General features: G+C 40.9%; 1 protein-coding gene across 1 annotated transcript; it reads right to left on the reverse strand.

The window, feature by feature from the left end:
- Positions 1-33905: 33905 nt before the first annotated feature.
- slc30a6 (solute carrier family 30 member 6) lies at positions 33906-106056 on the reverse strand. The gene is given in 16 exon segments (XM_020917007.2): positions 33906-34457; positions 34460-34903; positions 37254-37322; positions 37865-37912; positions 38350-38452; positions 39108-39227; positions 48775-48823; positions 55687-55781; positions 60051-60086; positions 61833-61913; positions 67496-67561; positions 69129-69171; positions 92505-92589; positions 102395-102481; positions 103278-103327; positions 105834-106056. Coding segments are annotated over 16 exon segments (1716 nt in total). The 5' UTR covers positions 106027-106056; the 3' UTR covers positions 33906-34310.
- Positions 106057-107047: the final 991 nt, after the last annotated feature.

Raw genomic sequence — 107047 nt, forward strand, 5'->3', positions numbered from 1 at the left:
CTGAAAACTACTACAACAACCACTACAACAATTACTACTACTACAACTACTACTAAAATGGGGGCTTGTTTTTTCAGTGTGTATGTTTTTAGAAAAAGGGCAAGAGGGCGGAAAGGTGAAGGGAATTTCTAAATGTTACTAATAATATCTTACCATAATACGTCTACGGAAAAATTGCAACTACCCTACACCAAAAAAATAAAAACAAATTATTTTGATAGTATAGTAAGAGTATTCATTTATAATACCCTGGGGGCTTAAAAATGTGGGCTTATCCATGAAATTGTTCCTCATAATTATGATATAGAAAAATAGGAAACTTCATAAAGGGTCTAAAAGTGAAGCAATAAGAAAAAATTATGAGTTTTTTTTTACATTTCTAAATGATAATTTTTTATCTGTAAGAATACAAGACCACTACCAACACAGAAACACAAACACACACACACTACATAATGTGGGTGAGGTGTTTTGCTCAAAATCACTGCAGTAAAGACCCACTGGCGCCCCTCTGTGGCCCCTGGGATCCCCGCGGTCTCCCCTCCAGGTTTTCCCCAGGCCCAGCTCTGCTCAGTTTGAGCGAGTAGATGATCCTGTGCTTTCACAAAGTGCTGTGGGTTTGTGTCTAATTCCAGCTCCATGACAGTAAATATCCTCTTCTTACTAAACTATGACAGTGAGTAAACGTGGTGCCCATGAGACACACTTCCCTGTGATGTGAGCGTCTTTTCCACTCTCACACTCATTTCCATCAGACTCTTCCGCTCTGGGCCCTGGGCTCTGGGCTCTGGGCTGTGGGTTTGGTGATGGTCTGTTTGAACACACGTCTACACGCAAAGGGGCGGGGCTTACGGGAAGGCCGCCACCCCCCCCTTCCCCGACCACCATATTCACTGTTAAAGGTACACGGGTCCACCAGCAAAAACGACATGTCTGAAAAGTTACACACTGTGTGACAGTTTGCAGTATTCATAAGATCCTATGAAGTACTTTCTGAATCCGACTCTACTGTAAATCTGTGGACATGAGCACGAGGAGATGGACACACACTGTGCCTTTCAGCTCACTGCACAGGTTTACTGTGTGTGTGTGTGTGTGAGTCATGTCATGTAAAAACAGAAATGGGAGCAGGTTTAATTGTCATTTTATCATTTTGCCTCAAATGTTCGTAAGGATTTAAGTACTTATCCATCTCCATGGAGATAAGAAGGTGGTCTACCTTCCACCAGAAAAGATCCTAAATGTACCTTTAGGAAAAAAAAAGTGTCAGCTTTGACAGTGGATAAAATGACTCCCCAACAGCAGTACTTCAGAGCAGTACTGCAGTAGTACACCACAGTATAATAATGATGCCTCACACTTGTAAAGAGCTTTTGACTTGTCCAAGCCTCTAAAGCTCCACACTGTCACTATTCATTTACTCCACACTCAGTGATGGTGAGATACTGTTGTAGTCACAGCTGCCCTGGGACAGACTGATGGAAGTGAGGCTACAAATCTGCCCCATCGGCCCCTCAGACCTCCGCGAGTACAGGCTGATGTGGGACAGACTGACACTGTGTGTGGAGAATGGAAGAATGTAAAGGTGTAAAGTGCAGTATAAGAGTAATGCAAGAGTACTGTGGTAGAAGTCCACATTACTTCAGGATAAGTAATAGCACTACAGTAGAAGTAACTGTACTACACTAGAAGTAACTGTACTACAGTATGGCAGTATGATTACTGGGAGAATAGTGTGTTCTCTGGAGGACTTAGCGGCCGCACAGAGTGGCACTAATCTTGTCCAGACAGTGGCTTACACACTTACACACACACACACACACAGAACACACACACACACACACACACACACACAGACCCTGATGAGATTGTGAGGGTCTAAACGGTTTAGGTGTAACTGGGAATAATGTCTGAAATGAGAAAGACATGTGAGCAGATGAGAGCGACTCTGGACGCACAAACACACACACACACAGAACACATACACACACACACACAGATTGTACAGTGTGTGTGTGTGTGTATGTGTGTCCAACAGGTGTGGAGTTAAACATAATCAAACACACATTCAGAAGGTTAAGCTCTGGGTTAGTGCGATTGATGGAGTCACAACAGAAGATTGAAGTTTTAACACAGTGCGAGTTAATCCACCAGGGACGAGGACACACAGTACAGAGGGACAAAACAGAGGGACAAAACAGAGGGACAGAAGAGAGGGACAAAACAGAGGGACAAAACAGAGGGACAGTACAGAGGGACAAAACAGAGGGACAGAAGAGAGGGACAGAAGAGAGGGACAAAACAGAGGGACAAAACAGAAGGACAGAACAAAACAGAGGGAAAGCAGAGAGGGACAGAGCAGAGGGACAGAATGAAGGGACAGAACAAAACAGAGGGACAGAACAGAGGGACAAAAAAGAGAGACAGAACAATACAGAGGGACAGAACAGAGGGACAGAACAAAGGGACAGAACAGAGGGACAGAACATTACAGAGGGACAAAACAGAGGGACAAAATGGAGGGACAGAACAGAGGGACAAAACAAAGGGACAGAACAGAGACAAAACAGAGGCACAGTAGAAAATGACAGGTAACCAGTGAGCTCCTTTGTTTCTCATCTGTCACTGAAATAAAAAAATCTGATTGGACGATCACATTTGGTTCTGACTCGAGGTGCAGCAGAGGGAGACGGGACCAGACTGATGTCCCTCTGGAGAAGAAACAGATTTCAGTTTGGATTTGCCAGGCAAGAAGTTCATATTAAATGTTGACAGAAACAACAAAATCTGAACTAACAAACTCATACAAGACTCACATTTCGATATATCTCCAAGAGTGTTTTTTGTTACATTTTACAAAGTAATTTCATTACAGAGCTACAGTTTTGCTGCTTGAAACTTTTTTATGCGACACATTTGACATTTTTACTGTTTTGATTATTAAAATGTTTGTTTCATATTCACTTTGAACAAGAAGTGGTTTAACAAAGACTTTTAGTGTCACAGCCCTGATTTAGAATTTATGTTTATTGAACAATATCGAATAGATTTGAAATATATCGTATCAAATCAAAAGCTCACTTTATCGAGATATGTATCGTATTGTGGCCTATGTATGAGGCATGTATCGTATCGACAACTTCTGAATGATACCCAGCTCTAATCCAGAAAAAGGTGTTATGAAATACTTTTAAAGTTTAATTCTTCATATAATAAATGTTTTTCAAAGCTTTTCCGAGGCATTTAATAAAAAAATAGTAGCATATTCACAGTTTTGTTAGCCTCCACAAAACATCACAATAACTATGGAACTGTGAGATGCGTATCGTGAAAATAAATCGAGGGATTTTTCATTACATCCCTCTTGGACAGTTTCATTCATACATGGTCTTCTGCAGAAGTTGGACCTGTGTTTTTCCTCCACATTCACTGGACTGGTTCTGATCATTGTGGTGCTGGTTACGTTCACAGTCAGGAGTTAGGATGACTTCTATGGTCTTAATTAAATATTAGTCAAAGAAAAATATAATAGAAGACATCCCTCCCTGATTAAATCCACTTGAGCTTTCACTAATGCATACAAGACGACTGATGGAAAAGGATGAAACAGGATATTTGTGTGGAGTTTTATCACTTTAGGGACTCGTGTTCACTGAGCTGTCCACTGTCACGTACCTACAGGTCACAAAGGCTCATATCCATCTTTACTCCACAGCCCCCCCAGTGTTCTGATCATGATTACTGCAGTACTTTGAGTAGTATTTGCTGTTGTATCATTGTGACAGAGCAGTCGTGTTTGTGTCTGTTTCCATCATCCCAGTTCAGGATAAGCTCCACATCTCCTCACAGCAGAACACTGTGTCCTCTGGAGCTCAGGGGATTGAACCCTAACCCCTGGCCTTCACACAGAACACACCACACTCTACATCTGGAACACACACACATCTGCAACACACACATCTGGAACACACATCTGCTCTACTGTATGTGCTCCTTATCATGCACACTCTTGTGTCATGTGTGATGTGTGTGTTGTATTATTCACTGCGTAGTTAAGAGACTATTGTAGCCACAGCTGCCCTGGGACAGACAGGCTGCCAACTGCACCATCATGCAGACACCACATTCACAATAGGCAATGTGGATGAAGTGCCTTGCCTACGGACACAACAACAGAACTTGGTCAGAGTTGCTGCTCCAACCACTGAGCCAGTGTCGCCCAAACACAGAAACACAGAACTGACCTCTGGAGCTGGAGCTGCACGTACAGACTCGTCCACAGCAGAGACACACAGAGCTGCTGCTGCTGCTGCTGCACCAGCCTCGGGGCTACAGTGTTTACACATGACATGTTGGTTTGGTGAATAAGGTTTTAAAACTATACAAAATGAAGGACGATGTTTTGCATAGCAAAGACTAATTTAAACCTGGCTCTGTCTTTATGGACATTTTTACAAGTAAAAAGACAGATTTTTAAATAAAAACACGACAGGATCATTTCTTCCTGTTGGCCTGCAGGGTCTGGCCTGAAGTACACTCAGGCAGAGGATTATATACAGTAGAGCGTTCATGTAACTGAGCTCATAATAGCACCTCTACACAGCTCTGTAACTAACCTCTACTGCCCCCTAGTGATGAGGTTTGCCTCATTAATAATAACTGTAATATTCAGTGTCCTAATCCAATCCATGGAGTCATGTTCCATAGTAAAGCTGACGTCAGCTGTGATCCTGAGGCTGGACATGGTTACACAGACCTCAGTCCACACAGGACACATGTCACATGTTAATCTGAGCACGACTTGAGTGTGTGTTACATTAGATCAGTATTACACTGTGCTAATATGACCATCTGTGCAGGGACTTAACCCTGGAGCTCCCGCTCTTCAATAACCTCAAGTATTGTCCAAGAGCTGCTGATGATCTGATATGTGTTCTGTTCACTAACTCAACACTCCCAACATTCAGATTAGAACTCACTAAACATGACACAACAATGTCAAGATTCTCCAGCTGTTTCTCTCCCAATTACTCACTCACATTCACAGTCATATACAGGGAAGTGTCTTGCTCAAAAACACAACAATTTCTTCTACGGTGGTTCTGCCCAAGTCTAGAGCTCTCTCTCTGCTCCTGACAGACTTATTTGATTTTAGTAGATTATTGTCTTAAAGAGACAATAAAAAGAGCTTTACTTTATATTTTATATTGGATATGTTTTATTTGTATTGTGCAGCACTTTGCAAACTGTTTTGTTTATGAATTGTGGAAGTGGATTGGATTGAAAACTGCTAACTCAATTAAGAGTGCTTAGAGAGTAACTGTTGGCAAGTAACTGTATCTGATTTATAATGTGAAGTGAAGTATTAAGCACAAAATCTGATATTTTCAAAGGACAAACACAAACATGAGTCTACCTCAATCAGATCTGAAGGAGCTGCTAGAAACACAAATGTTCAAATAGCGTTTCAGACTGTCACATGAAGCTTTTATCACTTTAAACTCGCTCACAGTGCAACTTTTACTCAAGTAAGAGTACTGTTACTTCAGTGAAAATATTACTCAAATAGAAGTAAATGTACACTGCTAGAAAAGTACTCTGACAATTTCTGAGTAAATACAACGCAGTAGTTCATCTGATAGGAAAGCAAAGACATCTCAAAGTCAAGACCCACCCCACTCCACAAATGTTTCTTAGTGTAACTTTATCATCCAGTGTATGTGTGTTGTTATGTTCCATGTTGTTTGTGTTTTTGTCTGGTGGTGAACACAGGGCTGACTCACAGTTTGGGCTCCTCTGGCTGTAGTTGTGGCTGTAGAACAGGGAACATGGGTCTGATGATGTGGACCAGAGCAGAGGCAGATTACAGCTCCAGGATCTACACACAGACCACACATTAGCATAACGTTTATCATGGAGGAAGTCCTGTGCACACGCTACGCTCACACACACACACTGAGGGACACACTGTTTCCACACAACCAGCAACATGTGGCATCAGACACACGCTCAGGTTTGTCCAAGAATATTAAAGGGGCTGTACAGAGTTTTGTGTCAGAAAAGAAAATCTGTCTTGTCTCAGTACAGATACATTTACTCAGATTTACACATGTTTACTCATTTAAACACATCTGAAACGTTACACCATCATTCAGACAAATATATACACAACAGCTTCTACCCACGAGCAGTGAACATGCTCCAGGAGCACAGGCACAGACAAAACATCTGAAGGGACTTGGTGCAATAATCTCTGTATTTATTTATTTCATGTTTTTATTAGTATGGATGTGAGAAAGTGTCTATATTTATTCATTTTTACTGCTGCAGATTTGCTCTGTCAATGTTTCGTTGTATTTTGTACAGTGACAACAAATCTAAATCAATATTTGTTCCACATATTTTAGCTGTAGAGGGATCAGACTCCTCAGCCTCCTCGCTCAGGTCTGTTCCAGGGGCTTGAGAGGAGAAACTGACTGAAAGTCCAGCCTCAGATTTAGGGATAGTAGTTGATGCTCGACCGGAGAACTGGTTGACCTTGAGGGTTCATGTGCTTTGTGGGCTGTTGTGGTGGAGCTGAGTCGAAAGGAAAAGCTCTCAGTTTATAGCTCAATCTACGTTCTTACAGTCACCTATGGTCATGATACGGATACAAGAGTTAAATGAGTTTCCTCCACAGAGTGGCTGAGCGTCACATGACCAGTCTAGTGAGCAGCCCAAACTCTCAGGTATGAAAACAAACACTTGGTCTGAAAAAAGAAACTAATGACATGAATTATTGGAAGACCAAATGAACCTCATTGGACTAGAGCGGCTTAGTGTTCCATCAGAGATGGGGTGAGGAGCTCAGTCACAAGAGAGGAGCTTGGGGTAGAGTCACTGCTCCACCATGTGAAGAGGAGCAGCTAACGGGAGGACATCTGCTCCGGACGCCTCCTGGATAGGGAGGTGAACATGTCCCGCCAGGAGGAGGCCCTGGGGAAGACTCAGGACACTCTGGAGGCACTGTGTCTCTGAGCCGGTCTGGGAACAGGTCAGAATCTCCCTGGAAAAGCTGGAGGAAGTGTGCGGAGAAGGAAGTGTGGGCCTCTCTGCTCAGACAGCTGCCTTCGCAACCTGGCCCCAGATAAAGTGTAAGAAAATGGATTTTGCAGCGAAAGTTTTTGAGACACAAAGAAAATGTGGAAGTCCAGAAGTGCTTCTCCCCAAATTCACTGCACAGGTTTCACTAACATTTCAGTGACAGAATTTTTATTAAAGTCATACACAACAGTAGTGCTTCAGTTTGTTTGCTGATGTTTTGAGCGTCAGACCTGAGCTTGTTACATTCAACATTTCCGTCTTTAAAAGCCTCAGTGGAAGAGTGGATGATTTGCTGGTCTGGTCTGAAGAGCTCTCACAGTCCATCCGTTCAGTTTCCAGTGTCTCTTTTAAACAAACATCTGGAGCCGATGAGCGGAGCCAGAGGCAGATCTCATCTTCAGAGCTCCTCCTCAGACTGTACGGGACACTTCAAAGTCCTGCTCCGGTCCTGGTCTAGACCTGATTACAGACCGGACCAGATGAGTCAGGAAGACCAGGGCCAGAGCACTTACCATCCGACTGTTAGCCACCGTGCACCAATCAGATCACATTACCACGAGTGATTAGAGGTGGGTAAAAGTGAACGCAGAAAGACCAACTGTGCCTCAAACTAGTGTGACTCAAGTCCAAGTGAAAAGAGGCTGTAAAGTTAGTTTAAAGGTGCATTGTGTAACTTTTCCGGTGGAAGGCCCATCACATTTTTCTCCATGGAGATGTTATTGCTTTGTCTGAAATGTTTCACAGTATGATATTAATCCTTTCTATCCTAATAGAGACCAAACCAGACCAAGTTACAGGTCAGATCTGTGGAGAGGCGACCCCGCTCACAGTCAAAATGCCTGTTTTTCTAGAAAACGTTGAGCTACAAAACCACCTGTAATCAGGGACGGACTACCTGGAAGTGGGAGGGGGATCATTTAAATAATTAAAATTTAAATACTGAACACCGTATTTTCCGGGCTATTACACTCTTAAGCCTCTAACCGCATCAAAAAACGACCCACAATCCAGAGCGCCCCATACATAAATCCACTTGGGTGTCACAGCAAGACTTCAGTAAACTACAAAGCCGCACCACCCGCAGCGCACGCAAACACACACAGAGCAGACAGCGACCGCACAGCGAAAAACACCCACAGACACACTCATCACTCCACGCCGACGAGGAACGGAACGGAGGAACGAACTGAAAAAGCGAGTGCAATGTGCCACTTCTAGACACAACTGAACAACTGAGTCACTGCGAACACGCCGACAATCCGTTGGTCCCAGACAGCACCCTCCCTACACGCCACAACTGAACAAAGCCCAAACAAAGTCCCACTGACCCATCACACTGTTGTGTTTCGTTGTAAAGTGCGGTTTATTTGTGAAAAAAGTTTGAAAATAGACCATTTAATGACCTAATAGCACGTAAAATACGGTACAAAACACAAGTCCAAGCTCTGCCAAAACTACCTCAGGAAAAAAGAACATGATGGTAAAGCTTGAAAACCTGGAGTGTCCAGCAGCACAGTGTCCAGACTTAAACCCCATGGAGCTGGTTTGGGATGAACTGGACAGAAGAGTGAAGCAACCTACAAGTGCCACACATTTATGGAAACTTCTGCAACAGACCTGGGAAGAACTTTCTGAACAGTATTTGATTTCTGTTGTAAAAAGAACGAGCCATGAGTGTGTTCAGCTGTTATATCTGCCAAAGGTGGACACTTTCATCAATCAAAAGTTTAGAATATGTTTTGGTCAACAGTAAAAAGTGTGGTGTTCTAAAATTTTTGACCAGTAGTGTAGTTCGAGTCAAGAGTTAAAGACCAATAAAAACCTATAACTCAAAAAAAGAATAATAATATTTTTTGGTTAAACATGGTCCAGACCATACAACATAATCCAGAGCGCCTAATAGCCCATAAAATACGGTCATTTCATTAAATCAATAATCAAATATTTGAAGAAAACACACAAAGATTAACTACTTCTGATTGTTTATTAACAAGAACACTGTATTTTTTGGACTATAAGTCACACTTTTTTCATGGTTTGGGTGTTTCCTGTGACTTACACTCAGGTGCGACCTATATTAAAATATATAATGTCACATATTTGTTATTTTCACAGTGACAAGGTGCTCTAGTCTTGTGTTTCAGTGTCTGCTACTACTATCATGCTATTACTCCTGTACCACTGTCATTTCACTCTACTGCGCATGTCTCCTGCAGAAAGAGCCTCTGTCCTGCTGCAAGTCATGAAATCTGCAGCCGAAAACTGTAATCGAGCAGCAGAAACAAAGTTTGGAGTGAGTGAGAAACTTGTGAAGGGCTGGTGAAAAGTGAAGGATACTGGAACCACGATGAAGAAAACAGAAAAGTGAATCACGGGCTAAAAGCTCGATTTAGCTTGAGTTGGCCGAGTTGCTCAGAAGTGACACCGAGGATGAAGAATTGAATGGATTTAGTGATTTGGAGTGAGATGGAGAGTTTGGTAAACTTGTTCTGTTCTGTTGTTTATGTTATAGTTTATCTGAAGAACTGTTCATATGTGATGTTTACAGTCTGTTGTTCTCTCTTCTATTGTTTTTACTAGAACATGAAATGTCCACTAATGATCTCTGATTTTATAAAAGAAATTTCTCCCTAAAAGTGTGACTTACATATGTTCTGTTCTTCTTCATTATGCATTTTTGACTGGGGCGACTTATAGTGGAACATTCCAGGCAGAGCAAAGACATCCCCATAGAAACAAGCAGGTGAAAGACTCCCAACCAGAAAGTTACATAGTGCACCTTTAAACAATATTTGGTACTTAACAGTTTAGATTCTTTGTAACTGTGGGGTTCTCTACTGTCTGTCGCCATGGAGATGTGGTTGGTTTACCTGAAATGCTGCAGAGTATAAAAAAATATGGCTGTGTCCAAATGTCCCCCCGAGTCCCTGACCCCGTCATTATCTACATAGGCCCCACACGCTTTAGCGCCATCTACAGTGCACTCACTCACTCACTCACTCACAGAGATTCAGACACGCAGCTCACTACAGTCGAGTCACGTGACTCTGGTGTCTGGGTGAAAAAAAAGTCTAAACTTTGATAAATGTTGATTTCTGTCATAAATAATGATCAGATCAGACTGGCCAAGTCCAAGTGTTTATGGACTAATAATAATAATCATATGAGTTTTAGTCAAGATGGATTTTCCATAAACACACTGGATTATTTGCTTTTTGTCTGAGATGTAGAAATGATCGATCTTTTAACAGTTGGAGCTAAAGTAAGCGGCACCACTAACTCCATAACGTTTATTTGATGGTGTTTTATTCCAAATCAGGATCAGAGCCATAAACCAGAGCTTTTATCTGCTTCATTCTGTTGTGTTGTGTCCAGTTAAAAACCTGTTGCTGAACGCTGTTGTTTTCCCGACTCTCCCACTGCATTGTGGTCTATATTGACGCTCTAGTGACCACACGTCATACCTGAAAGTGAATCCAAGATGGTGTCGTGTTGTTTTCAGTGGTCTGTGTTCATTAGTGCATGGGCCCAAAAATAATTTTCTCTTCCGCATTTATTTCCTCTTTACAGGCGAGTTCCTCCCACCAGTGTGACGTCTGTAACGTGCACAGCGTGGAGCGTTTGGACCAATCAGAGCGAGAGCTGCTAGAGCGGAATTAGCACAGATTCAGAGCAGGCAAGGCCAAGTCTTACAAAACCAAACTTTTAGGCTCTTTGAGGATTTCAAAAGTTTATATTGTGAAAATCAGAAAAGAATCCCTACAAAATCCGAACTTTGTGAAGCTGGATGGCCTGTCAGAACACAGGCAGTTTGAATTCCCAAAATGCATTGTGCTTCTATGGGAGAATTCTTTTTGGGCCCATCTCCTGGGAGCTGCAGAACCTGGAGCGACCACTAGTCTGTCTCAAGCCCGGACAGAGGGGGAGGGGCTTATCCAGTTTTTATAGTTTTTAGATCCATGCCAGTGATGCCCATTACTTTTCAAGGTGTATTATGGGAAATTTTGTGTGCATTACTTTTTCACCAACTGGACACTGGAACACCACTAAAAATGGTGTGACCTCTAAATAGCGCCCTAAGTAGAGAACAGTTTAGATTTTCTGTATTTTACCTTAACAAATGACAATTTATGTCTCTCTTTACTGTTGGCAAGGATCAGATTGATCAAAAATAGGGACACCGGGGACATTTCTTGTGTAAAACTGGGATAAATTAATGGTTTTGGATAAATCTGCTGGGACAGGGGACACAGGCTCAAAACTGGGACTGTTCCTGATAAATAGAGACGTCTGGTCACACTAAAAAAAACTGCAGCTCTGTTCGTGATGAGAAAACAACATCAGAACAGAGATCGTACATACAAGTTGATGATCACAACATACAGTATAACAAGTTCTCCTCACTGTTCTGCACAAGTGTGTACATCTGGAACTCAGACACTCATCCACACTCACTGTCCTCAACACAGCCCTGAAAACTCACCTGCTGCAAACTCCAAGTCATGATACTTTATAGGTGTATCATTATTATTATTAGATCAGAAAATAGCCTAATATAAAATCTTAAAAATAAAACTTGAATTTAACTTTTTCCATTTAAGCCCTGACAAAAACATTTCAGAATCAAAACGCATCGGCCAGTCCAGATGAGCTTCTGTAATCCCACTCCAAGACCAGAGCATCAGAGTCACGGAGCCACAAGTCGATGGAAAGATCCCAGCTCCCATGAGTGAATACTACTGTTGTGTCTTTGAGCAAAACACCTCACTCCTACTGTGTCCACTGGTTTGTGAATGTGAGTGAGTGTTATTTGGAGGTAGAAAAGTGCTATAGACAGTATATATGTGAGCTCTGTTTGCATGTTCTCCCTGTGTCAGCGTGGATGGGTGCTCTGTGGGTGCTCTGTGGGTGCTCTGTGGGTGCTCTGTGGGTGCTCTGTGGGTGCTCTGTGGGTGCTCCAGTTGGAGAAGTGGGCGTGATCATTGTTAAAGTTGTTCATTTTGACCTCCTTTAAATGTAGTGTAGACAGACGTGATGTAACACACTGACTCTGTCTGAATACAACACCACAGGAGAAAGAGAGAGAGAGAAGAAGAGAGAGAGGGGAGAGAAAAGAGAGGAAGAGAGAGAGAGAGAGAAAGAAGAGAAGTGAAAGAGAGAAGAGATGAAGAAAGAGAAAAGAGATGAGAAGACAGAAGAGAGAGAGACAGAGAAAAGAGAGAGAAAGAGAGAGAGAGACCAAGAGAAGAAGAGAGCAGAAGAGAGAGAGAGAAGAGAAGAGGAGAGAGAGAGGAGGAGAAAGAGATGAGATGAGAAAAGAAGACAGGAGAGAAAGAGAGAGAGACAGAAAATAGAGAGAGAGAGAGAGAGAAAGACAGAAGGGAGAGAAAGAGAGAGAGAAGAGACAGGAAGACACAGAGCGAAAGAGAGGGCTGAGAGGAGAGGCAAAAAGAGAGACAGAGAGAGAGAAGGGAGACGGGGACAGAGAGAAGAAAGGCAGAGAGAGAAGAGAAGAGAGGGAGAGTGAAAAGAAGAGAGCAGAAAAGAGAGAGAGAGAGAAAGAAGAGAAAAGAAGACAGAGAGGGAAACAAAGGGAGAGAGGGAAGAAACGAGGAGAGACGAGAAGAGAGGAGGAAGAGAGAGAGAGAGAGAAGGAGAGGGAGAAAAAGAGAGAGAGAGAGAGAGAGAGAGAGAGAGAGAGAGAGAGAGAGAGAGAGAGATGACCGGAGGCAGCAGACGGTGAGACAGGGACACAGTTAGATAACAGAGGTCAGGGCGAGGCCAAAACTCAACTCTTCAGACAGGAGCAGAGCAGCCAGGAGCAGGCAGGAGCAGGCAGGAGCAGGCAGGAGCAGGCAGGAGCAGGCAGGAGCAGACAGGAGCAGACAGGAGCAGGCAGGAGCAGGCAGGAGCAGGCAGGAGCAGACAGGAGCAGAGGCAGGAGCAGGCAGGAGCAGGCAGGAGCAGGCAGGAGCAGGGAGCAGACAGGAGCAGCAGGAGCAGGAGCAGGAGCAGACAGGAGCAGACAGGAGCAGGCAGGAGCAGGCAGGAGCAGGCAGGAGCAGACAGGAGCAGGCAGGAGCAGGCAGGAGCAGGAGCAGACAGGAGCAGACAGGAGGAGCAGGCAGGAGCAGGCAGGAGCAGGCAGGAGCAGGCAGGAGCAGGCAGGAGCAGGCAGGAGCAGACAGTCTGAAGTGTATTAATTTTATTTTTCACTTTTTAAAATCAGGTTCAGTGCCTTTAAAGATGCACTGTGTAAGTTTGTGTAAGCGTCCGCCACCTGCTTTTGTGTTGTCTGGAATGTCCCGCAGTACGGCATTAAACTTGCGCATCTCTATGGCAACAAGCAGTTCACCATCATCAAGCCAAATGACAGGTCCGGTCTGTGGAGAGGCAAGCTCGCTCAGTCAGAATGTGGTTTAAAAGACATTTTCGAGCAATAAAGAATGTAATTTTTTTGACAGATGAGGATAATGCCATACGGTGGAACATTCTGGGCAGAGTATTAACATCTCCATGACGACGAGCGGTCGATGCAACAGAAAAGTGACACAAAACAAGATTTATTTCGACTGTCTGGGCTCATGTTTGTCAAGTTCTGCGTATGAAAAGAGTCTGTGCACGAGTTCTTTTTCCTCCAGTTGGAGTCAGCGCTGCGTGACATTCCATATTTCCGCCGCTCAGTCCACTATAATACTCCCCTTAGCCTCCTGTTAGCTTGTACTGAGCGAACGCTACGCTACACTGAGCGTCTCCAGCCCCATGGCCCTCTGCCAGATCTGCCACCGCTAATCACCACCAACGGACTCAACCCCAAAACACAACCTCCTCACACAACTTTAACCCTTTGTGGAAGATTTGGTTCTCCGAGGAACACCAAAAACAGTTCTAAATGACACTAACTGGCCTATTCTGGAGAACTGGCACCCACTTTACCCAAAATATGTCAAGAACTCCAAAAGAAAAGTAGGTAGAGACTTAAGGTCGTCACACACTGCAGGAGAATTTCCCAGTTTAGGCTGTGATTTCCCTGAGTTCAGGGAGGCGTGAACAGACTTTGGCTACGTTCAGACTGCAGGGCTTAACGCGCAATTTGGATTTTTTGTGAAATCCGATTGTTTTGCGACTTCCTTCACGTTTCCAATTAAATGCGACTTGTATGTGATCTCCAGTGTGAACTTTAAATGCCCCAAAAGTGTCCCACATGAGCATTGGAGACACGACGACGTCAACCGCAGCGAGCGAGGAAAAGCAAGTGTTTACGGAAGTCGCCTAAACATGGGCGCAGCGTTGAGCACCTGGAGATTTCGTGCCAAAGCCAGAACATGTTCAGCTTATTTGCTTTAAGGAGGAGAGATTGAGAAGGAGAAGGAAGAGGTGTTTGGCCGTGGAGTTTTGTTGGGCAGTGGCAGCGACGTCCGTAGAAATGAACGTGAAGAGTGTTGGGATTACAAAGGCGTAGGTTTGCATAGTGACGGTGGGACATGTCACAACCAATATTTGGGTAAGACAAAATAGTTCCTACCAATATCTGGCAATTTATTTTACAGTTTTTTCCGCACAATAGGGCACACTTAAAAAGCCTTTAATTTCGTCAAAAAACGGCTGCGCGCTTCATAATCCAGAGCGTCTTATATATGAATTTACTGGGGTGTCTTAGTACGACTTTAGTAAAGTACAAAGCCGCACCACTTGCAGCATTACAGCGACCGTAGTCAGGAGCATCAGGAGTAATACATACTGTGATTCCTTTTAATATTAAAATGCACCTGTCAAGAGACACACTTTAATGCCCACTTTAAACTCAAGGCGTTTATAAAGTGAAAGTGTGAACTGTGTGGGAGCAGTGAAGAGAGAAGGCGAAGACCAAGACAGGGAGACAGCGCCGAGCGACTTATGCCACGATCTGCCAACGGATCGTGGACGTCTGGACTAAGGATCAGTATCAACTGTGGTCCGAGCTTTCACCAAGACCAGAATCATCACAGAACTGCAGGGAACAGTAACCACACTGACTCGGATCATGACAAGAGGGATGTGGCCCTGCTGGACGCTGTAATCGCCCAACTGTTTGAACAATTATGAGCTAGTGTGAATATGCTAACAATTTAGCCTCTCAGACAGTATTTTTTTTACATGTTACAATTGAACAAAGTTGAGAGTTATTGTGAACGTGTTAAATAAAGTTTGACTGACATAACTGTTGTGTTTCCTTTAATGTGCCTTATGTGGTTTATATGTGAAAAAAGTTCGAAAACAGACAATTCAATGGCAGTGCGCCTTATAATCCAGAGCCCCTGTAGTGCGGAAAATACGGTAATAAAAACAAACAAACAGTTATTCTACATTTATTCCATCTACTTGAGCGCAGACTAGTGAGGTTTGTGGCTTGTTGATGATGTGTAGGTGGATGAATGTGACCTGACCGTTCACACTGAAGTCACATGTTAAAGATCAGATATGTATCAGTTTCAGGAGCACATATCCAAGTGTCCTGGGTCACATTTGAAAAAATTAGATCTGTATCGTTCAGACTGTCATTAAAAGATCAGATACAGGTCACATAGGGGTGAAAAAATTGGATTTGGGTCACTTCAGGCTGCAGCCTGGTCCTGGTTTAGTCCTGTTCTAGTCCTGGTCCAAGTTTAGTTCTGGATTCTCAGTTTTAACGTGGTTTTGTGTTAAAGCATAAAGTCACTATTTATGATTTAACTGTATTGACACAGACACATCAGACTGTGACTGGATGTGGATTTATTATTACAGTTTGACTTTGAGACACTGTAAAGGCCCGGAATGGAGACGTGATGTGTTTTTGGATGGAGATCAAGTTCATGCTGCAGGCTGTTTCTTCTCTTGTGTTTTAGTGGTAAGATTTGTTTGGACACATGTAGGATTATGTTAAATGTGAGTGCTGTTTCATCCGAAGCGCAGTGGTGACGTGTGAGCACCTGTGATGCTGAATATCAGAGCTGTGGATGTTTTGGTTCATTGACGCGGGTATGTAAAGCCAAGGAACTGAAAGCTATCACTCACTGAAAGAACTTTTTCGGTCGGTTCCTACTTGCAATCGAGAAGTAGGAACCAAGTAGGCTCTAGAAAACAGTAACCTATGAGCCTAATGTTTAATTTCATTGAATTGCCAAAACAAAACTACAACAAATTTTCCTGTAATTTTTGGTGTAGAAAAATGCCCCTCCAGTTCAGTTTTTGTGAATGACTGGAGCTGAGTTTGTCCTGAGCGACTGCTACGCTACACTGAGCGTCTCCAGCCCCATGGCCCTCTGCCAGATCTGCACCACTAATCACCACCAACGGACTCAACCTCAAAACACAACCTCCTCACAATGGACGTGCACGCCCCCCACGTGCACACCCCACACAAGATGGCCGCCGGGCGAGCGTCAACACAGAGGGCAGTGGACAGGGCGAGGACAAGTTAAAAAATGACAAAATACATGAAAAGAACAGATTTGATGGGACTGTGGAAAAAAGGTTATTTTAGATTTTTTTTTTTTTTTTATCCGAATCCACTTTATTTCCACAGCACATTTTACAAACAAAGCAGTTTCCAAAGAGCTGCACAGAAATCATAAAATAAAGACAACAAAAAAAGGTAAACTGCTAAAATTTGGTCACACCAGTCCTAAAACAAAACCATAAAACCAAATCAAAGCAAAACCCATAAACATAATAAAATAGCAATAAATAAGTAAAATAAATAAAAATCTGCCACTTCCAATGTAATTTATATATGGCTGGAGTTGTATTTTGTTTTATTTTAAAACATTTGAAATCAGACATTTTTTGGTGCAATTTTTTGGGACTGAAAATGCGCCGACCAATCAAAAACAGTTCTTCTTTCTTCTTCACAGATGTTACACGTCAGATCTGTGGAGAGGTGTTCATCTAGGGCTGGGTATCATTAAGAAGTTGCTGATACGATACATATCTCAATACATCGGCGACGATACCATACATGTCGATACAGTGAGGTTTCGATTTGATATGATTCAATATGATATATTTTAAATTCGATATGGCGCAATAAAAAATAAAGACTAAATCATGACTGTGATACTAAAAGTCGTTTGTTAAACCACTTCTTGTTCAAAGTTCATATGAAACACAAACATTTTAATCTTCAAAACAGTGAAAATGTCAAATGTGTCACATAAAAAAGTTTCCTTCCTCCAAAAAAGCAACAAAACTGAAGCTGTGACTAAATAATTTAGTAAAATATACCAAAAAATACTCTTTGTGATATATATCGATACAGCAGCCCATGATATCGATACTGTATCGTCACGTTAAACGATATAATATTTTGATATTTTTACACACCCCTAGTCTCATCTTGTTCTTTTTCGAGTTTATTTATTTATTTAAGGCTCCTGTAATTAAATAAGTACAAAATAATAAGTTAAATGACAATACTGCGGAACATTCCAAGCAAAGTGTTAATATCGCCATGGAGACAATCAAGAAAAAAAAGTATAGTGGTTTTAAGGAACAAAACACAACTCCAGATCTGTGTGTGATGAAGAAACGACATTAGAACAAAGATCAGAACACAGATTCAATTAAATGATCACAATTTTGCACATTTACCAAAGTGAAACAAATATTTATTTGATCTGAGGTTGTAGGTCAGTTCCCGGGTCACTGTCGCCTGCTTTGGCCCTGCAGGATTTTCAGACAGATTTGAGGGTCAGAGGTCAAGTTGTAGTTAAAGAGTGTGTGTGTTTGTATGTGAGCGCTGAGCAGGTTTAGACACACACAGAAGCACACACACACACACACACACACAGAGAGAGAGAGGAGGTTCTATCTTTAAACTGGGACTGGGCTCTGGGGCAACTGCTCTACTGCCCCCTTTTGGTTGCACCACAAACTACACTCTTTGGAAAATGTCCTGCACAGTCACACGTCGGAGAAAAAAGTACGATTTAGAAACAAATGAAATGATAAATAAACAAATGCATATATTAAAAATGACAGTAACGCAACTTTAACCAGATTAAACATATAAATCTTAAGGTGCTCTATGTCTCTTTTGTGGTAGAGCATCTGTTTACTCCTCGTCTCCATGGAGATTTGTCACTTTTGCCTGGAATGTTCTGCAGTGTGACATCAAGAGACACCACCATTTCAAAGTATTATTGAGCTATTTAAACACAGATCATTAAATTCAATATGTAAGTTTAAAGATGGGATATCCAACGGTTTTCTTTCTCTCTCTTTTTTTTTTTTTTGGTAAATTAAAACTGAAATTGTGATTCTAAACAGGTTAAACTTACAGGGCAGGACTTTTTTATTAGTAGATTTAGGTCAAATGTTTCCTCTGGACGTACTCGGAGGTTGCCGTATACTGTGGCTGTGTGAGCAATTTAGCTGAAGTGTCTTGCCCAAGAGCACAATGACTTTACAGACCAGGATTGAAGCTCCTGGGCGCAGAAGTGATTCATGAGTCTGGTGAACATTTAATACAATAATAAATGCAGTTATTCCTAATGTCTGCGATGCAAATACCAAATAAAATAAGAAAAGACACAAGATTTCATAAACCGTGTCATGATTTTCCCTTTGATTGAAATGTTACAACATGAACTCTAGGACTAATACTAATATAAAATAAATGTAAACAAATATCTTATGTTCAGTTTATTTCATATTCATTTCTTTTATGCTTGTTTTGTGAACCACCTTTGGGGCCCTCTGCTATGTCTCTGAGGCCCCCAGACCCACTTTGGGAACCACTGCTGTAACAGACATACTTACATACATACAGCTTTCTTTAATATTATACACCGAAAATGTGGAAATAAAAAAGAAAATCAGTGTTGAATTATGAATTATGTTTCCTCCAAACCGACTCTGAATAATGGAGCTTGACATTTTGGAAATTTCATCAAGGGTTCCTCAAGAAACCAGGAACAGGACCAAAGCAGGACTAAACCAGGACTAGAGAACAGGACTAAAGCAGGACTAAACCAGGACTAGAGAACAGGACTAAACCAGGTCTAAACCAGGACTAAACCAGGTCTAAACCAGGACTAAACTAAGTCTAAACCAGGACTGAACCAGGTCTAAAGAACAGGACTAAACCAGGACTAAACCAGGACTAAACCAGGACCTAAACCAGGTCTAAACCAGATCTAAACCAGCTAAAACCAGATCTAAACCAAAAACCAGGTCTAAACAGGTCTAAACCAGATCTAAACCAGACTAGTCTAAAACAGGACTAAAGCAGGACTAAACCAGATCTAAACCAGGTCTAAACCAGGACTAAACCAGGTCTAAACCAGGTCTACAGAACAGGACTAAACCAGGACTAAACCAGGTCTAAACCAGGACTAAACCAGGACTAAACCAGGACTAAACCAGGTCTAAACCAGATCTAAACCAGGACTAAACCAGATCTAAACCAGGTCTAAACCAGGACTTAATCAGGTCTAAACCAGGACTAAACCAGGTCTAAACCAGGTCTACAGAACAGGACTAAAGCAGGACTAAACCAGATCTAAACCAGGTCTAAACCAGGACTAAACCAGGTCTAAACCAGGTCTACAGAAGAGGACTAAAGCAGGACTAAACCAGGTCTAAACCAGATCTAAACCAGGTCTAAACCAGGTCTAAACCAGGACTTAATCAGGACTAAACCAAGACAAATGTAGATGTCCCTCTCCCCTGTACAGAGACACAGAGACACAAAGACGGAGACATACTGGCGCACATCCAGGAGCCACAGGGGCCCTCAGACACAGAGGGACAGGGGCCCGACCTGTCAGGGGCCATTAGGCTGAGAGAAAGAGAGAGAGAAGAAGAGAGAGAGGAAAGAGAGAAGGAGAGAGAGAGACAAAGGAAAGAGAAAGAGAGAGAAAGAGGGAGGAGAGAAGGGGGGTAGAGACAAAAGAGAGGAAAGAGAGAGAAAGAGAGAGAGAGAGAAAAGAGGAAGGAGAGAAAAGGAGAGAGAGAGAGGGAGGAGAGAAGGGGGAGTAGAGACAAAACAGAAGAAAGAGAGAGAAAGGGAAAGAGGGAGAGAGAGAAAGAGGGAGGAGAGAAGGGGAGGTAGAGACAAAAGAGAGGAAAGAGAGAGAGAGAAAACGAGGGAGGAGAGAAGAGGGGGTAGAGAAAAAAGAGGAAGGAGAGAAAAGGAGAGAGAGAGAGAGAGAGAGGGAGGAGAGAAGGGGGAGTAGAGACAAAAGAGAGGAAGGAGAGAAAAGGAGAGAGAGAGGGGGGGAGGAGAGAGAGAGAGGGAGGAGAGAAGGGGGAGGAGAGACAAAAGAGGAAGGAGAGAAAAGGAGAGAGAGAGAGGGAGGGAAGGAGAGAGAAAGGGGGAAAGTGAGAGACAAAAGAGAGGACAGACAGAGAGAGAGAATGGACATGGGACAGAGAGGGAAGGTGAGAGTGAGAGAGGGGGAGGAGAGTGGAGGGACAAAAGAGAGGAAGGAGAGAGAGAGAGAGAGAGGGAGGGAGGGAGAGAAAGGGGGGGAGAGAGAGAGACAACAGACAGGAAGGAGAGAATGAACAGGAGACAGAGAGGGAGGGTGAGAGAGAGAGTGGGGGAAGAGAGAGAAGTAGAGCGAGGAGGAAGAGACAGAAGAGAGACAGAAGAGAGAGATCTAGAGGAAAAAAGGAGGGGGCAGGTCAGTGGCTCCCCCTTTTGGACACATCACAGCACTGCACCCAAACCGAGGAGGAGGACGACTGTTTTCATCATGACACTTGTGAACTGTCAAATCAAATAATTAGACAGAAAACATCAAATACACAAAATTTAACAAATAAAAAAAAAATAAAGGAATATTTCATCTCAAAGCAAAGTCGTGTTCCGTTTCATTTACACATGACAAGTTTATAAGCGCTTTTCAACTCTTAGACACCGCACCAGAGCTTTGCCATCACAGTAAAGCTTCCAACAACTAGCATGCTAACACACACTTTCTGAATGTCCAGTGAAATGCTTTATAATTAGATACAGACTTTATACGGACATATGTTGTATGAGCAGCTCTTGAGGTCAAAATAAATCTGCTGTGAACTTCTTTGCATCTGATTATAAAGTGTTTTACTGTCAGATAATCAGGAAGTGAGCGTTAGCATGCTAGTTGTTGTTAGTTTTACGATGACAGCAAAACTCCGCTCTGGTCTCTGTTGTGAAAAGTGCTTATAAACTCATTGTGATGAATAATTGACTTTTTTTCACAACAGCTGCTGTAGGTTTGCGGAACTTCCGGTTAATGTTTTTCTCTGGTAAAATGTGTGTGTAAATGTGTGTCGTATTCTCCAGCAGTTTCGTAAATCTGCCCCATCACCAAATCTTCAACCAACAAGCTCCACAAAGGATAAACATTCTAACATGAACAATTTATCCACAACTATCAAGGGAAGAAAGACGAAAACTTAAAGAAAAACAACGACGACGCATTAGTGACACTGAACAAAACTAATGTTATGGTCCTAGAGATGTGTCACATTCAAACTTCACAAATCTATTTATCTATATCGACATCATGAAATCGATTTTTAAATTTAATTGTAGAATCAGTCTGAGTGAACAAGTTCCTTCTGTTTTATTCATTTTGTTCAGTAGTTCATTAACGTGTCGTCGTTGGTTTTCTCCTTTAAGTTTTCGTCTTTCGTACCTTGATACACAGAAGAAACTGGAGGTTAAAATTTGAAGGTAAAATAGTGTAAAAGAGTAAAGAGTAGTTTTAAACGCAAAAAGTGGCAAGTGACAGTTAAATGACAGTTATTTACCAGAGTCGATAAAGTTGAAGTTAATTCAACTTCCCTTAGTGTTAATTTGGCACCTCCCACCCACCACTTCCAACTCCCACAAGAGAAGACCAGTTTTGTACAGAATTTTATCTTAAATCAACTAAAATAAAGTGTAAAAATAAAATACCTCTGTGTGTTCTTTAGCTAAATCAAAATAACCCTACAAAGTCTTATCCATTTACTTTCAAAACATTAATATAACTTTTGATTTCAGGGTTAAATAGGAACAATGGTCCAGTGTTACTTAACATTTCCAAAAATGTTTCAAAAAACTCTAGAACAGATTGGACTCTTATAAACCTTGAGAAAATGTCAAAACTGATTCTGTGAGAGTCAATTTTAACACAATTTTTGTGGATAAATTCTTCATTCCTTTGTGGACTTTGTTGGTTGAAGATTTGGTGATGGGGCAGATTTATGAAGTTGCTGGAGAGTAGGCGAGACATTTCCACAGACATTTTGCCACAGAAAACCATTAACCAGTAGTTCCACAAACCTACAGCATGACACTTCCAGCCGTTGTGAAAAAGATCTAGAAGGATGTTGGGAATACATGAGGTAAATGAGGAAGAACTTAAGACTGAAGTTAAAAATCAGATACTGCTCCTTTAAATACCAAAGTATTTTATCTTAATCCTGGATTTGTTGAGCCTGGGTTTTCTGGAGCGTGTTTGAGTGACAGTTTGCTGTTGTATGGAAACACTGTTCACCCTGATGCCCTCCCAGTGTCAGGAGCCCCATCTGCCCAAGCCAGTGCACCCGCTCAATATGTTCCTATGCGGGGGGCTGTGTGTACGGATCATGCGCGCAAGCTAACGCTATTGATTACACGTGTTTGGGTTGGGCCGCACTGTACAGTCTGCTGGTGTGAGAGGTCAGAGGTCACCAGGACAACAGGCGTCCTACAGATACAGAACACCTTCAGGTCAAACTCCTGAACCCGTGAGCAACAAGTATGGTTTCCTCGAACTGCTATAGTAGTCCTAGTAGTATACCTCGAGAGAGAAGATTTATGAATATTAGTTCTTTTTTTTTCAGCAAAATCGTGCTTTGTGTTGATACTTTGCAGTGACATCATTCTGGGGGTGTCCTACATCTAACCCTATGGTAGAATGGTACACAAAAATCACGGTTCGCTGCGTACCTCGGTTTTGAGGTCATGGTTCAATGCATTTTCGACACAGTATGAGAACAAAATGCAAAACTATTTGTGTGTTTATTAAACAACAATTTGTTTTAACATAACGTGAAAATAAAATAAATGCAAAGTGCTGCTTGGTAATATTAATAAGTTCAATAAAATATTCTGAAATAAGCAACAAATGTATGAGATATTATAAAAAATTAATTCCTTGTAAACAAAAGCTTTTCAAAAAGTAAAGTGCAGCACAGAAGTTTTACCGAATCTTCATATTTTTGACCAGAAAAACCAACTTGTCCACATTGTCTGCAGTTAGTGCAGATCTGCTGCAGTTTCAATGTCCCCAGTGGTTGAAAATACACTTTCGCTGCTTTGGACAGAGGTCGCGGGTATGGGGAGGCAGGGGGCGGAGATTCTGTGTCAGCAAAAGGTAAAAGTGAGGACCGTGGCGCGACGAGCGTAGTTTTGTGAGGATTCACGTGGTTCAGAAGGACGTGATCAAGGCAGGGGGCAAATGTTGTCAAGGCAGCCGCCCCAACTATAAAAGTGCGTGTGGGAGACACTGCTCCAATCACAGACGAGTTTCTTCATGACAATTAAAGAGCCGAGCCTCCGTGTAGCTGCACATGTAGTGGCGGAATGTAAACACACACAAATTGCACCGTTTCACTTGTGCTCTGCCCTGCACCGAACCAAACATCTCATAACAAAACAGTTCGGTGCGAATACATGTACCATTACACCACTAACGGTCACCATGGAGGCACAATGTACATATGTAGATTGTCTGAAAACTCAAGATAAGATACAAAGCAGAATCTGTGATCAGTCCAAGCGTTCATGATCCTGTTTAAGAGTTTGAGTTTCAACAAAAAGGTGAAAGTGACTAACTGCACTCAAAGCACTCAGAACATTATTCAAGAGGATCTATAGTGTTGGTGTCTGCTGTATACGTATAATTTGGTTAGGCAAGGTGATGCTGCCAAAAAAGTGAGAAACCGGGGAGGGGGGAGTGGGGAGGGTCGCCTTAACTACGTGCTGCAGGAAACACTGATCTTCAATCCAGGAAAATGAAGATGACTCAAACATGCATGAATCACAACTTCACAGGGTCAGTGAGAACAAACTACTATAAAGGCCAATTACACACTACAGGATTTTCAGGTCTTAAATTATTTTTAAATGTGTGAAAAAAAGTGCACACCACAGACATGAGGAAAATCTTATGAGATTTTAAATCTGTGATCACAAAGACCACAGCGGGATATGACTGAGCACCACAGGATATAAAGTTGTGAGCACGATCACGTCAACTGTTTCTTGTCTACAGTAAAATGACTCATGCTGAGACTCTTAAATGCTCAAAAGATCAGAGCTCTGCACTTCTAGTTTAGATACAAGACAAAACTGTTATTATTATTTGTGAAATGTGCTGCAAAACTTCAGAGACATGATTTGAATGCACAAAGGGTTGTCGATAAAGTCCACAGGAAGTAAAGTCACTATCACTGATCTGCAGCTTCACCTAGATCCACGTGCTGAGTGGAAAGAAACAGACACACAAGGAACTACTCTTGCCTTCTTACTTTCAAAGAATACCTCAAACTGGATTAACAGTGCAGTTTTGTGGATGTCTTTATTTGCAGAGGACAATTTCTATGGATAATGTGGATAAGATGCTGCATTTTAAATTTACAACTTTACAAGAGGTGAGGAATAATTATTTTTGCCATTTCCTGAGTTTGTACCTTGTGCCTCTGTGCCCGTCACTCCTCTGCCCCTGATTGGGTTGGGCAGTATCCAAATTACGATACCATTAAACCTTCTCAAGACTTTACCAGGGTATCCAGTATTACCGTATTACCAAAATGTTTTAGTAGGACTTTGGTAAACTACGAAGCCGCACCAGGAGCAACCCGTAGCTCTCCACCCCCTTCCAAGTAGCTCCCCAAGGCATTTTGAAATGACATGTATTGTCCTGAATAACTCAACTGTGATGAATTAAATGCCTATTATTACTGTAAATCCATCATTCATAAATAAATAATGGTTTATGTTTTATGTAACTGGTCCCCATCGAAGTCTTTCCAAGGCTCTTTTGAATACTTTATTTCCTGTGATCGCTAAAATTAGTAGCTCTCTGGAATTTTCGTTTTGTGAAGGCAGCTCAGCAGAGGGAGAAGGTTGGAGACCTGTGGTATATGCGTATGTCCTTCAGACTTATAATCTCTGAAAAAATTCACATGAGCCATCTCCAACACATCTCATACACGCACAGAACAGACTCACCATCAGCAGCACATCCTCCGTCGCAGAAAGAACTGAGTCGTGTCCTTTAGTCCGACAGAAGCTGAACCGCCTGACTTGACTTGAAATTGAAAATACAACCACACGTTCATTTGTGCTGAACAAACAGATCTAGGTATCAATAAATTATAATATTATATTGGGTTGCTGCTAGGGATCGGCATGATTAGTCGATTAATCGATAATTGATCATTAAGAATTTCATCGATTACGTTCATTTTTAATCGACAAACCGAGTGTAGGTTGCTGTGCATAGTGTAGGGTGACTGTGTCCGGGGACAAACGGAGGTCCGGACATGTGTCTCTCTGCACTAAGAACAGTGGGTCAGTCTGCAACGTCCCGAAGCGCAAATGAGTATTTAATGATGACTTGAACAAGAAATTCCACGCTTTCCTTTGCGGTCGGGACAAGTGTGAGGTGCATGTGCACAGTGTACAAAGCAGCACATATGTTTCAGTGTCCAGTGGGAAAAAGTTCACCAGGACACCGAAAAGTTTTACCAGGTGAGAGTCGTTCAATGTCGATGACGAGGCCCCAACTCCCTCCCCCCGTACGGTGTCCTGGTTTTGACAAACACAAATATGGTCACACTAACCTCTAGTCCACTGAGTCGTGTCGCATCAGCAACACAAGAGCTGTTTTTTTTCTTCGCTTAGTTTATGCAAATGAGCCATGTGGTTTTAAGTTTCATTTCTGTAAGACTTGCATAAAGCTGCATTAAACACATTATAATGTCAAACGGGCTGATGTGGATCTAGAGTGGTTACGGTTTATATGTCGTAAAGTTGAATTTATTTATGCAGATTAGTAGTGCAACTAGTAATAATAATGATGATACATTTAATATAATCGATAATCGATTGTTAATTCTCTCGACGATCGACTAAGAAAATGTAATCGAAATGCCCATCCCTCGTTGCTGCAGATTTTTTAATGACGGTAATGAAACTGATACTGTCACTACTTCTTGATACCGTGGGATAATGTAATGCTGTATTACCACCCAACCCCACCTGACGCTCTGTTTTATTATCTGTTGCCGTAGGGTTGCTGATGTTTGGTGGTTATGATCCCGACAGAGCAGCTCAGGGTCACACTGACACCACACACACACACACACACACACACACACACACAACACACACACACACGAGGAGCACAGCGGCTTCAGAATCACGTATGAAGACAAAAAGTCGGGTCACGCAAATCTCAGCCATAATCGGGTAAACTCTCCTGTAGTGTGTGGCAGCCTAACATGGATAAAAGCTCTAAAACCGGAGTCTCCAACCAACAGCTCTTCACCCCCTTCCAAAGAGTTCACCACGGGATTTCAGAATAATAAGTCTTGTGCTTAATAACTCACATCTGATGAATTCCCAGTGTAACAGTATTATTTTGGTGTCTGACTTGATGTTTTGTAGATATCTGACTGTTCACATCTAAGGACGTGGATCTTATATTTAGTCAGTTTCTTGCGATCGTTAAAAATGAGCAGCTCTTTGGCATTTTGGTTTTGTAAAGGAGCTCACAGGAAGAAAAGTCTGGATCAGATCTCGGCTCTTAAAAGTCCATTTGAATGAACAGAGCTCTGAACCTGGTGACCTCATTTTAACAAGAAGCACTCCAGACTTTTGATAAACGTCTTCAGTTTGTGTCCCGATCTCTTTCTCCAGCCCTTTCTTCCACTCTCTCTCTCTCACCTGCTTCTACCGCTCCATCTCTTCCTCTCATTTTCTGTTCCTCTCTCTCTACCCCACAGCTCTCTCTCCGAACTCTCTGCGCCCTTACACTCCCTTACTCTCTCTGTGTCCCTTTTTCTATCTCCCCCTTCTCTCCCTCTCTCCATTCCACTCCCTCTCTCTCTCTCTCTCTGTCCCCTCTTTCTTGCTTTCCCTCCTCTCTCTCCCTCTCTCAGCCTCCTTATCCTGTCTTACTCTCTCTCTGTGCCCCTATTTTTCTTTCTACCCTCCTCTCTCCTCCTTCTTCCTCCCTCCTCTCTCTCTCTCTCCACTCTTTTTTGCTCTCCCTCCTCTTTCCTTCTCTCTGCCTAATTTCCCACTCTTCCTCTCTCTCTTTCTCTCTGCCCCTCGCCTCTCTCTCCCTCTCTCTCTGTGTCCTCTCTTTCTTGCTCTCCCTCCATCTGTGTGCCTCCTAACCCTCTCGTACTCTTTTTTTCTACTCTCTCTCCCTCCTTACCTTCTTGTACTCTCTCTCTCTGTGCCCCTCTCCTCCTTCCTCCCTATTCTCTCTCCCCCTCTCGCTCTGTGCCCTCTTGAACTCCCTCCTCTCTCTCTATCCATCTTTCTGCCTCCTTACCCTCTCTTTCTTCCTCCCCCCATCTTTCTCTGTGTGTACCTTCTCTCTGCCTCCTTACTCTCTAGCTGCGCCCCTCTTTTTCTTTCTACCCCTCCTCTCTCCCTCTCTCTATATGTCTCCTCTTACTTGGTCTCCTCTCTCTCTCTTTGCCTCCATAGCCTCTCTTATCCCCTCTGTCTCTCACCCCCCTCTCTCCATCGCTCCCTCTCTCCTCCCTCTCCTCCGTCTCTCCCTCGTTTCTCGTCGGTGGGAGTAAATAGTTAATGTGAGTGGCTGTGTGTTTGACGGGGGCTGAGCTCGGAGCAGCCTCATGTCAAACATCATCTGTGTCAAACGTGTTGTACAGCCACGCGCTCGGCTCCACAGCGCCCCCCTGCTGCACGCGCACGCACGCACACACACTCTACACACACACACACACACACACACACACACTGTACACACACACACTCCACAGAGTAAGAACTAAACATGATTACCGATTAAGTTTAGGAGACTACTTCACAAAATAACGAAATACTTTACGGTGAAATCACGCTGGGGGTGTTCTACATTTTGCTCTATAGTGGAATATTCAGCAGTTACCACGGTGACACAATGCACACATTAGCAAACACAAATCCGACATTCAAGGAAAAATACAAAATGGATTGAACCGGCACATTTTCAGGAGCCAGTAATCGATAAAGCCGTTGTGTTTAGGAGTTTAATTTTCAACAAAAACGTGAACGTGAGTGAGTCTTCAAATCTGGATTAAGCCAACTGGATAAAATCTGAATAAAATCTCACTTGAGTGACTGTCTGCACTTTTAAACAGAAAATCAGTGGAGCCGTTTCTGTGATGGAGCTGTTCTAGATCCACACTGTGCTTTACAACGAACGGAAATATGTGTATGTGACGATAACAAAGAACCTGAAAAAACATCTGTCCTCTTTAGGAGACTTTATACATGAATGCAAAATTAAAATGTTTGTGTGTGTGTTTGTTTGTGTGTGTGTCTGTGGGGATTAGTGTGAAGTGTGAGCGCTGATCTAATCCTCAGGTCTCTGTCAACACATGCAGTGATCCCAGACCCTCTGCACACACACACACACACACACTAAACACACACAAAACACACCACACAAAACACACACACCTCGGGTACATTACATTGACTTACATTATGATCAGGGTGACCAGATGTCCCAATTTTTGTCGCAGTTTTATACAAGAAATGTCCCAGGTGTCTCTATTTTTAACCAATCTGATCCCTGCCAACAGTAAAGAGAAACATATATTGTCATTTGTTTAGGTAAAATACAGAAAAGCTGCTTAAAAACGACCAAAACACAAAGAAAATGTGACTCTACTGACCCACATTAGTCCTGAACAAGTCGTGAATGGGCCGAGTGCAGAACAATTTTCCTTCATTACTCACTTGATTCACAATTTTATTATTACCAACCACTCCAAACTGTGCAATTAATCGAATTTTGATCACAGTTTCGATTTGTGTGTCAAACGATCTCAAAACTCACATATTCGAGTTGAAATTATTTTATTTTGGGATTTTTTTTTTTTTTAATAAATACTGTAAGTATGTTTATTAAACTTTTCAAATATAGAGATTGAGAGAGACAGAACAGCTGGATATTTAGTTTATTTTGGATACATTTATGTTTTTCTGCCTTATTTCATGTTCAAAGTTTATTTTATTCATTTTATGTTTTATACATCTCAAAACTGCTCTAAGGTGCAGATTTCTAGCCTGTATTTATTTTTAATTTGAAAGTAAATTATCATAGCAAAGTGTTTTTTAGAGAGTGAAATGCTGAGTAAATGCATCGTGTCACAAAAAAAAAAAAATCTGCATAATCGTGATTTCAGTATTGACCAAAATAATTGTGATAATGATTTTTTCCATAATCGAGCAGCTCTACACTAACTTATATTCATTTCCTGGAGATCCTGATCTTAACCACAGTCACAGTCACCCGCCTAACCGTAAAGGAACTGTACATATATTCTAAGCTCTTATAGTTTGAAAAAAGTTCAAGCTACTACAACCACAACTCAACCTGTGTCACCAGAGCCTTCACCTGCAGACAGAGACACTTCCTGCATTTGTCTCATTCTCAGTTTATAGACAGGCCTCATGTGAAGCTCAGAACCTCCAGAATTGCCTCCCTGAGCTGCAGAGGCTGCACTAGCACTGACTCATGACTGTCTGCAGACTCTGGGGTCAGTGAAAGTTCTTTTAGGTTTAAACCAACTGGATTTCAGCACTGAAATTGGCGACACAAATGAGAGAGTCATGTGAGGCTCATTCTGCTTTCTCATTGGATAATCACTGTGAGAACCAAATCACCAAATCATAACATGAACAACTTGTCCACCATGTGCAGTGTTTTTGTAATGAAGAATAAATCTGCTCCGATGTTATGGAAGATAATTTGTTCCATCAGATTTAGAATTTTAAACATCCAGCACAGATATTTTCAAGCCCTCAAATTCAAAAGTTAAAATTCAGAGTGTAAAATTCGCAGTGAAAAATTTCACAGCAAAGATCCAAGATGCTGAGGCCAAAGCAATCGATCCTGTGTGAGTGAGGAGGACAGAGGCTGTTTCCTATTGGTCGTTCTCATCTGTGGGCGGAGTTTACACTTAACAAATAAAAGAGATGATTTTGATGAGGCTAATTCTGACCAATCAGATCGCTTCACTGCACCATTTCATGCTTGTTACTAAGTTAGATCGGATCACTTTGGATCGATTGCTTCTGTCTTAGCATTTTGGGTTTGACTTTCCTGCGAATTTTTTTTACTGTGAATTTTACACTCTGAATTTTGACTGTTGAATTTGAGGGCTTGAAAATAACTGCGCTGAATATTTAAAAGGTGATTTTTTTTTTTAACACATCAAAATGTATACATTTCAGCAACTAAAATTCAGAATAAAAAATAACAGTTTTTTCAGAGTTAAAACATTCAATGTGAGAAATTCAAGGACATTTCAAAATTCAAAATCTAATGATCAAATCTTCCATATCTAACTTAGTAACAAACAGGAAATGGTGCAGTGGAGTGATCTGATTGGTCAGAATGAGCCTCATCAAAACCATTTCTTTTATTTGATAAGTGTAAACTCCGCCCACAGATGAGAACGACCAATAGGAAACAGCCTCTGTCCTCCTCACTCACACATGATTGATTACTTCTGCCTCAGCATCTTGGATCTTTGCTGTCTGTGAATTTTACACTCTGAATTTTAACTTCTGAATTTGAGGTCTTGAAAATATCTGTGCTGGATGTTTAAAAGGTGTATTTTTAAATTTTGAATTTATTTGAAATATATTTGAAAATGTATACTTAAAATTTCAGCAATCCAAATACAGAATAAAAATAATTCAATTCTTTTTTAAAAAATTCAAAGTGAGAAATTCAGTGGTGTTTAAAATTCTAAATCTGATGGAACAAATGATCTTCCATACGATGTCCCCATACAGGAGGCAGATGTGCGTGTGTGTACAGTAGGTGTTCGTCCCCACAGTGTGATAAACGTCGTCCCACACTCCGCACACTCGTACATTATGGCTCTATATGTTTACATAGATATCATTAGCTTTGGCGGGCAGACTAGGCTCCGCCCCCTCGCTTTTCTGCTCTACTTAACGCGGTGGAGGCAGACGCCACGACCTCATGCGCCCTCCGACACGCTGCCTGACCTCAGCGCGGGGCAGATTACGCAGCACATGGCTCCATGGATTTGAAGTTATTTGGGAAAGAGAGATTCTGAGCACGAGCCAAACGCACAGAGTCTCGAACGAGAACAGAGTTTACACAAAGAGTTCAGACGAGACCTGCAGCTCACGATCAGGCCACAAGTGAAACATCCTGGAGGAGACTGTGGGAAGATGTGTAGAAGGAGAACAAAACTGAAAAGTACAAAACCATAATCCAATCAACAAAACAATATTTAGTCAAGTATAGATGTTTAGATGTTAGCCCACAGAGTGAACAGACACCTCACACTGCACAAGTATAAGACGAGGGCAAAGTTCACTCAGAGGTCATAAAATCACTAACACTGATGAATTTCTTCTCATATTTTCTGTCACATACTTTTGTGGGCTCTGTTACTGTGAGAGGCTCTGTCCGTCCTGTGACGCTGTCAGATGTGACACTGATCAGAAGTATAATCACTTTTATGAACTTAATACTTTAACATCACTTTAGCCAAGGTTTGAAAAGAAACTTAAATTCTGTAAACTGGACAAAAGTTCTTTCAAAAACAAAGCAGTGAAACTTATTTACTCTAAAAACTTTTGTCCAGAGCCTTGACAAAACTAAATTCTGATCTTTAATTCCACACCAAAACATAAACCTGCTTTCAGCTGTGGCTCTTCCAAAACTAAAGTTAAGGATGTAACTAAGTTCTATGAATCCTGCTGACCGTGCCCCAGCGCGTCCTACAGGACTTAAAAAGACTTTACACTTAATGACATTCAGTTAACAAAAGTGCCATGAGGCGAAATCAATGCGTACATTTAGTGTAGGACAAAAATAAGACGCTCTGTGGATTTATCAAATCTGACGTGAGCGCGCGGCGCGCACAGATACTAGGGCAGGTCTGCAGGGGGGTAACACACACAAATGTGCGTATTGCCCCTTTATGTTTGGTTTTCAGAATCTGCTGTGGCAAAAATGCCACTATTGCCATTAGTTTGGCAACCATGAGTTTTCCTGTTTAGTTAAATATTGTTGAGACTTTTAAAACTTAATTAAAACACCTCCCGAGTTCTCACCCGAGCTCATTACTGTAAATATCAAACAGCAGCAGCAGAACTTCACACACAAGTCTCTGTCCACCAGACCGGAGCAGAAACACTCACCACAGCGCGCTGAGGCTCTGGTCTGGACGGGCTTCCGGGGGAAGCGCTGTTCGGACAGAAGCACCTTCACCCCTCCCCGGCCCGGGCCAGAGCTGCTCCCGCTGCTTCAGGTGAGGTTATTACAGTGATTTGGAAGCTGAATTCATAAATGACAAATGTTTCTGCAGATCACACCTTTTCTGCATTGTGCCGTATTCCGGGAGCACATGCCGTAAATCCCGGGGTGAGGCCACTTGAAACATAAATATTTTGGCGTATTTTATTGAGGTTTATAAATAAGTCACGCGCCCTCTGCCACAGGCCAAAATATACACACAAATATAAATCCTTTTCACTGCAGTATTAGTAAAAGAGGCCAATTCTGAGGGCGTGTCTGGGTGAGGTGCAGGTGTGGAAGGAATCTGCACAGAGTTCAGAGTGTGTGGAGCATGTTTCAGGACATTATACTGTGTGTGTGTTATCACATGACCCATGTGAACCCAGTGGCTTGTTCAGATTTAACACAAGTACAAACACCCCTGCAGTCCCTGCACTCCAGGTGTAAAACACACAGTAAAAGGCAGTTATTAAAAATACTTAAGCCTCATCAAAGTCATTAGGCTCTGGATGATCAAATAACAGAGTGGAGAGAATGTAAATATGAAAGAGGCTGCTCTGGTTTGGAGGACAGGCAGGTTCTGTGTCTGTGTCTTCTGTAGTGGCTCACTTGTTCCCACACAGTGCGTGATGGAACAGTGTGAGTTTGTGTTTTGGCCTGCGCAGTGTGAGCGACTGTGGCAGTGACCCAGAAAGATGCCCCTCTGTCCAGATCTCATTCATTTGGGCAGGATTTGGGCACAGATTACACAGCCTCTACCCCATTTGTTTTGTAACAATCATGTGGAGTCAACACTGATGCCAGCTACACCCGCCACTGGAAGAGGAAACGCCAGGGGACGTTTTAGAGGCTTAGGTGGGTAATCTGTGAGGGACCACTGGACTTCTTTGATTGTTTAAAATCTCATCCCAAAGCCAGAGCCCAAAACACATGGACGAATATTCTCTGGGTGTCGACAAAATTATGTTTTTAAGATCAGGCACTAAAAGGCATTTTACCAGATTTTTACTTTCCTTAAAAATGAGAAAAACAAATCTAGTTCATTTGAAACGGTTTGCAGAAATCCAAACTTACCAAATGGTGAAGAAGGGCAGGGTCTGGAGGACTAAAAGGATCAGGGTACTGTGTGGTTTTGTGTGTGTATTTTGATATTTTGATATTTTGGCATCAAACTATACACATTGTTTTATGTTTGGAATTTGGATGATTTGTTATCTGAAAACATCATACAATGACTATTACTGTGTCAGACTAAAAGTATGTGAATGTTATGGATAACAAGACAAGCCAGAGTTTAGAGAGAAAGTTTTACTTACAATAAAAACATGTGATGTGCACATCGCAATGTGTTTAAAACAAAGATACATGTCTCTCTAGAACAAGAGGAGTGTGCTGCTTCATACTTTGGTCACAAAGCCCTGTTCACATATAACAGAGGGAATGATCTATACACTATGCAGTACGCAGTACAGAGTATGCAGTACAGCATAAAGTGGAACCGAGGGAATGTAGCGCACCACTTAAAAATCGAGTCTTTTATAACAAAAGCTTTGTCAGACCTCACACTGAGGTCAGCTTCCAAAATCCAGGTAAAAAAGGCAAAAACTCTAGTGTGGAATCATCCAGACAGCTCTCTTCAGGTCCCCCTCGCACCCAAATAAATATCACTCAGTCCACTGTGTCCATTAGAAAGTCTAGAGTCCATGTTCAGGGTCTGTATTGTCTGTACGGAGCCTGTGAGCCCAGAGGAGCAGAGCCGCTGAACCTCAGAGGAGCCGTGGGCCCTCCATATGCAGTCCTGTAGTTCTGAGAGGCCCCCAGCCCAAAGCCTGTGCCCACAGAGCCCCCGGGGCCCCAGTGCCCAGAGAGCCCAGAGAACCCAGAGGGCGGGTGAGGCCCTGTCCTAGGGCCCCTGTGTAGGAGGAGCCTGTGTAGCCCAGGCCCACAGCGTAGGGCCTCTGCAGGTGGTGTCCGGGGGCGGGCAGCAGCACGGGCTGGGCGTTCTTACCCGGGGTGTTGAAGGAGAATTCTGGAGGGGGGCTGGTGGGTTTGGATGGGGTGGAGGTCAGAGGGTCCAGCTCCAGAGGGGTGACAGAGGGCAGGGGGCCGTACCCCTCTGCGTGCCCCAGAGGAGGCATAGAGGGAGAGGACAGAGCCCCAGAGAGAAGGGGTCGGCTCCAGTCATCTTTAAAGATCTGCACGGTCAGAGTGGACACCAGCGGCATCAGGCGGTTGGTCACATGGGCCAGGACCAGCTGCTCGTTGGCATCACGCCGAATGCGGACGTGGGCGGAGCCAGCCTGGAGGGGGGTAACGAAAACAGTCAGAGACATTAGACTTCATGTATCCAGTTCACTCTTCCTGGTGTAAAATAGGAGAACACTGATAGTCCATTGAATTTAAACTGCAGGTTCAACAGTGGAGCAGAACTGAACAAAAACATCCCCCTCTGATGCGAAAGGCGTTAGCCAAGTGTGTTCTAATATATTTCATTTGGAGACTTAGGAGAACTAGACCATGTTTTGTGAATCACTCTTGAAATAAAAAGGACCCATCAACATAATGGTATAAAGAGAAGTGAAGTTTGCACCACTCCATCTCCCAGAGCTGAACACACACTGTAATAGAAAATGTACCAGGCTCCTCCCCCTCCCCCTCTGCCTCTTAAATGTGCTGCTCAGGGTCAGACGGGGTTAAAGCGCCTGCTCTCTCTGTGCTGTGGAGCTGTGTGTGTGTGGAGCAGTGTGTGTGTGTGTGTGTGTAGAGCAGTGTGTAGCAGTGTGTAGCAGTGTGTAGAGCAGTGTGTAGAGCAGTGTGTAGAGCAGTGTGTAGAGCAGTGTGTAGAGCAGTGTGTAGAGCAGTGTGTGTGCAGCTCCCCAGGGTCACTGTGCACGCACTGGGTCAGATCAGTTTGGACAGACCTCTTCTAACATTGGGCCAACAACAACAACAGAGGCTGCACTGATACCAAAGCATCACTCAGTCACACAGGCAGAGCGCCACCTACAGGCAGCTGCTCACAACTGCTCATTACACTTGTATATGGAAGGAGTGCAAGGCACGAGATGTAGAATTATTTAGAAGGTCCACATTACTTCAGATTTGTGTTATAATGTTACTTGGAGTTGTGTTTTGTTTCATTCACACATGTTCAACACACAAATCCTGCACATCTCTCTTCTCTCAAACAGAAAACACAACTCCAGGTCTGTTTTTGAGGAAGTAACAACATTATAACGTGGCTTAAAGCTCACAAGAGTCAATTTTGCATAATATAGAACCTTTAATCTTTCTTTTCTAGTAATTTAAAACAATTAAAGTAAAGTAGCTCAGTAGAAATCACAATTACAAACATGTCTGCCAAGAATATTTTTACTGTAGCTCTGGCCACATAAGGGTCTGCATACGGTTCCTGAATTGCCCTGATCCGAGTCGTGTGCTTGACTCATTTGTCCTGAGTGTCTGTGTGAATGAGCAGAACACGGCGTCTGGAGCACGGAGGGTCCAGCCCAAACAACTCCTCTGCGCAGAGTTACGCCGGACATGAGCGACGTGAGGACCACAGACTGTGTACACAAGTGGACTAAAGGAGTGTGGCGTCAACTATAGTGCTTGGCTCCAGTCAAATGAAGCTCATCAAGGACGGCAGTTACAGGATAGAATTTGGAGGTGAGTTTGATATTAGGAATAGGTCTTGATTTACAGACAACATAGCAAAATACAACCAGCGAAGATCGTGTAGAGCGGCTTAATACGAAAATTTTATGACCAAAATGACGAGGCTCACTGCAGTAGATACAGAGAGAGGGGTGACAGATTTTCAATGTAAAGTCAGTTGGAGAGTCAAGTGGAGCCAGAAGCGTGCATCGTATCGTTTAACGTGATGATACAGTATCGATATTGTGGGCTGCTGTATCGATATATCACCAAGAGTATTTTTTGGTATATTTTACTAAATTATTTTGTTACAGCACTACAGTTTTGTTGCTTTTTTTTTAGAGGAAGGAAACCGATTTATGGGACACATTTGACATTTTCACTGTTTTGATGATTAAAATGTTTGTGTTTCATGTGAACTTTGCACAAGAAGTGGTTTAACAAAGACTTTTAGTATCACAGCCATGATTTAGCTTTTTTACCTTTTGTTTTTATTGTTAACCGGGACTTGTTGATGAAATTTGAAAAAATCCATTTTCAATTTTTTGGAAATTGGGTTGGGATTGTTTCTATTGAATCTGAAAGTTTTACTGTATCAAGATATGTATTGTATCATGGCCTATGTATCGAGGTGTGTATGGTATCGATAACTTCTTAATGATACCCAGCCCTAATAGGGAGGACAGCATAACAGTTTTTCTTGTGTTTTGCCCCAGAAGAGAGATACTGTAAAAGCAGCTCATACAGTCCAATTGCATCTAAATCCGCATAGTTTTTTTTTTTATCAGCTGTGAACCAAGAAGTCAGTCTAGTGCTCTGAAAGTTGTGAAAAGTGCTTCTAAACTCATAGCAGTGAATAATTAAGGTAAGTGAGGAAGAACTTTGGACCACTGCAAAGCGCAACAGAACCTGTAAGATTAGGAATTACAGTAAAGGTCTCCAGGAACTGAATGAAAGTCAATGTAAATGAAATCAATCTGTGTGTGAACTTACCAGAGAGCCAAAGCCAACAGTCCAGAAGTGCTCGTTCCTGACCTCCAGTACTCCGTCCAGAGTCGACACCTGAGCAGAAAAAGAACAAAACAAAACTTTACTTACTTTTCAGTATTCTGGTCTTCCTCTAGTGGTATTGATACTTTGCAGTGACATCACGTCGGGGGTGTTCTACATGTATCTGTATCTGAGGAAATGTTCAGCAGGGCGCAAATAATAAATGAAATAAGTAATAACTAGGGGTGTGCAAAAATATTGAAATATCGATATATTATCGTTTAATGTGATGAAATATTATCAATATTGTCGGCTACTGTATCAATATATCGGCAAGAGCTTTTTTGCTATATGTTGTTACAGCTACAGTTTTGTTGTTTGTTTAGAGGAAGGAAACTTGTTTATGCAATACATTCGACATTTTCACTGTTTTGATGAGTGAAATAGGTGTGTTTTATATTCACTTCTCATAAGAAGTGGTTTAACAAAGACTGAAAAGACTTGAAATATATTGTATCGAATCGAAAGTGCATTGTATCGAGATATGTATCTTGGCCTATGTTATGTATCGTACTGGCAACTTCTTCTTCTACCCAGCCCTAGTAATAACTCACCTCTCTGAGCAGTTTGTCCAGCTGTCCGATGATGTGTGATGGTGTGGTCTGAAGAACAGGACAAAGAAATATTCAGTACTTTCTCTTTATAATATAATATAATATAATCATTTAAAGGTGCTCTGTGTAACTTTTCGTTTGGGGCTTTGTCTCCTGCTTGTTTCTATGGATATGTCATTGCTCTGCCTGGAATGTTCCACAGTATGACATTAAACAGGTCTACCTTATGTTTATTCAATTACAGGTGGTTTTATTTCTCAAAAATACCTAGACAAACAGGCATTTTGTCTGTGAACAGGGTCGCCTCTCCACAGATTTGACCTGTAACTTGGCCTGGTTTGGTCTTATGAAAATAGAAAGGTTTAACACCATACTGTGAATCATTCCAGAGTAAGCAAGAACATTTTCACAGAAAAAATTAGTTGACGCACCCTCTCCCAGAAAAGTTACACAATGTACATTTAAAGTTTTAGTGTATATCCCACCTGTAGCAGTACTTTCCCGCTGTACACGCTCATAGGATACATGGTCCCAAAGGTCATGAGGGCGATGGCCATGGCGGACGCAGTGTCCACGGCGTTATAGTTACTAAACACACACAAACACACTTCAGCTGGAGAAGAACTACATTTCAATGCAAAAACGATTCATGACATAAGAAAAAAGGATTTTAGAACAGTTCATCGAAATGTCATAATTGTTATAATTATGTCGCTTGTATTTGGTAACAGAAATACTTCTTGTAGTAGGCCTGAGTACCTATCTTTTCCATATACCCCTTTCTCTGATACCTATTTCACGCTTAGATGAGCAGTTGGCCTGTCACAGTAACACTATATCAACTTATGGTTTAAGAAATGAAAGCTGAGGCAATATTTTGGGGCTCCATATTTCTTAGCAAAAATGTGTGTGGGGGATTTTTGTTGTTATATAATGAGATTTGAGCTGTGAAAGAATGAATAAATAATAATCTGTTGCAGCTCAGACCTTTTAATGAGACTTTCTATTTAAGAATGTGTTTAGTGGGATTATCCTGCTTTGTTTAAGTGGAATAAGGTAGTTCCAATATTATCGTTTATTGCAGCATCTCTCTCGAACAATGTATCATGCTTTGAAATAAGCGTGACAGGAAAATAAGCGTAACACTTGTTTAACAAAAGCCAGTCCACCTTAAAAATACCTACTGTCTATTGTCTATTGACTAAACCTATTGTCTAAACCTAAAAGCCTCAGTAGTCCTCACTTGATCTCGATGAGCATGTAGGTGATGCAGAGGGACAGAGCTCCAGCCATGTTGATCAGAACAAAAGGGTTCATGCGAGGCAGGAGGACACTGCTCAGACCTGGGATGATGCCACACAGACTGGAACACACAAAAACACACAATACTGTTTTAAACAAATGCAAACATACAAAACATACAATCACATCCGAACCTGGTGACAGAGCCTTAACCTGCACACACAAGTGTTTCTGATTCTCAGTTTATGGACAGGCCTCATGTGAAAGGTCAGAAACTCCAGAATTCCCTCACTGAGCTGTAGAGGCTAAACTAGCACCAGGACTGGGTATCATTAAGAAGTTACCGATATGATACCTCGATATATATCCCATGATACGATACATACCTCTATACATAGGCCACGATACGAAACATACCTCGATATATAGGCCACGATATAATACATACCTCCATATGATACATAGGCTATGATACGATATATACCTCAATACACAGGCCACGGAATGATACACAATACATAGGCCACGATACATACCTTGATACATAGGCCAAAATACGATACTTTTTCAATACAATGCACTTTCGATTCAATACGTTTCGATTTGATATTTCAAATTGATTCCATACAGTTCAGTGAAAAACAATGACTAAATCATGGCTGTGATACTAAAAGTCTACAAAGTTTGTGCAAAGTTAAGATGAAAAACACCCATGTTACTCAAAACGGTGAAAATGTCAACACAATTGTAGCTCTTACACAAAATAATTTAGCAAAATATACCTAAAAATACTCTTGGCGATATATCAATACAGCAGCCCATGATATCGCTACTGCATCATCAAATGAAATGACACAAAATATCGATATTTTAATATTTTTGCATACCCCTAACTAGCACTGACTCATGACTGGTGCAGGTGCTGGGGTTTCTGTAGAGACCTTCAGATCAGAGAGGTTTTCTAGGTTTAAACCAACTGGACTTCAACATTGAACCTGGCAACGCAAATGAGATTTGTGAGGCTCATTCTGCTTTCTGAGTGGTTAATGACATTTAATAGAGCAACAGAACCGATCTGATCTCTGATATTTAAACATTTTCGATTATGACAAAGATATCAGGTACCAGTTTGGCATCAGTGCGTCCCTGGTTAGCAGTAGTTGCAGTAGTTGCAGTAGTTGTACTTGGCTGTTGCATGAATGATGTGTTTGACCTGATTTGCCCGACATGTTTACTTCTGTTTACCGTATGAACATTATCCTATGACAACAGCTCCGGGCCCTCTCCTCTCTCCTCCCCTCCTCTTCCTCTCCCTCTCGTCTCTCTCCTCCCCTCCACTCTCTCCTCTCCTCTCTCTGTCCCCTGTCTCTCCTCTCTCTCTCTCTCCTCTCCTTCCTCTCCCCTTCCCTTTCTCTCCTCTCTCCTCTCCCCTCTCTTCCCCCCCATCTCCCCCTTTCTCTCTCTTCCACATGTTGGAAATTCAATCAGACACGGTGGGGAGGGCCGATGCGCCGCCAGGCCTATAGGCACTGACCTGTTCCCAGTCCAGTGCACTCTTTATGGAATAAGCTGCTAGTTCAATGGTGGAATAAAACAGCTTTACAATGTCAGCCCCGTGTCCCCACATCTGAGGTAAACAAATCAAATACAACTTTTACTGATAACAATTCTAATGCCGATTTATTCTTAATTACAAAAACATCAGACAGGATCACCCAAATAAGAGTGAAGTTTGTGGAGGTGCAAGCCCACTCACAGTAAGGACGCATGTATTTCAGTAAACATGAACAAAAATGAAACATTCTACTTTTATCTTTGTCTGTTTCTTGACTAAAATGTTACATACTGATCACGTTTACATGATGTTTATTAATTCCAAATTAATTGTGCTGAATTAAATAGTTTGGAATTAAAATGTTCTCCTTCGAGTTTACATGGAAATAATAATTCTGAATTGAGGTTTACATGGAAAACACGTTAAATCGCCTTTAATTAATTCTGCTCAACGTGTGGAGGTGAGGAAGGGTTCTGATTGGACAGAGACATCAACGTATTTATGTCTACTGGAAGAAAACACACACTTCAGCTGCTACTGGCTTTTTTGTCATCTCAGTTTGTCCTTACACCACGGACACAAACACGATCCAAACTTTTTCCGCAGTGGTTCCGATGAGAATTGCGCAGCATCTGGAGAATTCTCTCATCATGCTTTATGTCTGTCAGCAGAGGAGGAGAAGGGAAAAGTGTTGGAGAAGGGAGGAAGAAGACAAACTGAGTCAACGGCTGCTCTACTCAGCCCACTCCCACATCCCGCTCACAAATCCAAAGAAATGTGGATGAAAGTCTGAAGTGAGGACTAGTGGAGCCGGATCGTCCAGATTGTGTCAGAATGGCGACCTAATGAGCATGCACTGAATGACCAGAATTATTTTTAAGAAGAAAAAAAATTTACATGGTCGAGAAATAAATTAATTCATCTTTAAAATTGGAATAAACCACCCACTTACTTCGGAATTCAGTTTAATCTGGAATAATCATTTTCAGTAGGAATGAAGTGTTTACATGGTCTTTTTAATTTAATTCGGAATAATTTTTATTGTTTTTATTTATTCTGAATTTAAAGTATTAGCAATTGTGGTTTTAAGGGGTGTACTTTTATTTTACTGTTACTGAAATCACTGATACAAAAAAGAACAGCATATCACAGTTCTTAAAGGTCCTGTACCCGATTTCTCCCCATCTGTTTAAGCAAGAACAGATATATGGTATAAGCAGGGTCTTGAGGTCAAAATAATCCTCTGTATACTGTCTGCATTTTATTATGAAGCATTCTGTGGTCAGATAATCAGACAGTGCACGTTAGCATGATAGCTGTTGAAGGCTAAATGCCAAAGTCCCCGATTTTAGAGTTGATTTTAAGATTTTATTGTTCGTTTTTAAAGCTTTGAATGGACTGGACCTCATCCTTTGTGTTCTGAGGTCCAGCTATAGGTTGTGGGGCCTAAGACAAGACTTAAAACCAGGGGGGACAGGACCTTCTCTGTGGTCGGCCCCAAGCTCTGGACCACTCTGCCCCCCCACGTTCCAACAGTCCCCACAGAGGCGAGTTTTAAGTCTCGTCTTAAGACTTAATTCTGTTGCTTTTTTCCACTGCATAGTTGTGTGGTCTTTATTTATTATGCTTTTTATGATTTTTATGGTTTTGCTTTCATTTGGTTTTACAGGGTTTGTGTTGTTTTAGCACTGGTATGACCAAATTTTAGCAATTATCATTTTTGTTGTATTCATGCACTTTGGAAACTGCTTTGTTTGTAAAATGTGCCGTTAGAAATAAAATGGATTTGGATTTAAAACTCCACTCTGGTCTCTGAAAGTTGTAAAAAGTGCTTATAATTTCATCACGGTGGATAATTAGGACACTCAGAATGCACAAGGCAAACTGACTCTTGTGAGTTTTAAGTCATGTTATAATGTTGTTACATCCTCAAAAACAGACCTGGAGTTGTGTTTTGTTTCATTCAAAATGCTCTGTTCCACCTTGTGATGTCATGTAGTGATAGTTTTATAAGTGAACAGCTCCTTTTAACTTTTGTTCAGTAGAGATCGGCAATTCCAGGTCTGAAATCATCCAAATTAATCTAGTGAAGGCGTATGGAGTTTAAAAACACAGTGGAGCTCTTCCTGTATTACCACATGAGTGTTTTCTGTTTCATGAACGCAGCCTAAATATGCAGAGTTTGGTGTGTTAAACATGTGTGAATGAAACAAAACACAACTTCAGGTCTGTTTGTGATGAGGAAACAACATTAGAACAGACAAAAAAAAAAGTATTATGAGCCCTTTAAAATGAACTAGTTCTGTTTTCACGTTTTTAATCCAGTAAAAATCAAGTGCGTCTCGTTTAATAACTGTATCACACATGTCAGTATTTTCCACTATGGTGCAGGCCTATTATTGGTGTCTCTGTACGGGCTCCTGAATCAAAGGGAACGCTGTGAACTCAAACACAAAGCGCTCTGGGTGTAATAGAAAGTGGAATGACCTCTCCGTGAAAAGTTCAGCCAAATCTTTTCACAGCTCATTTGCTACTGCCCAGTCAAACCAGCAAACTGCAACACAGAGACTGTCAACAAAGATCTGATAAAAGCCCACAAACCCCGGCCGCTCTGGCATGGGAAAGGCCCAGACTCGGAGTGAGCCGGAAGGACAAAAGGAGGTGATCATTTTTAGAGTATGAAGATGACAATATTCAGATGATATTTTAATAGTGCGTCAGAAATGTGTCAAAATATGTCCTTTTTAAATGTATTTGTTGAAATTTAAGTAACAAACAGACCTGGAGTTGTGTTTTGTTTCATTCACACATTTTAACACACAACCCTGCACATTTAGATTGAGTTCTTCTCTCAAACAGAAAACACTCTGTTCCACCTTGTGATGTCATGTGGTAATACAGGAAGTGCTCCACTGTGTTTTTAAACTCCATACACCTTCACTAGAATCATTTGGATTATTTCAGCACTGCAATTGCCAATCTTTACAGAACGTAAGGTAAAAAGGTAGTTGTTGGCTTGAAAACTACTGCCTCATGACATCACAAGGTGGAAAGGAGCATTTTGAGCTTTGGAGATGTAGACAGACTAATAATAAAGAGTTACTCAAACATGTGTGAATGAAAGAAAACGCAACTCCAGGTATGTCTGCGATAAGGTAACAACGTTCTAAAGACTGTCACACTCTACAGGATTTTTTTGCTCTTAAAAGATTTTTAAACGTGACAAAAAACTCACAAGGAGAATCTTACAAGACTTAAAATCTCCGATCACAAAGATTGCAGTGGGGTATGGCTGCGGACCACAGGATATAAAGCTGTGAGCATGATCGTGTCAGCTGTTTCCTGTCTACAGTAAAATGACTCACTTTGAGACTCTTAAGTGTTGAAAAAAAAATCAGAGCTCTGCACTTCTAGTTTAGATACAAGTCAAACTGTGTTGTTATTATTTGTGAAATGTGCTGCAAAACTTCAGATACATGATTTTTAATGCACAGAAGGCTGGCGATAAAGTACAAGTAAGTAGAGTCACTCATCTTGATGCGTGCGCTGTGTGGATGTAAACAGACACACGTAAGGAACTACTACTGTTAAAGAACACATCAAACTGGATAAACAGCGTGGTTTTGTGGACTGGGTGTCATTATTTGCAGAGGACAATTTCTATGGATAATGTGGATAAGATGCTGCAGTTTAAATTTACAACTTCACGAGATGTGAGTTATAAAGTCTTTATTTTTGCTATTTTCTGTGTTTGTATGTTGCGTCTCTGTGTCCGTCACTCCTCTGGCCCTGACGCTCTGTTTTATTAACTGTTACTGTAGTGTTGCTGATGTCTGGTGGTTATGACCTGACAGAGCAGCTCAGAGTCACACTGACACCACTCAGGGAGAAGAAATCGGATCAAATTCTCCTGAAATCTGTGGCAGCCTTAACATGGATAATATCTAGTTTAAATTAATATCTTAGTTTTGGTATCAGTTCGTCTCTTGAGCTTTTATTCTTTTGACTACCAATATTCAAGTTATTATTATAAATTAGTTCATAATCTATCAGGCCTGTACTTCAGACATAGAAGCATTTTTGTGGAAGAAATTTCAATTTGGCCACCACATGTGACCTGAGAGCCAAACTGTCTGACCCACACACTGGTGGACAAAAGACTGTCCACATGCTGCTTGTGGAGCGGTGTGTGTGTGGAGCTGTGTGTGTGGAGCTGTGTGTGTGTGTGAGGGCTTTATATAACCCCGCTGCCCCCAGATCACAGGAGGTCAAGCGGGGACACACCCACACAGACGCACAGATGCACACACACGCGCGCATGCACACAGAATTAAAACACACACACACAGCAATAGAAAGATTCAGTTCTGTCTTTCTTTGCTACCGATCCTACCTGGATAACTGGGGGATTACACAGACACACACACACAATTAAAACACACTCTTATACAAACATTCTGCTGTCTCACACACACACACACACACACACAGAAACTAGGCTGGGACGTCCTGTTCGTCTGAGCTCTCTCGACCAATCAGAGCGCAGGAACGCAGAGGAAGTCTCTGTGCTGTCGCCCCGAGTAACCGACCCCGCCTGACTGCTGACTCCGAGTGTATGTATGTGTGTGTGTGCGTACAGTGTGTGTGTTAGTGGCGAGTGTAGATGTGGGATTACACAGAGGATGTAATATTCATGAACAGACACAGTGCAGTCATCTTTGTCTCACATTTTCACGTCTATATAACATACACAGAAGCACAAACCCCAGTGTACTATTATCCAGAGATTCTATTAAAGGTGCACTGTGTAACTTTTCTGCTGCTGCATAACAAGTGCATAATCATACAGTGCAATCATGAACTGAAACAATAAAAACAGTATTTTAACAGTACAAATATGAGTGATGTTCAAATGGAGCTAGTGGTGCACAAAAGTGGGTCATTCCATCTGAACTATTCTGTGTGGTCAAATTTAACCCTGTTTTGAAAGCCAGACTGTTGGGAGGTCTGAGTTTTCAAACTAACAAGCATCTGTCTTGTGCATTTCCCTCTGATTCATTTCACATTTTACTGACAAAAACATTTTGTTAATAAGTTAGAAAATGTAACAGAATATATGATCCTCACATGAATACTTCAGACAAAAAAAAAATAAAATAAAATCTTAATATCGTAGCATGTTCAGCTCGTCGGCTGCTTAATTGGGTGAAACTCTGCCTCCCTCCTCTTCCTGAACAATTTAAACAGGATTATGTTATAACTAGGGGTGTACAAAAATATTGAAATATCAATATATCATATTGTTTAATGTGATGATACAGTATGAATATTGTGGACTGCTGTATTGATATTGCCAAGAGTATTTTTGGTATATTTTACTAAATGATTTTGTTACAGAGCTACCGTCTTGCTGCTTGTTTAAGTGGAAACTCGCTTATGCAACACATTTGACATTTTCACTGTTTTAATGATTAAAATTGAACTGTATCAAATTGATTTGAAATATATCGTACCAAACCGAAAATGCACTGTATCGAGATATGTATCGTGTTTCGTGGCCTATGTATCGAGGTATGTATCATATCGGCAACTTCTTAACGATACACAGCCCGAGTTTTAACTGACCTAAAATGACTTTATAAAACAAACAATTCCGCTGAGTGCCATGTTGAAGTGAGGTGCCCAGTGGGAGCTAACATGGCCGTAAACGTCATCATAACAAAGAGCTGTGCAGCTGTGGACCCCTCTGATGAATACAAGCACATCACACTATCGAGAAGCTTGTTTTTTTCCTATTTAAACCAAAATAACTACTTGACACTGCCAAACCCTATATATATATATATCATGGATTAAGAAAATAAAACTGAAGAAGGAAGAAAGTCCAGAGCAATGGGCAGTGAAAATGGTGTTGCAATGATGTGCAAAACGGTGTCTCGAAAGTAAGCGAAAATTGCTTAAACATGCACAAATCACTCCATAAACAACTTGGCGAGGATAAATGAGAAAAGAAAACAACTATAATATGGTTAAAAGCTTTGAAAAGTCCAAAGTTTAAACAAGGAACTGTGTTAAAATAAAGACTGACTCCAAACTAATGCCACACAGATAACTTTACTGCAGCCTCATGGCAAAGTGACTTGTGAAATACCTGAAGCCTGCATCACACAGAAGATCACAGATCACTTTCACTTTGGATTTGTGGTTTGTCAGAAAAACTGTTTTGCAAGATATTCAATTTATTTCGACACGACTGGTTTGAGAGCAAAGTCTCATCTTACACCACGAATATCCAATCCCACAATGCACTTGGCTCTGTGTGCGCTAAAGTTACTCTCACAGTATCACATCATGAGGGAAGTCACATCTGCAGATCTGCTACAGGCCACTGACCTACGACCTCTGAACCCAGAGCCAGAAGTGGAGAATGAGGAGGAGGAAGAGTGAGAGGAGAAGGACCAGAAGGAAAAGGAGGAGGAGGAGGGAGAGGAGGGGGAAGAAGAGGACCAGGAAGAAAAGGATTGGCAGTGGGGGAGATGGAGGAAGAAGAGCAGGAGGAAGAGGAGGAAGAAAAGGAGATGGAAGAGATGGAAGGGAGGAAAAGGTGGAGGAGGAAGAGTAGGAGGTAAAGGACCAGGAGTAAGAAGAGGAGGGACCAGTAGGAAGAGGAGTATGAGGAGAGAGGAGAGGAGGACCAGAAGGAGCAAGGGAAGAAAGAGGAAGAAGTTACAAGCACATATCTCCAGTCTTCACACTTAGCGCTGCACACACAACAGTTGAACTTCCAGTAACCAGAGTTGGGGACTTGCAAGTCATGACTCAAGTCAGACTTGAGTCACTATTTTTAGGAGTTGAGACTTGACTTGATAAAATGGACTAAGACTTGGGACTCGACTTCGACTTGAAGGTCAGTGATTTGGGACTTGATTTGGACTTGAGCCCTGTGCAGACTACATGACAAAATAACTTATTAAGCACTTTTAATCTTAATTCTTTCTGTTCTGTGACTGTAATGATTCACACTCAGATTATGTCAAGACGTTTAAAAAGGAAAAATGTGCATTTGTACAACTCTTATATAAATACTCATATAGAAATAAATAATGATTTTTTTAAGTACAATTTAGTTTAAAAGTCATATCAACGGCAAAAACCAAATTTATACTTTGATTTAAAGACTTGAAATGACTTGAAGCTCAAAGCAGATGACTTGGACTTGACTTGGACTTATGGGCCAGTGACTTGAGACTCAATTTGGACTCGACTTGGACTTACGGGCCAGTGACTTGAAACTCGACTTGGTTTTAACTTGGATTTATGGGCCAGTGACACCAGATTCAAATTGGACTTGACTTGGACTCGACATGAATTTATAGGCCAGTGACTCAAGACTCAATTTGGACTCGACTTGAACTCATGGACCGTGACTCGAGACTTGACTTGGACTTGCCTGAATTTGACTTGGGACTTGACTCGGACTTGAGGTCCAAGACCTTAGACTTATTTGAGATTCTCAAAACAACGACTTGGTCCCACCTCTGCCAGTAACACATCATGAGGGAAGTCACATCCACACATCTCCCACAGGCCACATGCTACTGACGACCACTGACCTATGACCCCTGAACCCACAAGTCCCCCGATTTCTAGTCCGCGAATTTGGTAAACTGATATCAAACCTGGTTCTGAGAAAGTGGATCAATATACCGAAATGCCAGGGCTAAGGGGGCGTGCAGGGGTGACCCGCGGTGAACTTTGACCTCTGCGGTAGGGGAGGGTCAGCGAGGGGAGGGGCTGCTGACAGAGGAGAGACAGGGCTGTGCAGTGTCAGTGAGTCTGTGTGTGTCGACTCAGGGTAAGTGGATCCTCACCGCAGATGTGCTGATGATCACAGCAAAGGAGAACGAGGGGAGGTGGAGGAGGAGGAGGAGAGAGAACGACAAAGAGGAGGAGAAGGAGGAGAGGCAGGAGAAGTAGGAGGGAGAAGAGGAAAAGGAGGAAGAAAACCATGAGGCAGAGGTAGAGGAGAAGAGAGGAGAGTAGAGAGAGTTGGTAGAGGAGGACAGGCAGGAAGGGGAGTAAGGAAGAGGAGGAAGAGAAGGAGAGCTCTTACCTTCTGCTCAGATCAGCCACGTGCTCCTGGAGCCAACTGCTGCTGGCCGCTGCGCACACACACACACACACACAAGAGTGTTATTTAGTATCAACACATGATCACAAGTTCAAGACATGTCAATAAACAGAATAAGAAACACAAGCAGAACTGTCAGTGTGTTCAGCTTTCAAAGTTAGGGTGACCAGATGAGATTGGCTCACATTCGGGATGGTGCGTTTGTGCGACCGCAGCTGGCGAGTTTTACTGTGGCTAAATCCAAATACAGCTTTGGTGTTAACTTCATCGCACAGTCAAGAGATCGATATGATTGTTGGAGGGTCACACAGTGGAACACAGAGGTCAGCTCAGCAGCAATTTTATTGTACATAGAATCATCCTGTTTCTTAAAAGATGAGACCAGTGTGTTGGTCTGTACTGTCGCGGTATAGGTACAGTGTAATTTGCTGCTAGCATGTATCTAACATCTGCCTCCCCTCTGTGAGAAATAGCTCTTCTCTCCTCTTCTTTGTTTCTCAACACCTTGAGAAACACTTTTCTACACACTTTACAGAACACTTTCATTTCATCGGCTGTGACAATCAGGTACTTCCACACCCACTTCTCCTGGTACCTGCACTGACACTTTTGCTTTTTAGCGGTGTGTTGGGGTTCCTGGTTCCACCAACCATGTCCAATGAATGAAAATGAACTTCTCATCAGTGCATATTTGCACCTAATGGTAGAACATCAAAAAATAGACAAAATAGACAGATTGTAGCTGGGGCTGCATGCAGCCACTTAGAAGCTGTCAGGGCTGTGTGTAGTCAACTCAACCTCTCTACCAACAGTTTTTCATGTTTATCAGAAATAGGGATGGGCATTCGATGAAATTTTCTTCGATCGATTATCGATTAATCATTAACGTTTTTATATTAAAATGATCATCATTATTATTACTATCTGCACTACTAATCTGCATAAATAAATTCAACTTTACGACATACAAACCGTAACAACTCTAGAGCCACATCAGCCCGTTTGACATTATAATGTGTTTAATTCTGTTTTGCGCAACTCTCACAGAAACAAAACTTAAAACCACATCGCTAATTTGCATAAACTAAGGGAAGATTTAAAAAAACAGCTCTTGTGTCGCTGATGCGGTCAATTTCTGTTGGATTAAAAGACATGACTCAGTGGAATACAGGTTAGTGTGACCAGATTTGCGTTTGTCAAAACCAGGACACCGTACGGGGGGGTGGGAGGTGGAGACTCGTCATCGACATTGCACTTCTCTCACCTGGTATATATATATGTTCCCGCTTTATACACTGTGCACATGGACTCACACTTGTCCCGAACACAACGGAAAGCGTGGAATTTCTTATACAAATCATCGTTAAATACGCATTTAAATACGCATTCGGTACGCTGCAGGCTGACCGAATGTTTCTGTTTAATGTTCCTTCTGAGCTACATGTACAGACCTGTTTGTCACGCTACACACAGCAACCTACATTCGGTTTGTTGATTAAAATGAACGTAATCGATGAAATTCTTAATGATCAATTATTGATTAATCGATTAATCATGCCCATCCCTAATCAGAAAATAACTATTCTTTTCGGGACATTTAGGGCCGGATTCGTGATTTGGGACAACAGCTTAGATTTCAGGAGTGTCCTGAATTTTTTGGGCCGTCTAGTCACTCTAGACAAAGTGGAGGCTGATTAAGGGCCATAGATTCAATTACATTACAGTGAACAGTTTAAATATATGTGAATTTATAACAGGTTAGAAAGAGAAACCAGACTTTTATTTATACTTAGATCATCAATAGGACACACTAAATATTTGAAATTGGCTTTATCATGATAAATTTCCAAACACTTGCAGTAAAAAATACTGCTAAGTATGGGCCTATTCACCTGGAAACATGAGGGCCAAGAACACTGAGTCTGAGGCCACATTTGGCCCCTGGGCCACAGTTGTCTGAATAATGAAACACCTCTCTTTTATTACACAGCTTATCCTCAAATCTTTAATAAAAGATACAGGACCAGGCTGAATAGAATTATACTGACATTAAAAACTTAAATATTTTAATCTGTCAAACAGGAACCAGGACAAAAAAAAACCCAGGCAAATCAGGATTAAATGAAGACTGACAATATCAATTAATAAATATGATTATATAAAGGTCATGATTTCATTGTAATTGAATAATAATTGTGAGATTTCACTGTCGTTTGTCACTGTTTTAATATTGGTGAAATTGCAAAATTGTAATTTCATATTTCATAAATCATATTTATTTTGACCCCCATTAGCTGTGGAAGCAGAGCTGCTCTTCCTAGAGTCACTGTCAAGCATCTTTAAACTGTCCAAAACATTAGGGGTTGGATAAGACAAAAGATCTCTTATTCAAAACAGTCGTACTAGAATGGAAACAAAACTATGAAATCAAATAAATAAAACACTGTGTCCAAAACTGTCAACTTATTTGTGAAATGTATATATTAGGAATTAGGTTAAAATATAATTTTGTGTTTTGACTCCTTGTGGAAATTGTATCTAGTCCCACTGAAAAAGTCTGTAACACTAAAATTAGACTTGGTGATATTTTCACTTGACACACAACACCTGTTTTCACTGACCCCGAACGAGGAAAAACTTTTCAGAGTAATATTTAGCATTTTGTGTTATGGACATGGCATCCTCGTAATATCGTAACACAGCCCTGAACGTGAGATGACGTTTTCGTGGCCAAATGAAATAGCCAATCGGAGGAGAACCATTCTAGCCAATCAGAGGCGAGGAAGACCGTACCTTCCCCTGCCATCCTACGATTTGCAAATTTGCTTCTTGGGGCTTGGCTGACCCTAATTTGACCTATAAAAGACTCATTAATATCTCAAAAACTAAAGCAGCACAAACGACAGAGTTATTAGACGTAGTTTTTGTGTAGGGCTTTAGTTTGATAAGGGTTTAAAATATTGGTGTCCAGGCTCCCCGTCCTCCCCGCGGCTCCTCTCTCCGCACACGGTGTATGTCTCAGTGTTGTACAATATTTGGTGACCCGTGCTGGAATGAAACCACCGAGAGAACAGACTTTCTTTTGGTTTTATAACAAAATCCTCCTCTGCCGCGCTCCGTATGTGAGTCTAACGCGCGAGGACGTGGGGGGTGCCCGCGGGCCGGGTGTCAAATGGGTCAAAGGCTCGCCGCGCCGCCGCTTTCCCTCAGACCTGTGTGTGTGTGTGTGTGTGTGTGCGTCTGTTTGTTTTGCTAGCAGGCTGAGTCAATCCAAACAAACATTTTAATGGACTGACTTATTTATGATGCGCTTGTGTGTGAGTGTGTGTGTGTGGGTGTGTGTGTGTGCGGTCAGGGGGGTGAGGGGGGCATGTTGGTGTGCCCGCCTGGCCCTGTTGGCACACTACATTACCGCTGTCTGGAACATGGTTGCGTAATGCACTTTTGGAGAGAGGGTGAGATGGAGAGATGGAGAGAGAGAGGGGGGGGGAGAAAGTGGAAGAGAGAGAGATAGAGGAGGTGGAGGGGCGGAGGAGGGAGGAAGAGAGCAGGAGAGGAGAGAGAGAGAGAGGATGGGAGACTGGGAAAAAAGAAAGAGGCAGAAAGAGAGAAAAACACAGAGAAAAAGAGGAAGAGAGAGCGAAACTGGTAAAAAGAAATAGAGAGGGAGTTAGAGACAAAAGAGAAAGTGAGTGAGGAAGAGAGAAAAAAGACAGGGAGAGAGAGAGAGAGGGGGAGAGAGAAAGTGGGAGAGAGAAGGAGGAGCTGGAGAGGGGGAGGAGGGAGGAAGAGAGCAGGAGAGAAGAAAGAGAAACTGGTAAAAAGAAATAGAGAGGGAGTTAGAGACAAAAGAGAGAAAGTGAGTGAGGGAGAGAGAAAAAAGACAGAGGGAGACTGAAAAAAAAAAGAGAGCGTGAGAGAGAGAGGAGCTGGAAGCAGGAGGAAGAGAGCATTAGAGAAGAGAGAGAGAGACTGGAAAAAAGAAAGAGAGGGAGCTGGAGAAAAAAAAGAGGGTGGGTGAGAAAAAGAGAAAAGACAGAGACAGAGGGGGAGAGAAACTAGAAAAAAGAGAGGGAGTTAGAGAAAAAGAGAGCGTGAGGAAGGAAGAGAGAAAAAGACAGAGAGAAAGAGGGAGAGAGATAAAGAAGGAGGGAGGGAGAAAGAGAGAGAAAGAGGGAGGGAGAAAGGGAGAAAGAGAGGGAAAGAGGGCAGGAGAGAGGGAGGGAGAGGGAGAAAGAGAGAGAAAGAGGGCAGGAGAGAGGGAGGGAGAAAGAGGGAGACAGAGAGAGAAAGAGGGCAGGACAGAGGGAGGAAGGGCAGGAGAGAGGGAGGGAGGAAGAAAGTGAGAGTAAGAGAGAAAAAGAGGGCAGGAGAGAGAGTGGGAGGGAAGGAGAAAGAGAGATAAAGAGAGAGAAAGAGGGCAGGAGAGAGGGAGGGAGAAAGTGAGAGTAAGAGAGAGAAAGAGGGCAGGAGAGAGGGAGAAAGAGAGAGAAAGAGGCAGAAGGGAGGAAGAAGAGAGAGAAGAGGGCAGGAGAGAGGAGAGGGAGGAGAAGAAGAGAGCGAAAGAGGGCAGGAGAGAGGGAGGGAGAAAGTGAGAGTAAGAGAGAGAAAGAGGGCGGGAGAGAGGGAGAAAGAGAGAAAGAGGGCAGGAGAGAGGGAGAAAGAGAGAAAAAGAGGGCAGGGGAGAGGGAGGGAAAAAGAGGGAGGCAGAGAGAGAAAGAGGGCAGGACAGAGGGAGGAAGGGCAGGAGAGAGGGAGGGAGAAAGTGAGAGTAAGAGAGAAAAAGAGGGCAGGAGAGACAGTGGGAGGGAAGGAGAAAGAGGGATAAAGAGAGAGAGAAAGAGGCAGGAGAGGGGAGGGAGAAAGTGAGAGTAAGAGAGAGAAAGAGGGCAGGAGAGAGGGAGAAAGAGAGAAAGAGGGCAGGAGAGAGGGAGAAAGAGAGAAAGAGGGCAGGAGAGAGGAGAAAGAGAGACAGAGAGAGAGGGAGAAAGAGAGAGAACGAGGGCAGGAGAGAGGGAGGGAGGAAGCGAGAGAGTGTAATGAGCGAGCAGGATGTGTGCTGTACCAAAAGCTAAGTGCCCGTGTGAGTCTCATCCCTCGCTCCTTCTCTCCTCCTTCCTCCCTCTCTCCTCTCCCCTCTGTTCCAAAATGTCAGATGTTAAGTGATGTTGAGACTGCACTGAACGCTACAGCAGACAGCCAAACACACACACACGCACACACGCACACACACACACACACACACACACCAGAGACAAGAGCACGGATCTCCAGCTCCGGGAGGGCTCGCACTATATTCACACACAGGAGAATACAAACACAACACAATAATGGATTTTTTTTTTGGAGCGCTATAATAACACTGACGAGATGGTTCCAGGTTTGATTCCCATGTCGTCTTTCTGGGTGGAGTTTGCATGTTCTCCCAGTGTCTGTGTGGGTTTCCCCCAAAACATACACAGTACACAATCCTCCAAATTTCTCTACGGGGACAATAAAGTGAACCTGAACCTTAAGACTGAGGCTGCCGACCTGCACAACCACCAACGCTCACTAAGAACTATCGGCTTCCATGATCTGGGTCCAACCGATATCCTATTTTGATCTATAAATTGGTGTAAAATGACGATTTACTGACCAATGTTTGCCCAAAATGTCTCATAATATTAAACTTGTATTTTTTCGAAGCTGTTCTGTAGTTACTTTAAATGATAATACCAGTTATAAAACACATTTGGATCATTTATACATTATGCTGTTTGTGTTTAAAGGAAATAAATCATATTTTCTGTCTCTGCCCTAACATCGGCTGATATCGGTGATCGGCAGATATCTAAAGACAAAGTATCGACAGCAATATCAGAACAGAAAAAGCTGTATCGGTGCATCTGAGTGTTGTACTTTTTGTGGTCTCGTGTCGGACTCAAACGCGTTTGATCTCGGTCTCGTCTCGGACTCATCTCGGTCTTTTCTCGGTCTTGAGGGCGCTTGGACTCAGTCTTGTCTCGTACTCGAGGTCTGACGCTCGTCGAGTGCGTTCATATCTCATTACAGCCGCTATTGTCGGCAACAAACTTGTACCAGTGTTTTTAAAAATCCTACCCAATTTATTCACAGCAGTTTTCTGTAAAGTGCCAGCGGAAGTTCTCTTAAAGAAGGGGTTTTCAAACTGTGGATGAGGGTCCAAAAAAAGAGGCGCGGTGTTTAAGTGCAGTAGAGTTTGCTCAGCTTATTTTAAGCCTAAATTAACATGAATCAGATAGAATGGAGATAGATTTATAGAAACACTGATATATGTGCCAAAAAAAATGTAAAATACAAATAAATGTAGAAAATTACAAAGATGGTCTCGATTTGATCTCGAGGGGCCGTGGTCTTGGTCTTGTCTCGGTCTCGGGACAGTGCGGTCTTGACCACAACACTAGTGCATCCCCACAAAGAACAATACAGTGAAGTCGACTAAAACTAGACTCACATCATGAATAAGAGAGCTGGTTTAGTGACACACATGAAGTCATGCCCTGTGTTTTCAGAGTGTTCACAGTGACTCAGAGGAGACAGTCCCTCAAACACACACCGTCTGAAACCCTCTGTAAGCCAGCATCACTCTCAGACATCGCACATAAAAAGTACTCATGTGCTTTTTATGAACTTCTGTCATCTTTGTAAATGCACTTTTGGATCAAATTAAATCAATTTGAACTCATTTACCTCCTAAACTAGCTTTTTTGATTTCTAGGAAACACACAGAAAATTAAGCAGATTTGGATTTTTTGTTGTTTCGTTGTTTTTGTTTTTAATAAAAAATAAAATCAAATAAAAGAGAATGTTTGACTGTACCATGTGCATGTATGTGTGCGCGTGACTCCCCCTGTCTGTGTAAAAGTGTATTACCTTCAGAGACGTAGGCAAACGGCTTGTTCCGGACCGACAGCAGCGTCAGCAGGTTAAAGAAGAGCGCCACAAACGTCCCCACCAACAGACGCCCCCTGCAGGCACACACAGAAACTACAGTCAGAAAACAACGTCCATACACTTAATATGCTTTATAACTGTCACGTATTTTTGACGCTCTGTTTCCCTTTGCTGTCAGAACATCTAACTGTTCCCAATCTAAGGCTGTGGCTCTTATATTAACTCAATTTTGTGCAACTGTAAAAAAAAGACATTGGCATTTTTATTTTGTAAAGCTAGCTCACTGGAGAAAAAAGGTTGGAGACTCCTGCTTTAGACAATACAACATGATTTTTGACATTAAATGGTACTACTTTCTTTCCTATTCCCATGTGGTCTTATATGTGTGTAATTCCTCAGTGGTCCAGGTAAGTTCCATAGCGCTCCATGGGTGTACACTTGTCTATGTGCGCTTATTCTAGCACCGTCACGTGACTCCTATAGCAACGGTACCTACGCCGCCATGACACTGGGCACACTATGCCATTGACTTCAGTAGCATCGGAGAAACATGGGCAGGTTTTGTTGTGTATTTGGTTGTTCTAGATGCTCTGAACGGGATTAAACAATTTGTTTCTTCACTGTTCCTCTGGAAATGACTCATCAGGAAATCAAACAAGGGAATTATCGGGAAAAAAATGGGGATTATGTCTAGAGAACATAAACCACGAAGAGATTTCCTATGGTACCATCAAGACACACTCACGTCATCAAGGTATTTGCTATTTAAATTGTTTCATAGTTTATTTAATGAGAGAAGCACATTTACTGAACTAAAATGTAAAAAGAAAACATTTGCAGTGTGAGTGGCAGTAGAAACTGTATCTTCCAGTGCACATATAAACATGTCACTCGTCGTAGGACCCATGTTTTCTTTATTGTCTTGTTTATCCACAACTATGTCTTCTAGAATGAATCTCTTTTTGTGAGTGGATCTTTCTAACGTTCACGAGGATCTTTTCATGGCCGATTCTTTCAAGGTTCGGCTCACAGACTCTTCGACTCGTGCTCCATGTTGATCACAGGAGCCCAGTGTGGGTTCGTTGAATCATAAACTAGTGCGGGTTTTCCTGGATAAATTAATGAAATTTTAGTTCAGTAAATGTGCTTCTTTTATTAAATAAGCTATGAAACTATTTAAATAGCAAATACCTTGATGAAACTTCGGGTGTCTTGATGGTAACATAGGAAATCTCTTTGCGGTTTATTTTTGCTAGCTATAATCCACGTCTTTTTTTTTGATAATTCCCTTGTTTGAGCTCCTGATGCTTAATTTCCAGAATAGTGAAGAAACGATTTGTTTTATCCCTTTCAGAGCGTCTAGAACAACTAAATACACAACAAAACCTGCCCATGTTTCTCCGATGCTACTGAAGTCAGTGACATAGCGTGCCCGGTGTCATGGCAGCGTAGCTACCGTTGCTATAGGGGTCATGTGACGGTGCCAAGCCTCTATACTTGTTCTGATACAGCTCAACGGAAAGGAACTTTTTAGTATTGATACCTGCTCAAATGATTTTCTAGTTATACTGGTTTTAGCACTGATTTGTACAGACCTGTGCATTGTCCAGCTCCTGGGCAACATACGGCCCTTTGTTTGACTCTGACCTCATGCATTAGAACTAAAGCTGCGTTGCTTTTATTTTAAAGGTGTTTTTTTAAATGACATTTTTTGTAAGACAGCCTCACTTTTTCATTTCTTTGTCATAACATTTACTCTTACCAGTCTGAGCAGCTCGTCAAAACAATGATATTTACTGCTTTTTATAAAGAAATACAATTAATATTATGCAGAACTGAGTTAAGGATTTTGGCCCTCCACAATATTTTCGGTTTCTCATGTGGCCCCATGGAAGAAATAATTGCCCACCCCTGGATTAGTATTTGGTTTTTGATACTTTTGACATCCCTATCTCAAAGTGATGACATAAGCTTCAGTTGGTTTTGTTCCATGTTTTAACTCGTGTTTTTGCTTGTCCCCTGTCCCCAACATAAACAGCTGTACCGAGCTCTAATCACAGAGGCGAATCCATTTAGGGGCTGACACAAATGAGTGAAAACAATCAGCGGGAGGCTAAAGGTGATTTGACCTTGAGTTGGAATAAACAAGATGAAAAACAGCAGCCCTCCAGCCCCAAAATACGGATTATCCACAGTCTGTTTGCCTGTCTGTGTGTGTGTGAGTGCCCGTCTGTGTGCCTGCAGCTCAGCGAGGGAACTCTGGAGGTTCTGAGCTTTCACATGAAGCATGTTCTGTCCATATACTGAGAAAGAGAAAAATTTGTATGTGTCCTCTATATGTATGTTAAAACTCTGGTAACACAGATGTATTTGTTTTAGTAGTATTTTTGTTTGTTTGTTTGCTTAAATCAGTAAGAGTGCATTTTATGAACAGTTCCTTTACAATTTACCAACAAATATGCAGGCTGGTTACAATAGTGTGCATTATGTAAATACTACTGTAAGTACATATGATTAGAGAACACCTACATAAGTATTTACTACAGCAGGTTATTAAAAGCTTTGCCATTTTCCTCATCAAATTCTTATTAAAATAAAGGATGGGCATTCTATTAAATTTTCTTAATCGATCGTCAGGAGAATTTATGATACATTTTTGATTAATCATTGTTTTTATATTAAAAGTATCATCATTATTATTACTATTACTAATCTGCATAAATAAACTCAACTTTACAATATATAAACCATAACCACTCTTTAGCCACATCAGCCGGTTTGAGATCATAATGAGTTTAATGCAGATTTGACACATTTGTTTAAGTTTTACAGAAACTTTAAACCACATGGCTCATTTGCATAAACTATAAGCTCTGAAAAAACAGTTCTTTCCTTGTGTGCTGATGCGGTTCAGCTTCTGTCGGACTAAAGGACACGAATCAGTGGAATATGAGTGTTCTCTCTGTGACAGAGGGTGATGATGATGATGAGTATGTTTTGTGTATGTGTCGCATTGGAGATGGTTCATGTTTTCAGAAATCAGACGTGTGCAGGTTTACTGCAGCTCTTTATTCAACATCATTTCACTCACTTTATTTATGTTGGTCACTTTATTTATTTTGGCTACTCTTGTGATGAAAAGGCTGAAAAGTGTTTGTCTCTGATGCATGTGACTCAACTTTATGTTACAGTAACCAGGATACTGTGTAAACATGCACCACGACGAAACCGGGATACTCAAAAAACCCGATCATACCGGAGACACTGATGTGCTACACTGATCTTCAAGGAGGTGTGTCAGAGCCCAAACGTGAGACTGTGAGGCCGCAACTCCAGTGTTTGTGTCAGACGCAGTCTCGTCTCCTTACTCTACTCACAGCAGCCTACATTTGGTTTGTCAATTAAAAATGAACATGATCAACAAAATTCTTAATGATCAATTATCGATTGGTCAACTAATCATACCCATCCCTAATTAAAATCATCAAATGTTTGGTGTAAAATAAACCTTGCCCTGTGCAGCTTTTCTGGTGGTGGGTCTCCTCCCTATTTGTCTCCATGGAGATGTTATTGCTTTGCCTGAAATGTTCCATGGTATGACATTAAACATTTCCATCTAGTATTTATTTATTACAGGTGTTTCTGCTGCTCAAAAATATAATCATTCCTTTTGTGAATAGGGGCGATTCTGCACAGATCTGAACTGTAATGTAGCGTAGAGCTGTAACCTGCTTCTCTCCCTTTATGATAGGTTTAATCTATACTATGGAACATTCTAGACAAAGCAATAACATTTCCATGGAAACAAGCAGATGGTGGGTCCCTCCACTAGAAATGTTATGCTGTTATGCTTTGAAACTCTAAAAAATAATAGCTCTGGGATTTTTCTTTTGTTTTATCAGCATCAGGTAAATGTCAGCTTGAGTTTACTGTTTAGTGGAATTGTCCCTCTAGGGCTGCCGTAGAATTCAAATAGAAACTTAGTAGCTTTATATTTCACCAGAATTCTCAGCTTGGTTTTAAACTTGGTCCTTGTGTGGTTAAGTTAATTAGCGCAGTCTTTTGATACAGTTCTAGATTTTAAAGTTCTCCAAATGTACTACTGGGTTCATCATAAAACTCCAAATATTTGAACTCTAAAATGAATAAAATGGAAAACTTGTCTGAAAATGTCACTTATGCTCCCAAAAGTGGCATAAACGATTCGGTCAATATTTGTAAGTGGCAGTATGGATCTGTGAGAGAGGGCTGACCCAAATATTGTCGTCTCCCTGACAACAGCTGGCAGTGTGTGCGCGTGTGTGTGAGAGTAGTGTGTGTAGTGTGTCGGTGTATGTACTCACGTATGGACCTCGGGCTGCTCCATGAAGCGCTCCACACTGCAAACACAAATACAGTCAACAATAACAACAACAACAGGCCTGGTGGGACTCACACTCTCACCTCAGCTGCTCACGGTACACACACACACACACGCGCATGCATACACAGACACACACAGGGAGCACACTCACAACAAGCAGAGGCCCGCATCCATTCATGCAGCAAAGATGACATAAAAGGGTTTATATCTATCTATCTTTTTTTTGTTTTGAAATAATAGCCTATCGTCTGTGTCCAGTGTATAGAGGAGTTCTGGTGAACAACATGGCTGCTACGTAGTGTGATGTCATGATTTCCAGTCAGGAAAAAAAATTTAAATTTTAAACTGGGAGAAAATGTATAAAAGTTTTAGTAAAATCTTAACTGTGCTTTAGTAAAATGAGTAGTCCAACCCAGTCTGATGGTGCGTTGGATTATCCATACGACTTGGAGGTCCAAGGACATTGTCTGGCAACACGCCCCTTTTCCTTGGACGGCGGAAATCGGAACTCAGAAGAACTCAGAGGAGACCGAGCAAGGATTGCAAAATAGAATCCACTGGCTACACCCAGTGTAACTTTTAAGTATGAAGTGTTTTCATTGTGTTTGGATGCTTTGGTGGTTTAAATGAGAATTTCAGTCACTCGAGTCACTGCAATACCTTACTGTGTCTGTATTACTGCCTATGGGTGTGGTATGTGTCGGTGTTATGGTAGTCGGTGTTGTGGTGAGGCCAATATTGAACACAGACTTGTTTTAAATGGGTGTTACTAAGGGTCGCTAACAGAAAATAAACACAACAATAACAGCTTTCTGGTTGGTGTTTTTCTCCAAGTTGGACATGCGAAACATAATAAAACGTTTGAAGCGAGGCCGTGACGTCATATCTGAGACCTGAGTAGGAGACAGATGGATAATCGAACGCACAATAAGTCCAGACTGTTTTTAAGAGGCGTGAAAGAGCGACCAATAGGAAGAGAGAATAGTGGGCTGGTAGCTCATCACAGGGTCGTGTTCTATATAGTACTGTTACTTCACTCACTCCTACTACTCCTACTACACACTCTACTACACACACTACTACTAAAACACATGTGCAATCACAGCACACTGACTGTTTGACCTGTAGGTGAGAAGCCCCCCTCCCATCCTTTTACCAAGAAGTGACCGCAGGACAACCCCACACCACAGCCTCCAGCTCTCTGTGTGTTTGTGTATGTGTGTGTGTGCCTGTGTTTGTGTGTGCATGTATGTTTGTGTGTGTCTGCATGATGGACAGGCTGAGACACTGCCTTTCCCACAGTCACTCCCCTTTAAGCGCGGAGGCGTCAGCGCCCCTTTAAGTGGCCCGGATGGCCGCAGACAGGGCTGTTCACAGATTGTAGTGGACGGACACATAAACAGGCAGGTGTTGGTAAAGAGACTTTCCTGGAGAACTCAGCTCAAACTCATTCTTAGAAAACAAGTGAGACGTGCGTCGAGGAGCAAACTTATTCTATTGATACTTTGCAGCTGACTGGGTATGATGCTAACAGCAGGCACTGCTCTGTCTGAAGCTCTATTAGACTTTAACCTGAGCTTTGTTTTAACGCAGTCTGAACTGATTTTTACTGTTAATGTTATTCTGTTTTCTCAAATAACATTAGCCAACAGTTTTTCAGTTCGTCACTCTCACCTTTCAGTCACTCTCAAGTCAAGTCAAGTTTTTTTTTTTTTTTTTTTTAATGATGTTAAACAGAAGTGATTAAAAGTCTGTGGCTCACCTCTCCTTTAGAATGAACATCGCCCCCAGCTGGACCAGCACTGTGGAGGCAAACACAGCCAGGACCTCCAGACGCTCGAACCTGAAAGCACACAATAACACAGGCTCAAGAGACACAGACAGACTTCTGATTTGCCTACATTAAATGAGAACAAAATAGTTTTAGTCTAAAAAGTTTACTTTACAGAGATAACAAAAGATAACAAAACAATACATAGACAATATCAGCCTAATATTGATTGACCAAAATATTGCTATAGGTCTAAAACTTCCATATCAGTGCATCTCTGATTTATAGTGATGTTGAGAAACTGTAATTTTAGTTTTGATCGGTTGTTTTTATGCCCTTTTTGATTAAATTTTAAATATAATATATATATATATATATATATATATATATATATATATATATATATATATATATATATATATAAATACTGACTACAATATTCTAACTCTTTGCATATGTCCAAAACAATCATTATAGTATTATCTGTTTTACTATGTATACCTTCTTTAAAGAACTGCTAAACAAATCCAAGAATCGTGTGTGTTTCAGAGCATGGCAAAGGTCTAAACTAACAGTAAAACAAATACCTTCTTTGTTTTGTGAAATATAGTATATTTTAGGTGTGTAATGATATCCAAGTCTCACGATACGATATCGTCACAGTATGAACCTCAAGGTACGATATTTATTGCGATATCGTGGGAAAGCTAATGATATGATGGGGAGGCTCACGATTAGGGAATGTAACAATATCCAAATCTCTCTGTACTATACTTTCATGATATACATCTCACGGTACAATATTTATTGTGATATTTTGTGAAGCCCTTGACAAGACTTAATCCAAAGAACTAAGACTTAAAAGTGTTAGAACTGTAATTTTTTAAGCTGATGCACCATAACTCTTTATTTAAGCAAAGACACTTGAGATTCAATATATTGTTATGGTCCATGATATTATTGTAAGAACTTTGACGATACGATATCACGATATTTCGGTTATTGTTACTCCTCTAGTATATTATGTTGTTTCTAATGATCGTTCTTTTACTTCAATTATTTTGAGCAGCCCTAAAACAAAAATCAGATTTTCAAGTGCCTTTGTATTACCCCATACGACCTTTTAAACTCTTTTGCTTCCACCTTTGACCTTCCAGGAAAAGTGCTTATCCAACACATTTAGCTCCCGCACAAACATGTTAGCCAGAGATAGATTGTTTACGTTTAGGACTGTAGGGACGCGCTGGTGGACGGTGGGCGGTGTTTCTAACCCCATGGCCTGACACAGGGGTCACGGGATCACGGGGTCAGCGGTGTTAGCGTGTTAGCGGCTCACTGCTCATATAGAGGTTAGGCCTGATGTGTGCCATCAGTGATCTGATGGAGCACATGATGCTGTGTGCAGAGCTCCAGTGCACTGTGGATTAGTGCTAATGAGATGTGCACACGCCATGCACTCTATAGGGACGCACTGCCACCTGTTAGACACTCTGAGCACTACTGTCCACATGGCTGCATGGTTTCGCTAAGTTACATGTCAGAGCTGTGGAGGGGAGACCAGCTCACCATAAGGCATGTTTTAAAGCTTCTTTAGCAATAAAAACACATCAAATTAAATAAATGAAATAAAATAAACAGTGTGGAAGATCCCAGGCAAAGCAATAACATCTCCATGGAGACAAGCAGGAGGTGGACCTTTAGAAAAGTTATAGTGCACTCTGACATATTGCATTTTTGCTATATAGTTATAATCTATGACACCTGTGCATCATTATGTTAGATTTTGGACATTTTAAAATAGGAATATTGATTTTAAATGACTTAATAAATAAGTCCATTGAATTATGTAGCTACCCTGGTTTTCTTTGCCAAAAAGGAATTCAAGCTCCGTACTGAGGATCATGTATGCCAATATTTATTCTCAATAATCTTCCACTCCATCAACACACTGAACACTCTGAAAACTAAAATAAGGACAGACAGAGAAAATGTCTCAGCTTTACATAAATACCTTTAAATAAATGGAGAATTGAAAACAATATTTACTGTGTTGGCCAATACATCACCAGCGTTAGCTTAAGTAGCGTTTCTTTAAGTTTGATGTCTTTTTCTTTACACCTTTTTCTGTGTCTCTCTATCATCTTTTTCTCTCTTTCACGACTACTATGTTCTCACTGTTTACTTCCGGGGCAAGGTAAAAGGTCACATAACTCAAAGGTAAATATTTTTACAAATAAAATATAAATATAATAACTATGGTGTTCTGACACATCTTAATATTTGAACAAATAAAATTATGATTTTCTGTCTTATTATTACCATGAAAACAAATATACTAACATTATCATCAGCTACAAATTGAATAGAATCTATTCACGCTTACGTCACAAACCAGGAAAATTTTTTAAATGGTCCAGTTTTCTTCATCTCCATGTCATTGTTGTGTTCCGTTATGTTCGGCTAATCAACAATTCCAACAATTCCTCAGTTTTCATCATTTCCCCACTGACACAACTCCGAGTGCACTGGGTTCATGTGATTAGAAGAGATGAGGCCACAAATTCCAGATGATTCCAAACAGCACATACATATGCAGTCTTTATTTTACCGCTGATTACATTTACTTCAGTGGGTTTGATCACAGTCAGTCGGCGAGCCCAGTGTCAGAGAACTACACCAGAAGTTGTCACTGCATGTTTCCAAATGTCTTCCTGGTTTGTGACATAAACATGAATAGAGCCTACCGAAGTGGATAATAGTAATCACAACAAAACGTTGCAGATTATGATAGCGACCAACCAATTTTTGTTTATTTGCACCAACATGACAGCACAACACTGCCAAATCCTACGCATAGCACAGATTAGGAAAGTAAATTGGAGAACAAAGTAAGTAAGTAAAGTAAGAAAAAGGGGGTAGATTAGAGCAATGGCGTCTTGAATACAGGAGAGTAAAGATTACTCAAATATGCACGAATGACACTAAATACAACTTTGAGAGGCTAAATGAGAAGGGAAACAACTCTAACGAGGTTAAAAGCTCTGAAAAGTCATGTTACATAATAGATTAAATTAATTTCTAAATTTAAAACCACATGAATGTTGGAACAGTTTGTGATGGTTGCCGTGATAATTCGTCTAAATCCCTGGTGTTACAGAGAGTTTATTGGGGCACACTCGCTCCACTGATCTCATTGGCCTGCTCCGGTCTGTTCTATACGTTCAACAGATGACAGCTCACAAACACACGGGGTTTTCTGGCCAACTGAAGCTAAACAAGAGATTTGTACTGGCTCATCGCAGCTCCACGCCTCAGGGTCAGAGATCAAACACAAATACACTGTTGGCCAGTTGTGTCCCTCTCAGCGCTCAGGGAGGAGGCCCGCCCCCGCACACGACTCCACGCAGTCTGGACGGTGCTACAATTCCTCAAAAGTTCAAACATTCTGAGACTTTCCGGGCCAACTATGAGCAGTAAATAGTCTTATTACAACAATTCATGAATCCAACCAGAATATCGCCTGAATCAATATTTGGAAGCCGATATCCGATCCAGCAGATTTTTCAGGATTGACGCTGATATCTGATAGCAGCATAGGATTGGTGCATCCCCAGTTTGGAATTCACTTTTTAGAATCCGTGCAAACTCTTATACCACCACCCATCAAAAAATAAAACTAAAAGATTCTGAATTAGAAATGGTTTTAAATAAAAATATGTATATTTACTTGCTAGATAGAATTCTTGGGTTTCAGTCACAAAAATTCTCAGACAAAGCAAAAATGTTTTCATGGAGGCAAGAAAGTTCTCTCAACAGAAGTTTTATTTGTGATGTGGTTATGATGATCTGCGTTTTCCCATCTGCATTTTCTGATCTCTGTTTTTTGTTCTGAGTTTTTTTATCTGCGTTTTCTAGATCTGCATTTTTCAATCTGCATTTTACCATCTCTATATTCCCACCTGCGTTTTCACATCTGAATTTTCCAATCTGCCTTTTCCTGATCTGTTTTCCCGATCTGTCTTTTTCAATCTGCGTTTTCCCATCTGCATTTTCCCGATCTGCGCTTTCCCGATCTGTATATTCCCATCTGCATTTTGTTTTCCGATCTGCATTTTCTATCTGCGTTCTCGATCCCGATCTGCATTTTCCCGATCTGTGTTTTCCCGTGCAACTCAAATCACATGTCAATCTGGAGTGAGTCAGGTTACTTTTAAAGAGGTCTAATCATTTGAAATTCTATGAAATTCAAGAAAAAAACATTTGCGGTGTTTAGACTGTACAATGTGATGATGTCATACTCCCAGATGGGAGCAAGAGCCAGATTTTCCCTATTGATTACATTGTACTTTCCTATCAAATATCAAAAGGGCAAATGTACAAATGACTGATTAGACCCCAGAACTCACTGTATTACAACAGAAATACACATTCTAACTAGGCATGGGCATTCAATTAAATTTTCTTAATCGATCATCAGGGGAATTAACGATCGATTTTTGATTTGAATCATTAACGTTTTTATATTAAAATTATCATCATTATTTTTACTATTACTAATCTGCATAAATAAACTCAACTTTACAACATATAAACCATAACCACTCTAGAACCACATCAGCGCGTTTGACATTATAATGTGTTTAATATAGCTTTGCGCAAGTCTCACAGAAACCAAACTTAAAACTGCATGGCTAATTTGCATAAACTAAGTGAAGAAAAAAACTGCTTTTGTGCGCTGATGCGGTTCAGCTTCTGTCGGACTAAAGGACACGACTCAGTGGAATATAAGTGTTCTTTCTGTGACAGAGGGATGTTGATGAAGATGATGGTGAGTCTGTTCTGTGCATATATCGCGTTGTAGATGATTAATTTTTTAGAGATCCTACGTTGATTTAGCGCAGCTCTGTATGTTGCAGTCACCGGGATTCTGCGTAAACATGCACCATGACAAAACCAGGACACTGATGTGCATGTAAACACATTCACTGAGTGGTACAGTGATCTCAAAGGAGGTGCCAGAGCCGAAAGGTGGGACTGTGAGGCGCATCTCAAGTGTTTGCGCTGTCAGACGCAGCCTTGTCGCTACGCACAGCAACCTACATTTGGTTTGTCGATTTAAAATGAACGTGATCGATGAAATTCTTAATGATCAAGTATCAACTAGAAAAGCAGAAATTCCCCCATTTTTTATATAAATTGCGATAAAATCAGTCTTGTGGATCAGATCCGGATAATCCCATTGTCCATCCCTGAGTCACATTTCATGACTAATCTATGCCCCATTTCCACTAATTTTTCTAATTTCCAATAAATTTCAAAATTTAAGAAAGTCCAGCTACCAAACAGAGTGACCTATACAGTGTTTTGATGTCATGTGAAATAAAGCAATAGCGTTTCCATGGATACAAGGAGGCGGCCCCACTGTCAGAAAAGCTACAAAGTGTCCCTTTAACTGACTTGGCTTATTCTAAATACATACATCTAATGTGAAATGTGAAAGTTGCTGTGATTTTACGAGAAAATTGTACATAAAAAAATAATTAACAAACAAAAAAGTTCTAGAAGAAGAAGAAGTGATAGATTTCTCCAGCAGCTTGGCCATTCGAGGACAGCCGAGATGTTTCCCCCATGTCCCGCTGTGACAGAACACTCACCCGAAGGAGTAGACCTGACTGGGCTTCTTCATGGACACCCAGGAGCTGATGAGACAGGTGATCAAACTGTGGGGCGCGGACGCAGGTGTGGACGGGGCCACGGCAGGTGCAGACGGGGTGCAGACAGGAGCAGACAGGGGCAGATGGACAGGGGGAGAGAGAGGAGGAGATCCGTGAGTGACACTGAGCCATCAGCAACGCAAACACCACGAGGTCAGCTACAGGTCAACGCTCTGGTCACACAGTCAAGGAAATCTACGTGTACTATACTCTTATGTACTCAATTACCATATGTTATTAGGTTTGTATAAATAAATAAATATAACTGATTCTCAGAAAACAATCAATACTAAAAATAATATTCAAACGATACTGGAAAAAAAAAAATTGGATAAAATATAAAGGGCCCAAATTATGTTCTAATCTTGTTTCTTCATCACAAACAGACCTGGAGTTGTGTTTTATTTCATTCACACATGTTGAACACACAAACCCTGCAGATTTAGGCCAAGTACTTCTTTGAAACAGTGATGTAATGTAATAGAGGAAGTGCTCCACTGTGTTTTTAAACCCCATAAATCTACACTAGAATTTGGATAATTTCAGCCCTGGAATTGCCGCTCTCTACTGAAGAAAAGGCTCAGAACATTTTAGACTTTGTAAATAAAGACAGATTAAAAATAAAGGATTACTCAAACATCTGTGAATGAAATAAAACAGAACAAAACAGCTCCAGGGATGTTTTGATGAGGTAACAGTGTTATAACATGGCTTAAAACTCACAAGCTCACCATTTTGTGTAATATAGGACTTTTAGGAATTCTTTTAAAATGTAGTCATCATATCAGAACAAAGGTAAGTCAAGGTAATGAGTTTTTTGTCGATGGTCAGAATGACATTACAATTGCAATTAATTAAAATCAACTAATGATTATGGAAGATCATTTGTTCCATCAGATTTTGAATTTTAAATATATCTGAATTATATGCTAAAAATATGTGTGCTGAATATTAAAAATCTGACTTTTTTTTTACTTACTAACTATACTTACTAAATTTCAGCAACTCAGATTCAAAATAATTTCAGAGTTAAAAAAGTCAAAGTGAGAAATTCAGTGGCATTTAAACCTATTAAACAAATTATCTTCCATAAGTGATCAGATATTGTGTTTTCAATGAAGAGGTGATGCAAGACTTAGTGTAAATTAGTTGATTATTTTTTGGTCTACTACTACTTTTTTGACTAAAAGTGTTGTTTAAGTTCAGGAAATTAATATTGGCAGAATACAACTTAAAGAGAAATAGATGAGGAAAACGTGTGATTCAATTCAATTTATGGTTTGATTAGTTTGTTTTATGATTTTAATGTATTTCTTATTCTGTAAAGCAGTTTGAATTACCTTGCGTACGAACTGAGCTTTACAAAATAAACCTGCCTTGTCTTGCCTAGTATATCTTAAGTATATCTTTTATTTTAACATTATCATTGTCATATCATATTGTTATAGAGCATTAAGAATTTTCCTTAGTATCAGAATAGACATCCTTCAGTTTTAGTTGTAACCTATGCAGATACTCAGGTAATCTCAGGTTCTGTGTTGTCATATAGAGACGGGGCCAAGAGCGCACTCACCTGAACAGGTCAAAGATGGTGAGGTACGTGTACGCTGTTAATGCTGTGAAGACATAAACAACAGAAAGAACAGTCATCATACACGATCAAAAAAGTTACACCAATAAATAAAGTAACAAATCTTGTTAAACATTTCTGGATGCATTGTATTGTGGAAAATATTTACTATTAAAGTGTGACAAGAGCAAAGAAAACAATCCACGATCCACACTTGAATTTTAATTAATATCGAGATTCAGTCATGACTAACAGAAGTCTACAGCCTGTCAGTGGTTTAGAGCAGACTGAAGACTTGGATAATAGAGCTGGGTATCATTTAGAAGTTGCTGATACGATACATGATGATGGTGATGATACGATACATACCACAATACATAGGCCATGATATGACATGCATCTCATACCGTGAGCTTTCAGTTCGATAAATTTCAAACTGATTTCATACAGTTCAAGAAAAAATAATGTCTAAATCATGGCTGTGAGGCTAAAAGTCTTATGAAACCACTTCATGTACAAAGTGAATATGAAACACAAACATTTTAATCACCAAAACAGTGTAAAATGTCAGATGTGTCGCATAAACGAGTTTCCTTCCTCTAAACAAGCAACAAAACTGTAACCAGGCGGGTGCCACCTAGTGCCTCCGCTCAATTTCATTTCTCTCCAGTGACTAGGTCAGGAATCAGAATACACTAGACGGTTTGCAAAAGCCCCAGAAGTGTCAGTTCAGGCACCAGCCAATCAGCAAAGAGCCACATATTCAATGTTGTCAACAATTCCTGAGATCAAGTATTTAAAGCCAGAACAAAGAGAATATTTGGTGAATTATATCAAGGGAAAAGACGTTATTGTCCTTCTTCTTGCGGGATTTGAGAAAACTTTGATACACCAGTTAGCCCTGTTAGCGGCGCATTACATATGTCATGACCAAATAGCAGCAATTGGTTAAATTTTAAAAAGTGCCCGTCTAATGTCGAGCGAACGAATCCTAATGTTGCGAGGTCAGATTTGTACGAAAGGAAACCAGCTGATGAATCAGGCTAAAAAAACTGTAGCACTGTAACGAAATAATTTAGTAAAAGATACCAAAAAATACTCTTGGCAGTACATCGATACAGCAGCCCCCAATATCAATACTGTATCATCATTAAATGATATGAAAGATCGATATTTCAATATTTTTGCACAGCCCTATTAGATTAGACTATTTTTGGTGCTAGGTTACAATGATTAAAATTCAGCTTCTTTATGATCTCAAAATTAATACTGGCAAACATTTTGTAATTTTTCTGTTTGTTTTTTCAAGCAAAACTAAATTTTTATTTTAAAAAATCATGACTGATAAATAAAAGGGGAAAAAAATTAAAAAAAAATTTCATATCATCCAACCTTAAGTCTCAATTTCAATGCTAGGGACAGATAAGATGCTTCAAAAATGGTAGAATATGCAGCTGTTCTAAGCAAAGTAAAAAGCTGAAATCTACTAGACTAAACAAAAAATTGTCCACAAATGTAAAAATCCTGGTTTAATTTAGTCCCTGTACTATTGGATCCAGTGTCAGAGAGTTTAAAGCACTAACAGTCTAATGCTTCAGTTTAATTACAGCTCCTGTGCTCATGAGCCAAACACTGGGCATCAGGTCACGATCAACATCTCATTTAGGAGAGTTTAGTTCATCTGGGGCTTTCACTCAGAAATAACCTGAGTGTCAGGGGTCAAAGGGGTAAGTGCACACATACAGATGGTGCCGTGTATTTTTTATTTTTTTCAACACTACAGATATATCATTTTGTTTACTCTTTGGCCTGGCATCCAAAATACACACTTCAATACTTTATGAAGATATGAGTCTGAAATCTCTCTGAGTTAAGATGGATGTGATTGACAGGTGGATAAGCCAATCAGGGACATGCATGGTCTGTCTGTATCAAAACAAATGTAAAAAAAATAAATAAAAAGGAAAGAAAATATCACAGAGAACTGAAAAACATGATGGATTTCTGCTGAATCAATGAGCAAAGCACTGAACTCTGCTGATCTGAGCTGAGAGAAATATTCTGTTTGGAAGCAATAGGTGATCCATGAGCTACCTGTCTGTCTACCTGCGTGTGCACCTGTCTGTCTCCCTGCCTGTGCACCTGTCTGCCTGCGGTGTGTAAGCCGGGTGGTCCGGAGCAGCTCTCTGTAATCAGCCTGTGCCCGGGCCGAGCTGAGCGGATTATTGAGGCTTTGTGCTCAGAGGAACATTTTGTTTCCCCAGCAGCCGGCTCCATGTTGGCCAACCTGACGCCGTGTAATCCTGACAGCGCAGAGAGAGGGGGGGGGAGGGGGGAGGGAGAGAGAGAAAGAGAAGGAGAAGAGAGAGAGGGGGAGAAGAGAGGGAGAGGGGGGAAAGAGGGACAGGGCGGGCAAGCGAGGAGATGGACAGGTCCGCACAAGTGAGATGGCACCTGACCAGGAGACAGACAGGTGCGGCGGACGGGAGGACAGGGAGTGAATGACACCCGCCATCAAAGGGAGCAAACACTTAGGACTTTATTCATACAGAGAAGTTGTAAATCCTGGAGTCCCGTCTTTCCAAAAAGAAGCAAGAAGATAGTGAGGCTCCCGTTCTGCACCATCAATCCCTCAACCTCCAGTATCACTCACAATCTATCAAAAGAAATATTTACATCTGAATTGCGATTCCAACCCCTACAAATAGGTATCTCTAAGGACCTAAGGGACCGGCCTCCTGCTGATGCCCACAGTCAGGACTGATGCTCAGGACTCAGGGAAAACCAACCTCCCCCTCGAGAAAGTGTAATGGAACGGCCAATCAGATTGGGGTTCCGAAACACAAACTCGAGTTGGGCTAGTTCGGTGCAGACCAAGTTGGTTGATGTAAGTCACAGCAAAAATGGCACCGCAAACAGTGGAAAGAATTCAGTGTGAGGAGCAGGGATTCACACTGGAATTGTCTTGTCTTTTTGTCATTTCATCATTATAATATGTTAAGTTGTGTATGTGTAGAAAAGGTGTCTTCTAAAAACTTTCTTACACATCATTTGACAGTAGATGGAAGTTTTTTTCAGAACATGTAAGAGTCAAACTGCCATAACTGAGTCGATGACAGTTAATGTTAGTTAACAGCCTCGATTTATTAGCAGGAGCTACTGACATTACATTAAACTTTCTCGGGCATCCATATTTTCCCCAGCTGTTGCAATGGAAGGCATTTACAAGGGATGTCGGGAGAACTGACTTGGATTTATCAACTACTGACAGTCAATAGAATGCAGCATAAACACGGGGAGTCAGCGTTTCAGATTCATGCCACCAAAACCCGGTCTTCCTCAACATATGAAACAGGCCTCTGCTTTGACTCTGTTTAAATCCAGACTCAAAATGGTTCTGTTTAGCTGCATATAATATTAATTGTATTTCTTTATAAAAAGAAGTACCATATTTTCTGGGCTATTAGACGCACTATCCAGAGCGCCCCATACACAAATCCACTCAGCACCCGCAGCCACACTCGTCACTCCACGCCGACGAGGAACGGAAAGGAGGAACGGAACGGAGGAATGAACCGAAAAAGCGAGTGCAATGTGCCTTTCTGAGCCACAACTGAACAACTGAGTCACTGCGAACACGCCGACAATCCGTTGGTCCCAGACAGCACCCTCCCTACACGCCACAACTGAACAAAGCCCAGAGTCACCGTGAACGCCACAAACAAAGTCCCACTGACCCATCCAACTGTTGTGTTTCGTTTCCGGTGCGATTTATTTGTGAAAAAGTTTGAAAATAGTGCGCCTTATAATCCAGAGTGCCTAACAGCCTGTAAAATATGGTAAATAGCATTGTTTTAATGAGCTGGTAAGACAGAGTTTATGTTATGACTGAAAGGTTTTCATTCTGCACTCTTCCCTCTAATTTAATCTCTCTCTCTTTTTAAATTTTATGCTGATTATTAAAGTTTTGATTTGTTTGTATTGTGATTTTTATTATTTATTTCTTATTCTGCAAAGCACTTTGAATTACTTTGTGTATAAATTGTGCTATACAAATTAACTTGCCTTGCCCACAAATCAGGAAGGAACATTTCGCGTGAAACTCATACTGGGCAAAATGGGTGAAGTGTCTTGCTTGAAGACACAACAACAGTCCAGCAGAGCCAGCCCTGCACAGCACCGTAGTACTTCGATCCAAGTACTAACCAGGACCCAGAACTGCTTTGTAAGTTTGTAATGACTGCACTTCCAAAAAGTCACCAAAAATGTCACTTAAAGAAAATAAAGATGTAAATATAAAGATTTGCATGTACTCCTTGTGACTCTGGATTTGTTTTGTGTATTCAAACATGCAAAACAGACTGATCCACGGACAGACTCAAGTTCCATTAACCATACCTACTGTATAGCAGATGAACGCAAGAGGATGGAGAGTGACGTTGGATTTCCTTCAGGATCGATAAAGAATCGCTCGGTCTTCTTATAGAGATTAGATGAAGTTATATTTCTCCATAAGCTGCTCCCTTTTCCCCCGTTTTCCTCACATCTCCCTCCCTTCAGATCATGTGACCGGTCTGAGCGCGCTCTGTTTGGATGTTTGTTCTGGTCGGGGCTGCAGTTATTTTGATCCGCGGCTCTCGTGTTCCAGCTGGATCGATCAGGTTTGATGTCACGCTGTTGTGTCGAATTAAAAGCTGCAGACAATAAAAGCAATAATAAAACAAACGCTGACATCACAGTGACCCCGAGGTGAGGGAGAGAGGGAGGGAGGGAGGAGGAGGAGGCCGGACGCGATCGAAGGGCGGGCTGAAATTTCCCCTGGTCTAGCGCGGATTGGTTTACACGTGTATCGCAGCAGAACGCACACACACAAGCAAAACACAAACACACACAGAAGGATGCGCGCACACACACACGCGGAGTATATTGAGGCGAACAGAAATGAGAAAAGTGCTGCTTACAAACACTGCCCCCCGGAGGACGAGTGCAGTGATCCGGGCCTGGGTCTGGGCCATCAGTCATGTCTGCAGTCCCCACAACAATGCACCTGATACCAGCGCAAACAGAGGGCAATACAGGAGGCAGACTGAGCGGGGCTAAAACAAAACACACACACACTCACACACAATCTATAGCATAAACACCTTTCAGTTGGATGTTTTTTCTATAATTTTGGGTGTGAATTAGAAAGCAGAAATGTAGAAAGAGTTCAAGCTTTGGAAGATCTGTACAGATGATATTTGACAGTGTCCATGAGTGTGTCTGTGTAATAAGCAGGTAGTTAAAGTTGCTGTGTGTTGCCCTGATCTTCACCAGCAGGAGGCGATGTGAAAGAATGAGACAGAGAATGCTTTTCTTAAGTCATTTCAAGGCTCTAAAAAAGACTTTAACACAACAAAAAAGACACAACTTTGGCAGTGATATACATGAGTGTTTTATCTGTAGATTACAGTACTTATACAGTGTGAGGGTGAGAGCGTCAAAGCGTCTCTGTGTGTGTTGGACTTTAGAGTGCTATAATAATACTACTACATTTTATTTGCATTGCACAAAGTTCGGCAGTAGTTATCTTTAAGGCCCCATAACCACAGCACACACTTTTCCTCTTCTCTTCAAAGACTTACAGTTTGAGATCTTGTTTTAAAGAGCCACTAAACAACCTCCCAAAGCTTTACTCAGTCCCAAAGCAAAATCTGAAAAATCCTCCAGAGTGGGCAGTGCCCGGGGGGTTGGGGAAAGCGGGTGTGGGGCAGGCTTTGGGAGAGATGATTGACAGCTGACTGATCACAACAATCCAACACGGCACTGACCGGACGGCCCCGGACTTTGAAACAGAGTGGACATTTGTGGTCGGCGTTGTCAAAGTTTTCAGCTTGTCCAAGAAAGGGTGGAAGTAAAAAGCTGGAGACCAACTGGATGTTTTACACACAGGAGAAGTTTATTTACCATCAATAATATGAGCCCGGGAGTACTTGAAAAGTCAACATAATATGATTTCGAAAGAGAACATAGTATGATCTTTGAGTGTTCAAGCCCCTTTGACTATGCTTCTGGAGGAGGAGGTTTATAAAGCACGTGTGGTGAGAATATGAAGACCAGTAGGCACCAATTAGTCAACAATATGCCACAATTGAGATAGTGGTATGCCAATGTCAAGAGAAGATCATGGTGTAAATACAGCTTTGGTGTCAATGTTAAACTGAGATGTACGTGGACGATAAATTACTTAAATTCTCTTACAGTTGGGATCACGCCATTTCCCTTTTCTCCAGACATGGTGGGACATCACAGTGACCGGCAGAGTCAGGTAGGGGTGGGGCTGAGAGGGGCTCCTCACGTACCACCCGTAGATGCCACTGTCTGCGCTCGTCATGTAATAACCTGCATCTGACTCATCAGCGCCGTAAGTCCAACCCGAGAATTCAAATGTCCGTAGTTGATTCTAAAGAGGCTGTTACACACACAGCTTTGACCCAAAAGTCACATTTTTAACAAATATGCACTAAAATGCCAAAATAAGGCCAGGGACAGGTATACAATTCTACTTTAAACCCATTTACACAGCTAATCAGTAGGATAAAAAAGTGATTTTGGTGTTTACTGGCTCTTTAAGCTGATCTCCACTGCACAATTTTGTCTGCGATAAGCTCTGATTGTGAGGAAAAATCTCAGGTCTCAGAGTAAAACGGGGAAAAAGATCAAACTTACAGCCAAACCAAAGACGAGGGGAGAGGAAGAGAGACAATAGGACAAAAGGGGAGAGAGGAAGACAGAGAAGAAGACGACAATAGAGGAGGATAGACCAAGAGGGGAGAAGAGGAGAGAGGAGAAGAGCAAAGGAGAGAGGTGAACAAAGTTGAGAGTACAAGTTGACATGCACATTTCGGGGGGTTGGGGAGGGGCCGCGCAGGAGAACAGGGCAGCGGTGGAGACAGATGAGACAGGGGAATATGAGAGGGACATTCATTATTCATGCTGTCTGCAGAGGAGCAGCCCCAACACCAGCCTCTCTCACTCCAGCTTCACTCTCTCCATCCTCACCCCTCGCCATCCTCACTCCATCCCGGCGCTCAACAGCTTTAGACAAACTTAGAACATGACACTTCTTATAAAACCGTGAGAAACCGCTATCATTATTTTATATATACACCGCTTTTTCAGTCTGGGTCGTACAGGTCAGACACAAGACAGTACTGCGAGTGTACTGGCAATGTAGGAGAAGTTTTAAGCACAGAGGCACAACAACACAAGGTATGCAAGGTAAATATGCTTTGGCTACTTTCGCATCACTCCCACCTCAAATTATTATCAGCTATTATCAGTTTTTGTAACTTTTTTCCATTTGATATTTCATAAATCTGTACACAAACTATGGGAATGAAATAAAACTAGGGACTTCACTTTTGTCAATAATCTCAATCTTTCTTCTTATAATAATAACACTATAATTTTATATTGACAATCATAACTGGTAGATTTTAAGCAAAGTTCACAAAATTCTGTTAATTTGTTAATCATGTATCATGAATGTACATCCATATTTTTAGCCAAATCCTCTTCTAAATCCAGTTTTATTAGTCTGTTGAAAAATATTTGTGCCAATAATGACCAACTACTCTCTTCTTTCTTCTTCCTTTAATCTGTTCTGCAAAAGTTCTCTGACATGGCCAAGATTTTAAAACTTATATCAGGTTATTCATCTTGTTTTCAGATTTATTACCTACTTACCGTCGGACTATAAGTCGTACTTTTTTCATGGTTTGGGTGGTCCTGCAATTTATACTCCGGTGAGAGATAAATATATAACATTTTTAAGACTGAATGCAGCGAGAGGGCGCTCTAGGCTTCTGTATCAGTTTTGTGTGCATGTCTCCTGCAGAAAAAGCTGCTGTCCTGCTGCAAGTAGTGAAATATGCAGCAGAAAATGGTAATCGAGCAACAGAAAGAAAGTCTGGAGTGAGCGAGAAGCTTGTGAGGACTGGCAGAAAGTGGGAATGGAGAACACAGCTTCTTGGCAACCGGGCGAGTGCGCCATGCAACTTTCATTTCCCCGTGACAACCGAAGTTGCGCAGAGTTGCTCAGAAGTGACACAGAGGATGAAGAATTCAATGGATTCAATGGATTTAGTGATTTGGACTGAGATCGAATTTGGTAAACTTATGTTCTTTTGTTTATGCTATAGTTATCTGAAGAACTGTTAATATGTTATGTTAACATATTAACACAGATTCAGTCTCTTCTTTATTCTATTGTTATTATTACTATAACTTGTCTTTCAAGATGAAATGTCAGTTCCTGGTCCCTGATTTTAAAAAATAAATTTTCCCAAAAAAGTGCGACTTATAGTCTGGTGTGAATTATATGTGTTTTTTCTTCTTCATTACACATTTTTTGGCTGGTGCGACTTATACTCTGAAGCGACTTAAAGTCCAAAAAAATACGGTACTAGTTCTGAGATGCTTCATTCTAGTCTAGAGGTCGTTTATTTAAAGATAACTTGTCAAGTAAAATGATCTTGCTGTATGGACAGATCAGTTCACTACTTTTAAGTCATTTTCTGATAGATTTAACTGTTTATGTCTTACATTTTGTTCAAGCTTTTTTGCAGTGTGACAATACAGCCATCTCGAAAAAAAAAACAATATTGGGAGCCATATATCGCCCATTACAATGGTAGAGCAGCTCGATTAGTCTCGTGATTCATGTTTTAATAATAGAATTCTGTTCACTTTTTAGCATGTCCAGAAGAAAAGACTGAAATATGAACTGACAAACTAATACGAGAATCACATTTCAGATCATGTTTGTACAGATCTAAATAGCAGGGTTAGTGTTTTGTTTTTGTTTTTTTGTTTTTTTATGCAGGATTAGAGAGAGAGAGACGAGAATGTGTTGTTTGTGAAATGATAGTACTTCAAAAATTACACCCTTTGTGATTTGCTAATTGCATCCATTCAAACGGCGATCTCGTTTCAAATCAGATTAATCTTGCAGCCCCGTCCTGCTGTTGGTAGCAGAATTTTACCTCAAGTAGCTGGAAAAGGAGCTTTGTTTTGCATCGTGCGGGAGGATGTTTTCGATCGCCGTCTTGGATACTGTGTTCACGATGAATGATCAGTAATATTAGAAAACACTGGCCGGGTCTTTGGCTGCTCTAGTGTTACAGCGCAGAGTGTGTGCACATAAACACGTCTATGTGAGGACGTGCTGACCGCAGCAGCCAGCAGCTTGGTGTGGTTCCGGTAAAGGGGAGCGCGAACCTGAGACCGCACTTCCATTCGTTTCCTGGAGGCTGATCCTAACCTTAACTATGGTCAGTACCTAAACCGAAACCCCATTCTTAAGGCACTGTATCTAAAATGTGACAATTAGTTAGTAGACAATTAGTTTGCAGTGATCCAAAGTTATTCCTCACTTACCTTATGCATTCAGAGCACCCTAATTACTCACCGTGATGAGTTTTACTTTTTCAAGACTTTCAGAGACCAGTGCGGAGTTTCGCTGTAACAGCAAAGCTTGCAGAAGATGAACAAAATAATTTCAGATGTGGAATTGCCAATCTCAATACTAAATTAAAGGTAAAATGAGCTGTTAACTTGAAAACTACCACTTCATTATAGGTAGGGGTGTGCAAAAACATCGAAATATCAATATATCATATCGTTTAATGTGATGATAGAGTATTGAAATCATGAGCTGCTGTATCGATTCATTGCAAAGGGTATTTTTTGGTGTATTTTACTCAATTATTTTGTTACAGTGCTACAGTGCTAGTGTTTTGTTGCCTGTTTGGAAGAAAGAAAGAAATTTATGTAATACATTTGACATATTCACTGTTCTGATGATTAAAATGGGCGTGTTTTATATTAACATTGCACAAGAAGTGGTTTCACAAAGACTTTTACTATCACAGCCATTCATTTTTTACTGAACCATATTGAATTGATTTGAAATATATCATACTGAATTGTATGGAATTGATAGCTCACTGTATCGAGCTATGTATTGTATCGGCAACTTCTTCTTATATCGATACTCTTCTGTGTTGATATATATCACATCAACAGTATTTTTTGGTATATTTTACTAAATTATTTAGTTACAGCGCTTGTTTGGAGGAAGGAAACTTTTTATGCGACATATTTGACATTTTCACTGTTTTGATGATTAAAATGGGTGTATTATATACTCACTTTGCACAAGAAGAGGTTTAACAAAGACTTTTAGTACCACAGCTATTATTTTTTTATTGAACTGTATTGAGTTGAAATATATCGTACTGAATTGTATCGAATCAACAGCTCACTATATCGAAGTATGTTTCGTATCAGCAACTTCTTAATGATACCCAGTCCTAATTAGGGGTGTGCAAAAACATCAAAATATCAAAATATTGTATTGTTTAATGTGATGATACAGTTTCGATATCATGGGCTGCTGTATCGATATATCACCAAGAGTATTTTTTGGTATATTTTACTCAGTTATTTTGTTACAGTGCTACAGTTTTGTTGCTTGTTTGGAGAAAGGAAACTTTTTTATGCAATGCACTTGACATGCTCACTGTTTTGATCATTAAAATGGCTGTGTTTCATATTCACTTTGCACAAGAAGTGGTTTAACAAAGGCTTTTAGTATCACAGCCATCAGTTATGCTTTATTTTTTACTGAACCGTATCAAATTGATTTAAAATATATTGTACTGAATCAAATCAAATTTAAACCTCAGGGCACGAGGAGAGAGCTGTTTTTCTCAGCTTTTATAGTTTATGCAGCTATGTGGTTTTAAGTTTCATTTCTGTAAAATGTAAACAAATGTGCAAAGCTGCATTAAACTTTATATGTTATAAAGTTTAGCAATGTAAAGTTTATTCATGCAGAAGATTTTAAATAATAATCTGTTGCAGAGTAGAACTTGTACAATAGTTTAATTTACAGTTAAATTATTATTTTTGTATACAGGAATTTTCATTTATTTATTTTATGTCACAGAAGCACACTTTGTTCCTACATGATCTGCCTCTTTACACATCAATAAAAAAGACCTTGTGGAATTTGGAATATTAGTTTTTGTAGTAATTTTGGGGGGGTTATTTTTACTGTACAGATATCGAGATATATATCGTGTATCGAGATATAGCAAAATATATCAAGATATTTTTTGCTCTATATCGCCCTGTCCTAGTATCGAGATATGTATCGTATCGTGGCCTATGCATTGAGATATGTACTGTAACTTCTTAATGACACCCACTTCATGACATCATAAGGTGGAACAGAGCATTTTGAGCTTTACAGATGTAGACAGACTAATAATAAAGGGTTATTCAAACATGTGGCTGAAACAAAACACAACTCCAGGTCTGTTTTTGAGGAGGTAACAACATTCTAATATGACTTAAAGCTGCTCACATCTACGGGTGATCATTCAGAACAATACAGAGTGGTATCGGATCAGTGATTTGGTAGTACTCGCCGATACTGATACTTGAAAAATGTGCAGTATTTGAAATTTTGCTGATACCAGTATTGGTATTGGACCAACCCTAATTTTAACCCATATCTTCAGATCATGTTGTTGATAATAATAAAGCATTTAAAGGTGCACTGTGTGACTTTTCTGGTGGAGGGTCTGTCAAATGGAGATTTTACAGGTGAGATCTGTGGAGAGGCGATCCCACTCACAGTTAGAATGTCTGTTTTTCTAAGTATTTTTGCATTATAAAACCATCTGTAATTGAATAAATGTAAGGTAGAGCCATTTAATGTCATACTGTGGAACATTCCAGGCTGAGCAATGACATATCCATAGAAAAGTTAAACAGTGCACTTTTAGGTCATGTGGAGCTGATTTGTGTATATAGAAGTCCCCACAATGTGATAGATCCACGAGCACACACAGATCGGTCTGGTATGTCACATGTAAACTAAAAGCTTCTATCGAACGCCTCAACTGCTGCGGTGAGGAGGGTCCCATGGGTGCAGAATGAGCAGGAGAAGCAAGAGGAGCAGGGCTAAGGTGTCCGCAGATCTGTCTCCTCTGAGTCCACCGACAAAAAGACTGATGAAGATGAGGAGTAGAGAAGGAGGAGGAGGAGGAAGAGGAGAGGAGAAGGAGAGGAGAAGGAGAGGAGGACAAGAAGAGGGAGGAAGAGGAGGAAACCTGATCCGGGGGCAGAGAGACCACATTGAAACACACTAAAAGCATATGGACACAAGTAATCACAACAGTGTTCATTAATAAAGCATGGGACGCTAAACCTTAAACACTGCTCTATCTATATGGAAGAATCAATACACTCATCACTGAGGCCCAGAACATGGGACTTGTATAACTACAGGCCAACGTACACCAAAAGTGTTTCCTATGAAAGATCTCACACATTTGTTGCCACATATGGTGTAAAAACCTCTAAACATCTGAAATGTCCATAGCTAGCTGCTCAGCTAGCCTCTTAAACAGTGTCCATGGACACGAGAAAAACAAACAGCTCATTTCACACAACCCAACATTCCCCATTCCCTCAAAGTATTTCATCTGAAGGTCTTCTGCCACATTTGCTGCCACATACAGTGGAAAAAACTTGTAGCAACTCATATATCCATAGCTAGCTCGTCAGCTAGCTCCTTAGCTAGAATCTCCTCTCGTACAGTCTCCAGGGAAAAATAAACAACTCATTTCACACAAGCCAACAGTCCTTTACTTTTGTCCTTTGAACTGCACATACTGCACGTCTTAGTTGGTTAAAATCCCATGACATGATGTTAAAAACTGAGCTCACAAAACAAAAAGTTTCAAAAACTGCTCGGTCAGGCAGCCACAAGAGCAGCCTACCACTCTGTTGTGATTTGTTGATCATTTAGACCAACTATACAACCCTGGCATAGAAGGGAACAAAACAGTGTTCCCACACAATGTGGGGGCTTGTCATGTAAAAAGGACATGATTTCAGGTTCAACTTTGTGGTGTTTTATCTCATAAAATGAGAGACGCAGCAGGAGACTGTGAGAGGACAGGCTCTGTTTTGAGCAGGTTACAGTGAGTTTAGTGAGAGGCGAGTTTCCTGCACAGAGGAGGTGGTGTTCTGATTTTCCCTACATACAATAGATTATAGATTATACTGTATTAGCTTTGCAATGTGACACCCAAACTAATCTATCAGAGCTAGTTCAAAATGCCTGAATCGTGCAGTATATGGGACAACAATTACAGCTTTAGGAGATCTGTAAAATCAATGCTATCTGTGTAATCCAACGCATTCTACCCTAGTTACAAATTCATGAGGATTTGAGAGAAACCATAGTCAATGTAATGTAATATTTGGAGTAAATGAAGTGTGGGCCCTGTTTGTTATCATGATCCTTACATGGACCACACACACACACAGAACGCACACACACACACAGAACGCACACACACACAGAACGCACACACACACAACGCACACACACACACACAGAACGCACACACACACACACACACAGAATGCACACACACACACAGAACGCACACACACACACACAGAATGCACACACACACACACACACACACAGAATGCACACACACAGCTGTTTAAGTCTATTGGCTTAACCAGCTCCCTCTCCCTGTAGACATCTTGTCATCTTCAGACATGACAGAGTTGGACCATATGAAACCAGACTAAAGTGCTGTGTGACCATGTGGGACTGGGCCGTGTCCGACCATCTTCAGCCCATCATGGTGGTCTCATGTCCTGACCTCTGGAGCTCAAACTCACACAGAATCAATGGACATCATCTGTTCACTTTTATCTGCTGTTTAGCTGCTGCTTCAGAGCTCTGCAAAACACTGAGTAAGGAACGTGACATTTTTAAGAGGATTAATTTTTTAACATGGCTACAAAATATTTATGAATTTGAATTAATTTACAAGTTACAGTGAGCAGAGATGGACAAAAGGTGAAAACAGACATTTTCTGAGGACAATACCAAATTACTGAAAACTAAAATTATTAGGGATCTACCAATACTAACACTGGTATCAAATATTGCTGCCAAACAGTTGCAAAATCAGGTATCAGCTCCAAAATATCAGTTCAGTTGATTTCCTGATTGGACATATAATGCAATGTCATAAGACCATTTACCAGCTGATGTTTGTCAAGAACACCCTATTATTTCAGCTTTTATTTATACAACAATGTTCTGTAGTTTCTTCCTGAATAATTAACAGTTACAACACATTTCCATTTCCATTTTGTGATCCATTATTATCATTTTAAGAAATTAAATGTTGTTAATCTGTTGATATCGGCAGATATTTAAAGCTTAAAGAAGTGTATACCAATCCCTGGCCTTATTTTGGCATTTTAGTACATATTTGGATCAAAGTTGTGTCTGTAATGGCCTCTTTAGGATCAACTATGGCCAGTACATTTGAATTTTCGGGTTGAGCTAAAGGCCGCCAATGATGCAGGTTATCACGTGCAGAGCGCAGCCACTGGCTGTATGTGAGGAGCCACTGGTCACTGCGAAGTCCTGCTGTCCCTGGAGAAAAGGGAAACAGCATGATCTGAGCACAAATGTCCGCTCTGTTTCAAAGTCCAGAGCGCACCGGCCTGAGCCGTGCTGGATTGTTGTGGCTGTTGGTTGGCTGTTAATCATCGCTCCAGAACCCGCCCCACACCTGCTCTCCCCAACCCGCCAGGCACTACTCATTTTGGAGCATTTTTCAGATTTTGCTTAGGGATGGGGGTTAATGGCTCTTTAAAACCCAGATATGCTCATTTGTACTGCAACAGATCTTTAGTATGGTTTTGATAAGAAAACACAATATGACACTGTCGATGACAGTAAGCGAGTCTTCTGTGTGTTCTTCTGTGTAAAGGCCATGGTCCTCTCCAGTGCTCAGTTCAGATTGCACTAAAGGCCTCTGAGGACATTAGCTCCACAAACATCCCACTTTAACAATAATGGAATAACAGTGAGAGTGTTGTGATATAGTTATCTAAATGTGTGTTTGGAGAGAGCTACACATGTGGTGGCTGTTTAAAGTGTATGTGTGTTTGTTCTGAACCAAAGGGCCCACAGGGGGAGGAGCTTCACCAGCTGTGCTCTGATGTGCAGGACACCAAGGGCCTGGGGACACTCACAAAGGCCTATATCCAAATGAGAGAATCACTCCAGCTCACACACAGGAGCACATCTGGACTCAAACTAACATTAGAGTTTCTGTGCTGCAGTATGTATGCATGTGTGTATGTATGCATGTGTGTATGTATGCATGTGTGTATGTATGCATGTGTGTGGATATGTGTGTGTGTATGGGCAAAGTCACAAATAGGACAGACTTGACCTGATTTAAGAGAGAACCACAGCTGGAAACACAAAGTTGTCTGTATATCTGACCCCAAAGACATGTAAAAACTACTATTTTACTCCCAAATCATCAGCTCTATCTTTTCCTTTCTGATGATGTCCCATATCCTTACACATTCCCTTTATGCAAAACTAAAAATGAACAGCAATATGGAGTGTAAAGTCCATTTCTGAAGAACACATTATGAAAGTAGTAAGAGCTTTGTAGGTGACATTTGGGTTGAAATCTGTTATATCTGCACAAAATCAAACCAGGGCAGCTGTTCACAACCTGACTTGAGTAGAAGTACATGTTACACAGTCCAAACAGCATGAAGAGTTCAGAGTGGACTAAAGCACAGGTCAGAGGACAGTGTCCAGAGTGAGATGGACAGGGCCTAAATCAGAGCGAGTGTTTTCTCCAAAGACAAAGAGCTGATGTCTTTAGTTTGTTAAAAGGTGAAAGCTGATCCACTGGTCCACTGCACAATTTGATCCAGGAGCCCGTCCTGACTGAGCAGCCTGCTCTTCTGTGGAATCATCACAGGCTTCAGTTACACCAACAACTACTAATGTGCTTAAGCAGCACCACTCCAGCACCACTCTCATGTCAATACACTGAAGGATCACAGGGGGAGCCAGCGCCATGGCTCTGCTTTCTACTGGGTGTTATCCAAGGTCAAAGACGCCTGAGAGCTGGTGCCCTCGCCTCACAACGAGAAGGTCCTGGGTTTGAGATGAACCGAATACAGTCTGTCTGTTAGGAGTGTGCATGCTGCCCCAGTGTGTGGGTGGGTCTTCATCTGGTACCCCTGTCCAATAAGTCCATCCATCTTATTAAACTAAAACAACTGTACTAGTCCATTTGTTTTTGTTTAACTCAACTAACTAACTTTAATCTCAAAATCTGCATAAATGTATCCATCAGTCTAAAAGTTCTGTAATAGTTTCTGTGGCTTTACTAACATGTGACCACCCACCTCTGCATCCGGTGTGAAACACAGTCACCTACACAAGCCCTGAAGCAGCTGTCAGGTTGGTAGCAAAAAGTGATCTCCAGATCTTGAGTTAGTCTTGGTCAGGACGGCGTCAGATGGACGATTTGACCTATTGTGCATGTTTTGGGTTAATGGGGAAAAACCGGAGTGTTCAAAGGAAACCCACCCAGACTCAGGGTAGAACTCAATCCAGAGTGTTTCACATATAAATCTGCTGTTAGTCAGGTCATTGTTTTAGTGGAGAGGTCTACAGCCAATCCTCTGTCAGTAAAAGAGTTTGGTTTGGACAAGATGTAAACCTTTGGGGAAGAAATTTGCCTTTTCAGTGAGTCGTATTTTCAATCAGAAAAAAAAAAAAATTGCCATTGCATTTTACTCATTTAATCCTTTGCCATAGTGCCCACCCTGTGGACTTTTCACCCTGCCATGTTGAGTGGTGTAGTGCCCGCAGTGCCCTCATTAGAGTGTATGAGCTCAGTAGTGTACGCTGCATTGGCCTGAGCGCGTATACACAAACTGCACCATATAGACTCATGTTCTCATGTTGCCTTGAGTGAGTGCCTTCACTTCACACACGTGTACACACATGAAATGAGATCAGGAACAGGCCTGGGATAAGCACTGCTCCGATTATCTCCCCCTGGGGTCGACTGGGGGTAAAACATGTTCATATGGATATGTATGTGTGTATGTGTGTGTGTTTGTGTGTGTGTTTGCAAACAGGATCTGCGCGCTTTAGATTGGCAGATTGCAGTGTGTAGTTTGTCCTTTAAGCCGTTAGTCATGAGCTAATGGGGCCATAGGAAGACTGTGCGTGTGTGTGTGTGCGTATGGGGGGGGAGACTGTGTGTGTGTTTGTGTGTGTGTGTGTGTGTTTGTATCCAGGCAGCAGGCGTGTACAGTTGGTGCATAGGAGGCTTTGCGCTGGCTCTGGAGCATGGTATTATAGGCTCTGGCGGAGGGGTCAGAGGTCCTGTGTGCTGTGAGTATATGGGCCGGCTTCTATGTGGGTTACGCTTCAGTTGAATTAAAAAGACACTGGAGGCGTTCAGTGTACACGGAGATTCCAAGTGACCGCCATGAAGTTCAATCTCAGTCACTGGCGTCAAATGAAAATGGTCAAACACTCATTTCCTAGTGTTCAGTATAAAGATGCTCCATCACCAGCAGGCCATAAAGCAGAGAGATTGGGATCATGATGACTAATCCTGCTTTTTGCTTAAACCAGGGTAAATTAAGGTTCACTGATCACATAACACAGTACAGAATGTGCCAATACACACAAACAAAACAAGTATATTAAAAGAAAATGTAGGTTTGTATATATATTAGAATGTACAAACCATGAGACAGCCAAAGAAAGACCAACAAATCAACTTTTAACACGTAATAAAGCAAAATGCGTTTTATCTAGTACATTGTAAAAGCAGTTCTTGGAGTCAAAATAATATGTTTGTAACCACCATAGTCTGTATAAAAAAGTGGACTAAGTGAGTGTGACATCACCCACAGCGTTCAGCTCCACTTAAATGAATCTCAGTTACAGAAGTGAATTTGGAGGCTCCATATTTAGAAATCATAGCAACAATGAAAGCCAATCATGACTGAGGTCATTAAATGTGCCCGCCCTTCCCACTGGAAAGCAGGAAGGGGGCTTACTTAGCAACGAAACGCACTAGCTGTCAATCAAACGAGGAATGAAGGTGTCCGATTGGACCATTTTTATGTTCATATCTTGATTTAGGGACAAAATAGTGAAATGAAAAATTCAGTAGAATGTAGAACGGGTTAATACAAACACTGAAGACCAAAATGACGAGACTCACAGCAGCAGTTACAGAAAGAGGGGTGACCATTTTCAGCCGGAAAAGCCTCCTGGCACATTTCCCATTTGGAGCACGGCAACTAGCGTGTTAGATATGTTCATTCTTGTACACACGCACGCACGCTTTTTTTGTCTGCATTTTTCTCATCAGCAAACCAGGAAGTTGGGCTGGAGCACTGTTAGCACCATGGATCTATTCAAATAACTGGATAGGGCATCACTAGCTCTGAGCCGTCTTGAGTTGGCGTAGTGGCCACTCTCTGGAACTTCAGCGAAAATATCCCTCTGGCCAAGAAAGGATTTTTCCCATATAGCGGCACATAAACACAAACTGCTTATGTTCGGTTGACAGGGCACCTACAGCTTTCAAAAAGGTTGGATTTTGTTGTGATTTTACCTATTTTCAGATCATAAACTAGGCTCAGAATCCTTCAGTTGTCTTAAAAACAGCTTTTGTATCATTAGCTCCAGCTCCACTCTAGCTCCTCTCACTCTGATTGGTCAAAGCGCGGGAGAAAAGAGCACTTCTGCGCATGCTTAACACACAGGGAGCCACCAGAAGTACCTTGCCGGGCTAGGCGCCACTGATCTCCATCCATTGACTTGAATAGGCGACCATGTTTAAACCCAGGAACTTGGTTGTAAGCATGCTGGTTGACGTTAATATGCAAACTGATGTTAGAATTGCAAATTATGTTTTAATAATACGCATCTGTTCAAAGTTCACATTTTAAACACGTCCAGAAGAAAAACAACTGAACTGACAAATTAATACAAGAATCAAATTTCAGAACATGGAGGATAAGTGGAAGAAAAGATGGTACTTCAAAAATGGCTTCCTCTACTAACTGCTAATTGCATATATCCATCCAAATAGCGATTTCGATTGGACTGTGATCCATTTTGCAGCCCTAATGTAACACTCCATTCTAGAGCGTGTGCAAGTTCAGATGACAGAGCTCCATGCGTCTGGACTAATGAGGAGAACACAAACGCTGAACGGAACACATCATCATAGTCTTTGCTCACAGCTCCTCATGCGATCCACACACACACACACAAACACAGACACACGCACGGAGTCCAGTGTCATAATATGGGCTCCTGACGCTGCCGGACATGTTTGGAAACTTTGGTTTAGAGGAGACAATAGCAGCTCCATACCTCCTCTGGTTTCATGTTTCATGGTGCGGGCCTGTGCTTCAGAATGCCACTCATACTTATGTTTATTGAACAACGACGCTTCCAGGGCTGAACTGGCCTAAAAACATGTCCTGCTCATCCAAAAATCCATGTAATTAGTGATATTAGTGACATATCAAATCCAATACCTCTATAGGCCCATATTGATACCGAATAATGTAACTGTAATGATTTTATACCCCACGGTATCTTTGTATTTGTGCAGGGGTAGTGCACAATAGGGGTGTGCAAAAATATCGACATACTGATATATCGTACTGTTTAAAACAAAATTTTTTTGGTATATTTAACTCAATTATTTTGTTACAGAGCTGCAGTTTTGTTGTTTGTTTAGTGGAAGGAAACTCGTTTATGCGACACATTTGACATTTTCACAGTTTTGATAATTAAATGTTTGTTTTGTTTGTTTCCTTTTAACTTTGCACAAGATGTGGTTTAACAGACTTTTAGTATCACAGCCATGATTTAGCCTTTATTTATGAAATATATCGTATCAAAACGAAAGTGCACTGTATTGAGATATGTATGGTATCGTGGCCTATGTATCAGGCTATACATCGTATTGGCAACTCCAGCCCAAGTGCACAATACATTTACCAAGACAAAAGTTATAGTTAAGGTTAAAAAAGTCACATAAAAAGGTCACATATTACACAAAATGGACTCTTGGGGGTTTTGAGTCCTGTTAGAATGTTGTTACTTCCTCAAAAACATACTTTGGAGTTGTGTTTTGTTTGGTTTACACATGTTTGAGTAACTCTTTATTATTAGTCTGTCTACAATGCAAAAAAGCTTGGCTAAAATTAAAGATATAAACACTTAAATCTATCAGAAAATGACTTAGAAGTAGTGAAATTATCTGCCCATCCAGAAACATAATTTAACAAATCTAAACAAGTTCACTTAAAATAAACAACCTCTAGACTAGAACGAAGCATCTCAGAACTAGTAAGTAGATAATAAATCTGAAAACAAGATGAATAACCTGATATAAGTTTTAAAATCTTGGCCAGATCAGAGAAATTTGCAGTGTTCCACCTTGTGATGTCATGTAGTGGTAGTTTTCAAGGTGCCTTTTACCTTTTGTTCAGTAGCGATGAACAATTCCAGGGCTGAAATGATCCAAATGATTCTAGAAAAGATGTATCTAGTTTAAGAACATAACAGAGCATTTTCTGTATCACCACATGACATCACAAGGTGGAATAGAGTGTTTTCAATTTGAGAGAAGAACTTCACACAACTCCAGGTCTGTTTGTGATGAAGAAACAACATTAGAACATAGATCAGCAAGGAGTATAATATGGGTTTTTAAGATAAGTTTGTGAGCCTTGTTACGGACTTTTAAAGCTAAATATTAGTTATCGGCCACAACAGAAGGCTAAATATCGGATATCGGTATCAGCTCAAAAAAAAAAAAAAAAAAAAAATCCGTAGTCAGCCCATCCCCACTTATAACCTAAATAAAATGATTAGTCAACAAATTTGGATCAGCTAAGACGATATCAACCGATAAATCAAGTAAACACCTAAAGCCAACAGCCCGAGGTGGATTGAGAGCGATATCACTCCTCACTTAAGACAGTCCTCTCAATCTGTGCGTGTGTGACATTGTCCTTATGCGCTGCTGTGTGTGTGTGTGTGCCGGTATGAGACAGGCTCAGTATTGACGGAGGTGTAGGCTTCCCCTGGCCGTTCGATGGCTGTCCGGTGCTTCCTGTCTGCGCGATACCCGATGCCCGCGCAGGAGGGTGGGGCGGGGAGCTGTGTGGGCGTGGGTGGCGCGGGTGGGGTGGGCGCGTGTTGCCCTCTTCCTGAGTGATGGGTCCCAGAGAGGATTTCATGTTGGTGGCAGACACAAGCCGCAGTGACCATAAACAATCTGAGCTGCACGTGTCCGGGCAAACCTCAGCACTTCATCTGGGACGTACACACAGCAGCTCTCAGACTCCTCCTGCTTCTGCACTCGGCTCTGTGGAAACTACTCATACTTACGCCTTTTATGTACTGTTATTTACGGACTAATGAGCGCACCTTAATATAAGCCGCATCAACTAAATTTTAAAAGAAAAAAAGAAAATACATATATTGGCCGCAGCTGAATATAAGATGCAGGTGTCCACGTCTTGGAGAACGTTTTCAAGTTTGGACCATCTGCTTTTATTACCTCTGAAAGCTTTTCTTGTCTTTTTGCATTGAGTCAGTTCATCACGCTACCCTAACCAATAGGGTTGTGCAAAAATATTGAAATATCAATATATCGTATTGTTTAATGTGATGATAGAGTATTGATATCGTGTGCTGCTGTATTGATATATCGCCAAGAGTGTCTTTTGGTGTATTTTACTATATTATTTTGTTACAGAGCTACAAAATAATTTAGTAAAATACAGTGTTAGAAATACAGATTTCCTTTTTGCGACACATTTGACATTTTCACAGTTTTTATGATTAAAATGGGCATATTTTATATTCACTTTACACAAAAAGTGGTTTAACAAAGAGTTTGAGTATCACAGCCATGATTTAGCCTCACATATAGCAGCTCTATTTTCTTCCTCGGCAGCCAGATCATTTGCCTTTAATTAAAAGCTGCAAATAACTGTTCAAAACACAATCAAACTAGCATCTTATTCGACGCATAACCCCCCATGTCTCTCCCTGTCCTGTCTGTATCATATCAGTGTCTTGTAGAATTTCAGCAGATTTCAGGCTCTCCCAGGGGCAAGGCTAATTGTCTCAATCAGGTATAAGTGGATGTCCGGCTACTGAAGTTTGAGACGTTTCTTCTTGTCATTTACGCACTCATCTGCATTTAACGCATATGGGTCATTAAGACGTATCCCACTCACTAATGTTCATTTAGCATCATAACTTATTTTTTCACACGGCGATAAACAGTTTTAGTGCTGACGACATCACTAGCTAGTGTTGCAACTTCATATAAATCGCATCCGCTATGTTGCCAAACCATAGATAGTACATATGAATGTGCTAAACAAATAATTTGTATATTAGTTGCATCGTTGTATAAGTTACAGGATTGAAAGTGTGAAAAACAAGTAGCAGTTTATAGTCGCAAATTACAGTATTTATTTATTTATTTATTGTTTGTTTGAATAGGGACGGGCACACAAACCTAGAGTAACACTTGTGTAATCAGATGCAGGTATCACAGTGTTGATAGCCAAGGTTCAATCGCAACACCAGTCCCCAGATGGGCTTTCAAAGTGTTCATTAAAAAGCAGTGGGATCGTTGGATGAAAAAGCAATAAATACAGTGAACAGAATCAAATATCAAAATATCACAAATATACAAATTCACACAAGCACATTTCACTCTTTTTCATCCCAATCTCCCTCCTGCCTCCCGTTCTCTCTCTCTCTTTCACACACTCAGTTTACACATGATCGCAGGAGCCGCCAGTACTTCTGTTTTTTAAAGGTGTACAGTTCGCTGAGAGTCTTTATGTGAGCAGGTAGAGAGTTCCAAAGTTTAGCTCGTGTGGACAGTCTGTTTACAAGTTGTTTGAAGGAAGATATATATCGTTACAGAGACACACTGCGATAAACGGTAATACTGAAAATACTTAATGCCAAAATATCTACAGGACGAATCTCCAACTATTTCAGAATGAGCTGATATGTTCAACAAAATTCATGTTATGAAACAAATAACATTTTCCTTGAGACACTCCTCAGATAAAGGTGAACTGTTCTGACAAAAGTGGAACTCTTACAATCAAAACACATCCTAACATATGCAATTTATTTAAATTTTTCACTGTCACACTGTCAATGTCACACACTTGATGGCCTCCTAATTCATTTTTTTTCTTTTTTGGTGAGTCTGACTTTTATTGTAATCTAAATGACTAAACTAAAAAAAAAAATTCTAATAAAAATAAGTTGGAAAAAAAAACAAACAAACATGTAAAGCCACTTAAGCCACTTACATGAAGCAGGATGTGTGTGTATATGTGTGTGTGTGTGTTTGTGTATGTTTGTGTACTCACCCATGCTGTTGGTGGAGCTGCACCACATCAGCAGACAGCCTGTACACAGCAGGTTGAGTGCTCCGAACACCAGGATCCTCCACGACTGAAAAACACAACACAAAACATGACGCTAGGGGAAAAAAAGATCGGATTTCAGAATATTTGTTTTTATAATAACAACAATAATAGGATTCTGTTCAAAGTTCACCTTTTTTAACACATCCGGAAGTAATGACAAAAGACTGAAATGAACTGACAAACAATACAGCTCAAGAATCACATTTCAGAACATGTTTGTAGCATAAAATGTATAAAGAAGTGGACTAAGGGCTCCAGTCAAATGAAGCTCACTGAGGCTTGTTGTTATAACTGTGAATTTGGAGCCAGTTCTGTAATAGGTATAGGAATTCATTTACAGACAAAATAGCCAAATAGAAACACACCAGGATCATGTAGAGTGGGTTAATATAAACATCTTACAACCAAGAGACAGATTGATTATGACAATTTATATGCAGTTGATGGTTTGTACAGATCTAAATTACAGGGTTAGCAGTTTTTATGCAGAATAAGTCAACTGCAGCTGTTGTGGTTTTCTAATTGTGTCAATATGATGCACAGATTCCATAGGGTTTGGGGACAGAAGTGTTCAGGACCATGGACAGCACCCCATCTGGTTCAGGCTGAATGCAGAGTCGTATCTACGCTTTTGTGTAGTATTGTGGAGTAGGAGAGAGCAGTGGAGACAGAACAGGGCACAGACAGGGAAAAGACTGGGGCGTGATGTGTTTTGTGTCTCAGAATGCCTCAGTCCAGTCTGATTCAGTTCTGCTCTGGGGAAGGGTACACAATTGACCCTTGTGATATTCTAGTATAAGAATTATAAGTATAAACACACACAAAGTGTCAAATTCTTTTTCAAAATGCTAAAAAGATGCAATAAATTAATTAAATTGAACATTACTGTTATTGCACTGTTGAAGGTGCACTGTGTACATTTTCTGGTGGAGGGTCCATCAAATGCTTTTCTCCATGGGGATTGTTCTTGCTTTGCCTGTAATGTTTCACAGTATAACGTTTCTATTTTCATGGAGACCAAACCAGACCAAGTTACAGGTCAGATCTGTGGAAAGGTGACCCCGCTCCCAGTCAGAGTACCCGTTTTTTTATGTATTTTTGAGCTATAAAACCACCTGTAATTGAATAAATGTAAGGTAGATCTCATACTTTCATACTGTGGAACATTCCAGGCAGAACAATGACATATCCATAGAAACAAGCAGGTGACGGATCCCCAACCAAAAAGTTCTACATGTGCACCTTTAAAGGAGACAAATAATGTCAAACACCACAATAAAACATTTGAGAATTTGATGCAGACAGCACACGGCACACATTTGTTATCAAGAGCTGCAAATATCATATATCTGTACTGGCACTATACACATTTTGCTCACATACATAGGAAAAAGCAGTGTGACAGTCATTTTGACTTGTTTTTTATTACTTTTTAGTAGGGGTTGGACATTAACATGTTAATTATGATTGATTAATTAATTACAAAGAAAATAATTTATGACAACATGGAATGTTTGTCAGTGCACCATGTGGTACACCAGTTATACTGACGCACACAGGTCCAACTACAACACGAGATCACTACAACAATAATGGAGCATGAAAGTGCTCTGGGTCTACTGGATGGTCAATTTTTACTCAAAAATGGAAGTATTGACAAAGGCATTGGTTAACAAATATTGTTATGTGATTAATTGAAATTAATTAATTACAAAGCCTGTAACTAACTGTTAGATTTGTTTTAATCAAGTCCCACCCCTACGTTTTAGATAAATTCAATCAATTACATCAATTACAGATGTCAATAAAATGTTTAAAATAAAAAATAATGATTCACAAAAGTCATACGCTATAACTATTTAGCAGATTAGACAAGACGTTTAAAATACAGCTCCTGGACTAAATTATTTTACATGGAAAAGTGCTGGAAGAATTCTAATTGAACAGGTCATATCTTATCAGATCTTAAGAGTGTGCGTGAGTGTGTGTGTGTGTGCGTGTGTGTGTGTGTGTGCTGAGTAGATGAAGGATGTGTGTTTGTGTGTATGACCTGTCACTGTCACTTGTGCTCGAGCTCATATCCTGCTGCTGTGAAATCCACAATTACTGTGGTGTGTCGTGTTATGACAGCGCCGGTCGGCCAAGTACCCTCTGCCGAGCGTGCACGAGAGACAGGGGCGCGCACGTGAGGCTGCATGTGAGTGCACGAGGGATTATTACATTGTGGGGACGAGGGTCGAGTGATTAATCGAGATTCAGTCTTCTGTAATGGTCAATAATCGGCCTTTTTTGGGCCTTTTTAATCCTATATCGGTTGGGTGATATATTGTACAACTATTAGGGCTTTTTATCGACTATAGGCCTTAAGTCTCCAGCACAGGTCAATATTTTATTTTGGACACTGTGCTGCCTAAAAAATACACACAAAGCTTTATTTTAACACTTTAATACAAAGATTTAACTATACAAAGGAAGACTACACAGCTTTGAGTAAATTTAAATAACATAATTTGAGGTAAATCTGCCCTATATATTGGCTTAAAAACATCGACAGAGTTTATTTACCATCAGTGTATCTGGATTGTATCGGCATCAGCCTTGAAAAACCCTGTATTGATCGATCTCTAATGAGGACAAAGATCAGATCCCCATGAGGTAAATCCATTATTAAATCAACAACATAAATTCTGAGATGGATTAAAATAGGTTAAGGTTCGGAGAGTAGTGACTGTAGTTAAGGTTAGAATCAGTCTCCAGGAAATGAACTGAAGAAGCATGGAAAACCAATATGTATGTGTTGGACGGAGGAGCGTGCACGTGAATGGCTGTGTGTGCAAACAGACTCCAGCTCAGAGCCACGGTCAGGAGCAAAGAGCTGGGGCAGGACAGTCCTCTGCTGCCCCCTACAGGACGACGGATCAGGCTGACAAATGTGCTGGGGCAGGACAGAGCGAGAAGAAGTAGGAGAGGGAAGGAGTTTGGAAATAAAACACTGGATGAAGCTCACAACACGAGATAGAGCTGGAGATGTAGTAAAGAATTTCTTGGTCAAGTAAAGATATGCCCTGCGTGGCTACATGTGCATAGATTTAAGATCCTCTTCACCTTATTCCAGAAGTTCATCATCATCATTGGGGTTGTATTATTTTGTATGAGGCTGTTGATTGTTTAATACAGACAATAAAGCCGTTTTAAAGCCTCCAGAGAATCAGTGCACATTTCACATGAACATTTTACACAAATTAATCGACTTTATGTCATATTTTATCAGCAAAACTTTTCCCAAATTCGCCTTTGAAATGAATGGGATCCCCGTTTAACCGGAAGTGCCGCCACAAGAAAGAACTGTTTAGGAGAAATTGACTTTTGTGAGCTTTACGTCATGTGTGAATGTTGTTTCCTCATCAAAAACATAACCAGATTTGTGTTTTGTTTCACTCTCACATGTTTGAGAGTCTGTCTACATCTCCAAAGCTCAAAATGCTCTGTTCCACCTTGTGATGTCATGAAGCGGTGGGTTAAAAGTGACCAGCTCCTTTTATCTTTAGTTCAGTATTCGCAATTCCAGGGCTGAAATTATCCAAATGTGAAAGTATGTGTAAGGTAAGTCAGGTATGGATAAAAACACAGCAGAGCATTTTCTGTATTACTGCATGACATCACAAGGTGGAACAGAGTATTTTCTGTTTGAGAGAAGAACTAAATATGCAGGGTTTATGTGTTAATCATGTGTGAAAGAAACAAAACACAACTCCAGGTCTGTTTGTGATGAGGAAACAACATTAGAACATAGCTTTAATCAAAATGATGATCTTTACTTCAACTTAAAGGTGCACTGCGTAACTTTCTTTAGTGAAGGTATGCCACACGCTAGTCTCCATGTAGATGTACTTAAATGTTCAGCGTGGAATGTCTCACAGAACGGCATTAAACTTATCAATCTCCATGGAGACAAGCAGACCAAGGTACAGATCAGTTCGGTGAAGAGGCGGGCACGCTCACACAAGAATGTGTGATCAGGAACACCTTTAATGATACATAGGCTCACTGGACTTTTAATGCCATACTGTGGAACATACCAAGCAAAGTATTAATATCTCCCTAAAGACAAAAAAGGTGGCGTTAAGATACATTTGTGGGTATCGATGTGGATTTTAATCAAGAAATATTGGTATCGAGAAATATCAGTAGCAGGCACAGCAGCAGGACAAATATCGGATATCGGTTTTGGCTCACCTGCTCATCCCTAGCATCTTTTTTGTTTCTTTTTGCTGCGTTTCATTAGAACCCGTGTACCGATTATTCACATTTTGCACATCTTCAAAACACGACATGAATATTTGAGCAGGCAGGAGCAGAAGTGGCTTTAGAACACCTCTGCACACGAGCCACTGTTACTCTGACAAATCAAAACATCCCTCCACAGCAACACTGCTCCCCGGCTCCGCTCCTCTCTGCATGCACACATACACACACACAAAAAAACAAACATACTGAAACAAATTCATACCACAGAAGCAAGCACCAGCTGTAAGTAATGGGAGACACTTTTGTAGTTGGTTTGCATCAACATGAATAGAAAAATAACAAAAAGTTCCCGTTAACTTTATTTCATCTTTATGGATTCTAGGATCAATAAGTAACATATTTAATGCAATAATAATATTTTTTCCTAAACAATAACTGCTTGGGCCATCATAGTCACAGATAACACAAAGTTGTGGCTGTGGTGTCCGTCTCTGTGTTGTGTGTCCATCTCTGTGTCCGTGGTCCGGTGTTGGGTGTCTGTCTGTGTTGTGTTTCCTTCTCTGTGTCTGTGGTTTGGTGCGATGTGCCTGTCTCTATGGTGTGTCCGTCTCTGTGTCTGTGGTCTGGTGCAGTGTGTCCGTCTCTGTGCAGTGTGTGGTCCGTCTCTGTGCAGTGTGTGTCCGTCTCTGTGCCGTGTGTGTCCGTCTCTGTGCGTGTGTGTCCGTCTCTGTGCCGTGTGTGTCCGTCTCTGTGCCGTGTGTGTCCGTCTCTGTGCCGTGTGTGTCCGTCTCTGTGCCGTGTGTGTCCGTCTCTGTGTCTGTCTCTGTGTTGCGCGTCCCTCTCTGTGTTGTGCATCTGTCTCTGTGCCCATGGTTTGGCATGTTGTGTGTCTGCCTCTGTGTTGTGTGTCCGTCTCTGTGTCTGTAGTCTGGAGCGGTGTGTCTGTTTCTGTGCCTGTGGTTTGGCGTGTTGTGTGTCTGCCCTGTGTTGTGTGTCCGTCTCTGTGTCTGTAGTCTGGTGCGGTGTGTCTGTGTGCGTTCTGCTCTGCTCTTCCATGAGAATGAGGTTATCCAGGCTGTGTCTCCAGGGCGCCCATGTCTCCCTCCCAAAATAAAGCCTTACATAATGGAGCACGGCCGCTGACACTGGGGCACACTTTAGGACTTCTGCTCAGAACAAAAGCACACACTGTTTAAGACCAAACTGTGTGGAAAACAACAAAAACAACGGGAAGGCTAGGGTTATGGTTAGACATAAAGAGTACATTACATCTGAGCAAGAGTAGAATTTAAATCTGAATTATTTTAATCATCATGTAGGTCATATTATGTGCCAAAAGAATGAGGTCAGCTGACTGCCTGAATAATAACAAATCCATTTTGGTCTTTAAATGTTTGTATCTCCACTCTACATGATCCCGGTGTTTTTATTTCCCTATTTTGTCCATAAATCAATCTATTCCTAATATGGAACTCTACTCCTAGGCCTGTAACGATAACAGATTTTGCTGGACGATTAATTGACCAAGAATTTATTGAGATAAATGATAATATTGACATTTTGAGACCAATTTCAACTAATATAATGACTATGGAATAAAAATGCAAATACATCCTCTCAATGATCAATAAACCTTACTTTCTAAAGAACATTTAACACAGGAAGAGTAAGACAACCAAAAACAACAGGCCTAAATAAAACAGACTTAACATAGGACTAGCCTAATGTGTCTGGCTGACAGCGAGGACTTGTTAACAAAAATGTACTTGAATAAACCACTCCTGAACCAAATATAACCAAAGCAATAAATAAAATGGATTATTAAGTGTCTGTAACAAAATTGCCCTTAAAAGTGATTTTAGTCACTGACTTAGATTGGTATATTGTCTCTGTGGCAGCTGGTGTGGCCTCGGCATTTTGGTCTTAAAGTGTTCGCAACACAGGATGCTATTTCGCTATGAGGGAGCCACTGTCCTGTCTGGTGTCATGTTGGTTTCTTGTGGTGTTTCGGGATTTCGGGTTCTCCCGGGCGCTAGGCTAGTTCTGTCGCTCGGGTTTGGGTTTATGTTGGCTGTTGGGGTTTGAGACATTTTTTCTCGTTGTTTGTGCGCTCTCTGCATTTGACGCATGTGGCTGTTGAGACGTGTCCCATTCACTCGTGTTGATTCGGCATCGGGACTTGTTTTGGCACACGGCGATGAAGTGTTTTGTCACTCTGACAGCAGCTCTAGCTTGTGTTGCTAGCGCACCGCGCAGAAAGCGCACATCCGCTGTGTTGATAAACACAGCGCACGTTGGTCCAAGCGTCATTACCATGGATCTATTAGGTCATTACGCTTGTTAAACGAGAGGAGTCAGAGAGTGATAGAAGCCTTCTAACATTCAGTCTCTTTGAGAGCAAGGAAAACAAACAAGCATGCATATAGAATTTATCGTGGCTGGAAAAGTTATCGAGCTCGTTAAAAATTATCGTACGATTAATTGATTTATTGATTATCGATACAGGCCTATCTACTCCAAATTCTTTTCTGTAACTGCTAGCCTCTGCGAGCTTCATTTGACTGGAGACGAACATTATGTGTGACATCACACTGCCTTAGTCCACTTCTTTATACAGTCTGTGTTTGTACCTGACATCTACAACAGGAAAATCCTTGATTGATTAATTGCTAAAAACAGAGATTAATTAATTCATCTTTTCCATATTGTTTATTAACAAGCTACGCTCTAGTCTACACAGTCACAGAAATAATAAAGATGTTAATAATAATAGTCGAGAAACTACCTTCAGTTTCCATTTTACCATATAACGTTAATTTGATCCAAACAATGGACAAAAAAAAAAGCAAAGACATACATTTCGTCAGTGTCAAAGCCCAAAGTTCTGCCACTCAGGGTCTGTTTACACAAGAATGCTTGCAAGTAAAAATGACAAAATATTTTATCTGAAGTGCCTTTCATTTAGACGGTGACGGCTTTTTGGGGCTTAAAAACAAAAAACTGAAACCACCCTCCAGAGTGGAAAAGCTGAATACGCTCCGCCGTAGCTTTTCCGTCTACACTACCCAAGACGCAAAACTCTGTCAGATCTGCTCACGTAGCGTACACGTTTACATCACATACATACAGTACACAGAAACAAACATGTCGGATCATTTCCATGCGCCGAATTCCACACACTTTTGCGTCACCGTATGTACACAGATTTCCTCTTAAGATTGCTCGTCTAAACGCGGAATAAAAAGTGAAGACGCGAAGTCACTTTTGCGTCTTCTGTTCAGACCATCATCATATAAACGTAGCCTCAGTCAGAAAGTTCAGAGGAGGAATCCAGCTTTTTCACTTCTGTTACCGATTCCGATACTATAGCTTCCGATACAGCAGTGCAGAGACTGAAAACAGGATTTACTTCCAAAAAACAAAAATAAAACTGATATGGACTGATATTTGGAAGCTGATATCTGATCTAGCTAAATTGTCAGTATCGGTTTGGGGCATCCCTCGAGATTCAGGAGTATTTTTCGAATAAAATTATGTCAGTGCATAACCTCTATCGCATCTATTCCCCCTTCCTCCTCCTGTTCATCCTCCTGTTCCTCCTCACAACCCTTCCTCCCTCTCTTCCTTCCACCCCTCCCTCCTCGTCCTCTTTCTCCCTCCTCTTCCTCCTCCACCACTTCCTTGTACTCCTTCTCCTCCTTCACTTCCTCATTCTCCTCCTCCTTCACTTCCTCATCCTCTTCTTCATTCTCCTCCAACTGCTCCACTTCCTCCTCCTCCTCTTCCTTCTCCTCCTCTTTCGCATCCTCCACTTCCTCCTCCTCCTTCTCTTTTTCATCCTCCTCCTATGACCCCACTTCCTCCTCCTTCACTTTCTCCTCCTTTCTCTTTCCCTTTCTCCTCGTCCTCCTCCTCTTCAGTCATCAGATATTGTGACAGTACAGAAGCTCATTGAAAACACACCACAGCGAGTTCTAAACACTTTGTTGCCCTGGCGCTGTGTTCTTATCGAGTGCGTCTTGTGAGATGATTCCTGAGCGGTCAGCACAGCTCCAGGATCAAATAAACATTCTCTAAATCAGACAAGGCAAAACATTCAGGTTTGATTTCATTACACAAAGCAGAAAAAGCACTGCTCAAATTTCTCTGATATTTAATCCACAATTGTGTTGGCTAATTGTAATGTAACCCAGGACCCTGTATGTTCTGTTCCATTGAAGAACAGTCACAAACGCACAGATAATGAAGGTCACATGTCTGCACTAAATCATAATATCAGCATTTTTGTTACTAAAATGTCTACATGGTGTTCTAATAGCATTGTCTACTGTTCCTTGTGCTTTTTGTGCGATTCAAACTGGAGCTTTGTGTTGAAAAACAGTCAAAACAGAGTCTGTGCGGCCTCCAGGGGTCAATACAATTTCAAGTACTATGCAACATCGCACATAACTGTACTGATTACAGCAAATTGTTTATTATCACACATATCTAGCTGCAGGGGTGGAGTTTTAAGTGTGATTAGTTGTCAGGATCAGTGTAGTTAACTCCTCCTTTCAGACAGATACAGACAGTGTCCCACCAGTAACATGACCACAAGTGAACAAAACCCCTTGGATGAGCATGTCTTCACTCTAAAACTTTTGTCCAGCTGGCAAAAGTGAACTTTCTTTTGCAATAAATATCTGTAAAACCCTGCCCCTCCTTCACTCCCCCTTTAAATCCTCCAGGTACTGCCCCAGTTTAGCAGCTCTATTTGCACTTTAATCAAAGGTGCAGTAAGTAACTTTTCCAGTGGAAGTTCTACCACCCACTTTTCTCTATGTAGAGGTAATCGCTTTGCCTGGAATGTTCCACAGTATGGCACTACACTACTCTATCACCATGGAGATATGCAGGCAATGACAGCAAGCCAAGTTACAGGTTAGGTCTGTGGCTACTGTGAACCTTGCTAGTAAGAATGCATATTATCAAAGTGTGTGCAAAAATATTGAAATATCGATATATGGTGTCTTTACTGTTTAATGTGATGATACAGTATCGATATTGTGTGCTGCTGTATTGATATATCGCCAAGAGTATTTTTTTTGTATATTCTACTAAATTATTTTGTTACAGTGCTACAGTTTTGTTGCTTGTTTATAAAAAGAAAACTTATTTATGCAACACATTTGACATTTTCACAGTTTTGATGATTAAAATGGTCATGTTTCATATTAACTTTGCACAGAACATGGTTTAACAAACACTTAGTATCAGAGCCATGATTTAGCCTTTATTTTTTATTGAACCATAATGAATCATTTTGAAATATATCGTATCAAATTGAAAGTGCACTGTATCAAGATATATATCGTATCATGGTTTATGTAATGAGGTATTATGTCGGCAACTTCTTAATGATACACAGCGCTAAGAAACTAAACACTAAAACTAAACAAAAAACAATATATTTAATAAATGCAAGATCAGTTTTATCCAATACTGAAGTTTGCTCTGAATAATAAAGAGCTGTTATGAAACAGATTTTACTCTTATTGTAAAAGCAGATGAAAGAAGAAGTGTGTTTTTGATTAGCCACTCACCCGTCTGTCTGAGGCCACGAGGCTGAACTCCTGTGTCAGCTTCCCAAATATGGACCTGTGGGTTTTCCTGAACGGATGAATGGTGCCCTGTGAGGACAATCAAAAGTAAAAACTCATTATGTTCGTACAATTACACATTTTTCAACTTTCTGTACGTCAGACATAAAACATCATTGCACACAGAAAACACTCATGAGCGCACTATGTTTCTTCAATTTGTTGGCTTACACCCCCATCTAGTGGTGGCTCAAAACATTTGCACCACCATGAGCTCGAGTCTGTTTTAGATTTGATCTGTTAATTGAATCCATTCTTTTAGACTGTGAAGAGTTTGCAGAACTACGGTATTTCTCAAAGATTTCATGTAAGACCAAACAATCAAGAATCAAGGGTCATTAGTGAAATTGTTACATAAAATAGCACAAACAACTACAAAAGTGAATTTTATTAAACCAGATTTTAAAAGGTTGGTTATTTTGTAGGGCTGGTATGCTTATATTAGTACCAGGCAATGACTTTTTCAATTAGTCAACTAGTCAAATTATTATTTCAAATCGATGAAATATGGTAACAAATATTTCAAATTAAGTTCATTATTGCAGGAAATCAGAAATGTATTTTTGATTGAATAAAATACAGTTTTTTTTTTTTATTTAATAAGGTAATAAAAAGTTAAGGAAAAGGATTATACAGGCTTTAGAATCTGTACAATACAAATAATAATAACGATTAGGTTAGATGATTGCCAACAAGTCACAATAATCTTGAGGCTCTCACTCTGAAATGTTTTGGAACTAATTAGTAAATGAATAAAGTGACGTATCTTAACCCACTGGAGACTTTAGTTCTTTTAGTTTTTACAGTGATAGACAGGTTTACGCACCAGAACGTATGTGTCGTGCTCGTGCTTCTTCCTGTGCACATTTGGGACATCTGTGAAAAAAACACAAACATTGAATTACAGCAATGACCTTTGATGGAGTGATGCACTATAAAGCCCTCTCCATCTAGATCATCTACAACATAGTCAGTATACGCAGACTTATGGACCTAGTTACTTCAGCACAGGCTCAGGTTACAGCACAGACCTGCTCAGACCAGCCCTGTGACATTTTTCAGTTTCAAATGGAAAACAACAACACTTTTCTACTGACAAAGTCTTAATGAGGAGTATCTATGCTTGTGTCCAATGACTGAAAAATAGAAAGTTCCTCTCTTCATTCTTTATTGTTTATTCTGGATCCTCATTAGTTATTACTGCAGCAACAACTGTTTCTTCTGGGCTCTTGAGTACACAGAATTGTTTTCAGGTAATGGAGGGTCCGCCATCAGTTTATCTCCATGTAGCTGTTATCTCTTTGCATAGGACATAAGGCTTAATGGACATTGCTAGAGCGCAAACCAGTGCATTCTAAATAGGAAGTGAGCATGGGCACATTTCCAGCTCCACTGACTCTGGCTCCAATTCACTTTGTATTGGAAAAAGGTGTTGCCCCTCTCTCTGTAACCGCTGCTGTCAAGCTCATTGTTTGAGTCTTAAAATGTCAATATAAACCTGTTCTACACGATCAACAGAATTATTCCTAACTCGGCTCCAAATTTGCTCCTTTAAATGCATGCCTCGTGAGCTTCATTTGACTGGAGCTGAATGCTGTGAGTGACTTCAGACTGTCTTAGTCCACTTCTTTGTACAGTCTATGGCATAGAATGATATACACTATGACATTTAACTTAAATATTAACATAGAGATGCCACTAGGCCAAGTGACAAGACAGGCAACCCTGACACCCAAAATAAGAATGCATGTTTTGCAGAATATTTTTGAGCAATAAACACATGAATTAATTGTCTCTTTTTTAAAGCAATATATTTTAAAGCCATACTATGGAACAGGCCTGCTAGATAAGGCAAAAACAACTCCATGGAAACAAACAGGTGGTCCACCATTTACCAGAAAAGTTACTTCGTTCTTTGAGCTTGAATTACAACAGCTGTTTATGCTAATGTCTCTTTAACAATTCTAGCTACATCATAACATCTAAAATACAGGCATTCTTACATTCCTTCTGTACATATAAATGTGTATGTTTATGAAAAATATTTTAACCGGTATAACAAGTAGGGATGTGCAATAATATAAAAATATCAATATGTTATCTTTTACTGTGATGATAAAGTATTGATATCATGAGCTGCTGTATCAATATATTGCCAAGAGTATTTTTACTAAATGTTTTTTTGTTGCAGAGCTAGTTTTGTTGCTTTTTTAGTTTATCCACCACATTGACATTTTCACTGTTTTGAGGATTAAAATGGGTGTGTTTCCGATTCACTTTGCACAATAAGTGGTTTAACAAAGACTTTTAGTATCACAGCCATGATTTAGCCTTTATTTTTATTGAACCGTATTGAAATCAATTTCAGATATATCATATCAAATCAAATGTGCACTGTATTGAGATATGTATCGTATCATGGCTTATGTATAGAGGTATGTATCGTATCAGCAACTTCTTAATGATACCTAGCCCTGAGAATGAGTGTAAGTGCGCTCAGAAAAACAGCTGATGAATAGCTTGTAATTCAGTGATTTGGTAAGACATGGAGGGGTAGATGTAGTTAGCTTTTATTTTTCTTAAACTAAACTAAAAAGCAAGGGTCTATTTTCCATGTAAAGCAGCTGTATTTAACCCACAAAACACACTATTCTCCATGATTTGGATACTGTAAGGATAGCGAGCATAGGGGGTTCAGATTTTCAAAATTCTAAACTGGGACACATCCAGGTTGGGATGGTTGGTATAAATAAAATTGTGAAAAGAGAGTGTAACATTTTTCATTCTCATGTCAGTCATAAACTGAGGGACTTCTGTCACTGCATTTTTTGTTTTTTGTTTATGTTTTATGGTGACTCACAAACATGGTTTTCTGTTTTTGGCCAATCAAATGATAATTTATGCTCCTCTTTACTGTTGGCAGGGATCAGATTAGTCAAACATTGGAATATCCTGTTTTAGTCCTGTTCAGACCTGATGTAGTCCTGGTTTAATCTTAGTTTAGCCCTGGTTTAGATCACATTGGTCAAAAATAGGGACATCTGGGACGTTTCTTGTGTAAAACTGGGACAAATCACTGGTTTTGGATAAATCTGCTTGGACAGGGGACACAGGGATCAAAACTGGGAAATAGGAATGTTTGGTCACACTAAGATATCAACAAACTTACTCACTCCTCCTTTACATAATCTAGTGAGGATAGTTTAAAAACTCAACATTCTATTTATAAATTGGACACGGGGACAACTCAGTATATGTCTCTGCAATGTTACAAACAAAATCAACTGTCATGCCCCAGACGGAAAGCACCTTTACACCTCTGAATGAGTGTGTTAGCCCGGTGTTAGCTGTTAGCACGGTTAGCTCGGTTAGCATAACAAACCTGGCTCCGGGATGTTGATGACGTCCACCGCCACCATGTCAGGCTTGTCCATCGGGCCCACCTTCCTCTCCGTGACCCCCGAGGGCACCACGTCCGGCTTGGGTCCGAACTTACGCGGGTAATAGTCCCCGACATTGTGGTAAGCTAAAGCCGCGGACGTGGACATCATTCCCCCGTGAGCGTCCATCGCCATTTGCACTTCCTCTACCCACAAGGCCAGCTGGCAGCCCGGCCCCGAGTGCGCATGCGTGTGAGCGCTGTGTCCACGTAACCGTTTTGGAGGTAGTTATAATTATTCAACTGGTTAAAAAAAAAAAAAAAAAAAACTTTAACTTTAACTTTTTAACCCTTTTTATTATTATTTTTTTTTATTGCAGACATATAACAACACGACAAAACAACCAATGTATATACAGTATAAGGTGCAAATTAGATTGTTGTTGCATCAATGCAAAGTCCAGTTCACAGTTATGGCAGGGGTGAGGTATGGAAAATATACATATACATTCATACACAGAAACACACAGAAACACACATAAACACACATAAACATACTGCAATGGGGTGGTTTGCAAATGAACATACAGGGGAGCAAAAGGAATGAAACCAAAACTAAACAACAGAATAACAAAACAAAACAGAATGTCATAAATTAAATAAAGCTATACAATATTTTTTATGATATTGTAAGTTTTAATTGCTTTTTTGTTTTGGACCTCTTTTATTGTCTGAAAGTATTGTTGGATTTCGTTATTATATTGATGAATATTTGGTTTATTTTGGTTTTGTGTATGTGATATTTTGCCAGCATAATTAGAGTCTGAATGAAGAGTTCAAGATCTTTGGGGATGGAGGGGCTGGTGAAGTAAAACAGGGCGTCACTTTCCTGGAGGCTGATCGAGTGTTTGGTTTTGGATTGGATGAGTTGTTGTATGTGGGTCCAGATGTTCTTACTGTATGTGCAGTGGTAAAACAGGTGAGTGATTGTTTCTATTTCAGTGTGACAGAAGTCACATTTGAAATTAATCTTTAATCTGAATCTTTCTAACGTTTTTTTGGCTGGGTAAATATTATGGAGAACCGTTTTGGAGGTTTAAAGTTTTTTTGTTTTGTTTTGTTTTGTTTTAATGAAATAATTAATTGATTTTACATTGATTTTCATACACGCGAAACAAAAAAGGCACGAGTAAAAGATGGAATAAAATTGTCCAAAA

The sequence above is a fragment of the Boleophthalmus pectinirostris genome, unplaced genomic scaffold (assembly GCF_026225935.1).
Source record: "Boleophthalmus pectinirostris isolate CB_2022bp ecotype Guang Dong unplaced genomic scaffold, ASM2622593v1 HiC_scaffold_5, whole genome shotgun sequence".
Taxonomy (NCBI): Eukaryota; Metazoa; Chordata; class Actinopteri; order Gobiiformes; family Gobiidae; genus Boleophthalmus; species Boleophthalmus pectinirostris.